Below are 136,421 nucleotides of genomic sequence, written 5' to 3' on the forward strand. Positions count from 1 at the left end.
ATATATTTCTATTATCTCACAAAATGACGTTGAGTGAACAACTAACAATGTCTGCACTATCACAATACTTCAAAAATTCAAGAAGGGTCGACTCATGGTGTGCCCATCCCAGCCCCCCGCCCCAGCAGGCATAGCAGTGGGTTCCCCAATGTAATTTCTGTCTAAAAAAAGCTGATTTCACCTCTGAACTGAGGGTGGGGGGAGACTGTAGTTCATGTCTAATTTAATTAGCATAATCTCATCACCTGGCCATTGATATTGGTTCAGTGATGGCAGGTGGCATCATCTGGGCCAGTGAAATCCAATGAAAGATTTTCTAGGAGCTTCTGGGGGAAGATATTTCCCCATCCTGCTGAAGGAGTTTCTTAAATCTTCTCCTCCCCTTTTTCTCTTCTGCCCTCTGTCTCTTTCATTCTGGCTCTAGCCACGTGTCTTGCCTTTTTCTCTCTCTACCCCTCTCCAGATGAGAAGGAAAAGGTGTGGCCGTAGGCATACTCCCCAGCCATTTTGGAGGGCAGCCATTTACCCTTAGGACAGAGAGACAGCCCATGCTGACACTTTTTAAATATGTGACCAAATTCCCTTTCTCTTAAGCCATGTCGCTTGGATTTGCTGTCACTTGCATGAAAACTCTAGTGGATAAAGTACCCTGGTATAGGATGGGGACAGGACCACCACTCTCCTGGTGTCCACAGAAGGGAGAAATGGTGGGTCCCAAAGAATACAGATGAGAGTCCAACCAGTATCTCCTGGGGTGCTCTTCAGCTGGAGCAGGAGACATTGGTTAAAGCTGTGGGCAAGGGGACCTACAGGTTCTTGGGGGAAAGACAACTATTAGCTACCTACCCCCTAACCCAGATCCCTCTCTTCCACCTATCCTAAGACAGAGAACGTGAGGCCTCTTTCCCTAGTTTACAGAAAAGTAAACTGAGAATGGAAAAGGAAAGCAGTTGCTTGGATCTGTGGTCCTGAGGACACAGAGGTTGATGGGAGATTTGGTCCCCAGGATGGTGAGGATCCTAGAGGTCCTGAGGACTTGGGGTTGTTAGGAGTTTGGGTCTCAAAGACAGATAGGACACTAGGAGCTGGACACTGAGGACAGAAAGGGTATCTGGAGCTGAAGTCCCCTGGTGGGCCTGGGTATCAAATATTTTGGTAGTGACAGAGATAAAGAGCAAGAATTTTCATAGTTGGCATATCTCAGTTTACCTGATTGTCAAAAGGGCATGGGAGAGGTTGAGATTTTCTTCCTTCCGTGGTTTCTCACTCTTCCCGGGTCCTAAGAGTGATAAACTTGGACCAGGTCTACAAGGCCCCACGGAAGTGGGCTCAGGGAGACCCACTCCCCGGGAGGGAGAAGGAACCAGTCTGGAGGGGTGAGTCAGCAACAATGATGGGAGAGAAGTGGGAAGGGCACACGGAGAGTGGCGGACACCAAGAGATTGGGGCTGGAAGAGCAGGGAAGCTGAGCGGGGAAGCTGGTCGCTCGGGCCTGGGAGGCGTCGGCAGGAGCCTCTCCCTCTCTAGGTCTCCGGACTCTGGCTTCCTTCCAGTTGGTTCACTTGCAGGGGCCCCTTTCGGGAGACTGATGCATAATGTGGAAACACTGGTTCCCGGGTGTGGAAGGGTGGGACCCCAGCCCCGCCCAGCCCCGCCCCTCCCTGGGACATCCTGGACCTGCCCAGACACCCCTCCGCTGCAGCCTTCCCGGAGCTCGAGAGGGCTCGGTTCACAGCCTGTCACGTGACACCTGCCCTCCACTCACCTGTCCACGGAACACTCCTCCTCCCTCAATGCTCACACCCTCACACAACACTACCCTGCGCACACACACACCCTCAGTTACCTTCCGCCCACCCCTACCGCCCCCACACCTGCACCTTCGCACACCCTTCCACCAACACCCTCACACTCACCTCTTCACCCACACCCGCAACCTCTGCCCTCACCCAGCACCCTCCCGCTCTCCCGCGCCCCCTGCACGCGCCCCCCGCCCGCATCCCCCCAACTCTTGGGGGTCCCCCCTCCACCAGGACGCCCCCCCCCGCCCCCGGGCTCGTGGCCCCCGGGTCTCCCGCCTCTGCTGTCCCGGCCCGGGCCCCGCCCCGGCCCCGCCCCGGCCCCGGCGCCCCGCCCCCGGGCGGGCAGGGGGCGGGGCTCGGGGGCGGGGCGGGCGGCGCGGGCGGTGCAGGTGCCGGGCCGGGAGCGAGCGGCGGCGGCGGCGGCGGCGGCGGCGGCGGCGGCGGCGGCGGCGGCACCATGGGCCGGGCCCGGCGCTTCCAGTGGCCGCTGCTGCTGCTGTGGGCGGCCGCGGCGGGGCCAGGTAGGGTCGGGGGCCGGGGTCGGCGGCCGGGCCGGGGCGGGGGGCGCGCTGCGGTGACAGCCCGGCTGCCGCGGGGCCGCAGAGGCCGAACAATGCGCGCGGGGCCGGGCCGGGCCCCCTCCCCGGGACAAAGCGCAGCGCGGGCCGGGAGCCGGGAGCCGCGAGCGGGGGAGGGGGCGCGGGCCCCGGCCGCTGTGCCGCAGCCCCCCCACCCCGCAGGCCCGGATCCTGGCGGGGACAAAGGGACCGAGACCACCCCCCCACACACAAGCCCGCCTGCTCCGGGCCGGTCCCGCTGTCCTTCTGTCCGGTCCCTACGTCCCTCTGTCCGCCTGTCTCCGGGTCTCTCAGTCTCTCTCCTTGTCTCCCTACCCTTGTCCTCTGTCCCCCAGTCTGGAAGTCCTGTCCCCCTGTCTATCCCCCTTTCCCCTTGCCTCCCTGTCCCCCACCTCTCGATCCTTCCTTTGTCCCCCACCTCGGTCCCTTGGTCTCGGTCCCTTTTTACTGGGTCACTCTGTCCCCCCCATCACCCTCTCTATTCCCCCTTCTCTGTCCCTCTATATTTCTGCCCTCCCTCTCTGTCCCTGTCTCACTGTCACCCTTGTTTCTCTGTCCCCCATCTGTCCCATCCCCTCATCTCTATCCCCTGTTTTTCTTGCCTATTTCTCTAGCCCCCTCTGTCACCTCTCTCCCTCATGCCCCCCACTCCATCCCCCCTCTCTCTGTCCCAGGGTGTCCCTGTCCACGGCCTCCCTGCCTCCCCTCTCTACCCTTACAACCTCTTCCATCTCCATCCTTCATTCCTCCATCCCTTTATCCCTCTGTGCCCCTGGAGAGGAATTGAGTCAGACAGGGCACCCTGAAGGGCCTTGGAGGGAAATGTGTGTGTGTGTATGTGTGTGTGTGTATGTGTGCGGGGCAGTGTGTGAGGAACCTTGGCATGTGGGCACACACGTGGATTCAGCAAATGCCTCGCAAATGCTGCCCCTCCCCACCCATTCACACAGCCAGGCCGTAACTTACAGAGAAGCCCCCCATCCAGGACATCCAAGGAGCCATCCACATGTTCTCATCCCACACTATGAAAAGACGGAGACCTCCAAGATAGGGTGACCCTGAGGCTGGGGACAAGGTCAGGAAACGTCACCCACACACTCATCACTGCATGTGCCTCGAACCTACCAGCGGTCACCCCCTCCCCGGTGGGGAAGGCCACTCTTAGGAGGAGTGGATGACTGGGAAGTGGCAGGGCAGCAGTGGAAGGGCAGGAAGCCATGGAACGATTTGGGAGAGGCGTGTAGCCAGATGGCACAGGGCTGGGAGCCTGGATTTAAATCCCACCTCCTGCCATTTGCCCCAGCAGCGAATGTCAAGCACCCTCCTCTCTCTGGGCCTCAGTTCCCCCTTCTGTAAAGTGAGGATGTTGAACTCAGTGACCTGAAAGGGAACTCTAGCTCAGATATCCCAAGGGGTTTCTGGCAAGTTGGGTGCGGTTACAATTCACCCCCTACCCCCCCATCCCTGCAGGGTTTGAGGCAGAGTCTCCCTCTCATCAGGACTCTTGATGGGGCAAAGCTGACCTCTCACGCTGCACCTTGCTTTTTCCTACAGTCTTCTGACATTGCTCAGAACTTTCATCATTTCTTCCATTCTTTGCAGCAGATATGCCACAATTTCCCAGATGAGTGCTTTGGTACCTTAGCTACATTGCCAACCAATTTTATTTTTCTTTCTTTTGTAGGCCCCAAAACCAGGTTCATAGAATCCTAGAACCTACGAGTCCAGTAAATAAAGAACCTGAGGGTATCTTTAAACACTGACATCTTCAGGATTCTAGAATCCCAAAGTCTTTAGAATCTTGACACCTTTAAAATTGTAGAACCTTGATAGCATTAGGATTCTAGCCTCTTGACATCTTTAAAATTCTGAGACCTTGACCTCCGGGAGATCCTGAATCCCGACACCTCTGACATCCAGAATCTTGACAGCTTAGAATCATTGGATGGATTCTCAGAATCAGAAAAGGTGGCCTGAGATGACTGGAGACTCTTTTCTCCAGCATTCCTGGGAGGTGGCTTGATAGGCTGGTTTCTCCTTTCGTTGTAAAGTCACTGCTTCCTAGCACCCTAATCCCTTTTGTAAACTTTCTCTAAATTAAACAGTGTAGAGCTTTATAAGTTGGGAGAGATCTGGGTGTCATGGGGAGCACTCTGGACTGGGAGCTGAGGCACCGGCTGCTCTGAGGTAATTTTGTGTCAGCTCTTGTCACTCCCTGATCTTCATTTTCCCCTTCTGTACAGCATGGGCTAGGGAGCTGGAGTACATGGTGTCAGAGGGCCCTGTCTGCTTTCCTTCCCACTGGATATATCTGAATGACCTTGGCCACCAGCTTTTAGGGGTTGCCTGTGGTCCCCACATCATCTTCCTCTTAAGTCCACCCTCTTCCTCTCTCTCCTTGGCCAGCCAGCAGGAATGGAGATGGAAGATGGGGGTCCATTTGTGCCCTTTCAAAAACGAATTCTCTCTTTCCTGGCTTACACATCTGCCAAGAATACTGGAGAAGGATGATGAGATTTATGCCAAAGGAAAGAAGGGCCCCGGGTAGGCAGGCGAGAGGAAGTGAGAAAGAGGGAAATACACCCTGCCTGCCCAGATGCATGCAGGCAGAACCAGAGATCCACAGACCAGGGATTGGATCGAGCAGAAAGGGGCTGAGGAAACAGATGTCCAGATACAAACACAAGACAGAAAGACTGTGAAGAGTTAGGGGGCTTTGTAGAAGGAGGGGGCTTGTTAGTGCCAAATGTTTTCCTCCCAAGTGATTCACTTTTCTCTGCTAAAGTTCCGATAGGCCACTCTGAGGGCAGGGGGACCTTCCCCCAATATGAGTCACCCCCGGGTACAGGTCTTGGGAGGTTTCTGTCACTGATCCCCACCCACCCATCGAGTCCCCAGAGCAGGGGTCAGGTTCTGCAATGGATTCCAAGACCTTAGACACAGCAAGGCTTGGGCCTGGGGTGGGTTAATGTCGTGCGAGCCTGGCCTGTCCCCGACTTGGGGAACACAAAGGCAGCTTTCTCTCTCTGGGTGGGGGAGTTGAGGGGGGTGCTTGGAGACAGTCAGACTTGCCAGCACCCAATGGCCTATGGCATCAAGACCGAAGCACCCACTGGTTTCTGCCAGTGCAGACCCCAGGCCCATACCAGGCCCATAGGTCCTCTGGGAACCAGGCACCAAGGCTCCTCTGCAGGCACTCAGTGAGGCAAGAGGGCAGTGACAGAGCCTGGGTGCTCCTGGGAGGGGGTGAATAGAGGGCACTGGGGGTGGAGGATAGGACAGTGAGGGCTCAGTGCAGGCTCGCACCCTTCCACCCTTCCGGGAGCAGGAATTCCCCTGTGACCCCACACCCAGGGGGAACCTCCCACCCCCGGCTGGGCCTGAGGCCTGGAATCTAGGGAGTTCCGAACATCCCAGGAACGTGGGGGCCACAGGGGGTACTTTGTGCGTGAGGTTGCTGACTCACCCCTACGCCCCCACCTGATGCTTGGTCCCTAGATAGGAGGGGGTTCAGGGGCTGTGGAAAGACGGGACTGTGGTTCTGAGGGTTGAGTCTGTGGACCGGAGTCAAGTTTCCAGGAGGGGAGGGGCTGGGGGCCAGGACTCCTGGGTCTGAGGGAGGAAGGGGCTGGGGGCCTGGACCCCTAGGTCTGAGGGAGGAGACCCTGGGGGCCTGGATTCCTGGGCCTGAGGGAGGAGGGAGCTGGGGACTGGACCCCTGGGTCTGAGGGAGGAGAGCCTGGGGGCCTGGATTCCTGGGCCTGAGGGAGGAGGGAACTGGGGGCCTGGACCCCTGGGTCTGAGGGAAGAGGAGCTGGGGTCCTGGACCCCTGGGTCTGAGGGAGGAGGGGGCTGGGGTTTTAGATTCCTGGGTCTGAGGGAGACGGCCAAGGGTCCCAGGCAGACACATGTGTCAGGGGGAGGAGGGGGCTGGGGGCTTGGACTCCTGGGTCTGAGGGGAGAAGAGGGCCGAGGGCCTGTACTCCTAGGAATGGAGGTACAGACTACTGAGTCCTGAGAGAGGAAGGGGCTGGGGGTCCCACTTCAGGTTTCCGATGGAGGAGGGGCTGGGACCCTGATGCCTAGGTCCTGCGAATACAGGCGCCTTCACAAGGCTGAGCTGGGGAAGAATTGATGCTTTGTGCTAGGATGTTCGGACTCCGCCATTGATGGGGGGCTGAGGGGGGGGTTCATTCAGGACGCAGGGATGTACCACCTCCCTAGGGGAGGAAGTGGGGGAAGGAGGCATGAAACCATGAGCCCCCTGGGGAGCGGATACAGAGGGGGTGGCTGTGACCTTCCCGGAACCATGACCTTGAGACTCCCTTGGGTATTCGCTGACTCAGGACCCAGGAAGTGCTCCCCCCACCCCCTTTAGTCTCCGTGGAAACATCCACCAGCTGTATACTCTGGACCCCTGGCTCCTGGGTCCTGACGGAGGAGGGGGCTGGAAGCCCAGACTCCTGGGTTTGAAGGGGGAGAAGGCTGGGGCTCAGGACTTCTGGGGTTGAAGGAGGAGGAGGCTAAGAACCCAGACTTCTGGATCCTGATTGGAGGAGGGGGCTGGGAGCCTGGGCTCCTGGATCCCGGGGAGAAGAGGCAGTTGGGAGCTGGATTCCTGGGTCTAAGGGAGGAGAGGGCTGGATTCTGGGTCTCTACACATCACCTGCTCAGCCACTTTTTCCCAAGCTCTCCCTAGTCCGTTTTTCCAGGCACCATCCCCATGACGACTCTAGGCTGTCAACACAGTTTAAAGGGCCAGTGCCCCAGTCCCCAAAGCTTAGCCCTCTCTAGACCAGAAAGTCCCGCCTTCACCACCCCCCAACCCCCCAACCCCGAAACAAAAGCTCCTGGAACATTAATATTCTAGGCACAGACACTGTTGGTTACTGACTCCTTGAGAGGGGGAGGGAACAAGACAAAAGCCCCCCACCCTCACCCCATGTGCACCCTCAAGCAGAGAGCAGAGGAATAATTGCGGGGGGTGGGGGGGCAGATGCTGAGGTCCTGATGGCTCCCGGGAGGTGTTGAGTTTCTGCCACTGGCCTGCCTGGGACCCCTGAGCCTCATTCTCCACATCTGTAAAATGGGGGGCTCGCACTGGGTTAGCCCTGAGGTCCAAGATCCATGGATTTTTTTTTTTTAAGCGCCAGAGTGTGCAGGCAGGCCAGTTTTCATGTGTATGGGCGTGTTTCTGGAGTTATAATAACAGCAGCTTTGCAGGAAAGGCTCCCTGAGCTCCAGGCACTGGTCTAATTGCTATAAGACAGGCACTGGCATCACCCCCATTTTACACCAGAGCATCTGAGGCTCAGAAAAGTCTTGCCACTTGCCCAAGGTCACAGAGATGGCCTGTGGGCCAGCTGAGATCAACCCAGGTATTCACAGGGAGAATAACGATGTTGTAAAGTTGTTGTGAGGCAGAAATGAAATGCTGCCTGACACACACCCTTCATTTGTCCATCTCCCAGACACTGACCAAGTCTCAGGCCACCTCTAGGCACCAAGGCGACTGTGGTCAAACCAAGGGGTGCCATCCCTGCCTTCGTGAGGTGTAGATTTTACTGATGGGGAGGGGAAAGCACAATAAATAAGCAAATTAACGAAATAACTTCAGTGACATTCCTGTACAAGCAAATAAAACCCATGGTGATGACATAGAAGGTGTTCTGGAGGAGGAGGGATGGGGTGTGAGCAGAGGTCTCATCGAGGAGGTGTGGATGTCAGCAGAGACCGGAAGGAGAGAGCAGGAGTAGAGAGAGCAGGAGACAGTCGTGGGAAGATCAAGGGTGAAGAACATGCCAGGCAGAGGGTAGTGCAAGGGCCGTGAGGTGGGATCAGGCTCAGGGAGTCTGAGGAATGTCAAGGCCAGTGAGCCTAGAGCGCAGAGAGTAGGGGGGTGGGGTGGGAAGGTGGGTGGTGGTGGCTGGAACTGCGGTCAGGGCAGGGCCAGGCCACATAGCACCCAGGGAAGGAGTTGAGATTTTATTTGAAGCATCACGGGCAGCCTTCAGAGCATTTTTAGCAACTTGATCTGATTCACCTTCTTGAAAAACCCATCTGGCTGCTGTGTGCAGAATGGCCTGAGGGGAGGCAGGCATGGAAGCAGGGAGCCCCCATGAGTAGCTCTAGAAGGTTAAGGTAAGAGAGGTGTCATCAGACTGGGGTGGTGGCAGAGGAGGTAAACAAAAATGATCTGGGATTTGCTTTAGAGGTGGATGGGTAGACCTTGCTGATGGGATGGGTGTCAGAGTGAGGGAAAGGTTTTTGGCCTGAGCAACTGGGTGGATGGTTGTGATATTTACTGAGATTGAAAAAAACACAGGAAGGAAAATCTTTGGTGCCAGGACTAGACATGCTAAGCTTCATATTCCAGGAGGTGCTAAATTAACCCCTAATAGTGGCTTAAATATTAAATATAACCCCCCTACAAAGCATTATATTGAAACCTAAGAGAAGTCCAGAAGTAGGCATCCAGGGGTTTTGAGGCAGCTTCACATCATCACCTGAAAAGACTCAGGCATCTTCCAGCTCTTAGTTCTACCATCCCTACTGCCTTTGTCCTCTTGCCAAAGTGGTTGCCAGGACTCCAGGCATCACATCTTAGTTCCAGGCAGCATAAAGGTGACCTGGAAGAAAAAGGATTTGTCCACTTTCTTCGGGAAGTCCTCCCAAAATTACCACATGAATTACCAGAGAAAGTACTTATCCTTATATCAAACTGGACAAAACTTTGTCACGTGGCCTCCCTTAGCTGCAAGGGAGTCTGGGAAATATCTTTTTCTGCTGGACATAGGGCAGCCATGAATACAATCAAGGTTCTTTTATGGAAGGGGAAAAAAGGGAATTATGAATGCTGGGTAGAAAGCTAGCTGTCTCTGCCTCCGTCCTCCAGAATTAATCTTTTCTACCCCTCAGCATCCAAATCAGGTTACCTAGTCCTCTTACAGGGAACATAACGCTTCTGATGGGCTATTACAGTGATTTGTGTGTACCTCCCCATAAATCTGGAAGGCCTTCCAGGGCAGGGACCTCATCTGACTCATCTCTGGGCACCCAGCCCCTAAACACCTACCTACTGCTCAGGAAACACTCGAATTAATGGGACAGAATGTAAGAGACACGAAGCTATAGTTATCTCACATTGAAAGGTAAATAACCAGATCTGATCATGGCACTTTTCCTGCTTTATAACCTCCCTCCACCAGCCTTCAGGATAAAAGCTCATCTCCTAGCTTGGCATTTGTGGCCTGTCACAAATCCCAAGCACATCCCACAACCCCACCCAGACAGCCAGGGTGGAAAATATAGGTGCAAAATGCGGAACTAGGGAGCTCTGGATGCAGATCCTGGCCCTACCACTGCCTCTCTGACGACTGCCTTGAGCGAGTCATTTTCTCTCTCTGGACCAATGTTCTTATCTCTAAAAATGGGAATTAAAAAAAAAAAAAACCCAGGGATTGATAACAGTGCCTAACTTAATTCAGGTATGGCGGTGATGAAGTGGGAATTGTATGGCTGATACCCTCAGCACAGAGCTTGGCACAGCGAGTGCCTAATAAACACTAGCTAGAGCTACCACTATGTGGTTATTTTATTTTGAAGATGACCGTGATAAATGATGCTGGTGATCCTGATGCTGATTAACCCCAGCTTTGAGCTTTACTCTAGGCTACTACTGCCTCTGCTAAAAGTACACCCTTACTAATCCCCTACCTTGCTCCTCTGATGGATTAATCAGGGTAGGTTAACTGCAATAACATGAGCCCTGAAAATCGGCAACGGCCTAACAAAAAAGTGAATTTCTCATTCATGTTACAGTCCTGGGCAGGTAGGTCACAGGCGGCAGGGGGCAGTCAGTCAGGGCCCCCGAGCTCCTTCTAGCTTGTGATCCTGTCCTTTAGACTCCTCGGGGGTCCTCTCCGTTCGTCCAGCAAGAAGGATTGTGAGTGATGTGAGCCAGGCTGGAAGGGGTGGGTCTCTGTTCCACCTACATCCCATAGGGCAGAGATTAGTCACATGGCCCCAACTAAAGTACGAGGGATCCTAGGAAATGTAGCCCAATCCTGTGTTGTACCAGTTAACTTTAGTGGTGTGACAGACCTTCCAAAATGTGGTAGGTTTTTTTTTCAAGATTTTAATTTTTTATTCATGAGAGACACAGAGAGGGGCAGAGACACAGGCAGAGGGAGAAGCAGGCTCCCTGCGGAGAGCCCAATGCAGGACTCTATCCCAGGACCCCAAGATCACAACCTGAGCCGAAGGCAGACGCTCAACCGCTGAGCCACCCAGGCGTCCCCAAAATGTGTTAGCTTTAAACGACAGTTGCATTATCTGCTTATGACTCTGGAAGTCAGAGATTTGGACTGGATTGGTTGGGCAGGTCTTCTCTTGGTCTCAGCTGGAGTCACTCATGTGGCTGCAGTCGCCTGGGGCTAGATGGGCCAGGATGGCCTCACTCACGTGACTGGCAGTTGGTGCTGGCTACTGGCTGGGCTTCTCTCTCCATGTGGTCCCTTACCTTCAAGGAAGCTAGTCTGGGTATCTTCACCTGATAGTCTCAGGGCAGCAAGAGGGTGTGAATGGAAACTCAAGGGCTGGGCTCCAGAACTCATACAATATCACTTCTAGGAAATTCTGTTGGCCAAAGCGTGTCACAGGGTCTGCCCAGATTCACAGGGTCGGGGTGCCTCCTTAATGAGAGGAGGACCAGAGTCAACTTACAAAGGGAACCTACAAGGATGGGAAGAATATTGTGGCCGTCTTTGCAGATAAACAAGCTGTGCCCAGGTGTGAATGATGGGATTTGGTGAACACATAGCAGTTTCCCGTGCCTGGTGAACTGCTCACTCAAGATCTGGATCCAAGGGAGCTTTCTTCCATAACCTTCTCTGATCACCCATCTCCCTAGGCGGCCTTAGTCTCTCCCTTCCTCTGGGCTCCCAGCATGCCCTGTGCTGCCCCTACTAGAGCACATACCACTAGGTCCTGACTGCAGCTCCTCTGGAGCAGGTTTTCTCCATCTCCCAGAGTCCAGCCCTCAGGAAATGTTGGATGCAACGAAATGAATGAGAGGGGAAAGAGAGATTGGAAATTTGGATGGGAGAGGAATGGAGAGAGAAAAGACTGAATTGCAGCCCCGAACGAGTCTTTCTGTGTACTGGTCCAGGGGCTGGACAGGAAGTACAGACAGAGAACGTGACCGTGGCCGAGGGAGGGGTGGCCGAGATAACCTGCCGTCTGCACCAGTATGATGGTTCCATAGTTGTCATTCAGAACCCCGCCCGGCAGACCCTCTTCTTCAACGGGACCCGCGGTGAGTGCTGGGGTAGGGAATCCCACCTCTTGGGGGAGGAGGAGGGGTGGGTCCTGAAGGAGGATGGATGGAGAGTGTGGACTCTCCCGTCCTGACCGAGCATGGGAGCTAGGGGTCCGGACCCCTGGCCCTGTGTGTGGGCAGGAGGGCCTGAATCGTTCTGGGTCCCCAAGGGAGTTCCTAGGTGGGCCCCTTGGATGCACAGGTACCGCTGGCTGGAGAACAGATGCAGAGCGCAGGTCTCTAAGCTCCAGGCGGAAGGCCCGGACCCCTGGGGCCAGGATTTCCGCAGCTTCATCCCTTCCTGCACGTCCTGTCTAGCCCTGAAGGACGAGCGTTTCCAGCTTGAGGAGTTCTCCCCCCGCCGCGTGCGGATCCGGCTCTCAGATGCCCGCCTGGAGGACGAGGGAGGCTACTTTTGCCAGCTCTACACGGAGGATACCCACCACCAGATTGCCACGCTCACTGTATTGGGTAACGCCTCCCTCTCCTCACACTCATCCCCTCCTCCTTTCTGCTCTGCCCAGCCCTTCTCCTGACACCTGAGGTTTGGTTTTAGCCTGGTTGTTTTTATCCCCCCGGACACCCGGCCCCAGTAGACACGCTCGGCCTTCCAGACCGCCCAGCCCGTGTTTGGTCTCTGCGCCCACCCCCGGACCCTCGTTCCGCCCAGTTACGTAGAGTCCACCTCGGTGTCTCCGCTGAGCGCCCCCCCACCTCTCTCCCCCTACGCAGTGGCCCCAGAGAACCCCGTGGTGGAGGTCCGGGAGCAGGCGGTGGAGGGAGGCGAGGTGGAGCTCAGCTGCCTAGTTCCGCGGTCCCGCCCTGCCGCGGTCCTGCGCTGGTACCGCGACCGCAAGGAGCTCAAAGGTACTACCTGGGGGAGGAGGGGGCGGAGGGAGGGGTGGGATGAGAGGAGGCGCGGCCTGGGGAAGAGGGCGCAGGCGGACACCGGCCCCTCAATTTGGAATGAATTGCCAGAGGAGAGGGCGTGGGAGTGGAAAGGGAGGAGCTGGGGCGCCGGGCGGCTCAGTGGTTGAGCGTCTGCCTTTGGCTCAGGTCGTGGTCCCGGGGTCCTGGGATGGAGCCGGGCAGGGAGCCTGTTTCTCCCTCTGCCTGTGTCTCTGCCTCTTTCTCTGTATCTCTCATGAATAAATAAGTAAAATCTTAAAAAAAAAAGAAAGAAAGAAAAGAAGAAAGGAAGGGAGGCGCTTTGGGAGGAGGCACCTGCGGCCGGGAGCGCGGCTCAGGGAGGGGCGTGGCCCGGAGGCCCCGCGGCGAGGCCGGCGGCCCAGGGGCGGAGCTGGGGAAGGGGCCTCGTTGGTCTGGGCCCGGGCCCGGGGCCCGGGGGGCGGGGTGGGTGCGCTCGCTCCCCCCGGTGCGCGGAGCCGCCGGAACCCTGGCGTGACGGCGTCCCCGCCGGGCCTGGCAGGGGTGAGCAGCGGCCAGGAGAACGGTAAGGTGTGGAGCGTGGCGAGCACCGTGCGGTTTCGCGTGGACCGCAAGGACGACGGCGGTATCGTCATCTGCGAGGCGCAGAACCAGGCGCTGCCCTCCGGACACAGCAAGCAGACGCAGTACGTGCTGGACGTGCAGTGTAAGTGCCCGGCGGGCCGGGACCGCGGGGGCCCGAGGGTCCCACGGCCGGCTGCTCGCCCCCGGGAGGGTGGCCAGCCCCGCGTGTGAGCCGGACCACCACTCTCCCATCTCACTGCCGCCCGCAGACTCTCCCACGGCCCGGATCCACGCCTCCCAAGCTGTGGTGAGGGAGGGAGACACGCTGGTGCTAACGTGTGCTGTAACGGGGAACCCCAGGTGAGCTCTTGGTCCCGACAAGAAGACGACTGGGGACTCGGACACCTGTGTCTCGGGAAAGAGGGACGCTGTGAACAGAGGGGCCTGGGCCCCTGACTTGTGCGTCCCGAGGGAGGAGGAGTCCGGGGGCTTGGACTTGTGCATCTCGAGGAAGGAGTCTGGACTCCCGGATTGTGCGGGGGCGGGAGGCTTGGATTCTTGAGACTGGTGCGGTGGAGGCTGGGTCCGGGACTGTAGGTTTTATTGGAAGGATGGGGCCAGTAAGAAGATGCTACTTATGAAGATGATTACCGAGGAAGTCAGAATTGGATGTTGGCACTCGTGTCCCCAACTTTCACTGTACTTTACTCACGCCCAGGCCAAACCAGATCCGCTGGAACCGCGGGAACGAGTCTTTGCCAGAGCGGGCCGAGGCGGTCGGGGAGACGCTTACGCTGCCAGGCTTGGTATCAGCAGATAACGGCACCTACACTTGCGAGGCGTCGAACAAGCACGGCCACGCGAGGGCGCTCTATGTACTCGTGGTCTACGGTGAGGGCGGGCCGCGGCAGGCCTGGGGGCGGGGCTCCAGGTGGGGGCGGGGCCTCGTCGAGGTCTCCGGGAGTCCTGGGCGGGGCGGGGCCTTGGGAGTGGGCGAGCTGGATTGGACGGTTCCAGGCCCGCCGGGGGTGTTTGAGGGGCCTGGGCAAAGGGTGATTCCTTGGGGTCAACAGCCAACAGAATTCCTGGAGTTCGGCCAGATTGACCATCTGGGTTCAGACTGGGCTCTGCAGCGTCCCATATGGGTAACTTTCCATGTTTGTTTCCTCACCGGTTAAGTGGAAATAAATAGCACCTACCTCATAGGGTTGTGAAGATCATTGGAGCTAAATATACAGAGCGGTGGGAATGGCCCCTAGCACAAAATAAGTGTTACGTGTTTAGCCTTTGTGACAGCAGGGCAGGAATTTTAGAAGTTGTTGGGCCCTCGCTCAGCATTTTATTTTATTTTTAAGATTTTGTTTATTTATTTATTTATTTATTTATTTAATTTTTATTTATTTATGATAGTCACACACAGAGAGAGAGAGAGAGAGAGAAAGAGAGAGAGAGAGAGAGAGAGAGAAGCAGAGACATAGGCAGGGAGAGGCAGGCTCCCTGCGAGGAGCCCCAAGCGGGACTAGATCAGGACCCCCGGATCACGACCTGAGCCAAAGGAAAGACGCTCAACCGCTGAGCCACTCAGGCGTGCCTCTAGCTCTGCATTTTAGATGCCCGGAGCGTTTTAGACAAGATGGGAAGGGACTTGGACCTGAGGTTCTGTGGGTCAAAGGAGTGGAGGGAAAAGGGATGTGCTGTATCTGTTCTTTGGGGATGGGGGTGGCTGGGTGGGCAGAAGCGGGATAGTATTGGCCAAATGACTCAGGGCCTGGGCCGGCAGCGTACCAACCAACATGCACGCATTCTTCGTGGGAGTGGAGCATCAGGAGTCTGGAGCCAGGACAAGGGGCCAGAAGTGGCAGTGATTTGAGGGCCGTGACGCGTACAGGCGCGGCTGGTTGTGTGCATTGGTTTATGAGATCAGCAGCGGTGGGGCCAGGCTGGGACCGTCCTCTGATGACCTGGTCCTGCGCCCTGTCCCTCTGCAGACCCGGGTGCGGTGGTAGAGGCTCAGACGTCGGTGCCCTACGCCATTGTGGGCGGCATCCTGGCGCTACTGGTGTTTCTGATCATATGTGTGCTGGTGGGCATGGTCTGGTGCTCAGTACGGCAGAAGGGTGAGTGGGGGTGGGGTCTGAATCCAGCGAGGGGTGTGGATTGGGGGTTCGGACGGGGGCGGGGCCCAGAGCCTGCGTTGGTGCAGCCGAGGAGATTAGGGGTTGGGGGTAGGGAGACTTACATCCCGGATTCGAGACCTGGGGGGACCAGAGGCCAAGATTCCAAACGGGCAGGCGGACCTTGGCCGCGACTCTAAAAGGGATGAATCGTTGAGGGTGAATTAATTCACCCTAGGTTTGAATAAAAAAATTTATCTTCCTAATTGTTGGATTTGTTGGGAGCAGAGCAAGGGGACACCACTGAGAGAACGGTTAAGGGTGGTCTTTCAATGAACTTGTGGAGTCTTCCTAATTCTGCTTTTACCTCTTTCTCTGCCCCTGTTTCGCTCTGCCCTGGCCTTGATTCCCTCTCCCTGTATGTTCTGTTTCTCCATCTTACTTCCCCTGGTATGTCTTGTCTGTCTCCCTCTTCCCGTATATCTCTGTCCAACTCCTGCATCCACATACATGTCGCCTCTGCCTGGGGGTCTGTAACCACTCAGGCTCCTATCTGACCCACGAGGCCAGTGGCCTGGATGAGCAGGGAGAAGCAAGAGAAGCCTTTCTTAATGGCAGCGATGGACACAAGAGGAAAGAAGAATTCTTCATCTGACCCCACATCCACCCACGCCTGGGCCTGGGCCTGGGCTGGGGTCTACCCCACTGCCAGCTGCAAAGACATTTACCAGAGTCTGGGATGGTGGGCTTCTCCCCCCACCACTAACACCTCAGACATTTGGGCAGGGATGGGGGTGTCGGATCCCGGGTCTCTGCAAGGGCCAGAAGCAAGGGCCCAGAGGTCTGGGCCCCCCAGGGGGCAGGGGCTGAAGGTCCAAACCCCCCAAGTCCAGGGAGGGCGGTAGGGATTGGGTTGGGGGAAGATAACTGGGGGAAGGCCAGGGCCCCTAGGCTGCAGAACCAGGTCTTGTGGGGAGGGGGTCAGATTCTGGGAAGGGTGGGGTGGGCAGGGAAGGGGAACACAGATTTCTTTGGGGGTCCTAGACCCCATGCCAGCCATTGTAGGAGTTCCACAGAGCTCTGGGCACCTCTTTGCAAAGCCATGTTTGCACGGTGGGGGTAAGGGTGGGGGGAGGGCATGGAAACAGGGATTCTGTGTCTTTGTGTCATAACTTTGATGGGGGTGGTGAGGGAGACAGCCCCAACTCTTTTCTCCAATCCCCAGGTTCCTGGGCTCCCCATCCCTCCACCTCTCCCCCCCATATCTGTCCTATCCATATTTGTCTCCCTGTCCACCCACTCCTGGGGGGCCTTCCCCATCTCTCCTCCAGGCCCTCCAGGGAGAGGGAAAGGAGTTTGGGGGGGTGCGTTGGTCTCTATGGTTTTTATATATAATATATTAAAAAAAAATTAAAAATCTGTATGAAAATATCAGATTGCACCCCCCTCCCCTCTTTCCTGGCTTTTGCCCCCTTTTTCTTGTAAAAAAAAACAAAAGAAAACAAAACAAACACATTTTGTACAGGGAGGGGAACGGGGAGGGGGTTTGGCAATCCCACTAACCACCATTAAACTGAGGAGAGAACAAGTGTCTGGGGTGACTGTGTGTCTGTCCCTCTGCCCAGAGCTGCACTATGTTGGGAGGGGAACTGAACCAAAGGAGGGAGGAGGGAGAGGAGTAAGATGGCTGCTTGTGGATGGTACAAGCCAAGAGAGGGCCCTTCCCTTTTCAAGGGCACCTCCACCCTTCTAAGAAATATGCTTTTTTTCCTGGCCACTTCAGGTGCCAAAAGTCACTGAGTCTTGTCTCTTCAGTACCCACTGAGCTACCCCGTCCCCAGCCAATGGCCCGAATCCTTCCCCTGGTTTACCCCTATCCCTGGCATCAATCTCCAAAGGATCTTGCAATTAACTCACATCGCACCCTTATAACACCTGCCCCTGCTCTGCTCAAAACCTTTCCCTAGCTCCCCATCACCTCTAGGTCAAGTCAAACCACCTTAGCCTGGCATTTCCTGCTCCTCATTCATTCAACTAAATTTTAGGTGAGTGATTCTAATTTTAGACTAAAACATATATTGACCTCTTTGTGCCAGGTGCTGCTCCAAGATCTGGAGATGCCATAGTGAATAAAACAGGCAAATATTAGGTGTTCTAGATGCCTTAGCACTAACCTGAAACTTGATCCTGTTCTAGGCACTGAAGACCCAAAGTCACTGCGTGACTCCATTCTTACTCTCACGCAGAGCTTCCATGAGGAAAACGACTGCAGCAAGGAAGCAAAAAACAAAAAACAACAACAACAAAAAACACTTAATTTCAGATTGCCTTAGGTGCCCTTAAGATAAAATGCAGAGTAAGGGGATATGGAGTATTATTAACTTATCATGGAAAACTTTGAACACAGAAGTAAACAGAACAGGACAATGAAGTTCCATGCACCCTTCACCCCAGCTTCCACAACCATCAATTTGTGGCCAGTCCTGCTTTATCCACAACCACACTCACTTCTCTACAGCAAATCTGGAGGTACCATCTTTGAAAGATCAAGGAGAGCCTGGCTGATTGACACCTGTGCCAAGATATGAATGATGAGCATAAGATCAGCTATTCAAAGATCAGCGGGAAAAGCATTTCCAGGCAAAGGGAACAGCAAGGGCAAAGGCCTGACGTAAAGAGATTGCAGAGTTTGAGGGGAAGTGGAGCTAGACTAGAGTGGATAAAGAGAGATGAGTGAAATCAGAGACAAGTAGGGGGAGATCATGTGTATAGCTTCACGGCCATGATAGAGTTTGAGTTTTTTTCTAAGTGTAATGAGAGCTCATTGGAGAGTTCTGTGCTGGAATCTGAGTCAATTTCCAGGAAGCCCAGAACCCTGCAAAAGTTTTCTATACCGTCACCATCAGCGTAGTCTGAGCTCCTCACCTATAGGAGCCCTTCCCCTCTCTTTAAATATATTTTTTAAATTTATTCATGAGACACAGAGAAAGAGGCAGAGACATAGAGGGAGAAGCAGGCTCCATGCAGGGAGCCCGATGTGGGACTCAACCCGGGCACCCCGGGGAACCCTCTCAATTCTGTTTCAGACATACTATCGCTTTCTCAATCAAACCATGCACTACTTTTTGCCTGGAGGCTTCTACCCTTGCTGTTCCCTCTGCCAGAAAAACTCCTATCCTGGTTGGCTTCTATTCATCCTTGGCTTAAAGATTACCACCTCTTGGAAGCCTTTCCACGCTGGGGTACGCACCTCCTCTGGCTCCCACAGTTTCCTATACTCCACTCATCCCAAGTCTGAACACTCTGGGTTGTGGTTCTGACTTTGTATGGCTCCCCTTCCTTTGATTGGGGTGCCATGAGGGGCCAGGTTTGTCTCCCTACTGCGGAAACCACAGTGCTCACCTGCACAGGGCTTGGCACAGGAGAGAGCAGTAAATATTTATGCTGGGGGTAGAGGAGGGCTTGTGAGGGTTTGGTAAGTGTCTTGGCCCTTGTGCCCCCTCCCCGGATGCAAACTGATGCCAACTAAAACAGGCCACAGACTCCGCGCTAGTCCGCAATCCGTGAACGCATGCGCCTTGTTCAGGAGCGCCCCCAGCCGCCCTCCCCCCATATGCTAATCACAGCGTTCTGGAGTACGGCCTCTCCGGGGAATATGCAAATTGCCCCTTCACCGCCGTAGGGCTCCTATTGTCCCTCACTAAGATTATGCAAATAAGCAAGCCTCAGGTCCAGGATCCAGGCCTAGCTGGCGGCCCCCAGCCCCCAGCTCATTCCGTTTTCTAGAAGGCGCGTTGCTGCTCGCTCACGCACGCGCAAGCCTTGCAGTTTCTGGTTCCGTCTAGCTGCGGACTGTACCAAGTAAACCCGGGCAGCGAGGGGCAAAGCCCGGAACCCCCTGCGCGGGCCTCGTCGATGGCCCGACTCACGGAGCCCCTCTTCCCACCGAGCGATGGGAATGGTCCATCTCGCTGCGCAAGCGCCCTAGGCTCCTCTCGCCGCTTTGCACTCCCTCCTCCCCGACTTGCAGCGCAGGCGCAGAGCCCAGGCGTGCAGCCGCCGCCGCCGAGCCAGAGCGGGGGCCGCTAGCGCCGGTGAGTGTCCGGGATAGGGGTGCGCGGGGCATGCTGGGAAGCGGGCACTACGGCACCGCTGCATGATGGGAATGACGGCTCCCGTCACCGGGGCGAGCAGGCAGCCGTCTTGGCCCGCGACGGCCGGAGGGCGAGACCCGGGCTCCCTTTTCTCCCCCAGCGCGGCTCCGTGCCGTCCTGGGGCATCCTGGGGAAACGGGACGCTCCGCCCTAAGGCATTGTGGGAGCCGGTCTGCTGGTCGTTATGGGCCTAGTGCATTCTGGGAAGGATTATAGCTCCTTGTGGGGAACCAGTCCCTTTTGTCACACACCTTCCGCGGAGCATCGCGGAAGCCTGGCGTGCTTCGACGCCGAACGCCTCGGAAGGTGGTCGCTATAGGCCCGAGGCATCCTGGGAAGGGTTGCCGCAGGGCATTGTGGGGACTGGTCCTTATCGTCCCGTGTGAGGGTTTGCTCTGCCGCCTTGCCCTAGCCCTGTGGGAGCGCGTGCCTAGTGTGTTCACGCGGGGCATCTTGGGAGTTGGGTGCTGTAGGTTCAGGACGTAGTAGGGCCTTGGCGGGTTTTTTTCCGTGTGATGGTGAGGGAGCCTCATTTATGTCCCTTTAAAATTGTGGAAGCCAGTATGGCCACCGTAGTTGTAGGAATGGGACCAGCGCACCAAAGAATGTCTCCACTTGACATGTGGAAAACTCTGGAAGGCCCTTGTGTAATGTGGGTTTGGGGGGGAGGTAGGCTGGACTGGTGAGCAATGTCTCCTGGTAATCTCTTGGGAAACCCTGATTGTAGCGTGTGGTTGCCAGGTAACATATAGAACGTCCAGTTAAATGTGAATTTCAGATAAATAACCTTTTAGAAACGTGTATCTCAGATATTACATGGGACCTATGTATATTAAGTAATTTCCTGTTTATCTGAAATTCGAATTTAACCAGGCATGGTCTGTTTTTATTTACTGAATTTGGCAAATTTATCCTGGCATAAAGTAGAATTCCCAAATTAGATGGGACCCAACAAGTAGTATGATATCATGACAATCCTCCCCTGCAGATTATGAATCTCCCGTCCTTAAAGCCCAGATCCAGGTGTCCTTAGAAAACTCCCCTGCCAGGGATCCCTGGGTGGCGCAGTGGTTTGGCGCTTGCCTTTGGCCCAGGGCGCGATCCTGGAGACCCGGGATCGAATCCCACATCAGGCTCCCGGTGCATGGAGCCTGCTTCTCCCTCTGCCTATGTCTCTGCCTCTCTCTCTCTCTCTCTCTCTCTCTCTCTCTCTGTGTGTGACTATCATAAATAAATAAACAAAAATTTAAAAAAAAGAAAAGAAAACTCCCCTGCCATTGCTACCAGCCCTCCCATGCCCCAGTCTCCTCCAGGCTTCACTTTTTTTTTTTTTTTTCTTTTTCTCTATCTTTAGCCCCCAGCATTAAACTTGACTTCCAGGCTTTGAAGAGATTGTGTATTTTCCACCATTGTATACCCAGTACCCAGCACAGGTCTTGGTATAAAAAGGTGTAGCAAAAAAAAAAAAAAAAAAAAGTGTAAGCTGAGGCTGCCAGCCCTTTCACTAACTTACTCTTCCTGGCTTTTTACTGCCAGTGAGTGCAATGAGAGACAAAAGAACTGCTGTGTGTGTGGGGGTGTGTGTATGTGTGCGTGTGTGTGTGCGTGCAGCACATGGATGTTTTGGTGAAGAAGGATAGGAGAGAAAGGAACCCCTTCTGGGAAGGGGTAGAGATGGTATTTGGGCTTTGAGGTGGGCTTTGGAGAGTGCATAGGAGTTCACCAGGCAGACTAGGGGAAAGAAGGACATTCTAGACAGCAATAGCAGAATTTGCTAAGACCCACAGATATGAAAAGTCCTGGTGTCCCCAGGGAAAGATGAGAAGTCTGGAATGGCTGGGGGAATAGCATAGGAATTGTTACAGGTGGAAGTATTAGCAGCCACTGTTACTGGAGTACCTGCCACATACCAGCAGTTTATACTGAATGAGCCTAATGAATCCTCAAAAAGTTTTTTCAGTCAAGGGATCGTTTTATGAGAGGTAGGATAACATCAAATCCTAGTTGGTATGACTTGAACTACTTGCTAATCACCTCTGTGTCTCAATTTCCTCGTGTACAAAGGAGATGATAATCTCTCAACATAGTTATAAGGACTACTTGAGTTAACTCTGGAAGCCTTTTTGTACTGAGAAGGATACAGGCTAGAGAAGTTAAGTCCTTTGCTTGAAGCTACACAGCTAGACTGGCAGGTTAGGGTTCAGACCTAGACTCCATCTTGCCAAGGCGTAGAACTAGGGCTGACACCAACCAGTGCTGTCATACGCTTGTTTAAATATTGAAGTACTTTTAGACGGATTGGTGTATCACCACTACCTCAAGTAATTCCCTACCTTCCATCTGCCACTTTGGGCCCTCCCCCAGCTCTAGACTTTCTCACAAACCAGCAACTAAATAAAGTGTTTTAATTCCTGGCATAGGACCATGTTCCCTTCGGTTCTGACTGGTACCCACACTGGTACCTGCTGCTAAATATTTGGAATATTACCTTCCCCGCTCCACTGACAGCTTTGTTGCCCAGATGGGGGAATTAAGATCTATAGAAGCAGGGGCTGTCTTTTCCTTTCCCCCAGCACTGAGCACACAGCTGGGCCTGGGGAGGCAGATGCTAACGTAAAAATTTATTGAGTCACCACAGGCCTTTCCTTCCCCTGCTCAGCATCCCGCTCTACTTGCCGACATCCTGCACTGGAGAACTTGTGACCAAGGTGTGGCTGTGAAGAGCTGGCCGGGGAGGGACTCTGCCTAGCTGCTCCTCTGCTCCTGTCTCCTGTCCCCTCCCCTGGCCATGACAGAGACCCGTGAGCCAACTGAGACTGGGGGCTATGCCAGCTTGGAAGAAGATGATGAGGACCTCTCTCCAGGTGAGGCAGCCTTAGAGATGGTGGCATTACCTTGATTATTATCCTGGCTTGGAATTGGGGCTCCACTGAGCAATCCAGATGGGGAGTGGTCCCTTGTCTCCCTAGGTGTTCCGTTCTGACTGGGACTGTGTGCTCTGCTAGTGGAATCCTTCTGGCTGAGACTTCTGGGGATTGTAGATTGGCTAGGATTGTTCTCCTTATCAGGGGATGGAGATCGGCTGTGGCCTCTCTCCTTGCTGTATGTTCTAGATCGGCTGTGGCCTTTCTCCTTGCTGGGGTTTCGGGCTTGGCTGTGGTCTCTGTCCTTGCTGGGGGTTCGAGATTGGCTGTGGTCTCTGTCCTTACTGGGGGTTCGAGATCGCCTGTGGTCTCTCTCCTCTTGGGGAGTTCTGGATCGGCTGTGATCTGTTTCTTTTCTGAAGGTTCTGGATTGGTTGTGAGCTCTTTTTTTTCTGAAGGGACTATGATCTCTCTCTTTTCTGTGGGTTCCAGATTGGCTGTGATAGCTTTCCTTGCTGGAAGTTCTAGATTGGCTGTAATCTCTTTCTTCGCTGGAGGTTTCAGAAAGGCTATAACTTCTCTCCTTGCTAGGGGTTCTAGATCGGCTGTGACCTCTCTCCTTGCCGGGGGTTCTAGATGGTCTATGACCCCTCTCCTTGCTGGGTGTTCTAGATCTTTTGTGATCTCTCTCCTTGCTGTGACTTCTTTCCTGTCTGGGGGTTCTAGATTGGTTATCATTTTTTCCCTTGCTATGGGTTCTAGATCGGCTGTGTCTTCTCATCTGACTAGGAGTTCCTTTCCGGGTACGACTTCTTGCCCTACTATGATTCCTCTTCCAGCTGTGACTTCTCTCCCTGCTGTGGGTTCTCTTCTGACTGCGACTTCTTGCTCTTCTGGGCATTCTAGACCGGCTGTGACTTCGGGTCCTGCTGGGAGTGCTAGACCGGCTATGACTCTGGGTCCCGCTGGGTACACTATCCTGGTTGTAACTCTTGACCTTGCTAGATATTTCTATTGGGTTGTTACTCCATTCCATGGTAGGGGTGACCATCTGACTATAACTTCTCGCCCTCCTCGATGATGACAGAGACTGGCTGTGACTTTTCTCCTCAAAGGAAGTTCTACTGGGGCTGTAGCTCTTTGCCCTGCTTAGGGTTATAGCCAGCCCGGAACTCTTCCCCATGCCTGAGGCCCCTGGTAAGCTATCACTCTTCTCTCTGTTCGTATTTCTGGGCTGGCTCTTACTTCTTTCCCGGTTGTTGTTTCTAGGCCTGCTGTAACTCTTGCCCCTATTCTGCTTTTTCTGGGAGGTAGGAGTTCTTGCCCGGTTGGGCCCACCGGGTGTACCATGAGCTCTCACCCTGGTCATGGCGCTGGCCCTGCTGGGTGACCTCTTGGAGCTGCGGCTGCCCCTTCTGCCAGGAGTCCTGCCCCGGCTGTGTGTGCCCCTCCGCTGGTGGCGTCGTACGCCACTGGCCTTGCTGACTTTGCTGGCCCTGGTGTCAGTGCTGGCCTTGCTGGGTGTTCTTGCCCTGCTGTGGACTCGGGACTTGCTGCTGGGCTGCTTAGAAGGGGCTGTCCTTGTACTTGCCCACTTGGTAGACTTGGAACTGCTTGGGCTTGTGACCGAGTTGGGGGCTGTGGGCGGCTTGGTAGGCACCGAGGAGCTGTTGGGCACTGCCAACTTGGTGGTCTTCAAGGAGGCAGGAGGCTTGGGAGGCCCTGTGGACATCGAGGGTCCAGTGGATGCTGGAGACATGCCGGGCTTTGAGGATCTCGTAGGTGGAGAAGGCATGGTAGGTGCAAAAGGGCCTGTGGTCCTTCAAATCACAGTGGACACGAAAGGCCTGGTAGCCGTGGACAACGACCTGATTGCCTTTCCCAAGCCAACCGTGTGAAGTCATAGTGGGCATTGAAGGCCCTGGAGGGCAGGTGGTGTGAAGTTAGGTGGGAGGAGAAAGAGGGGTAGGGCCTCAGCCCAAGACTAGAGGGGTTTCCTCTGTGTTTGGCAGCCATTCAGCAAGTGTTTCTGAGGCCAACTGGGGACTCTGCATTGCTGAGGACATGGAGATGGGTCAGACTCAGGCCCTGCCTTCTAGGAATCTCCCATCTCCAGGGCACTTCCCAGGTGGTCAGGATGTGTTGGGGTTCAGGCTAGGGGGTGGGGCAGGGGCAGAGGTTCCCAGATAAGAGAGAGACACCACTTGAGGAGTCAGGGAGGACCTTACAGAGAAGGTGATGTGTGATCTGGGATTGAAAAGAGGAATAGGAGTTTACAAATGGAGAAGAAAAGGAGAACTGCTGGAGCGGTTTAGCACCACCTTCGGCCCAGGCTGTGATCCTGGAGACCCGGGATCGAGTCCCACGTCAGGCTCCCTGCATGGAGATCTGCTTCTCCCTCTGCCTGTGTCTGTGCCTCTCTCTCTCTGTGTCTTTCTGAGTAAATAAATAAAATCTTAAAAAGAAGAAGAAGTAAAGGTCACCAGGTGAGAGAAGAGCAGAGGGAAAGTCCTCAGGGTACCCATGTTCACCGAACCACATGTCCTGGGCTGGGCAGCGTTGGGGACCCCATCTAGGACAGTCACAAGGGGAGACACTGGACCAGTGGGAACCGGGGTGGAGGGAGCCACCGCCAGAGAGGACAGAGCCTGTCCTGAGTCCTGAAGGATGAGCAGGAGGTCACCAGGTGGACAGCGTGGGGGACAGCCTTCCAGGCAGAGGCACTAGCCCACGCCAAGGACTCAGGAAACTGTGTTAAATGGCAGAGAGACAGCAGGATGGAGGCAGGGGCAAGGAAAGAGAGAAAGCTGCGGGGAGGGACATTCTGCCAACACTTACCACCTATTCTGAGCTGGGTGATGCCAGGGACCCGGCAGTGAGTCAGAGCACGCCTGCCCACCCCCACCCCACCCTGTCTGGTGGGAGAGGCTGTGTACCGGCTCAGCCCTCAGGGCTGAGGTGAGGACAGCCAGAGGGCAAAAGACAGTGAGTGGCTGCTAGAATGAGATCTGGGACAGCCTCGGGGAGGAGGGAAGCTTCCTACTGGGTCCTAAAGAATGATGGGGAAAACCAGGGTGAGACATTCCCAGCAGAGGGAACAGTATGTGTGAAAGCCTCAGAAGAGGTTTGCTAAATTGAATGCCGGCACAAAGAAGGCGTTCTAGATGTTAGAGATGCAGCCATGAACCAGACAAAGTCCCTGCTCTGGGGGACAGACGATAAGCATCCAAGTCGATGTTGCATATAGTAAGTTGAGGAGAGTTAGGGGCATAGGGAGTGCTGGGCAAGGATTGCCAATCAGATAGAGTGGTGAGGACATCACTGAGAAGGTGACACTGGAGCAGAGACCTGGCGGTGGAAGGAGCAACACCTAGTCCATCTGTAAAAAGGGTAGCAAAGGCCCTTGGGCAGCACATGCTGGAGGGAGGGGTTGAGGTGGCAGGAGGAGCCCAGTGTGATTCACTCAGTTGTAACAGGACCCTCTGGGCTGCTGGAAGAAATTGAAGGAGGGGCCAGGATGGACGCAGGCTCGGTGATGCTTTTGACAGGCGCCTGATGTATTTCCCACACTGCTGCCACTGTAGTGGGGCCCCCCTCCTCCCTGACCAGCACTCTCATGTGCACCCCCTATTATGACTGCTGATGGCACCCTTTCCTGTACATTGACTACAAATTGTTTTCCTTTTTTTTAATCTGAACTTGTCCTAGACATGTCCTACATGCCCACAAAATCACGGTAATATATCTGGATTAACAAATATTTTAGGGGTGCCTGTGTAGTGCTGTCACTTGAGCGTCCAACTTTTGGTTTCTGCTCCGGTCAGGATCTCAGGGGTCAGATCACACGCTTTCTCTCTCGCTTTCTCTAAAAGGAAATAAATCTTTACGAATGAACATTTTAATTCACTTAACTATGTATAAATGTGTATACCACACATATCAAAGTACATATATGTATGTGTTTTAATTTGCTTGAAGACGGGTTTGTTTCCCTAAAATGAACCAGTGTAGTCCATCGCCCCTGTTTAGCTTTCCCTGTTAGAGCTGTGTGACTAGAGGCAAGTGAGTCACCTAACTGCTCTGTACCTCAGTTTCCCATTTGTCACTTAGCGTTAATAACAGTACTTCCTTCCAAGGGTTGTTATAAGGCTTAGATAGATTACTGTATAAGAACAAGTTTCTTTCTTTTTTTTTTAAATTAAATTAAATTAATTAATTAATTTAATTTAATTTAATTTAATTTTAGAGCACATGTATGTAGGCATGGGGGTAGGGAGCAGAGGTAGAAGGGGAAGGAGAGAGAATCTCAAGCAGACACCCCATTGAGCACAGCACCCCCCAACTTGGGGTTCCATCCTACGACCCAGAGATTATGACCTGAGCCAAAATCAGGAGCCCAACACTTAACCTCCTGAGCCAGCCAGGAGCTTCAAGAACAGAGTTCTTAAAATAGCAAGAAACACTGTTATTGTTACTGTGTTCATTACTGCTATTTTGTCCTTATTAAACCTCTGAGAGGCAGTTCTTGCAAGACATTCATTTGCTTAGACACTGAGTACCTACTGTGTGCCAGGCCGTGTGCTCCATGCGACTGGGGTTCACTGTGGGGAAGAGCAGGGTTGTGTCCAGGCTGCCCCCTCCATGCTGTGGCGAGTCTGAATAAGGCTTAGTGAAGGGCAGAGCTCTCTGTCCTCAGATGCCTCTGTCTTTTCCCCTTCATCCCCCTGCAGGCCCTGAGCATTCCTCTGACTCTGAGTACACTCTCTCAGAGCCAGACTCCGAAGAGGAAGAAGATGAGGAGGAGGAGGAGGAGGAGGCTACTGATGATCCTGAATATGACCCTGGCTACAAGGTGAAGCAGCGCCTGGGGGGGGGCCGGGGGGGCCCATCTCGCCGGGCCCCCCGTGCAGCCCAACCCCCAGGCCCCCCAGCCCAGCCCTGCCAGCTCTGTGGCCGCTCACCCCTTGGGGAGGCCCCACCAGGCACCCCACCTTGCCGGCTCTGCTGCCCTGCTACAGCCCCCCAGGAAGCTCCAGCCCCTGAAGGCAGGGTCCTCGGGGAGGAAGAGGAGGAGCCACCTCGGGTTGGGGAGGGCCGACCAGCTGGGAGGGAGGAGGAGGAGGAGGAGGAAGAGGAGGAAGGCACTTACCACTGTACAGAGTGTGAGGATTCCTTCGACAACCTCGGGGAGCTGCATGGGCACTTCATGCTGCATGCCCGGGGTGAGGTTTAGGCAGAGATCCCACCCAGGGAGCTTGGCAGAAGGGGTGGGATGGGAGGAGGGGGCTGAGGAAACTGGGGTAGTCATAATGGTCATGGGGGGTGGGGGTACCGCCGATGTGTGTCGTCTTAGCAGTAGATGTGTGAAGGCCAGAATAAAAGCCAAATTCTGTGTGTGTCGGTCCAGCGTGTTTGGTGTGTGTGTGTGCATGTGTGCAAGTGTGTATACACTTGAGTGTGTAAGGCATGAGCCTGGGGACTTATTTCCCCCATCCCCTGGAGCTCCTCCCTGGGGGAACCGTAAGAGCACGGTCACCAAGACTTTTAACATTTACTGGATGCTTGTGTGGTTTCCATATATTTAGAGACCCCATGACTTGCGGGCTCAACTCAACACAACGAAGTTTCACACTCACGTAATAATGTTTCAGGTTGGTAGGCAACCCTTCTCCACACAGTGATTTGAGGACCCAGGCCATCCCTTAGCCTACTGTCATCCACATGGTCCTGGCTGAGTGGCCATGGCCTGGGTCCTGCCATGGTGGAAGAGGACGGTGAGCGTGGAGAGGTACATGTGATCTCCAGCCCAAAAGTGGCACATACTGCTCCCATTTACTTCCCTTTGCTGATAAATTAATCACATGGCCACAGCTCAGGGCAAGGGAATCTGGGAAAGGTGGTGTAGCCAATGCCCAGAAAGCAGAGAATGATTCGTGGAGGATGGTAGGGGACAGCTAGTGTTCTCTCTGCTGCCTGAGAACCTTTGCAGAGAGGACTTTAATTATAATCAGAGCTGTGCTTCCTGGGTGCCAAGTGCCGGTCCAAGAGCTTTATATATATTGACTCATAGAAGTTGTGTATCTAGGAACTTACGAAAATAGAACCTTAATTATAATTACAGCTGCCATTTCCCCAGCACTTACAGAGTGCTGCATTTTATTTGCATGAGATCATCAGATCCTTAGAATAACTCTGTGAGGTAGGGACTGTGATCCATTAATTCATTTAGGGAATATCTTCTGAGTCCCTGACAAATGCTGCACACTGTGAATAAAGCCCTTGTCCTCATGGAGCTTACTCGGGGGTGGGTAGGCCCACTGACCGGGAAAGACGGTAAACAAGATGTAGTGTATGCTGGATGGTGGTAGATGCTGTGGAGAAGAATAAAGCCAAGGAGGGAGAAGAGTTCTGGAAGGGGGTTGCCATTTTAAACAGTGTAGCCCTCCCCCAGGGAGCAGGAACTGTGTGCTTGGGCGGGAAGAGCAGTCCAGGCAGGAGGAGGCAGGAGCCCGCCCAGTGTCAGAGAGGGCAGAGCTGGAGGGATGAGGGCAGAAAGGAGCAGAGGGCCGGTTCATTATAGCTTTGTTGAAACTTGGCTCTTGCTCTGAGTTGGGAAGTACTAATTCATAGAAGTTTGGCACCAGAGCTCCTTTGAAAATAGAAGCCTAATTATAATGATAGCTACCATTTACTGAGCATTTACTGTGTGCCAAGCCCTGTTCTAAGGCACTTTACGTGTGTTAACTCATAGAAGCTTGGCAACTAAGAATCTTCAAGAATAGAACCTGAATTACCGTAATGGCCATCATTAAATCAGCGCTCACGGTGGACCAGGCCCTGGGCTAAAGTGCTTTATATGGACAATCGCATCGGATCCTTATGAGGTAGGGGCTGTTATTTATTTATTCATTCATTCAACGGTGATGTGTTGAGCACCTGCGAGATACTGGCAGTATCCTGGGAGCTGGGAGTAGAGCAGAGAGCATGAAGAACAAGAATAAGAATCCCTGCCTTTGTGGAAACCCCTATTATAATGGGGAAGACCGATACTTTTTTTCTTTTTTTAAGATTTTATTTATTCATGAGAGACACAGAGAGAAGCTAAGACATAGGCAGAGGGAGAAGCGGGTTCCTCGCAGGGAGCCCAGTGTGGGACTTGATTCCCCAGACTGGGGATCAGGACTTGAGCTGAAGGCAGACGCTCAACCGCTGAGCCACCCAGGCATCCCAAGACAGATGCTTTTTAAGTGAAATGTATAAAACATACAGACTTTAGAAGGTAGTAAGTGGCTGTGGAGGAAAACAGGGTGGGGAGGCTTGTACCTGTATGTGAGGCGGTTTCAAGTAGGCCGTGGAGGCTTCAGTGGGAAGGTGACTTCAGAGCCAAGACCAGGAGTAGGGAGGAGTAGGGAGTAGGGCACCTGCACTGTCTGCAGGAACCATGAGTGCAAAGGCCCTGAGGTGAAGCCCAACCTCAGGTATTTATGGAAGAACACTTAGAGCATGAAGCTGTTGCTAAGGAAGGCAGGGGAAGACTGGTAGGAAGGTAAAGTCAAGGAGGGGCAGAGGACCAGGCCTGGTAGGCTGTTCTACCAATTTGGGTTGTGTCTCCATGTCTCAGTCATTGTCATAACCCTCAGAGGTATAGGGGCTATTATCACAACCATTTTACGGCTATTCAGCCAGGGCATAGGGAGGTTGACTTACCTGCTACAGGTGGGTCACACAGCTATTAAGAAGCAGAGCCTGGGTTTGACTCCAGACGGGTGGATGCAGGGCATACATTCTTAACCATTAAGCCACATACCAGAAATGGCAGCCTGGCTGTCCATAGCCAACGTCTGACTGGCAGGAGTGTGGTGGTCTCCACACAGAGTTACTGTGTGGAGTGTGTTGGTCTCCTCAGAGTTACTGAGGTTTTTTTTAAATCATGTTGGTTATCAACATTTAAAAACAGGCAGCTTTCACATCAAAATGGAGGTTCAGGGTTTCTCTTGAAGACTATGAGGTCTAGAGTGCTGAACCCACAATCTCATGGGGCAGTAGCTTGCTAGAGCTGGCTAAGGGTTACCTCCCGCTAATGGGGCATTCCTCCCATGTGCTCATTCCTCTCTGTCTGGTATCTAGACCCTCATATCCTGCTTGCTTCACTGATAATGGTACCTGCGTGGCCATAAAGAACACTTTCATTTTGATGCCTGTTACAGAATCTTATACCAAAGCATCTGTCAAAACCCACACTTTTCATCCTAGAAGCTCAGAATCTGAGAACCTGACATTTATCCACTCTTCAAGTTGAGACTTTCATAACCGCTATGGCTTCACATCAATGAATCTCAGAATCGTCAAAGCAGAAATTCACAGCTCATTAAAATACCACGGATGGATTTTATTTCCTGGAGCAGCACACTTAAGCACTTTTCTGCCCTAAGACAGGGCTTTCTAAGCATGGATGTAGAGAGTCATCCAGTTATCAGCAAAAATTCCTAAGGATATGTCAGACTGGGAATCAAGAGACCTAATCTGCTGCCTGGGGTCATTCAGTTGCTCAGGGCCCAGACAGGATATGAACACCAAGCTAGGAATTCCAAGAGAGGATTTAACACAGGGCAGTCATTATGCAGCTGTTAGAAGTCTGAGAGCACAAATGTGGAAAAATGAGGCAACTGAGCAATTTGTGCCTACAGAAAGCTCCCACCTCTAGGACTAGGGTACAGGTCCAGCAGGATTTTGGAGGACAGGCCATGTGCAGAGGTTTAAACCTCAAGAGGTTTAGCACAGTACTGGTGCTGATACAGAAAGGCACTGGAGTCTGAGCTGCTGCTGGAGGGCTTCCAGCAGGATCCCAAAGCAAGGTGACTGCTTTCCCCTTCTTCCTATCTTCTTTATGCTCATACATCTCGTAGGCAGAACTTGAGGAAGCCAGTTCTGGAGGGAGTCTGGGAGACCTAATTGCAGAAAGCCCAGCATCACAGAGCATCACAGGGAGGGCTGCAGGTCGAGAGCCACTAGGTAGACAGGCATAGTCAAGCATTTTTTGAGCCTCTGAGATCAACACTATCCTAGGTACTGAGGAAGTGAGGAAGACAAAACACTTGCCCCCAAGACTTTGGATTCCAGAGCAAGGACAGAGATAATGACAAAAGTGGGATAATCTCAGGTATTGAAGAGTGCTAGGAAGAAACTAAGGGTAAGGGTTGGTGGTGCTACTTTAGCCAAGCAGGTCAAGGAGAACCTCTCCGAGGATGTAGCATGTATTGATTCCTAAGTAGCAAGTTCTGGGTAAGAGCACTCGAGGCAGAGGGAAGAGCAAGTGCAAAGGCCCTGAGGTAGAAGCCAGCCTGGTATGTGTGACTAGAGTATAGTGAAGATAAAGTAGGGAGGTAGTTGAGATTGCTTAGTGGGGTGGGGCTCCATCATTGTTGGGTTTTCTGGGCCTGGGAAAGGTCTTTGGATGTTTTTTATGGGATGCCATTGGAGGATTTTAAATGAGGAGTTGTGTGTGCTGACTTCACGTACACAGGATGTGGTCTGTAATGGACTGGAGAGGGGAGCTGTGGTCGCAGGTCTTGGGTGGGGGTGGGGGTATCACTTAGGAGATCCCTGTGGGGAGGGCCTGTCAGACTCCAGAATTTAGAAGTTGAGTACACAGTTGACCGATCTGATGGTAGTGGTGTAGGTGGGGGCTGTAGGAGTCACACTGACCCTTTTTATGTTTTGGGGACTCCTATTCATCATCCAAGTGACTCTTCTCCTGGGGAGAAGTCTGGGGTTTGAGCTGAACATAAAGATTTGGAAGTCACCAGGATGCTATTTAAAGTCTTGGGAATCTATGACATCTGGAGAGTGGAGAGAAGAGGAAGAACACAGGCAGGCTGCTGTCTGTCTCAGGGGAGCATGTGTGATTAGTGCCTCAGGTTTGGGTTTGAGGGAACCGCTGTGGGGGTGGTGTGAAACATCTGGGTTGGAGACTTCTGAGCTATCACCAGGTGCAGAGGAAATGTTTGGCTTTGGTGAAGTCGGTATTTTAGGATAGAGTAATGGCCGACTGACTCCAAACCACCAATTTCCCCAAAAGTCACCCCAGCAGAGAGCTCCAGGCTGGCTGGCCCTGTCCAGATCCTACAGGACACACACACAGCCCCCTACTAGAGGTAGTATTTCCCAGGGTGGGAATCCCGGCTTCCAGGCTTCAGAGTAGGTTGTATGTCCATCAGGCAAGAGGTCAGCAAACTTACTATAGAGGACCAGATGGCCCTTTACTATTTTAGGCTTTATGGGCCATACGGTCTCCATTGCAACTAACTACTCAAATCTGCCGTTCTGTGCTACCGACAGGCTGTAAATTATGCTGCACGTGACAGAGACCCAAAATAATGGTGATTTAAACAAGATCGAGGTTTATTTCTCTCTTATATGATTGTATGGAAGTGGATATTCTAGGGCTGGTATGACGACTCTGCTCCATGTAGTCAACAAGGGACCAGGCTTCTGCTGTCTTGCGGCTCTGGCATCCCATATATTGCTCTCATGGTCCAAGATGGCTGGATACCATGTCCACACTCCAGGCAGGAAGGTGGAGGAAAGGGCATGTCCCTTTCTGAAGCTTGAGAACTCGACCCAGGATTTAGCCAGAACTCCGTCACCGTGCCACACCTAGCTGCAAGGAACCCTGGGAAATGGAGTGCTAGTAGCTACCATGTACCTAGGTAAAAATTGGGAAACAGCTATCCTCTACCAGATTTACCTCAGCTATGGGCTTTAAAAACATCCCTCAGATCAGATAGTGTCTGTAATTATTGTATGCAGGGCATCAACCGGGGTCTCTAAGGGGGGCAGGGCAGGTAATCCAGAGTCCTGACCACACTCAGTACTGGCCTGGTGGGACCCAGCCTAGGGTTAGGCTTTTCAAGAGCTGAAAATAGGATCTTAATGGGAACTCTCCCAGTGTTGGCCAAATACAACAGGAAACAGAAGGTATCCCTGTTTGATTTCAAACCAGATTCCCCACAGGGCCAGGCCAGCTCTGACCTGAGCTCCCCCCTCCCAGTGCCCTTCTTTTTATTTATTTTGCGAAAGCGTGCGTGTGCACATGCGTGTGGGGGATGAAAGGGGGCGGGGGTGTGGGTATTGAGAATCAAGCAGGCTCCCTGCTCAGCAGAGCCCGAAACCAGGCTGGATCTCATGACCCTGAGGTCATGACCTGAACCAGAATCAAGAGTCCCACATTTAACCGAGCCCCCTCACTATGCCCTTCTTATATTTTCTGGCAATTCCTGCTCAAAAGCCAGAGTTTCTGGTTTAGACATTTTAATACAGATCTTTTCTGTTTTTAGATACTATTTGCTATTTTATTCATGTCATCTCACCTAAACATCTAGAAAATATTCCATGACCAGAATGGTACATGAAATTAAGCGGGCAATAGATTACTGGGCAAGGAGCCCAAATCTAAATACCAAGGCCCCTCAGTGAGTGGGAAAGACTGTGACAGGGAATGGGAGAAGACAGAGACTTGAATTGCAACCCCCACATGACTCAGAGTATAGCCCCCAACTTTGCTACCCCACCCCAAAGGCCCAAGTTTCCCCACATTTGAGACCCTTCCAGGGACATTACAGCCCCGTCACACCTCACCTTCCCTGTCCCCCTTCAGGCACAAAACCAGGGGGAATTTGCTCCTACAGCTCATGGCATCCATCTGGGAAGAATTAAAGGTGATTACACAATCTGCAGCTAGTTGTGATTTCAAAGTATTTAATTGGAAACAAGGGAGATACAAATAACAATTTTCCCTTTTGCTTGTTCATTTCTCTTAAAAGATTTCACTAATTTCGCTATATCCCTGAAGGCCTTTGTGTCCTCCAAAGACTGAATCTGGAGATGAGCATCTTCTGGGTCCTATTTATCAGGAGTCCTTTGCCTGTCCAGGGAGGGAAGCACATCCTTCCAAGGCGCCCATCCCTTACCAGAGGTGGGTTCTAGCAGCCACAGAACCCATCCCCCCCACACACACCCGTTGCCCTAGGGAGGGTGTAACCCTCACTCAGAGTTCCCCCCGGGCATGCCGGATGTAGTGTTGATGCAGCCCAGCTTCTTGGGCAAAGTCCTGACCACACTCAGTGCAGGCAAAGGGGCCTGGAGGGGTGCGGGTCTCATGTGCCTGGCGGTGCCGCCTCAGAGAAGCAGCCTGCCCAAAGGTCTTGCCACAGTCAGGGCAGGGGAATGTAGGGTGGGCAGCGGTGGGTGCAACTGGCGTGGAGGGCCTGGCCGCTGGACCGTGGCTGCGCTGATGGGCGAGCAGGGCCTTTGAGGAGGGGAAGGAGCGGGCGCAGGTGAAGCAGATGAAGAGGGCCCCCTGCAGCTTCTGGGCCACGAAATCGGCTGGGTGCTCCCGCTTCATGTGACGCTCCTGGAACTTGGAATCGGCGAAGGTGATGAGGCAGCGGGTGCACTGCGGGGCCCCCAGGTGGCCTGAGGGACGTGGGGAGAGGTCGGGGGGAAGCCAGCAAGAGTCACCAGGACCTCTCCCAAGCCCCAGGGTCTTGCCAACAATTTACATTCAGTGCTTACTACATGCCAGCTGTATGCCAGGGCTGGACAGTGGCACAGGCAAACTATTACAGGACGTTTTATGGATGAGCAGACTGAGGCTCTGAAAGGTTAGGCAACTTGCTAGGAAATGAAATGATGGAGTCAGGAATGGAACCCAGGGAGTGTGCTCTCCCAGCAGAGCCATGTGATTAGAGCACAGCCTCTGGAGCCAGACTACTTGGCACTGAATCCCAGATCTGCCACTTCCTAGGCAAGTACAACGGTTTCCTCATCTGGAAAATGGGGTCATAACCATATCAGTATGGTTGACTGATCAGTACAGTTACAACTACCTCATGGGGTTGTTGGAGGGAGCAAATGGATTATTACTTCATGTAAAGTGCTTAGAACAGTGCTACACAGTGGTTTGCGGTTACTCGTATTGAGAAAGAGAAAAGCAGCTTGACAGTCAGGGGCTGGCCTGGCACTCACAGCTAGGCCTTGGTGTTCTCCTGTTGAACAGAAGCAGTTTCACAGAACCTTGTCAGACAAAGCCATGCTGTGACTGAGATGAATCGCATCAAGACCATGCCAGAATAACGTCTGAACACAGACAAAACATGAACATTGTCCAAGCCACAAAAATGACCAAACATCCCCTATCCTGGCTCACAGGAGGGGCTGCTGCTTTATCAATCACAGCTTGAGCCTTTGTACCCCCCCCTCCTGGATAAGATTTATTTACACAGCCAACCTATCTTTTGCCCCTACTTACTGGCAGCATTTAATTGGAACAAAACCCTTCCTTGTACCTTCTCCCAAATCACCTAAGATAAGTCCTTTCTAACACTGAGATGCCCCACAGTGCTTCATGGTGTGTGTGCTTCCTCAGTGCAATGAGCGATAAACCCAACTTGTTCAAATGCAGGTGTGTTCCTGGTGGTCTTTGGCCGGAGGACCTTGACACTGGAGCTCATTGTCCCAGATAACCTCTTTGCCTCAGTTCCCTTATCTGAAAGCAATGCCAATTCCACTGGGTCTGTCAGGAGGACTGAGATAATGAAGGTTAAACTCTTAGAAAGCGCCCAACACCTAGTAAGCATTCAGTAGAAGCTGTTGCTATCCTATGTCAAACTGGCTACCTCTGCTAACAGCAGACTCCCCGATATCAGACCTTCCCCTTCTCTGCCACTAATCCCCTTTACAGCCGTGTCACCTGAGTAGTGGCAACCTCTTGTGACAGGGAAACCCGAGCCCAAGTCACACACCCAAAGTCTGGGGCAGAGTTGGCACTGGAACTCCACTGGAGTCTCCTCTCTCAGTGTCCATTTTCTCCCACCCAAGCCTCTCTGGGTGCCACTCTGTCCGTCCAGACTGCAGCCCATTCGAACTTATGTGGCCAGAGCGGGATGGGTACATCTGAGCACAATAAAGGTAAGGGTAGAGAATGGCAGTTGCTGGTAGGGCAGCTTATAAACCATTTATTGCGGCCCCTTTGCAGCAGGCGAGTGCTTGTAACATGCCTGGGACACTGAAATCCTTTTAGCTAGCTAGCATCGGCTCCAGCACCCCACCCGTCTGGCCAGCAGCACTCACAGATGTCGCCTCCTGGGCTGCGGGGACTCCTCTCCTGGGACGAATCCTGCTGCTCCATGGCCCCTTCGAGATGCGGGTCCTCCATGATGCCTGGGATCCCTCTGGTCAAGAGAGCAGCACGCATGACAGGACAGTAAATCAAGTGAAGTCGCTCATGTATCCGTCGCACGAAGGGGCCCGCAATCCCCTGGTCCCGCCCACCCGTAAGAGGCCATCCTCTTGAACTCTCACCTGGTGGAGCTCTCCTCAGGGAAGCTTCGACCCTCTCAAAAGATCCGACTCCCCAGGCCTGTGATGCCCCGTGGAGCCTTCTGGCCTGTGTGAGACCTCTGGCCTCCCACATCTAACTCCCTGAACTCCGGGCGTGGAACCCTGGATCTCTTGATCTCTCGACACCAGCTCTCCCACGTGTCCTGAGGCAGGTAGTGGCGCCCAGGTCTAGCCCGCCTCCTCCCGGGAGGCATCTTTCTCCGACATCCTGTGACCCTGGTTCCACCCCCGGCCCCCGCCTCCCACGCGCGCCTTCAGCCTCGGATCCCTCCTCCCGAGGCCGGGTAGCCCCAGGCCTCGGCTTTTCCCCGGACAGCAGCGGGCTGCTCCCGTCGCGCCGGCCAGCCGCTCGTCACAGCGCCGCCACCCGGAGGGAAGCGGGGTAGGGCCCCGAGGCTCAAGGTCCAGTGGCTCCCACGCCCTTTCGCCGGAGGAGCCTCTCGAAGCCGAAACGCCGGCTACCACCCGGCAGTGGTGCAGTCGCGCCAGCCGGGTCCTCAGAGAAACGGGAGGGGGCCTTCCCCGCAGCGGGATGCGTTGTGATGACGTTGCGGGCCGCCCGCGCCGTACCGACCTCCGCTTCTTGCGCAAATGTGGCCGGGCGCTGCTGGCGCGCAGGCGCTCTGGCTCCTCATTGTTCGGGGCCCTGCGGCAGCCGGAGCTGGGGAGCCGGCGCGCTGCGATTGCTCTGCGCAGCCGCCGTGAAGGGCTGTAGCCCCGAGGTCACGCTTCCAAGACACACCCCCTCCTTAAAAGAGTGACGTCAGGTTAGAGCCCTCGGAACGGGTCTGGACGGCCCCCGCTCCGCCCCGAGTCGGGGCGCCCTAACCTCTTCGGCCTCCGTCCGCCCGACCCCAAGGGCGGGGCTTCTCAGCGGCTGCTCGGCCGCCGCCGATTGCGCTCTCCGGTGACTGCCAGCGGTCTGCTCGGTTAGTGGTTTGGAAGGGAGGAGTGCGGGAATCAAAACATCCATGTCCCTGAGGGAGGAGGGGCCTGGAGGTCCGGATGTCTAAGATTTTGAAACCGAGAGAGTGGGGCGCCTGGGCGGCTCAGCCGGTCGAGCGTCTGTCTTCTCTCAGGTGATGGTCCCCGGGGTCCTGGGGTGGAGCCCGCATCAGGCTCCCGCTCAGCGGGGAGTGGGCTTCTCCCTCTGCCCCAACCCCCCTGGCTGTGCTCTCTCTCTCTAAAATCAATAAAAAATATATTTTCTAAATGTATCCAGAAAGAGGGCGGACAAGCCACCCGGGTCCTTGGGGAATACACAGGGCGTGGGTGCCGGATTTTTCCCTGGGAGTGACACGCAAGAATGGAGGGGGGACAGAGTGAGCAGACCGGGAAAGAAAAAGGTCGAGTGCTCCCTGACCCGGGTCTGCACCACCCCCTTGCCTTCCAGGTATGCCACCGCCACGGGGTGACGTGACCGCCTTGTTCCTGGGGCCTCCGGGCTGTGGCAAGTCCGCGCTGATCGCAGCGCTGTGCGACGGGAATGTGGAGACCATAGAGATTCCCGAGGGCCGGCCGGACTCCGGGATCCCCAGCCTGCGAGCAGCGGGCCCTGGCCTCTTCCTGGGCGAGCTGAGCTGTCCGCCCGCAGCGCCAGGGCCCTGGGCGGCGGAGGCCAACGTGCTGGTATTGGTGCTGCCCGGCCCCGAGGGGAACGGGGAGCCCCTGGCCCCAGGGCTGGGAGAGGCAGCGCGGGCCGCCCTGGCCCGAGGGACCCCGCTGCTGGCTGTGCGGAATCTCCGCCCTGGGGAGTCACAAGATGAAGCCCAGGCCCGGGATCAGACCGCGGCCCTGCTGAACAGCGCGGGGTTGGGGGCCGCTGCTCTCTTCGTGCTGCCCGCGGACTGCGGCCGCCGAGACGGCTGCAAGGAATTGGAGCGCCTGCGGGTGGCGCTGCGGAGCCAGGCGGAGGTGCTGCAGAGGTGAGCGAGGACTTGAGGCCTGGTGCTTTACATTTCACACCCAGAAAATGTTCTTTGAGATCGCGAGACCCCACCCCCAGTGAGTTTGGGGTAGGCCTTAACAGGATAGCTGCTGGGGGCCCTGCTCTCTGGCCCTGGTCCTGCCCCTCAGCGGAGGTTTTGAGGTCAGCGAGGCTCCACTCCAAGCCAGCACTCAATGCTGGAGCCTTTCTTGTCTTATAGGCTCCGCCCCACCAAAAGGTCAGCTCCAGGTTCTGACCCGTCCTCCCAGGTTCTGCCCCCTGCAAGCATTCTCAGGTCCCAAGCCCTGCTTCACTGAGCATTTTAGGAGAGGCGAGGACGTAATGCCCAAATGCTTCCCCCATGGCAAAAGTTTGGAGGAAGGCTTACTCAGCACACAAGCCTGTGATCCCCGCCAAGATGTTACCCAGGGATTCACACTTTCGAGCCCTCCTCGTCCTCTCCACCTTCAGCTTTGCTCCACCTTCAGCTTTGTTCTCTAGCTACACTAGTCCTTGTAAAGCCACACCCTCAGTGAGCCTTGCCCTTTCTGGATTTCCTCCCCCTCTGCCTTTCTTTAATCCCAATCCCATCTCATTTCTATGCCCACTCGCTGGCTACCTCCTAAATACCGCCCCCCCCCCCCCAGGTCCCTGGCCACCTGTTTTATAGAAGTCCAAATGAAGCCACCGGGTCAGTGCACATCTTTTTTTCCTTAGCCACTTCTTGGTAAGCACTAGTAAGCGAGGCTTTTCCCCTCACTGGCCCTTCTTCGCCTCAGTAAGCCTAGTCTCTGCAAAGAGCGCCCTGGGTGACCTTGCTCCGGTCCAAAGGTGCTTGCCTTTCCTTTAGCCCACAATACAGTTGCAAGTCAGTCTTTGCCAGAGCCCCATCTTCCGGGAGTTTTGCTTGGCCTTTCTTAACCCTGCAAGGCCCTTGGGAAAGTGCCCCCTCCCCCAAAGACTAAATCTCAGAGAAGATTTAGCAGGTTCCCCTTTTTAGGTTTTGCCAGAAACCTGACCTCAACCAACCTGCCCTCCCCCCATTTTATTTTTTTGTTTTTTAAAAAGATTTTATTTATTTATTCATGAGAGATACACACAGAGAGAGAGAGGCAGAGACACAAGCCAACGGAGAAGCAGGCTCCATGCAGGGAGCCCGATGTTGGACCCCATCCTGGGATCATGCCCTGAGCTGAAGGCAGACGCTCAACCACTGAGCCACCCAGGCGTCCCCCTCCCCCTGCTTTAAGCGCTAATTCCTATATATTGTATGATGAGTCTGGCTCCTCTGTCTTGTTTCAGGGGTTATTAAAAAACTCCACCCATATCATCCTAGTCTGGTCCCATCCCCATAATGCAGTTCTCCCACGTTTAAACCCTCTTCTGCTCTTGACCCTCCCTTTCCCTGTCCCCTTAGGCTCCTGCCCCCGGCACAGGATGGCTTCGAGGTACTGGGTGCGGCAGAGCTGGAGGCCGTGCGGGAGGCTTTTGAGACCGGTGGCCTGGAGGCGGCGCTGTCGTGGGTTCGCGCTGGCCTGGAGCGACTGGGCAGCGCGCGGCTGGACCTGGCTGTGGCCGGCAACGCTGATGTGAGCCTCGTGCTGAACGTGCTCCTTGGGCTGGATCCCGGTGACCCAGATGCTGAGCCTGTTTTCGTGCCCGCGGGGCCCACGCCCTACCCGGCCCCAGAGCGTCCCAATGTGGTGCTCTGGCACGTGCCTCTGGGCTCCGCGGGCACTGCTGCTGCTGCCACCCCCCATCCGACCCACTACGACGCCCTCATCCTAGTCACCCCGGGGGCCCCCACTGAGAAGGACTGGGCTCAGGTTCGGCCCTTCGTGCTGCCAGATGCGCCGCTGGTCGGCGTGCGAACAGACGGTGAGGGCGAAGATCCAGAGTACCTGGAGGAAGAGGACAAGGCAGAGAAAGAGAAGCCCAGCTGCGAGAGCTTAGAGAACACAGGCGGAGAGGGGGTGAAGAATGCATGCAGTGAGGGAAGGGAGAAACGTGGCCCGGGATTGCAGAAAGGTAGCGAGGAAGATTCCGAGAAAGCAGGCAGCGGGGAAGGCTCGGAGAAAGCGGGCAGCGAGAGTGTGCCGCCTGTTGGCGGCGGCGGGAAGAAATCAGGCAGTGGGGACGCGGAGCGTGCGGCCGCGCTGAGCCCCGAGGATGAGACGTGGGAGGTGCTGGAGGAGGCGCCGCCACCCGTGTTCCCGCTGCGGCCTGGCGGCCTCCCCGGGCTCTGCGAGTGGCTGCGGCGCGCGCTGCCCCCGGCCCAGGCAGGGGCGCTGCTGCTGGCGCTGCCCCCCGCGTCTCCCCACGGGGCGCGCATGAAGGCTGCGGCGCTGCGGGCCGGGGCGTGGCGGCCGGCTCTGCTGGCCAGCCTGGCGGCGGCGGCAGCGCCCGTACCCGGCCTAGGCTGGGCGTGCGACGTGGCGCTTCTGCGGGGTCAGCTGGCCGAGTGGCGGCGGGCGCTGGGGCTCGAACCCGCCGCGCTGGCTCGACGCGAGCGCGCGCTCGGCCTAACCCCCGGGGAGCTGGCGGAGCGGACGCACTTCCCGGGCCCGGTGACGCGCGCCGAGGTGGAGGCCAGGCTGGGCGCGTGGGCGGGCGAGGGCACTGCCGGGGGCGCGGCGCTGGGGGCCCTTTCCTTCCTATGGCCCGCGGGCGGCGCGGCGGCCACCGGCGGCCTGGGTTACCGCGCGGCGCACGGCGTCCTGCTGCAGGCCCTCAACGAGATGCAGGCCGATGCCGAGGCGGTGCTGGCACCCCATGTGCCCGCGCAGTGAGGGGTGGGACGCGGGTCGGGGGGCTGCCGGGGTGCCCAGTGTCCCTCCTGCTTGGCTCCCCCAGGGGCTGAGGACTCCACGTCCGGGTTAGAGGGAGAGGGATGGGGGGGGGTCCAGATGCGTGGGATGTCTGGGCCTCTGAGGTAGTGGAGCTGGGGGCCACCACTCAAAATGCTGGGTGCTTGAAGGGAATGAGGGCTTTGAATTCATTGGGGTGGACTTTAAGATTCTAGTTGCTGGGTGGTGGGAGGTCTCCATCTACAGGAGGGAACGGGACTGTGCAAAAGAGCTGCAGAACCTTTGGTCGGGAATAGAGAGATGTCTGTTATTTGCTGCTGGGGGGCGGGAGGGGGGTTGGTGGGTCAGATTCTTTTCCCAACTGTTGTGGGGAGGATGGTCCCAGAAAAACGAGGGAAGGAGGCAAGAGGTCTGGGCATGGTTGGCCCTGGGGGTAGCCAGAGACCAGGAATGAAGCCTTCTGGGTGTGAAGGACAGGAACCCATACCTCAGAGGTATCTCCCACAAATTCCTTATGAATTTGGACCCTGGCAATCACCTCTCTCAGTGCGAGTTTGGAAAGGGACATGACTACCCCCCTTTTTATAAGTGCTGAGTGATTCAAGGGATCTTTGGTGTGTCTGTTCCTTTGTCCCTCTTTCCCTTAGTGGTTTCTATCTCTTTTTGGTCTTGATTTCTTCTGTCATTAAGCCGAACCCTTTCTGGCCTTGATATTTTATACTCCTGCCTTTTTTGGAAAAGCAGCTATAATGCTGCACTGATGCAGATATTTCTGTGTTGGCTACCTCAGGTGTCCCCAAGAGGCTCTGCCTTCTGGTGTACACACGGGGCTGCGGAGAGCAAGAGACCCACAGAACAGCGAGGTAGTGTTCCAGATGGTGGGAGTGTGCCATAAGTGAAGCAAAGGCAGAAACCACAGTGCCTGGAATGTTCTAGGCTGCCAACTATAGGTAGAAAAGATGCCTCAGGTCACAGAGTTCTTGTATCAAAAAGCAGGAAAGGGGGACCCAAAAGGCCATTAAGTAGCATCTCTTTTATGAGAGATGGGGAGGGCAAAGCCCAGGGGGGCAGGCTCTAGGCCCAACAACACACAGCAGGGTCCTATGTGGTCTGGCCCCAACCTCATCCCCTAACCAGCCTGATCTTCCGATGCCTGGGTGGGCCACATTGGATCCTACCCCAGGATCTTTGCATTTGTTGTTCTTTCTGCCTAGAATGCTCTAACCAGTTATCTTCTCATAACTGGTTCCTTCTTATCAAGCAGATCTCCACTCAAACGTCCCCTCAGAGAAGCCATCCCTGTCCAGTGTAACTGAATCAGCTCACACACCCCCATTACTCTTCTCAGCCAGTTGATGTTTCCCTTGCAGCAATTTTTACTGTAGGCAATTACCTTATTTATTTATTTACCTATTTAATAGCTATTGTCCTTTTACCTGTCTTGTTCTCTGCTCTACCCCCAACACCTAGAAGAGTGCTTGACCCACAGTAGGTGCTTAGTAAATATTTCTTTTCATTCATTAGTCAGTGGCAGACTGCAATTTAGATTGTCAGCCTCTTGCCACAAGACAGGGAAAATGAGCAAGGTGGGGAGAAACAGGCATCTGATGGGAGAGAAAGCTCCTGTCTGAGGTCAGGGGATCTGGGAAGCAAGCACGGCTTTGCCACTGTCACTCTGGGTGACTTGGACCAGTGCCTTATGTTCCATCTGAGAAATGAAAGGGCTGGATGAGAACCGTAAATACTTACAAGATCCTATTTTCTTTGACAGCGGGAGACAAGGGTGACCGATCTGAGAGACAGGTCCTTTGCCAGATGGTATTCCCATGTCCATCTTGAACCCCTACCATTGGCTCAATTTATCCCATCATAGTTGAGATGGCTGAGGGTGGAAAAAAGCATTTGGCTTTATACTGAATGGCTTCAGACATGGTCTTCAAAGGCCTTTCAGGCTTCGGGGAAAGGTATTTGCCCATCTCTGTAATATCCAGTACAACACTGTCTACCTCTCAATCTAGAATGCCAGCCATGGGAAAGTGGGAGAGGTACACAGCCGTGCCGTCCAACAGAAACGGGTTGTGAGCCACATCTGTAATTTGAAATGTCCTAGCAGCCACAGTAAAAAGGTAAAAGAAAACAGTGAAAACTAGTTATGTTTCACTCATCCCAGTACACCCAAAACATTATTTCAACATGTAATCAATATAGAAAAGAATGAGACATTTTCCATTCCTTCATGCTGTCTTTGAAATCGGGTGTGTATTTTGCACTTAGCACATGTCTCATTCAGATGATAAATTCTCATCGGAAGTACTCCTGTTTAGCTTTCCTAAAGTTCATTAATGGAGAAAGAGATTCATACACCCAAGTTGTCCCGGTTATATTGAACAGTTTCCCAATAACTGAGGTGCATATCAGTTTTTAAGTAAAAATGAATAAACTCCATTTCTCAGTCACCCAAACCATGTTTTAAGTGCTCAGTAGCCACATGTGATGTGTGGCCACAGTACTAGACAGCACAGACCTAGAACACTCCCATCATCACAGGAAATTCTACAGACATAGCTTTAGGGTCAGACAGTCCTCCTGACATTGGGGCAACCTTGGGGAAGTCACTCAGCAAATGGTATCTACCTCACAGGGTAATTGTAGGAATAGTGTATGTACATGCATTCTCCCCCCTGCCTCTCTCTCTCTCTCTCTCTCTCCCTCTCATACACACGCACATGTCAGCATGCTGCAGCCCTCCAGAGAAGCCTGGCATATGGGGAGCTCGAACATAAGTCTTGTTGCCTTTGCCCTTGGCCCCAGGCAGTACCCAGACAACTCTAGTCTGGGCACCTCTGTCTCATGCCCATGCCTTTGCTCACAGAGTGCCCTTGTCTTTTTCTGCCACTTTCACACCATCTCTGATTTGGTCTGGCCTAACATCTCTGCCCTGTGCTTCCCTGCCTCAAATTCCTTCTGCTCTCATGCCAATGGGGATCATGCCAGAGATCATATCTGAGAAAGCAAGACCCAATTTTGTTTGCTTGTGTCTCTTTTGGGGAGTGCTGGTTGTGTTTATATGTGTATATGAGTTTATATGTGTATATGGACACTCTTGGGTGTCATGACTAATTTGGGGGAAGGGTTGTTTTTAAATTATGACTTTTGAAGGGAGTCCTAAACATTGCTAGTGAGGCTTCTGTCTCTGGTAGCATCCAAGCAGAAAGATTAAGACTCCCTTGAGAACTGATTGCTGCTGCCCTCGGGGTGTGTCAACATCATACTTCCAGGCTGGAAGACCCTCGAAGGCAAGAATTCCAGGAAATGTATGCTACATCTTGGCATTGCCATCCATTACCAGAAGCAGAAGTAGAAGAGACAATCTCATCACCTTAGCTGAGTTTCATACATTTCTGGATAATGATGAAGAGACTTGTATCCATTGGGGTGGGGAACCAGGGAGGGCTAATCCAGGGTGTGGTTGGCCTGTGGTGCTTTTTGAAGAGGTCAATAAAAATGAGTAGAAATACCACTATGTGTCTTTTCTTTTGGGGTTTGAAGGGGAAGATGCTTGGGATTTTGCTTAGGTCTGGGGAAGGAAAGGGCTGGAGATAGTACTGGCTCTGAAGGAGGAGGAGACCAAGGGTGGGGACTCCTGGGTCCTAGGAGAGGAAAGATGGGTGGTGAGGGTCCCTAGGGGAAAGAACCCCTTGAGCTGGAATCCAGAGACTGAGAGTATGTATGTTGGGGGGCGGGGAGGGTGGTGCAGGTGGAAACAAGACATTTAGACCTTAGAGAGCTTACAACAGTAAAGCATCCCAGCTCTGGAAGCAGCCTGGCCCATTAATGTCTCTCTGTAGCTGTGTTCTTGGAGAGGCCCTTCTGACTCTAGACCTGGCCACATGATTTGCCTGGAACAGCAAACACAATAGAAGTAGATGCTTGAGGGATGCCTGGGTGGCTTAGCGGTTGAGCATCTACCTTCGACTCAGGGTGTGATCCCAGGTCCAGAAATCAAGTCCCACATTGAGCTCCCTGTGAGGAGCCTGCTTCTCTCTCCGCCTGTGTCTCTGCCTCTCTCTCTCTCTCTCTCTCTCTCTCTCTCATAAATAAATCTTTAATAGAGAAGTAGATGCTTGGAAAAAGTTCACATATTAGGGCTTCCTCTCACTGTACCCGTCACTACGGTCACACCGAGAAGTCCAGGCCAACCTGCTGGGTGAGTAGAGGCATGTGGCCCAGTCAGTCTTAACACCCCAAGCTATAGCCAGCCAACCGTCTGAAACCGAGCTGCCTGGCTGATAGAAGCCAAACCCAACAGGAGAGCCAGTCGGCTGATCCCAGACCAAACAGCAGACTAAATCACGAGTTAAATAAAAGGTGATTGTTCTAAGCGACTACCTTTCAGAAGAAAGGTAGTCACAGAAGAGGTAGGTGCAGAAAGGCAGCAGCCAAAGATAACAGATACAGTCTTACTCCCCGTCTCTGTGCTGGGGTCCTTTCTCCCCCTCGTCATGACCCAGTGATTAAAATCTGAAGCCCTTTGGGGATCCCTGGGTGGCTCAGCAGTTTAGCGCCTGCCTTTGGCCCAGGGCCTGATCCTGGAGTCCCGAGATCGAGTCCCACGTCAGGCTCCTTGCATGGAGCCTGCTTCTCCCTCTGCCTGTGTCTCTGCCTCTCTCTCTCTCTCTCTCTCTCTCTCTCTCTTTGGGTCTCTCATGAATAAATAAATAAAATCTTTAAAAAAAATCTGAAGCCCTGCCACTTTTTAGTCACGTGAACTCCACTGTAACATCCCTCCTCTGAGCCTCAGATTCTTCTGAAGACAGGGCTGAGAATAACAGTGCCTATCACGGGGAGTTGCGGCGAGAAGAAAATGAGAAGTATGTGCTAAGAGGCCATGGCACCCATTCATGCTGTTTAAGAAATACGTCTGTGTTGCAGACCAGGATTGCACTTCTTAGCCCCCGTGGGGTTTGGCAGACCATGCGACTCGCTCCATCCCATGGGTTATGTCAAGTCCCTTCTGGGTCACAGCATTTAATCACCCACGCGAGACTTTCCTGCGCTTTCCCGTAGACAGCAATGTTCGAGTTGGTGGCTGCCCTAGGATCCTGATGAGCAGACAGTGCTAGACATGTAGGGTGAAGGAAGAATCAACTATTCGTGAATGGAGACTCGTTCAGCAAATACTGCTCTTCCTCCTCCCACTGGAAGGGGAGTACACTTCCTTGCTCAGTTGATGTTGGCTTTGACCACAGGGTTTACTTTACTCAATGGAATGTTAGCACACCTGACCTCAGAGGGGCTCCTAATGCACTTGGGCTTTGTGCTCCTGTGATCTGCCATCAGAACACTAGCCAGGGAGCCACTGATCCCAGAACTTGTATCCTCCTCCCAAACTGGAGCCAAACCAGCTAATGCAGAGCCAAAAGGAGAACTACCCCAGCCACCCCCAAACCCTCAGAGAGAAGAATGCCTGTTAGGGATTGGTCTGGGGATGGTTTGTTACACAGCATTACTGCAGCGTTAGTCAACTAATACAATTTTTTTTTTTAAAAAAAACTAATACAATTTTGTTGCTTTAGGGGCACCTGGGTGGCTCAGTCGGTTAAGTGTCTGCCTTTGGCTCAGGTTGTGATCCCAGGGTCCTGGGATCAAGCCCCATTTTGGGCTCCCTGCTCAGCGGAGAGTCTGCTCCTTCTCCCCCTCACCTCGCTTATGCCCCCCCCTCGTTCTCTCTCTCTCTCACATGCTTACTCTCTTTCTCTCAAATAAATAAATTTTTAAAAGCTTTGTTGCTTTAAATCACTGAGATTAGGGATTTGCTTGTTAGTGTAGCATAATATATTTGATGACAATGTTTAGCACCTTCCAAGTAATGGCCACTTGTTAAGTAGCAGGCATTATGATGATTACTATTTACAGACATATTATCCCTAAACCCACATTGTCTTACAGGTACCAGGCACTGCACTAATCCTTTTATATTTTCTTTCATTTGGCACAACAACCCAATGAGGTTATAATTATTAATATTCAAATTTTGCAGAATTGAAAACAGGCAAAAAGAGGGAGAGGTTAATCAGGAGAACTGGTTTGACCCAAGGCAAGGGGACCACAATCTGTGCCTCAGTTTGTTCGTCTGTAAAATGGGGCTAATAAGATCAACTTCACAGAGTTGTTGAGATTCTGAGGGTTTTTTTTAAAGATTTTATTTATTCATTCATTCATGAGAGACAGAGAGAGAGGCAGAGAGACAGGCAGAGGGAGAAGCAGGCTCCATGCAGGGAGCCTGACGTGGGACTGGATCCCGGATCTCCAGGATCACACCCTGGGCTGAAGGCAGCACTAAACCACTGAGGCACCCAGGGATCCCTGAGTTGTTGAGATTCTGAAATGAGGTACAGCATGGAGAACACTCTGCACAGGGATGCCTGGGTGGCTCAGTGATTGAGCATCTGCCTTCAGCTCAGGGTGTGATCCCATATCTGGGGATCAGGCTCCCTGTGAGGAGCTTGCCTCTCCCTATATGTCTCTACCTCTCTCGCTGTGTCTCTCATGAATAAATAAATAAAATCTTAAAAAAAAAACCACTCTGCATAGCAGCCCAGCGGGGAGTAATCCTTTAATAAATGGTAAGGTCTTCTCTCTCTTCCTTAAAAGAGGGGGTTCCCAAGGGTTAAGACCCCTGCTTTCTGCACCTTGCCTTCCTGAAATGCATTGAATCACAGGAACTCAGGCTTACTTTGTTACCCTGTTTAATGTATAGGCACAGGGGGAGGTGTAGGGTGAGGACAAATGGAGACCTCAAGCCACATATTCTTCAGTTCTTCACTCCGTTCTGCCAGAGGCCTGGGGGGCTGGAAGGCAGTCTGCTCGGCGGAGGAAGTAGAGATAAGAGGCTGAAGGCACCTGAGCCCCCGCCTTGGCGTAGCAGGCACTCTCGGTAGCACAGCCCCGAGTGGCAAATTTGGGGCTGATGAGACCTGGGAAAGGGGTTTCAGAATGGAATCAGCCCCCAACCCCTCCTTCCTCACCACCTGTCCTACCGCCCCCACCCTGCCCCATTCCCCGTGTTGTACCCAGTTCCCAGGAGCCACCATCTCCCCTAGAACTCAGAAGAATGGCCCTCCAGTTCTGAGGCTCCTGTCCCCCACTCTAGAGATCCAGGCTCCCCTCACCAGCCTGCACGTTGCCAGCAAAGTAGACACAGTGGGTTTCCTGGCCAACACAGCGGGCTGCCTGGGTCCCAGGGCATGTCTCTTGAAAGGGTGCGATGCAGGCTGGACACTGAAGGCCGTTCTCAGTACGATTGTTCTGGGGAGCTGCAGATGAGGGTGGAGTGTAAGGTGCAAAGGGACGATGAAACCCTCCCGAACCTTGCAACAACCGGGGCGGGAGTGGGGGACATGGTTTGCTAATGGACACTGCATTTTCAGGTAAGGAAACTGAGGCTCGCATGAAGCAAGTAAGTTGCCGAGTGTTTCAGCGCAGGTCAGAGGAGGGCCAGAGCACATACAGCAGGCTGGAAGCGACTCCTGATGAAGGGCTGAAGTGGCACTCACGGGGCACCGAGCCAAGGTTGCAGCCATCACTCTGGCAGCAGCGCGTGTTGGACACCATGTAGTCCTTGGGGCCCATCGTGGTGGACACGAATCCCGTGTAGCAGTCGCTGAACTTCATGCAGGCCTTGTAGGTGTTCAGTGAGTGGCGGCCCTCTGAAGGATGGGGGACAAGAAGGGAGGCTCCGGCAGTGCCTGCTGATCCCACTCCAGGATGGACCCAGGCCTTGGGTAGGGGTGGGGTCTCTCCCAACCCTGAACTTCCCACACCCCATGATCGCCTAGGGTGGTCCCTTCCAACCCAGTCCAAGGGTTTTCCCTCTTGACTCCCCAAACAGTGCTCTTCCCCCCTCCCCCATCCCCAGGATTCATATCTCTCTCCTAAAAGCCTGGGGTAGTCTTTTCAAACCCTACTAGTCCTCTTGCCCACCTGCCAATGCCTGTTCAGTGGGTAGCGCAGCATGCAATCCTCTATCCCACCCTCCTTACACACCCTTTCTGGTCGGGGCGTGGTTTCTTCCTACACTCCAGGTGGCCCTCAGCTCGTGCCACCACCTTCACACCTGTCCACCTTCCTCCGGTGCCTAATGAATAGTCTCTTTCAGCTCTGAATGAAAAGCCCTGCCCCTGTGGTCTGTCCATTACTCCCCCTCAACCCCCATCTTTTCTCAGGTCAGGTCCCTCCCTTCCACTGAAATCACGCCCTGCTCTCCCATCACCTACCTGCCTCCCCATCTCCATCTCTACTTGTCTTTGTGACGGTTTGCTCCATACTTCGGGGTTATCTTTCCTGTCTAGCATAGTCCCTTTTATGTCTCTCCCTCCACCTCAGTGTCACATCTCCACCTCCAGTCAGGAATGGTCCCTTTCAGAGCAGAGGTGAGTGGGGGGATGGGGTAACTGGGTGATGGGCATTAAAGAGGGCACGTGATGTGATGGGCACTGGGTATTTTTTAAAGATTTTTATTTATTTATGAGAGAGAGGGAGAGAGAGAAAGAGAGAGAGAGAGGCAGAGACACAGGCAGAGGGAGAAGCAGGCTCCATGCAGGGAGCCCGATGTGGGACTCGACCTGGGGTCTCCAGGATCACACCCTGGGCGGAAGGCAGGATCTAAACCACTGAGCCACCCAGGCATCCTTGGGCAACTGATGAATTACTGAACTCTACCTCTGAAACTAATGATGTACTAATTGGCTAATTGAATTAAAAAAAAAAAAGTTTCCTTCCAGCCTGCACCACACCCCTATGGCTATCTCTTCCTCCTATTTTGGAAGATTCCTCCCTCTTCCCCCAAAGGGTCACCTGATCCCAGTCTTCCCAACCCACACCAGCCTCTCCCTTCCTCCCCACCCCCCATTACTTCCAGCCTATTAGATTCTACCCCTCCCACCCATTCTGTTCCCCCTTGTCCATCCCCTGCCCCCTCCTGCCCAAGAAAGTCTATGTCTGCCCTCTCCAGCCCTCCCTCTAATATTTGGGAGAGTCTCCGTTCAGAAATCCCTGGCAACAATGGTTTCTATCATCCCACTGAATTCGCTTCCTTCCACCCACCACGTCAGGATAGTCTTTCCCTCTTCCCTGACCTCTCACCACGAGGATCCCTCCCTTCCTCGGGATCTTCTACCCTTGAAGGCACAACCCCCTCCCCAGGTTAGGATGCCAGGCCCTCCTCGTACTTGTGCTCGCTTCCCCTACGATGACCACGCATGCGTCCTTGCCGGCCTCGCAAGCCTTCATTTTTCCGCTGCACGTGGGCCCGGAGCCCCTGCACACTTCGCAGCTCAGCGGGCACCCTGCAGGGTAGAGAGCCAGGCTGTTGCCATGAAGGGTGTGGTCAGTGGGCCAGGAGGGCGACTTCAGACTCCAGAGGGAGATAGGGCAAAGGAGGCCAGATTTGGAGTCCTGAGAGAGGAGGGACAAGTGTCTCCCTAATTGTCCATGGGTGGAGCACGGACCGCTGTCCAGGGACTGTCCAGTGCTCTGGCTGGGACGCGGTGGTGAAGCCAGCAAAGCTACTTCCAGGGGTGGGAAGCGACTCCACCAGGGAGCCTGTTTACCTAATTATAAGGCTGGGGACTTGGGATGCTAGGGTTCTCTGAGAAAGCTTGGGGACAGGGAGGGATCCTGGTGAAGGTTTCCATGGGCTTCTGTGAAGCTTCAGGTCCAGCTGTTTCTGGGACACAAGTCCAGGCATAGGTCTTAGAAATGGTAGGAGCTCAGGCAGGGGAACCTGAGGCTGGGGTCTTCACCCCAGATCAAGAAGGGAGAGTCAAGACCAGGAGGGCAGAGGGCATGGACTCCTCGGTCCTAAGAGAGGAGGCAACTGGGGGCTCCCGGACACCTAGGTCCTGGGGAAGGTGGAGCTTGTCTGAACTCCAGCATCTAAGGGAAGGGGAGCTGGGGGTCTGAACTCTGTAGAGTCCAGGGAGAAAGGAGATCTCTTCTCCCCCATGCCACCCCCCTTCACTTTTTTTTTTCTCTTTCTTCTTCCTTTTTAAAATTTCCCTTTCTAGTCATGCTCTCATCCAGTTTCCTAGAATTCATGTCTTACTTTGAGACCTTGCCTGGGGAGAGAGAGGATTTAGAGCCCACCAAGCTCCCTCTTTTCTCAGGGATCCAATCACATGAGTGTTTGAGCTTTTCTTCCCTTGGGGCCCCAGGCTTTCTCTTCCTTTAGTCTCTGCCTTCACCATGAATCTGAATTCCCAGGACACCACCTCTTTCCCCCTCAAGGACCTTGTGGAGTGCTCTCTCATGGTCCTCACGGTCCAGACCCCTTCTCACTTACCCAGACCCAGGAGGGTGCAGAGCGACATGAAGGCCAGCAGGAAGGTCTCTGGTCTCATGGGAGTCCTCATGGTGAGTGAACCTGAAGTCCCAGGTCCCCAGCCCTTATAGGAAGCTGAGGAGGGGCGGATCCTCTGGATCCGCCTTCACCCTGGGGTGAGAAATAGCTGAGGTAAGATCTCAGGGCAGGTCTTTGTGGCTCTACGTTGGGGATATGGAACCAGAATCCAAAAGGGACATGGGCATCTCATGCTCAGCACCTGCTCCACAGGGACCCCAGGACTCTTGACTTTCAGCACTTTCTTTCATCAAGACCCAGAAGGTCACTTTCCTGTTTTCTCACATTCCCACCACCCTCCTCTCCCCTTTTTGCTGGCCTGAAGCCCAAGATCAGAGTTGGGTCACTTGATTCCCTGTAGGTATAGGGTGGCTGGTAGGACTGAGATCCCCTCTCTCTTTTTCCAGTAGTCGCCCAGCATGGGTGGGGCCCTACCTGGGAGTGCCCAGCATGTCCAGACTCGTTCTGCGGGGGCCTAGGCACCCTGTGTCTCTTCTGTCTTCATGCGCTTGGCTCATATTCCCTGTTCGGTATTTGGGCTGCCCCCAGCTCCCACCCTGCCTGGGGTTGCACCTCTGGGTCTCACGGGGACGGAACAGAGGGATGCTTGTCAACAGGCAGGGGCAGGCATGGTAGGACACATATGCCCACAGGTCACATATTGGGAAACTGAGGCATGGGTGGAAGCATTCTAGTTGGGGTGTGTGTATCTCGTTTGGATGCATGCTTTGTGCCTTCTTTAGATCCTTGATCCACTCTCTCCTGGCCTCAGGCATAAGCCTGGAGAGAACGGAGATTTTGTTCGTGTGTGTGCGTGGTGGCGGAGTAGCGGGGAGGAGCGTAACTTCAGAAATCCCGTGTAGAGGACCCCGTAGCGGTACGCTCCAGGGTCCCTGCAAAAAAAAAAATCACTCAGGTTTGGGTCTCCTTGTGTTCTAAAGGCTTCAATTTGGGCGGTGACTGCGTCGTCCAATGAGAAGGGCGAATTTCTTTTAGGAGCCAATCCCGGAGGCCGCTCCTGTTGCCAGGCGCCGAGAAAGCAGAGAGTTGAACGTCACCGGGAGGCGGGGCTAGAGCGCGGTGGGGGCCTAGGAGAGGCGGGGCTTAGGGGAAAGCCCGTTGCTAGGATACCAAGCGCCTCGCTCCGGAGAAGCGCGAACTGGGCTTGCGCGGCGGCGACGCGAGCGCCGGCGCGCCGCGGTTTGAAAGGCCCGAGCCCTGTGCGCTTGCGCACTCCAGCCCGCGCAGGGAGCGCTCCCCCCTCGACGCCCCCCAAACTCGGACCTTCTTTTATCTCTGGCGCCAGGCGAAGCCCGAGACGTTGACATGCCGGAGATCCGTCTCCGCCATGTGGTGTCCTGCAGTAGCCAGGACTCGGTGAGGAACTGGCGTGGGGGGGAGGCTGGAAGACGTAAGGGAATCCGTGCGGGGCGCTACAGGAACTTTGGGAGTGTAAAAGGGAACTTCACGGAAGTCCATGGCGGGTCGTGGGGGGGGGGGCGGGATTCCAGGAGGCTATCAGGGAATTCTGGGAGAGATAGGGGAGCTTCTGGACAGGAAAGGAGGAACTGGGGAGCATCCCGGGTCTTCCAGAGGACTCGAGGCAGGGTGTGGTGGGACTAACGGGGAATTTTAAATCTGGGGGAGCGCGGACGGCTCCGGAGGACTCAAAGGAATAACCTGAGAGCCGAGGACCGAGCTCGCTTCCCTGTACCCTTACTTTCCCTTTTCCACTCTTATCTCCAGACCCACTGTGCCGAAAACCTTCTCAAGGCGGACACTTACAGAAAATGGCGAGCAGCCAAGGCAGGCGAGAAGACCATCTCTGTGGTGCTCCAGGTGATCCTGCCCTCCCCCTGTCTGCTTCCTAAGGGGAGTCTGGAGACTCAGGGTCCAGTCACACTGCTCTTGAGCCAGCTGCCAGTGGGTTAGGACACTTTTCCCTTCTGGGCTTCAGCTTCCTTCCCTGGAGAATGGGCCGTATGATGGCTATGCCCCTTAGCAGAGGACAAGGGTGGCCCAAGGACTAGGCCAGGATGACCTTAGGAATCAACGTATGGAGAAAAAAAAAAAAAGGAATCAACGTATGGCCCCTGGGTAGGTTGCTTCTGAAGTCAGTGGGCGCAGGGCTGGAAGGGGTCTCTTGGAAGATCATGGAAACCAATCAATCCCATTTTAAAGATGGGAAGACTGAAGCAGAGTGGAGTGCAGGGGTGAAGTGGCCAGTCTCCATCTGTTCAGGAATGCTTGCCGGGTTCTTCTGAGTGCTCTCACCCAGTCTTATCCCAGCACTGTGAAGGTGGAGGGAGGCTGGGAGGAGAAGGTGGTTTGACCCATATGGTACAGAATTCGACAGGCTGTTCCTGTCAGGGATAAGAAACTGGTGGGAGGAGAGAGCTAAGCTAAGCGTTTGAAGCATCTGCTCTGTGCTGGGTACTGGCCTGGGTGTTTCATCTTCATGATCTCTCTTCATAAGTGTGGTGTGACACAGAGGCCCTGTCACTGTCAGTCAATGGCTTGCAAGACTCAGACCCACATTAGTGCTGTGAACCACTTTGTCACACTGCTTTGTGTTCACACACTGGCTTTCTTGATCTTGGTTCTATTCCTTACTTCTGAACGGAGGGGTGTTTGGGGAGGGATGTTGCAGGGCAAGGCTCACATGATTGTGTTGAACACATTCTCAATCTCTCTCTTGCCCAGTGGTTCTGAAAAAATTTGGAGTCACAGAGCCCTTTTAGAATTAGAAGCTGAGGATTATCTCCCCAGGAAAAATACACAGACCTATAAAACTTTATTTTTTTTTTAATTTTTATTTATTTATGATAGTCACACAGACAGGGAGAGGCAGAGACACAGGCAGAGGGAGAAGCAGGCTCCATGCACCGGGAGCCCGACGTGGGATTCGATCCCGGGTCTCCAGGATTGCGCCCTGGGCCAAAGGCAGGCGCTAAACCGCTGCGCCACCCAGGGATCCCAAAAACTTTCTGATTTTAGAAATTTGAACATCTCCTCAGTCCCTAACATAGTAATAATAACGAGAGCTGACATTGATTTAACGTTACAACTGCCAGTTACAGTTTGGAACACCTCACGTGGATCAACTCATTGAATCTTTAAAAACCCATGACCTAAGTCTAATAGTACCTCCATTTTAGAGATGAGGAAACTGAGTCCCAGAGAGGTTATGCCACTTGTCTAAGAGCCAGTGTTTTAAACTGAGGGTGGTACAAAACACACACACACACACACACACACACACACACACTGAAGGAGGTACAGGTTGTTCATGATTTAGTCTTGGGACCTGAATTCAAGTCCCCATCTCTTTGTCTTACTCATTCTGTGACCTCAGGCACATTTTTTCATTTCTTTAAACCTGTTTTTTCACCTGTCCATTGGGAATAATGAGATCTAAGCCAAGGGTTATTGTGAAAATGTGGTGACATAATGTCTGCAGAAGTGCTCTGTCAACACGTAGATGTTTGTGTAAAGGGAGGGATTCATGTGTTTATTACCAGGTGATGATTCTGCTGGGCTCTCTTAGGGATCAGGTGACCCCAGGAGGATCACATTCCATTCTCTACCCCAGTGGCAGTGAGAGCAGAGAGACCCGAGGCAGGAGAGACATGACACGGGGTTGAGGGAACCAGAGGGGCCAGAGCGAGCACAGGATTCTCTTGGCTGGGGAGACTGAGGGAGATATTGCAGCTGTCACTGAAATGGGAAACCCAGAGAAGGGGCAGCTTGAGAAGCTGACACCTTCAGTTGGGATGTCCAGGTGTGCTGTGACTTTGGGACATCTGAGGTCCAGGTGGCAGTTAGGAATCAGAACCTGACCTGGATGGAGACAGACAAGTGGAAGTTGTCAGCACAAGGACAGGACCTACAGACTCTGGAGTGAATGGATTCTTAGGTTCCTTCATTCACTGAGTAATTATTTAGGAAGCACCTTCTCTAAAGCACTGTTTCAGGTCCTAGGGCAGCTGTGAACAGCACAAGACAAAAATACGTCAGTCCTGTGAAGCTTTCATGTTAGGAGGGAAAGACTGATAAACCAGTAAGTAAAGCACCAGATAGATGGCGAGTGCTGTGGAGGAAAATTAAACCATTAAGAGGAAAGGGGAATACTGCGGCTGGGGGAGGAGGCAGTGGCAAGAAGTTTTGCTTTTTTTTTTTTTTTTTTTTTTTTAAGATTTTATTCATTCATTTGAGAGAGAGAAAGACTAAGACCACGAGTGGAGGAGAAAGGCAGAGAGAGAGGGAGAAGCAGACTCCCCACTGAGCAGGGAGCCCGACACAAGGCTTGATCCCAGGACCACGGGATTACGACCTGAGCCAAAGGCAGATGCTCAACTGACTGAGTCACCCAGGCGCCCTAAGGATTTGCCTTTAATATTGATCCAGGAAGGCCTCCCTGAAGCGGGTGATGTTGAGCACAGGGAGCTTTGTAAATATCTGGGGAGGAAACAGACTGTGAGGCGCCTGCATGCTGGAGGAACAGCAGGGAGGCTGGTTTGGGTCCAGTGGAGTTATCTAGGGTGGGGAGAGGTAGGAGATGAGCTAATGGAGCCGGGGCGTGGAAGGCCCCCAAAACACTGAAGGCCTGAAAGCCACTCTGACGACTTGCGCTTTTACTCTGGATGAGCTGGGAGCCCCTGAAGGGCTCCAAGCAAAGGAGGAACAGGTGTAGGCTTAGCTTCTCACAAAATCCTGCTTTCCTTATGGCAAATAAAGTGCAGGGAGCAAGCACAGGAGCAAAGCGACCTCATGGCGGCTGTTAATTTATCCCATGTGAGAGACACTGGGGGCAGTCTGATTGCATTTGGCTATTGCCAGTGTGCAGGGTCCAGTTCCTGGTCCAGATCCACCAAATGCAAATTCTGATTCTTGTCAAGTGAGCAGAAAGGCAGACATTTCCAGATCCCAATGCATGTGGATTAATCTGTGGGGTATTCTCCTACCCTTCATTGTTTTCCTCCCAAGTATATTATGCAACATCTGGATTGCCACACAGGGTTCATCCCTTTGCTCTCGTGACAGGCACACACACCTTTTTTTTTTGGCAGTAGCTGATGGAGGCTCCATGGATAACCCATCAGCTGCGCCAGGAAGAGTTCCAGCCCCTTGGCTAACCACTCCCGGGCTGGAGGGCGTGGCTGGGACACGATCCAGGTAGCTCTGGTGGCCGAGTGACGTGTGCCCTTTAGAAGAAATGCTTAACAGCAAGGTGGTGCACGTTTTGTGGTGGTTTCTCAGCAGTTCTGTAGCCACTCAGTTTGCCCTCATGACATTTTAAATTGTCTTTCCCTTATTTGATGTGTAGCAGGTGTACAGCGGCCCCCCAGACCCCATGCACTCCTTCCTGCCACCGCCAGGTAACCACCGCTCTGATTTTCAGTAGCTTAGATTTCGTTTTGCCTGGTTTTGAATTTTACGTAGACAGAAGCATCCGATATAGACATCCGTGTCTGGCTACTTTGCTCCACGTTGGTGGGTGTAGCTGGAGATGGTTCATTCTCATTTCTGTAGAGTACTCCCCGGCTAAAGAACACCATTGCAGTTTTATTAGTTCTTTGAATGAGTATTACATGTATATGGTGCAAAGTTTAAAAGGCACTAAAGGATTTATGCCTGCCTTCCCCACTTGCTTCCATAGGCAGCTACTGTTAGTAGTTTCTCACGTGGCCCTCCGGGGTCACTGAACACACATAACCATGTTTGTCCACCTCTTTCACCAAGTACACAACATATGCACTATTCTGCTTGTTTTCTTTAAATTAAGCTAGATGGTGGAGATCTACTGGCACTGGGTAGAGTTTGACCTTATTCCTTTGAATGGTGCATAACCCTGCATTTCCTGGACGTGGAACAATTTTTTTTTTAACACAGAAGGTCTCTCAGGAACTTTGTGGGCCTTACCAGCCCCATCTGTTTTTCTTTCATGAGTTAGGTCTTCCTGAGAAAGGTGCACATGAATCTGGCCACAGATGACCGGCATCTCGTGCTCAAGCCTGCCTCCTGTCTGCTGAAACTGAACACTCACTCTTTTTTTAAAGTAGGCTCTACGTCCAGCCTGGAGCCCATTGGAGGGCTTGAACTCACGACCCTGAGCTCAAGACCTGAGCTGAGATCAAGAGTTGGACGCTTCACTGACTGAGGCCAGTTGGGCCCCCCCCTAATTTTTTTTTTTTTTTTTTGAGAGAAAACTCACGGAACTTGAAATTCACCATTTCAGCCACTTAAAGTGTACAGTCCAGTGGGGTTTGGCATATTGATGGTGTTCTGCAGTCACTGCCATTAATCAAGCACATTTTCATTGCCCAAAAGAAACCCCATCACCATTCGACAGTCACTCCCTATTCCCCTCTCTCCTGCTCCCCAAGCTTCCCTGGCAGCCACTGATCTACTTTTTGTCCCTGTAGATTGGTCTCTTCTGGGCCTTTCACACAAACAGGATCATACACTGTGGCCTTTGTGTCTGGTTTCTCTCACCGAGCATACTTTCGAGGTTCCTACATGTTGTGTGTGTCAGCACTTTCTGTTCCATCCTGTGGGGATGCCATACAATGTGGGTCCATTCATAAATTGATGGACGTTTGGGCCGTTTCCATGTATGAACACTTTGGTCGGAAATTCTTTATCAAAAAGAGGAAATATAAGGGAATACATGTGCATGTTTGAAATAGAAGTAGTTAATATATGCAAAAAAAAAAAGATCATTCACTTAGGTTACATACTGAGCCTTGTGCTTGTGGGAGAGGTAGAGATTGTTGAGTTTTTACCTCAAGGGTTGGAATAAGGGAGTTGAAAAGGAGTGCTGGGCTATAGGCGGGCAGCTGGGTCGGGTTTTTCTCCCAGCCATTAGCCGCATGTGTTGTGAACTATTTCTTTAACCTGTCTGAGCCTGTTTCCCCATCTGTAACACCGGAGACTGACAGACTCTTCCTTCTAAGGTGGTTGTGAGGTGAGGATTCAGTGATGTCCGGCCCATGAAGAGCTTAGCCAACTGTGATAGACAGAATAATGCCCTCTAAAAGATATCCACATCCTGACCCCTAGAACCTGGGAATATGTCACTGTAAAGTGGCACAGGGGACTTTATGGATGTGATGAAGTTAAGGCTCTCGAAGGGGTGAGATTATTGTGGGTCATTTGGGGGACAAGAGGGAGCCCAGTGTTATCACAAGGTCCTTATAAGTGAAAGGGGGTGGGGCAGGAGAACCAGAGAAGTAGATGTGAAGATGGAAACAGAGGCCAGAATGATACCCTCACTGGGTTTGGAGGCGGAGGAAGGGGCCACAGGCTGAGAAATGCATGTGGCTTCTAGAAGCTGGAAATGAGGCAAGGAAACAGATTGTCCCCTAGGACCTCCAGAAGGATTGCAGCCCCGCTAACCCCTGGATTGAAGCCTTGTGAGACCAAATTTCAGGCTTTTGACCTCCATTATCTGTAAGAGGCATTGTTTTGAGGCAGAAGTTTCTGGTAATCTGTTACAGCAGCAGAAGGAAACAGATACACCAAGCCCCTGGCACACAGTGAGAATCTGAAAGTGTTGGCCTTGATGATTCCTTTGTGACATATGGGGACACTGAGGCAAGTGGCTCACCAAAGCCACTTGATGAGGAAGGGCAGAGCTTGAGTTACAACTTAGGAGACATTTGTTCCTTCAGCAAATGGTTACTAAGCACTTCCCATCCATCCGTCTGTCCATCCATCTGTCCATCAGGAATGCATTGAAAGCCTTCTGTGGGAATAGTATCAGCTGACATTTATGGAGTGTTTGCTCTGGGGCAGGCACTATCCAAGGGGCTTCATATGTATCCCTTATTTGAATCTTCACAACAACTCAGTGAGTTAGAAGCTGTTACTGTGCCCATTTTATGGATTAGGAAACAGGCAGAAGGAGTGAAATGAAACTCTTTGCTCCAGCATCACAGACTAAGTATGCAGAGCTAGGAAGGATCAGACACCATGCTTGGTGTTTGGGACATAGTGGAAAATGACTTAGATATTGTCTCTGCCCTCATGGAGCTTAAAAGTCTGGTGGAGGAAACAGATGCTAGGCAAATGCAAATTAAAAGTGTAGTTACATAACATTAAGTGGTGATACTGAAGAAAAATAAGAGTGGTCTAGGCAGGGGGAATGGCAGGTGCAAAGGCGCTGTGGTGGGCAGGAGCTGGCCTGTTCCTGGGACAGAAGGAAGGCTGAAGTGGCTGGAGGAGAGCCATCAAGTGTGGCAGGAGGCTGAGAAGTCATGCTAGGATTTCTTGTGTACCTGGGCAGCAACCGCACACCACCCCAGGGCTCAGCCGTGGAGGCAGGAGGCCAGCTTGCCTGAGCTGTGGGAAGCCCCTTCCCTCAGCACCGCCTATTTCTCTAGTGTACGTGTGATGTGGTGGAGGAGCACGCGTGGACTCCAGCCAACCTGCCTGGGCTCTGGGCCCGACTCTGCCACTCACCAGCTGTGCGACCTTGGGGAGTTACATAACCGCTTCCTGCCTCCGTTTGCTCATGTGTTAAGTGGAGATAATAATAGCCCCTGCATGGCAGAGCCGTTGTGAGGAGAGGAGATGCAAGTATTATATGTGTCTGGTGCAACGTGAGCACTTAGATGTTTGCTGCAAGTGTTATTGTGGTGATTTTATTCTGAGTCATCTCAGCGCCTCTCAGGAGGAGGGTTATTAGGACAGCCCACCCATTCTGTGCAAAAGGGAACCATCGCTCAGAAGTTGCATACCACCCAGGCTTGCACAGCTTGGAAATGGCAAGGCTGGACTTGAACCTCACCCCAAGTTCAGGCTCCTAACTCCCATGTAAGGATGTCCCTGTTTGTGGCGGTGTGTAGGCAAAATCTGGGCGACCTCTTGCCGTTGGAGGGTGATAGGCAGACTGGAGCTTCAGATGATCTGGGGAGCAGTGGACTAGGTACCTTTGAGTGTTGTAATAACTTATCATTCTAGGAACCAAAGAGAAGAGACTTGGACTAACTGCCATTAGTTAACTAACATTCTTAATGAAGAAGCGTTCCTAACTGCCTTCTGCCCCCAGTTAAAGGCTTTCTGTGCCTTCAACTGTCAAGACAGGAATGGCAGGACCTTTGCAGGGAGCCTTCCTCCAGAAAGATAGCTCTCTTCTTCCTTCAAAAAGTAATTATGAAAAAAAAAAAAAAAAAGTAATTATGGAGCATTGACTGACAATGCCTCCTGGCTGACAGGGGCACAGTGCCCTACTACATGCTGTGCAGTGTGGCCATAGTATTCATGTGTATATTCCTGGACTTGGTGATTATCCCCATTTTACAGATAAGGATACTGAGGCTCCAAGAGATTGGCTGATAAGGCCATTTAGTTACTGCATTTTGCAGCTGGGATTCAAACCCAGAAATCAGTGATGAGCAAACCCATACCAGGCCCCTATCCTGGGGGAGCTTCCTCAGAGTCCTGTGTGATTAGGGGGTAGAGGCAACAGATGTGCCATTTGTGTACATGATTATTTGAATGAAGTTAGAACCCTGGCAGGTGCTATCAGGGTGCACTCCATGGTGGCAGGTACCGTGCCAATCTGGCAGAGTCTGAAGGAGTTGGGGCTCTATAAGCTAGTGTGGGAGCTTAGGCATACATTTGGTGAAGATTTCTGAGCTCCATTCTGGGCCATGCCCTGTGCTACATGCAGGAGATACAGTGGCACCCCTCACCCTGGCTCCCACTGTCAGAGTTGACATTGCAAGGAGACATGGCAGATGGGGGTCATCCCTCCCGAGGTCCCACAGTGAGGCCAGGGACAGAGCAGGCACTGACAGTGGGCTTTCCTCCTCCCACAGTTGGAGAAGGAAGAACAGATCCACAGTGTGGACATCGGCAATGACGGCTCGGCCTTCGTGGAGGTGCTGGTGGGCAGCTCGGCCGGAGGGGCTGGGGAGCAAGACTATGAGGTAAGCAGGGCTTTGTGATACCATACCGATCCCTACCCCAGATGCCCCCATCACTGCTTCCTCCCCAGGTCCCTGGGTTCTAGGCTGGGGTGGAGGCAAGTCACACAACCCTGTTCCCTCTGGAGGTACAGACACAGGTGATAAACTGCATACCAGGGCAGAGACCCACATTTGCGTGGGGGCCAGGGGCAGGGGCATGAATAACCAGATGCACTTGTTTGGTCTAAGAGGCCATCACTGCTTGAGAGCAAAACTGCTTGTCTCTGGTCCCAGGAGTTCTCACAGATGTCCTGGCAAATTGAGATTCTGCATTGTTTGGGATGCCTCTGCTAGTCACTTCATATGTGACAAATGCTTATAAGAGAAGGATTGCCTTTTGCTCTATTACAGACATTTTATTTATTTTTGTAAAGGTTTTATTTATTTGAGAGAGAGAGCAGGGGGAAGGGCAGAGAGAGAGGGAGAAGCAGGCTTCCCACTGAGCAGGGAGCCTGACTCAGGTTTGATCCCGGGTCCCTGGGATCATGACTTGAGCTGAAGGCAGACACTTAACTGATTGAGCCCCCCAGGCACCCCTATTTTATTTTATTTTTGAAGATTTATTTATTTGAGAAAGGGAGAGAGAAACAGTGTGAGCATGAAGGGTGGGGAACAGAGGGAAAGGGAGTATCTTCAGCAGATTCCCTGCTAAATTATGTGGAGCCTGACATGGGCTCGATCCCAGGACCCTGAAACTATGACCTGAACCAAAATCAAGAGTCGGCCACTTAACTGACTGAGCCACCCAAGCCCTAGGTGCCCCACTCTGTTACAAATTTTTAAAAGTTGGCACAATCCTTTTCTTACTAGTTGAATTCATTAGAACTGGGAGAGATCATAATTAGCCAGCTGGCTAATCCACAAAATGTTTTGGGGTAGAAATAAACCTACTTGAAAAAACAAGTTTACAATTTTAAGTAGTAAACCAGTTTTCTATAAGATGAGTTTTTTTCCTTGCTGTGAGAAGTTGTTTTTAATTGAAGTATATTTTGCATACGATAAAATGCATAGATACTAATGTACAGCTCAAGGGCTTTTAACTACCGTAGGCACCTGTGTAACCGCCCCCCAGGTCAAGACATGGAGCATTGCCGGCATCCCCAGGAAGTCCCTCGCACCCCCATCCTCCGACCCTTGCCGGCTCTGGCAGCCTGTGGTCTCTCTGTCACTACAGACTAGCTTTGCCTATCTTAGAATTTTATATAAGTAGAATTTTACAGTAGGTACTCTTTTTTTGTGGCTGGCTTTTCTCATTCACCGTCCTGGGTGGGGTGTTTTTTTGTTGTTGTTTGTTTGTTTGTTTGTTTTTGTGATGTCAGCCAAGTAGCATTCACCTTAGGCAGAGACCACAATTTGTTTATCCATTCTCACGTTGATGGGCATCTAGGCTGTTGCCATTTTCTGACAATTACAAATAAAGCTACTGTGAACATTTTTGTACAGACCTCTGCACAGAGATCTCTTTTGGGTAAATACCTAAGAGTACATGTAGGGTAGATGTACATTTTAATCTCATTAGACACTGAAAATTTTCCAAAGCGGTACCATTTTACGTTCCTGTCAGCAGAAGCTGAGAGTTCTAGTTGCTTCGTATCCTTACCTATACCTGATGTTACCAGTAATTTTAATTTGTTAAATTTCAGCCATTCAGATGTGGTGGTATTATGACTAAGTTGTGTTTCCTGACAAGTAATGACATTGTGTAACCTTTCACATACTTACTAGCCATTCATTTTATCTTTTTTTATGAAGTGTCTCTTCAGGTATTTTGCTTGTTTTTTATTGGATTGTTTGTCTTTTTGTCATGGATGTTAATCATGGGTTTGTTTATTTATTTATTTTTTTCAGATTCATGTGTTGCAGATTTTTCCCCCAGTTTATGACTTGCCTTTTGGCTAGCTTTAAAAAAAATTTTTTTTAAAATTAAAGTATAATTACCATACAGTGTTATACTAGTTACAGGTGTGCAATGTAATGATTCAGCACTTCCATACATCACTCAGTGCTCTTCACGGTCAATGTACTTACCTTTCCATTATCTTAACAGTGCCTCATGATGAATTGATGAAGTCCAATCAGTCATGGTTTTAAGCTTCTTCCTTTCTTTCTCCTTCCCTTCCTCCCCATCCTCTCCCCTCTCTTTCTCTCATTCTTTTTTTCTTTCTTTTCTTTTTTCTTTTTTTTTTTACTTTTGAGTGCCTTTTGCATCCTATGAGGTATATTTGCCTGTCTCAAAGTAATAGTATAATCCCTGTATTGATTTATTACAATTCTAGAGGTCAGAAGTCCAAAATCAGTGTCAGTGGGCTAAAATCTTAGTATTAGCAGGGCTAGGTTCCTTCTAGAGGCCCAAGGGGAGGATCCATTTCCCTACCTACTGCAACTTCTAGAGGCTGCCTGCATTTCTTGGCCTGTGGCCCCTTCTATCTTCGAAGGCAGTGATCACAGTACTCTTACATCTGCTTCCATCCTCGCTTCTCTTCTCTCCTGCCTCGCTCTTTCTATTAAAGACCCTTGTGATGACACTGGGCCCACCTGGATAACTCAGTGTTATCTCCTCATCTCAAAATACCTAATCACATCTACAAAGTCCACAGGTGCCAGGGAGTAGCACATACACCTCTTTGGGGCACCATGATTCTGCCTACCTCCATCTTCTGTGTTTTCTTCTAGAAGCTTTATAATTTGAGATTTTACATTTATATCTGATTCATCTCAAATGAATTTTTGTATATTGAGTGAAGTAGAGGAAAAGGTCATTTTTTTCCTTTTTTCCTTTTTTGTTTTTTTGTTTTTGTTTTTTTGTTTTTTGTTCTTGTTGTTGCTGTTGTTGTTGAAAATTCTCTAAAAAAAGATTTCCCTGGGGTGCCTGGCTGGCTCTGTTGGTGGAGCATGCAATTCTTGATCTCAGAGTTGTGAGTTTGGCCTTACACTGGGTGTAGAGATTACTTAAAAATAAAATCTTAAAAAAAATTTTTTTTTCTTTTTTCCCACTGAATTGTTTGGATTCTTTTATTGCAAATTAATTGAGCATATATGTGTAGATTTATTTCTTTACTTTCTATTCTGTTTCATCAACAGGTATGTTTATCTTTGTGCCAATACCATATTGTCTTAATAGGAAATATTGAGGGATGCCTGGGTGGCTCAGTCTCATGATCCCAGGGTCCTAGGATTCAGTCCCACATTGGGCTCTTTGGTCAGTGGGGAGCCTGCTTCTTTCTCTGCCTGCCACTCCCCCTGATTGTGAATGCTCCCTCTCTTTCTGTCTCTGACAAATAAAATATTTTTTAAAAATAGTAAATATTGGGATCCCTGGGTGGCGCAGCGGTTTGGCGCCTGCCTTTGGCCCAGGGCGCGATCCTGGAGACCCAGGATCGAATCCCACGTCGGGCTCCCGATGCATGGAGCCTGCTTCTCCCTCTGCCTGTGTCTCTGCCTCTCTCTCTCTCACTGTGTGCCTATCATAAATAAATAAAAATTTAAAAAAAAATAGTAAATATTGGGATACCTGGGTGGCTCAGCAGTTGAGCGTCTGCCTTGGCTCAGGGCATGATCCTGAGGTCCCGAAATCGAGTCCCACATCAGGCTTCCTCCATGGAGCCTGCTTCTCCCTCTGCCTATGTCTCTGCCTCTCTCTCTCTCTCTGTATTTCTCATGAATAAATAAATAATATCTTTAAAAAAAATAGTAATATTGAAATCAGATTGTGGTGGACTTCCAGCTTTGGTCTTCAAGAGAATCTATTCTAGATTCTTAGCATTTATTTCCATGTAAATTTTATTTATTTATTTTTTTTTATTTTTTTTTAATTTATTTTATGATAGTAGAGAGAGAGAGAGAGAGAGAGGCAGAGACACAGGCAGAGGGAGAAGCAGGCTCCATGCACCGGGAGCCTGACGTGGGATTCGATCCAGGGTCTCCCAGATCGCGCCCTGGGCCAAAGGCAGGCGCCAAACCACTGCGCCACCCAGGGATCCCTCCATGTAAATTTTAAAACCAGCTTATAAATAACTTCATTTATTCCAGACTTAGGAAAAGTTGCAAAAGTAGTACAGAGGATTCCCTTATAACCTTCATGTACATCCCCCAAATGTTTGTTTGTTTTTACATCCCCCAAATGTTAACACAGGTGTACTTTTTTTTTTTTTTTACTGAACTGAAAGTAAATTGCATATGTGATTTTGTGTTATCTATTCCTGATAAATACAGTGGATATTTCCTAGAAAGAGAGATACTCTCTTACTTAACCTCAGTACAATTAATCAAAATTAGGAAATTAACCTTGATGTAGTACTCTGTCATCTGATCTCAGGCATTATTCAGATTTTCTTCATTATTTCAATGATGTTCTTAATAGCAAAAGAAAATTCAGAATCAATGTATTGTGTTGATTTGTTGTGTCTGCTTGGTTTCCTTTTTCTGGGAACAATTCTTGTGACTCTCTTGGTATTTTATGCCATTGACATTTTAGAAGAGTAGAGGTCAGTGACTCTGTAAAATATCACTTATTGTACAAAATGTCTCATGTTTCCTGATAATTAAATTTAGGCCATACACCTTTGGCCAGAACACCACACAAGCGATGTTGTATTTTTCTCAGTACATTGGATCATGAAACACATGCTACTGACTCTATGACTGATGATGTTAACTTGGTTCATTTTGTAAAGGCAGTGCAGGCCAGATTCGTTCACTATAAAATTATTGTTTTGCCCCATGTAATGAATAAGTATTGTGGGGAAATACTTGGAGACTATATAAATAACTCACCTATCCACAAACTTGTTTTAACATCTATTATTGATTCTTGCCTAAATTTTAAATAAAATATTTTATTTATTTATTCATGAGAGATGCAGAGACCTAGGCAGAGGGTGAAGCAGGTTCCCCATGGGGAGCCCATTGTGGGCCTTGATCCCAAGACCTCAGGATCACGACCTGAGCCAAAGGCAGACGCTCTACTACTGAGCCACCCAGGTGCCCCAATTCTTGCCTAAATTATTGATGCTATTTGAATGATATATATATATTTTAAAGATTTATTTATTTGAGGGGAGGGCAGAGGAAGGGGGAGAAAGAATCTCAAGTAGATCCACACTGAGCAGAGTCTGACACAGGGCTTGATCTCAGGACCCTGAGATCATGAGCTGAACTAAAGCCAAGAGTTAAGTGCTTAACTAACTGCACGGGCACCCAGGTGCCCTTGAATGATGTTTTTGTTTTGTTTTGTTTTGTTTTGTTTTTTTAATTTTTAAATTTTATTTTCCAGTTGTTGATAGCATGAAAAAAAAATACAAGTGATAATTGTATATTGCCTTGTATCTTGTGACCTTGCTAAATTTAGTTATTCTTGTAGGAAAATGCCATGGGATTTGTGTAGATCCCTTGGAATATATTTTTTTAAGACTTTATTTATTTATTCATGATAGACAGAGAGAGAGAGAGGCAGAGACACAGGCAGAGAGAGATGCAGGCTCCATGCCGGGAGCCCAACGTGAGACCAATCCCGGGACTCCAGGATCGCGCCCTGGGCCAAAGGCAGGCACCCAACCGCTGAGCCACCCAGGCATTCCCCCTTGGGCAGTTACATTGTATGTGAATAAAGACAGTTTTCTTTTTCTTTATAATCTTTATGCTTTTTTTTTTCTTTTTCTGGTTTTATCACACTTGACTAGTATCTCTAGTGTTGTGGCAAACAGGTGATGAGAGCAGACATCCTTGTCTCGTTCCTGATCTTACTGGCAAAGCATTGAGTCTTTACCATGAAATACAATGTCAGCTGGAGATTTGTTTATAGATGTGTGTTGTCAGGTTGAGGACATTCTTCTCTAGATTACTTGATGGAGAGCTTTTTTTCATGAATGTGTTTGGAACTTTATCAGTTGCTTTTTCTGATCTGTGAGACACATTTTCACAGATGAGGTTTTCCTTCGGCAAACATTCTAAAGGTTATATGAAGTGCAAAAACATAAATTGAAGCACATGAAATTTTGAAGAGTTAATTTGAACAAACAATTCAAATTGGGGGCCCACACTGAAAATGATTAGGGGTGCTCTGTGGGCAGACTAGAACAGAGCTTTTTATAGAGAAGATGCCAAAGGAAGCCAAAGACATGATTTAATTGGCTGGAGTTTAAACAGTTGCCTCATTTGGGAAAGTCTAGTTATTTTGCTGTTAAGTTGTTCTTGAATTTCATTTTCTCAGACTTGAGAAATTTAGTTGGCTGTTTATGATTCATTGTGTTTGCATTTCATTTTCTGACTCTGGTGTAGATTTGGGTTTATTTACAGGGGCTCCCTAAGCACTAGAGTCACCCAGTCTAAACCCTGCTTGTTAGCTGTTTTAACAAAGTCAGCAGTCTTTGAGACTATTAAAAGAAGTTCTCTGTTCTTCTTGGCAAACAGATTTGGATTAAAATTCTACTTATAACGATGGAAACTGAGTAAGTGCATTTTTAGTTAAAGTTTTATCATATCTCTGGGCACCTCAGTGGCTTGGTCAGTGAAGCATCTGCCTTCGGCACAGGTCATGATCTCAGAATCTCAGGATGGAGCCCCACATCAGGCTCCCTGTTGAGCAGGGAGTCTGCTTCTCCTTGTGACCCTCATCCCTCTCTTTTTTTTTTTTTTTTAAGATTTTATTTATTTGTTCATGACAGACACACAGAGAGGGAGAGAGAGGCAGAGACACAGGCAGAGGGAGAAGCAGGCTCCACGCAGGGAGCCCGATGTGGGACTTGATCCTGGGTCTCCAGGATCCGGCTCTGGGCTGAAGGCGGCGCTAAACCACTGAGCCACCCGGGCTACCCCCTCATCCCTCTCCTTCTCTCTCTTTTGTTTACTCTTTCTCAAATAAATAAAATCATCTTAAAAAAAAAAAGAATTAGCAACTAATATTGAACCCAATAGGCAAGAAGACTAAGGTGTGGTGAAGAAGTAATGCAGGGAGCAGTTGCCAACCCAGGGGCTGGGGGAACAAAAGGACATGGAATTACTGAAATGTTGTTTAGAAGCTTGGAAGCGGGGTTCTGCAGAGCTGAAACTCAAACCTGGAGAAGCGGGCACTGAGAGGGGCCAGCTCTGCAGATATTAAGACACTGAAACCAGATTCCTCTGTTGTCCTGGGGTGGGGCTCTGTAGGAGCCCAAACACACCAGGAGTGATGCTCACAGAGCTGCAAGGAGATGGTGGGGCAACAGTCCTCCTTCCTTTTGCCTCTCAGCCTCTCTGTAGCTCCTCCTACTGGCAGGGCCTGAAAAGGAGCAGCTGGAGAAGCTGACATGTCCCCAACCAGTGTCTCAGCGCTGAGCCCCAAGAGAATCACTTATAACTGGTGCAGCTCTCCTGGACCTCTGGATTCTGCTCTCTCCTTTCTGGCCTCTGATAATTCCTTTACTTTCCATGAGCTCAACCGTGCATTTGCAAAAGGTATTTGAGTATTATGCCAGTCGTTGTGACAATTCTCTGCTTGGAGAGTTCTTTAGGTGGTGTAGCTGGCTCTATGGCCAGATATAGAAGACCCTATGAAAGAATTCAGAGACGGTTTGTTTAGACCCGAAAGTTGCAGGATCTTTCTGGGGCCTGTGTCAGGGAGAAGCTGACTGGAGGTGCAGAAGCAGGGGAAGAAAAAGGCGTCGGGGCAGGGCAGCCTGGGTGGCTCAGCAGTTTAGCGCCGCCTTCAGCCCAGGGCGTGACCCTGGAGACCCGGGATCAAGTCCCATGTCAGGCTCCCTACATGGAGCCTGCTTCCCCCTCTGCCTGTGTCTCTGCCTCTCCCTCTCTCTCTCTCTCTCTCTCTGTGTCTCTCATGAATAAATAAATGAAATCTTTAAAAGAAAAATAAAAAAGAAAGAAAGAAAAAGGCGTCAGGGCAGGTGGAGGTACAGTCTGGATCCGGTGACTCCCTAGGCCCTACTAGGGCCCCTGCTTTCTTCCCGGCACCTAGCAAGTATCATTTCAATCAGCCAGCCCTGCTTCTTCTTCTGTGTTCCTTTTCCCAGGTGCTGCTGGTCACTTCATCTTTTATGTCCCCTTCTGAGAGCCGCAGTGGCTCCAACCCCAACCGTGTTCGCATTTTCGGGCCAGATAAGTTGGTCCGGGCAGCAGCTGAGAAGCGCTGGGACCGTGTCAAAATTGTTTGCAGCCAGCCCTATAGCAAGGTATCTGGGGCGGGAGCTGGGGGTGCAGAGTCCTCAGTTGGCACGAGAGAGGTGAGGGGCCAGTGTTGAGTCTCAGAGGGCTGGGAGGACGGGGCAGCTGGTCCCCAGGGGGCTTATGAAGAGGCTGGCTTCCAGAGGTCTCTGAAGTGGGTTTGCAATCCTTCCTGTAGGTGACACTTCATTTTCTAGAGGATGTCTGGGAATGGTGAACTGCAGGATCTCAGAGGGGAATGGGAGAAGGGGGCAGCTGACCTGGCAGAGGAATAGTCTAACAGTTACCATCATGGGATCTGGAATCAGACGCTGGGTCCCCCACTTCTTAGCTGTGTGACCTTGGGCAAGTGCCTTAACCTTTCTGGCCTCAGTTTCCCGATCCTTACAGGGTTGCTGTGAGGTAGGAATGCTAAGCTGTGGTAACGACAAGACTCAAGTATGTCATGATACTCCCACAGAGTGGAGGTAGACTTCTTACCCGCGGACCTGTCTTGGGGAGTATTTGGCTGGTCATCCAGGGACCCAGGCTCCTCAAGATCATGGCTCTGCGTCTAGCCCAAAGAGTGGGAAAGAGTCTGGAACATTTCTGTGTTCCAGAAGTGGCACACAGTGCTCCCTCCCATTCTGTAGTCAGGAATTCGGGCATGCAGGAGAGGATTCTCTTGGACACCCAGCAGCCTTGGCCACTTGCCATGAGGCTAACGGAGCTAGTGCACATAAAGGGCTTACAGCCAAGTCCGGCCCAGAGTTAGGGCTCGCTAGCGGCTAGTGTTCTCCGGGCACCTCCCTAGACATGTGTGTCCATTAGAGGGAAAGAGCCAGAAAGGGGTCTTCCCAGGTGAAAGGGGCTTGGAGCCAGGCCTCTGTCCTTAGCCAGGCTTTATGACCCCCACCTCTCTTTCCCAGGATTCCCCCTATGGCCTGAGTTTTATACGGTTTCACAGCGCCCCAGACAAAGAGGAGGCAGAGGCCTCACCCCAGGTAAGCTCTACCCACACACCCCCAGAGTCTTCTTCCTACTACTTCACCCCCACCTGCCAACAGCCACTCACTGTGCTGACCTTGTGAGACCTTAGAAGGTGACCAAGCTTGGCCAGTTCCGTGTGAAGGAGGAGGATGAGGGTGCCAACTCCCTGAGACCTGGGGCCCTCTTCTTCAGCCGGATCAATAAGACCTCCCCAGGTGAGTGTGGAAGCTTGGGTCGTCAGTCCAGGGTTGGAACCACAACGTGGGTCTGAGGAAGGAGGAGCCTAGGGACTCCCGGGTGGGAGGGAGGAGGCGGCTGGGGGTCTGGACCCCCGGATCACTACTGGGCTTTGGGAACAACACTCTCTCCCAGGGGTAGGAGCGAAGGGTCTCAGGGCCTAGATCACCCAGATCCGCTTTCTCCCTCTGTAGCTGCAGCCACTGACCCGGCAGGACCCAGCTATGCAGCTGCTACACTGCAGGCCTCTAGTGCCACCTCTTCACCCTCTGCAGCCTCCAGGGCAGTAGGCAGCACTTCAAAGGTGAGATTGTCACCTGGTTGGGTGGAAAGGCAGGAGAGAGTTGAGAGGCCTCAACTCATCCTAACCCCTCAGCCTCAAGAGTCCCCCAAAAGGAAGAGAAAGTTAGATTTGAACCAAGAAGAAAGGAAGACACCCAGCAAACCATCAGCCCAGCCCTCACCACCTGCCATCAAGAGACCCAAACGTGAGCACTGGCTTCCTTGTTCTTGTAGTCCTAGGGAGGAGGCTGGGGGCCTGGACTCCTGGGTCTGAGGGAGGAGGGGCTGGGGTTTAGTCCCAATAGCACTAAGTGAATCCACTCTTTGGCTTCCCCAGCGCCAGCTCCCACCCGCACCCCAGCCACCCCAGTCCCTGCCCCAGCACGAGGCACAGTGCCAGGGAAGACCCGAGAAGGCGCCGAGCCCAGGGGACCACGAGCTGGCCCGCAGGAGCTGGGGAAGATCCTTCAGGGTGTGGTGGTGGTGCTGAGTGGCTTCCAGAACCCCTTCCGCTCAGAGCTCCGGGACAAGGCCCTAGAGCTGGGGGCCAAGTATCGGCCAGACTGGACTCCAGACAGCACCCATCTCATGTAGGCCTGTGCCCTCCTCCCCATTGTGCCCCCTGGTGCTTCTCTGTCTCCCTCTGGCTCCTCCATCTTGCTCTCTCCCTGTCTGCTTGTCTACTCTCTGTCTCTGTCTTTTTTTTTTTTTTTTTTTTTTTAAGATTTTATTTATTTATTCATGAGAAACACAGAGAGGGGGAGAGAGAGAGAGGCAGAGACACAGGCAGAGGGAGAAGCAGGCTCCATGCAGGGAGCCTGATGTGGAACTCGATCCCGGGTCTCCAGGATCACGCCCTGGGCCAAAGTCGGCGCTAAACCGCTGAGCCACCCTGGCTGCCCTGTCTCTGTCTCTTCGGTCCTATCATCTGCTTCTTTTTTTTTTTTTTTTTTTTCTATCATCTGCTTCTTACTCTGATTCCTACATCTTTCCTTTGGTCTCCTAACATCTTTTTCTGTTTCTCTCATATCCATCTCTTTCTCTCTCTCTCTCTCATTCTTCTCTCTTCCCCCATCCCCATCTCTTCTCCCTTGCTCCCCTCCCCCACCCACCACCGCAGACCACACCTGACTGACCACACCCTCCCTTCTGCTCCCCCACCAGCTGTGCCTTTGCCAACACCCCCAAGTACAGCCAGGTCTTAGGCCTTGGAGGCCGCATTGTGCGGAAAGAGTGGGTGCTGGACTGTCACCGAATGCGGCGACGACTGCCCTCCCGGAGGTGAGGCCTCACCACATTCATGCACTTCATACGGATATGTGTGTGTACCTGCTGACCCTGCCCCTTGTCCCCACTCTGGGCAGCGCCGGGGATCTGGAGAGTGGTGAGACCAAGGCCTGCCAGTGGGGAACACAGGCGGGCTCCTCCAGCGTCAGCAGGCTTCTGAGAGGCGGGGCAGGGGCTGCATGGCTGCTGAGGAGGAGGGAGGACTTTCCCAGGGTCTCAGGGCTCTGTGAAGTCTGCTTAGGGAGAATGAGAAGCATGGCAGGCTGGAGAAACTGCTGCAAAAGGCGCATGTGCCTAGCATGTGAGAAATCCCATGTAAGCATCAGCTGTTCTTGTTGTGATAGAGCTAGGGACCCCTTCTCCTGGAGTGTCAGCCACTTAAGGTCCCATGCCATGAATATAGTGTCAGGGTCTTTAAAAACATATTTGCTTTTGAGGATTTTCCCTTGACCGATAGGTATTCTCCTAATGAGAAACTGCTTTTGATTCTCAAAGGGGAAAATTATTTCTGGGTTGTTGTTGTTTTTTTTTCCTTTCTGAAATGGGGCATTTCTTTCCCAAGAGGGTGGGGAAGCAAGCCAGTGAGGCCAGTGTCTCTGCTGTGGTGGCTGTGGTGACTGATGGGTTCAGTGGGGCCCTTCCAAACCTGGAAGCCAGGGCATCCTGAATGATTAATAAATGCCAGTTGCTGTGGCTTCCTGAGCACTGGCCCCTACGCCCACCCCATATCCTCTGGAGGACACGATATGCCGTTTGTCTGAGGCCTGATTCCTCCTCCTAGGTACCTCATGGCAGGACCAAGCTCCAGCAGTGAGGATGAGGGGGGCTCTCACAGCGGCAGCAGCGGGGATGAAGCCCCCAAGCTTCCCCAAAAGGTCCTATGCCCCCTGCCATGGTGGGGAAGGTGCAGTGGGAGGAAGACATGGGTCCGTTGTGGAACCCCAGACTCTCCATCCCTGTCTTCAGCAAGAACACATACTCATACCCATGCTGCCTTCCCTTCTCAGCGCCCCCAGACCAAAACTAAGCTGCCTCAGGCAGCAGGACCCAGCTCACCCCAGAGACCCAAAACCCCAGAAGAGACCAAACCAGCCTCACCAGGGCCCCAGGAAGATACGGACAGTGAGGGGGAGCAGTCAGGTCAGAACCTAAGGGAGGAGGGGTTGGGGGCCTGGACTCTTGGGTCTGAGGGAGGGAGGGGGTTTTAGGTCTTAAGCCTGAGAGAAGAGGGGGCTGGGGACCTGGACTGCTGGGTTCTTGGAGAAGAGAGGGATGAGATCCTTCAGATCCGAAGGGAGGAGAAGGGGCTGGGGGCCTGGACTCCTGCATCTGAGGGAGAAGATGGCTGGAAACCCAGACTCCTGTATCTAAGGGAGGTAGGGCTGGATCCCAGACAGTGGACCTAGGGGAGGGGAGGCTGAAGTCCAGATAACTGGATCTGGAGGGCAGTTGAGGTTGAGGCTTGGCATGCCTGCATCTGTGCTTGGGCGAGAGACCAAGAAGGAAGGTTACCAAACACGTGCCCTTCATTGACCAAGCTTCCACTTGCAGAAGAACAGGGCAATGGGGCAGAAGATTCTGGGGATACCGAGGATGAGCTGAGAAGGTAAGGTGGGGCTGGGGGTGTCGAGGTAGTCCCAGACTTGGGTGGAGGGGGATCTGGTCTGCATGCTCTTCCCCAACGCCCTGTTGTCTCTCCCAGGGTGGCTGAGCAGAGGGAACAGAAGCAGCCCCCTGACCAGGGGGAAAATGGTGAGGACCCGTATGCAGGATCCACAGACGAGAACACAGACAATGAGGGTCCCCCAGAGTCTCCTGACCTGCCAGTTCCCGAGCTCCCAGGTAGGAAATCCCTCCCTGCCTCCTCACATGGGATCTGCCTTTCTCAGTTCTCAGCTGTGACTCCCACCACCCAACCCTTGGATTGAGGCTGCTTCCCGTGACTTGTGATTTGTCTCCCCACCTCCTTCCCCCATAATCCCTGCCTCTGCTACCTTTTTGTTGTCTTAGGAAGCAGGCACCCTCTTAGGACTTCCCTCTCTGTTCCCCTTCCTGACTTCCTGCTGTGACTGCCTCCATCACAGCCCAGGGCTGGGCATGACCCCCTCTGGCTTTCTACTCAAGTGCCAATGGTGCCTCCTTCACCACCTGCCTCTCGGGTTCAGGTCTGTCAGCATGGGAGGTCACCCAGGCACACAGGTGACATGGGCATGGGTCTCTTGGGGCCTCAGTGGTGATGGCATTGCTATTTGTCCTCCTAACATGAGTGCAGGGGGCATGGGACAGGCAGGGGTGAGAACCTTGGCCAACAGAGAATGGAGGGAGGAGCTAGGCAGCCAGGGTCTGCACAGAGGTGAGGGTCAGTGGCAACTGGAAGAGGCTATTTCTATACGGTTCCCTGTGGGTCTGATGGGCAGGAAAGTACTTTGATCCTCCAAAGCCCTAAAAGTGTCATCCGCAGATTGATGATTTGGAGAACCATGTTAAGATGGAACAAAGAACAGAGGTGTCCTGAAGGTCAGAGCCGGAGAAGGCACTGGCTGGTAGAGGACTGTGACAGCAAGGGTGAGCAAGTGACAGGCTCTAAGGCTATGAACTGGGCCACATGAGCTAGGTGCCACCAGCCCATCTGTGATGTACCTCATGGAAGAAACACATAGCAATAATAGTCATTTGTCTCTCACCATGAAAGCAAAGCAAAACAAAACAAAACTCCAGTTCCCAGAAAAGTTCTATGGGCCTGGCTGAGAATCACTGTTTGTGACAAGTGTCTCTGCCAGGGCATGAATGAACAGGCCACCCAGCCACTACACTGGCCTCCTTCGGGTCTTGCCTTCAAGTGCTCTGTGGCTCCTGGCTGGTGCTTTGAAACTCCAGGCGCCTCACATTTGGCACCTCCACCATCTCTCCTGCAGACTTCTTCCAGGGCAAACACTTCTTCTTGTACGGAGAATTCCCTGGGGACGAGCGGCGGAAGCTCAGGCGATATGTCACAGCCTTCAATGGGTCAGTCTCCAGGGGTGGGGGCGAGGGCAGAGAGGGATTATGCTAAGTTGTGGGAAGGAAGGCGATTGGGAAGATGGAGAAGGGGTACAGCTTGCTGGATGGGCACAGGCTCTGCTCGCTCTGCTGGGCCCCCCTGGATGTATAACTTTCCCTCTCTTCCTCTTCTCTACAATGAGGCCCCCCCTTCCCGCCCACCTTCTGAAAGGATTAGCAGCAGTGGGAGCCCTTGGTATTGTGGCTGTGGCAAGGCTGGCTCGGGGAGAGTGGGGGCCCACAGGGTAGCCTGTAGGGAATGGAGGTGAGGATGAAGGGAAGACAGCCTTGGAGAATGGTTGAGGAGTCGGATGTCAGGAGAAGAGACACTGACTCTCTGCCTCCTGCCAGGGAACTTGAGGACTATATGAGTGACCGGGTCCAGTTTGTGATCACTGCACAAGAGTGGGACCCCAGTTTTGAGGAGGTGAGCTCCAGAGGGGTGGGGAAAGGGACACCCAGCCCACCCTTGTGTCACCTCCACCATCACTCACTCACATGTTCCTGTATTCACCCCTCCCCACCTTGCAGGCCCTGATGGACAACCCCTCCTTGGTGTTTGTCCGGCCCCGATGGATCTACAGTTGCAACGAGAAGCAGAAGTTACTTCCCCACCAGCTTTATGGGGTGGTGCCCCAGGCCTAGAGTATGTGCTTTCATGCACTTGCACATGCTTGAGCGCGCGTGCACACACAAGATGAGCTCAATAAAGGTGACCTGGTTTGGAGTAGCTGCCCCTCTTACTCAGAAATCTCCTGAACCTCCTAGAGGGCCCCAGATTGTTGTCATAAGTTTGGTTTTTGCTTCCCTTCTGAGGGTCAGGTGTCTTGGCTGCTTTAAGACCCCTGCCCTGGGGTCCTAGAAAGAATGAGGGGTTCTCTTTTAGGGGTTAGATAGGGAAGGAGCTCTTTGTCACTTCTCCCTGGCAACTTACCCCTGTAGTGGCAGGTGGCCGGGAATTGGGATTCTAACCCATTGAGCCCATTCCTAGGTCTTGTTTGTCCCTTTCTGAGTCCTGGGCTGGAGGCCTACATGCTCGTGAGGTGTGTTTCCCAGCTCCCCCGGGGCCAGGGATATCTCCCTTTTTTCAGGGCTTTCAGAAGTGGTTGTGGAACTGTCCTCAGCATGGTAGAACAGGGGGAAGGGGCATTTGAGCCCCCTCAAGCCTCCACCACATTTAAGTTGGGAACTGGGCAAGTGTTAGAGAAGTGGACGGAAGGTAGGATGGAGTTCTAGGCAGGGGCCGGGGCATGGGCAAAGGCCTGGCTCCCTGGGGTCAGTTGCTTAAGAGGCTTTAGGGGCAGATCTGTCTGGAAGGATGGACATAGTCTTTGCAGCTTTGCTAACATGGTAGCCTGTGGACCTGGGTAACTATAAATGAACTGCAATGAAATGAAGGGGAAATTTTACTCTGTCGATGACACTGGCTACCCTGCAGGTGCTCTGTGGCTGCTGTAATAGAGTGCACAGATAGAGAACATTTGCTTCACTATAGAAGCAAAAGGACAGGGCTGTCCCAAAGGGCTGTGAACACCAGGTTGAGAAGCATGGACGTTATCCTGGAGCTGGGAAGGTCAGGAAGGGGTTGGAGCAGTCAGACCTCAATAACAAATGACCATAAACTTAGTGTCTTAAGCCCACGGAAACTTACAGCTTTCCAGGTCTGGATGTCTCACATCCAAAATGGGTCTACGGGGCTAAAATTCAGGGGTAGGCAGGGCTGTGTTCCTTTGGAGGCTCTGGGGAAATCTGCTTTCTTGTCTTTTCCCCTTGTCTTCTGTATTTTTTTTTTTTAATATTTTATTCATTTATTCATGAGAGAGAGGGGAAGAGAGGCAGGGACACAGGCAGAGGGAGAAGCAGGCTCTATGCAGGGAGCCGGACATGGGACTGGATCCCGGGTCTCCAGGATTATGCCCTGGGCTGAAGGCAGGCACCAAACTGCTGAGCCACCCAGGAATCCCCCTGTCTTCTGTATTCTATGAATATACTTCTGTATTCAAAACCAGCAGTGGCCAGTAGAGTCTTTCTCACACCAAAGCACTCGGACAGACTCTCTTGTCCTCTCCTTCCACTTGTAAAGATACTTGTGTTTACATTGAGCCCACCTGGATAATCTAGGATAATCTCCCTGTTTTTTTTTTTTAATTATTTTTTAAAGATTTTATTTATTCATGAGAATACACAGGAGAGAGAGAGAGAGGCAGAGACACAGGCAGAGGGACAAGCAGGCTCCATGCAGGGAGCCCAACGCAGGACTCGATCCAGGGTCTCCAGGATCACGCCCTGGACTGAAGGTGGTACTAAACCTCCGAGCCACCTGGGCTGCCCAATCTCCCCGTTTTAAAGTCAGATTAGTAACTTTGATTCCTTTGACCATAATTCTTTGCCACGTAGCATGTTCACGGGTTCCAGGGATCAGCATGTGGACGTCTACGGGAGGCCATTATTCTGCCTATGGCGCCCACATGTGTGAGACAGTGTAACTGCAGTGTGGAAAACACACCCTACTCTCATGAGGCAGACATTCTGCCCAAGGGGGGGAAATGGAGTGTGTCCTGCAGCATTGAGCATTGATAAACACATGAGAGCAGGTAACGCAGGGGCAGTGTTTACAGAGCATGGGACAGGGTGGCATGGTTCAGATGGGGTCAGCAGGGAACGTATCTCAGAGGACTGACTCCTCTGCAAGGACTTGGGAGAAGTAAGGGAGAGTCTGGGGAAGCCATTCCAGGCCAAGAAAAAGCAAGTGCAAAGGCCTTCAGGCAGGAGCTGGCTTGACCCGTACAAGGCACAGCAGGAGGTTGGGTGTCAGAGACTCAGGATCCACCCTGACTCAGCACTGGCCTGAGGTTTGGGTGCAGGCAAATCCCGTCTTTCCTGGCCTATTTCCCTATCTGTACGACGACTGGACCAGATCGACATGTCTCAAAATGCATCGATGGTAGTGTAGTGCTGCGGAGGAAATCTTCCAGGACAGCTCTGTATATAAGCCTTGATAGAAGCTGCATTTCCAGGTATGGAGGGACTTCAGTCCTCACTCTTGCCCACCCGTTCCCCAAGGCCTTGCCCAGTGGACTGAGTCTAGCTACCAGCTGGTCTAGTGGCCTGCTAATTTGCATTTGCCTGCTCGGTTCCACCTCTGATGCTGGCTACTTACACAAACCATTTTTCATCCCATCCACACATTACTGATCTCAACTAAAACTCTACCTTCTCAAAAAGGTACCTTCTCAAAACTCTACCTTCTCTTTTTTCTAACCCTCTATATAACGTGTGCCAAGTATATACTCTTATTATAGCTCTTGTGATAGTTGTAACTTGATTTGTTTATGGTCAAATGTACCAGTCTTTTCCCCTATGATGTAGATTTCTTGTGTCTTGAGGATTCTTTCTGTACCTCTGAGGTTACCAAGGTATTCTCCTTTATTATTTTCATTTATTTTGTTTTTCAAATTTAGATCTTAAATCACCAGAAGCTTATTTTTGTGTGTGGTGGGAGATCAGGATCTATATGTTTTCCTATTGCTACTGTAACAGACTATCCCAAGCTTAGTGACCTTATTTTTTTTTATTTTTATTTTTTTTATTTATGATAGTCCTACAGAGAGAAAGAGAGAGAGGCAGAGACACAGGCAGAGGGAGAAGCAGGCTCCATGCACCGGGAGCCTGATGTGGGATTCGATCCCGGGTCTCCAGGATCGCGCCCTGGGCCAAAGGCAGGCGCCAAACCGCTGCGCCACCCAGGGATCCCGCTTAGTGACCTTAAACAATACAAATTTATTTGCTTATAGTTCTATGCATCAGTAGTCCAACATCAGTCTCAGTGGGCTAAAATCATGGTGTCTGCAAGGCTGTGTCCCTTCCAGGGGGATCCATTTTCTTATGTATTCCAGTCACTAAAGGCTGCCTGCATCCCTTGAATCATGGCCCTGATCCCTCCAGTGTCTGCTTCCATTGTCATATCTCCTCTGATTCTTCTGCTTCCCTGTCTCCAATATGAGAACCCTTGTGATTATATCGGCCCCCTGGGATAATCAGGATAATCTCCAGCTCAAGATAAGATCCTTTTTTTTTTTTTTTCAAGATAAGATCCTTAATCAAGAATCTGCAAAGTCCCTTCTGCCATGTGTAAACTAACATACTCCATCTCTGGGGATTAGGACTTGGACCTCTTTGGGGGGGGGGGGGGACCATTATTCTGCCTCCAAAGGGCCCCACTTAATGTTTTTTCCAGATCTCTCAGCTCATTCACAGATGAGCCTGTCCTTTCCCCATTGCCCTACAGCAGAGATTTGCAAACTACTTGCCATAGGCAGAATCAAGATCACCTGCCATTTTTGTCATTTTACTGGACCAGAGCCGTACTCATTCATTTATGTATCATAATGTGTGTGGCTGCTTTTGTACTCCAGGGGCTGAGTTGGGTAGTTGTGGCAGACACTATGGCCTACAAAACCTAAATATGTATATACTATCAGGACCTTTCCAGAAAAAGTGTGCCAACCCCTGATCTCATCAGGACCTCCTTTCGGGACCTCCTGTAAGCACGGGTCTGTTTCTGAGCTCTTTTTCTCTTCCACTTGCCTGTTTCCAAGCCAACACCACAGATGCATTACTATGACTTTGATATAATTCTTGGTACCTGGGGGTAGGGGTGGAGGGCAAGGCTCCCTCTTCTACTTTGTTCTTCAAGATGGACTTGGCTTCTTTACATTTTTTCTTTCCGCCACTACTTGATTAGCACCCACTTCCCTCACTGGACCAGGCCTGTTTTGTTTGCTGTGTGCCTACCACCGAGGGCAGGGCCCAGCACACTGTAAGTGCTTAACACATGTCTGAAGAATAAAGAGCAGTCCAATGTTAGTTCAGGAGAAACCGGCCAGAGATGATGCTTGTGCCCTTACAATGGCCTTCTAGCATTCCCATGTTATAGATAAGGCATCTGAGTCCAGAGAAGTGACAAAACTTGTCCAGGGTCCCCCCGCTCCTAAGTAGTGGGTCAGGGCTGGCTCCAAAGCTTGAGCTTTAGAAAAAATGTTTATGCTATTGGCAGTATGTGGGGCACCTGGGTGGCTCAGTCAGGTGTCTGCCTTCAGCTGAGATCATGATCCCAGGGTCCTGGGATTGAGTCCCACATCGGGCTCCCTGCTCACTGGGGAGCCTGCTTCTCCCCCTTTCTCTATGTATTCACTCTCTCAAATAAAACCTTTTTAAAAAACACAAAAATATTGGCAGTATGCCCTTTGTTCTTTTATCATTCAGTATATTTAGGGAAACATTCCACATCTGTACAAATAGAGCTTTTTCCCCCCTATAGCAGTATAGTCCATTCTGTGGCTATGTTATAATTCATTAGCTGATCCCCTATTGACGGTCACTTGGGTTGTTTCTCAACATCCTTATGCCTTTCTCAGTGCTTGAGCTTATCTATAGGATAAGTTATTAGGTGTGGAATAGTTGAAACAAGGATGTGAGCATTTTAACTTTTTTATGGACAAATGGCCAAAATGGAGGCACCAATTTAGCTTACAATAAGGAGAGACCCTGTTTCCCCACATTCCTCAGCAATCAACGATACTAGCAGACTTTTGACTCTTGCCTTATAAGTAGGAGGGGAAAAATAAGTTTGCTTTCAAGCTGCGGCTCAAAGGCCATGGTTTGAGCCCCAGCGCTCTCTAAGTGACACCTTACCCTCCCCCTCAAACAGGTGAGCAGAGTTCCTCAGCCTTGTAAGTTGGAGCCCAGTGTAGATAGAGCCAGTCTCCCTGCCAGCTATCTGGAAGAGGCAAGTCCATACAGCCAGCTTAAAAATGCCACCTTTTTTTATTGACCCAAGCTGGCAGCAGAGGGGGCCGTGAGCCAAGGGGAGGATTCACTCTCGCTCCCCCTGGCTTTCAGCCTGGTGGTGGCTGCGCTGGTGAAGGAGCAGGAGTCGTCTTTGGCCAAAGGCCTGGTCGCAGCTGGAGCAGCGATGCCGGGCTGTGGCCTGGCTGCCTGGTGCAGTCGGGGGATCATGACAGAGGCGGTGGGCGGCCAGTTTGGAGGGGAATGAAAAAGCCTTGGGGCAATGAGGGCAAGGATAGGGGCGGGCTTCAGTGGCATGGTGTGTGTGGCGGTGGGCCGCAAGCTTGGAGGGGTAGCAGAAAGACTTGGGGCAGTCGGGGCATGGGTAGGGGCGGGCAGGTGCGTGGGTCCAGAGGTGGGCTGCCAACTTGGAGCGGTGGCCAAAGGCCTTTGGGCAGTGTGGGCAGGGGTGTGGGCGGGCACCACTGTGTGTGAGGCGGTGGGCTGCCAGCTTGGAGGGGTAGGAGAAGGCCTTGGGGCAGTCGGGGCACGGGTGGGGGCGGGCGCCGCCGTGGGCCAGCCGGTGCGTGGCCAGCTTGGACGGGTACGAGAAGGCCTTGTCACAGTCGGGGCAGCGGTGTGGGCGCTGGGGCGGGGGCCGCCGTCGGGGTCGGGAAGGCGCCGCCGCGGTCGTGGCAGGCCCCGGAACCGACTGGCTGGGCTTCTGCGGCGAGCCCTGGAGCGGAGCTACAAGACAGGAGGGCTGGTGGACTCCAGGCATCAGCCAACACCCTGAATCTAGGCCAGGCTTCCCTTCCTCCACCCCAAACTCCCCGGGGACTGGATCTGGACACCTCAAGAGTCATGGGATTCCTCAAATGACAGGTCTCTCTATTCCCCACCTTCTGCCATGCACCATCCTAAAGGGTTCCAAAGGGTTACCTGGCTGGAACCCCAAAGCTACTATGGTGTCCATTTCTAGTATATTCCCAAGTGACCACTCTGAAATTCTGCATATCAAACGCCCTGACCCTTAAATTTCTGAGCCCTAAAATCACTGAAGTTCCCCAAAGCCAATAGTAGGATTCCCTATGTGTTGGTGGAGTATCCCTGAGATTGCCTCAAAATGTGATTTCTTTAGCCTCATTTCCTGTAGAATGCCCCCCCTACCCACAGGCGGGACCGCTCTCACCTCCTCCCTTGGTTACTGGTTCCTTGCCAGTGGGACTAGGATCGGTGTCCCCAGCCGCGGACTCTGCATCTCGTTCCAGCATCTTGCTTGCTGGCCCAGGAACCCAGAGGGAGGTGGGCGATGCCGGTGAGTACAAGGCTGATGGGGATAGGGCTGTAGGGCCGAAAATCGGGCCAGTTAGGGAGCAAGGTCTTTTTAAGTCTGGAAGCCAAAGGCGAAGGGCGGAGCCTAAGAGCACAACGGCCGGGGTTTATGCAAACCTGACCCTACGCGCCTTAGACGCGGGGTGGGCGCCCTCGAGCGGGGTGGGCGCCCTCGAGCGGAGTGGGCGGGGCCTCTACCACTTCAACTCTGGGGCCGCCCTGAGCCCAGAGCTCGCGTGGCCTCTCCCTGGAGTGGGCGGGACCCCACCGGACCCTCCCAGCCGCGGAAGGGAAGACGGGCAAGGGCGGGGCTATACAAACAGGACTCAAAGCGACTCCGACCCAGGGGAGGGGCCTTCGAGCGGAGTGGGTGGGCCTTTCGCAACTCAGTCCCAGGGGAGGAGCCTGAGCTCAGTGGGCGGGACTTCACCTCCGAGAGGTAGCTTTACCCGAGTCTTGGTTTAGTCTCAGTCCATTGACGCCGCGTGAACTGCTTCCTTCTTGTTGCTAAATTTCATCCCCAGCGTGGAGGGTAGAGGGAAGACCTAAAGGGAGATGCAGAAAGAACGTGGCGTCTCTTGCAATCCAGAGACCCCCCCCTAATGGATTTCTCCCTCGGGGTTCCAAGCGTCCGGGCCTCAATGCACGCCTCCGAATCATGGCATTCGGGTACCAATGCACCCTACCAAGGCTCAGGCACCAATGCAACCCCTCCGGAACCTATGCATCAGGACGCCAATCGATTCTTTTCCGGGAAAGCCTGGCGTCCAGCCCCCCCAATCCACTTCCCGAAGACCCGAGGCGACGAGGCCTCGGACCCGTGCCCGCCTCACCTGCGGAAGGCCCCTCCCCGGGGGCGGGGCTCCGGGCCCCTCCCGCAGCGGCCGCTGCAGCTGCTGCTGCGCTGCCCTCCGACGCGGCAAAGCTGCACCGCCCGGCGCGTGCCCAGCGACGGGAGGGGAGGGAGCGCTCGCGAGCCGCTCGGCCAAGCCTCATTTCCAGCCCCTCCTCCCACGCGGGAGTCTGCGGGGGCGTCAGCGCGCATGCGCAGTCGCGGCCGGCAGAGGCTGCTGCGGGGGAGAAGCGATGGAGGAGGGGGTGGGTGCGCCAGGCAGGCGAGTTGGTGAGCAAGCGCGGAGCTACCAGAAGGGCCGTTGGAAAGTACACTGCGGCTGGCGGGGCCTACGGTGGCTGACTGGAGTCAAGCACGTACAGGACCTAACTCGGGGAAACTTAGAGATCACGGAGACAGCGCCCAGCATGCGCACCGTCCTTTTCTGTGCCCCTTCTCCCTTTCGAGAATTCCTTTGGCAGCTTGAGTTCCCTCTCCGGAGCGAGTTCCCTCTCCGGAGGAGCCTGCTGCCCGTCTCACCCCTCAGAGCGTTGGCAGAGAAGTCAGGCCAGGTCTTGGGGAGAAGGCGGGCGGAACGCCAGGCTGACAGCGAGCCGACGCCCAATAAAAAACATGTTATTTGCATAGCGCCCCGGCACCCTTCGCCATTGGCTGATTCGAGAATCCTAGCCCCTCCCACCCCGATGCTTCGGCTCCGGGGTGGAGAGGGCAGGGGGGCGGCGGTTCCCGAGGCTTGCGGGCTGGGGTTCCTGGGAGGGCCAGAGCTCCTGGTACCTGGTCCAGGGTGGCACGCTTGGCACCCTGCTCCGGGGCTGTGACGGGTACTCTTCCGCCCAGCACGGGAGTGCCCGTGAAGTGCCCATAAAAATGCCCTGCATGGGTGGGTCTTCAGTCTGATAACCCACAAGGTCTGGCAAGTCCTGGGAGCCTTGGGAGTTAGATGGTGGGGTTATGGGAGCTCTGGAGCCAGATTGCCTGGTTGGCTCGGCCACTTTCTAGCTGTGTAATCTTGGTCAAGTCCCTTCACCTTCCTGGGTTGTTCGGATAAAATTCAATAATCTAAAGTTTAGAACAATGCCTACAGTGCCCAATATTCTTGTTTTTATTGTGCATTTAACTAGGCCATGATGGGATCAAGGTTGTCCCAGAACAGCAAGTGCAGAGAGAGCTTAAGGTGGGAAGGAGCTTGCTGTGTGCAGGGGCTCTTTCCTACCTCGATCCTCCAAACTAACCTTTCTTCCAGTGCTGCTACATCCCATGGTACATCCTACTACTTCAGGGATTTCCCTCTGTCTCCCCAAGGCCATTCCTCCATCAAATTGCTTGTCTGACTCCCCTATGTGATCTCGTTTCAAATAGTACCACTGCAGAAGGCCTCCCTGATTCACCCTGGCTCATGAAGCCCCATTCCCTCCATTCCTCTGTTGTCACATCTCCCTTGTATGCATGTAACACTGTGTACCTATCTTCTACAATGTGCGCTCTGTTAAGGTGGACAGCCTATGTTGTATATAACTCTGTCCAGAACACAGCTTAGCACATGGCAGATGTCCAATAACTCTGTTATCAAATACATGCTGGAAAGATTCAACAGCCAGAAGCTCTCTGTGATGGGAAGATAGAATGATGTAGATCTTGAGGCCAATGAGTTAGAGGCCTAGCTGAGTGGAAAACCAGGGGAGGGTTTTGAATAGGGGAAGTGACCTGGTGCCTGGGTGGCTCAGTGCATTAAGCATCTGCTTTCAGCTCAGGTCATGATCCCAGGGTCCTGGGATTGAGCCCCATATTGGGCTCCCTGCTCAGTGGGGCTTCTGCTTTTCCCTCTCCCTCTGCCACTCCCCCGGCTTGTGTTCTCTCTGTCAAGTAAACTAAAAATAAAATAAATATGGGCAGTGATGAACTAGTATAGGTTTTTTTTTAAGATTTTATTTATTTCTTCATGAGAGACACACAGAGAAAGAGGCAGAGACATAGGCAGAGGAAGGAGAAGCAGGCTCCATGCAGGGATCCTGATGTGGGACTTGATCCTGGAACTCCAGGATCATTCCCTGAGCCAAAGGCAGAGGCTCAACCACTGAGCCATCAGGTGCCCCTAGTTTAGGTTTTTATATACTTTTTAAAAAAGATTTTATTTATTTATTCATGAGAGACACACAGAGAGAGGTAGGGACATAGAGGGAGAAGCAGACTCCCTGTGGGGAGCTTGATGCAGGACTCAATCCCAGGACCCCGGGATCACGACCTGAGCCAAAGGCAGATGCTTAACCACTGAGCCAACAGGTGTGCCTCATATACTTAAAAAGAAATTTTTTTTTAAGTTTTGGAAAATTTCAAACATAGCCAAAAGAAGAGGAAGGGAAAGAGCATAATCAACCCCCACAAGCCCATCACCGAGGTTCATCATGACCAATCTTGTTCCACCATCCGCTTGCCCCTTAAGGCCCTTGAAGCAAATCCCACACATTTCATCCAGAAACAGTCTGTGTCTCTAAAAACTAAAGACTCTTTTTTTTTTTGTCTTGTAAACACAACCAAAACATCATCACCAAACTTTCAAACTTTATAGAGTCGTTTCTTCATGTTATCACATTTCTCCCATGATCCCACATATATCGTTTTCCCTTTCCAGGACAATGTTTTCTTTCAAACATACAAGTTAGAGGAAACAGAATTGTTCTCCGCATGAATAAAACAAGTGGCACCAGCATTAACAATTTTCTACTCATGGTCGATGTTTCACTTCTTCCACCCATGCCTCCCGGGTGATTTCAAAGCTATGTGCCAGACATCATATCCCATAAGTATCTTGTTATTACACTCAGTATGTCTGCATCATGATCTAAAGGAGAGCCACACGCTGTGTTTATTTTCTGTGATTCTTCAGTCTCTGTCATTGACATTTTAAAAGGCTCACTCTGGTTGCTGCATAAAATAGATCTTAGGGAGGCAGGCTAGAAGCCAGAAGCCCAGTGAAATAGACGGCTGGTATATATTAATCACCGTATTAATTACCAGCACTTATTTAGCACTTTTTATATACCTGAAACTGGCTTAAGGGCCTTGTAGACATTCTTTCATTTCATCCTGATAGCAACTTTTTAAGAGGAGGCACTACCATTATCCCCACTGTACAGAAGAGGAAAATGAGGCATAAGGCGGAAGGTCACTTATTCAAGATCACACAGCTTGGAGGTAGCAGGGTCAGGGTTTGAACTCCTGCAGCCATGCAATTTGCATTCATGCTTTGCTGCCCCTTGACTGGGAGGCTGATGGTGGAGAAGTGCCCTGATTGGAGGGGTTCACTTAAACAGGGCCTAGTGATGAAGTGAGAGGAGGAAGGAGTCGAGGCTGGTGAGGACACCAGCTCCTGTGGAGAGCTTGCTCTGCACCATGTGCTCTCTCAGACTCTTTATGCGTCTGAACTTATTAGTTCTTCACAATGAGGGAGGAGCTACTTTCAACTTCATCTTACAGAGAAGTAAGCTAAAGCCCAGAAGAGGGTAAGTTTTGAGCCCAAGAACTGGGAATGGTGGTGCTCAGGTTTCTACCTCTTAGGACATCTCACAGCTGACCCAGAAGGTGTGCCTGCTTTCAAGGGACTGGTAAACTGTCTAGCAGGTCTAGCAGTCCTGCCAAAACAAGAAGAATGGGCCTCAGGGGTGAGGAGGTCTCGTTTGGGGGACCTTCACAGTAAAGAATGCATGAAGATCCCTGTTTTCCTGTTTCCTCTTCCCCTGAGCTCCTGGCAATGCTTGAACCTCCCTTTATTTCATCCCCAGTGTCTGCACTATTCTTCTCTACGAACCAGACAGGACTCACCTCTGGGTCCCCAGCCTCACCCAGCTTGGCCTGGGCACACAGGAGCCCTCACATGAGGAATAAATGAGCAAATTTTTCTCCTCGACTTTGAATTTCCTTTCTGCCTATTTCTCTCTTCTCTAAGAGATTCTCTCCCTCTTTCTGCTCATTTCTCCTGGCTCTAATGTCCCACCATCTCTTCCCACCTTTCCTACTTGTCTAGGATTTCCAAGTGTATCTTTCTGACCATATTTCTTTGATGGACAGCCCATTTCAACTCTTTATCTCCCTGTGAATCTCTGAAAGTCTTTCCAGGTGTCTCTTCTTGGTATTTCGGGGTCTAATTCTCTCTCAAGGCTCTGAGCACCTCCCTTGTCTCTGCCTTTCTGGGTCTCTCTTCTGATAAAAACCACTAGGAATACACTAGAAGGCCGGCTATCGGTGCATTGGCCTCTTGTTGGGTTTTCATTTTTCTCCCTGTCTGTGCTTCTGCCAGCGTCTCTCCGTGGCCTTCTGAGCCTTGTGAGTGTCTCCCTGTTCGCCGGTTCCGGGGTCGCGCAGTCGTCTGGGTCTCTGTTCTCTCCGCAAGATCGCCTGGAGCCCCCGGCGCGCGCGGCCCCTTTAAGGCTGGCCCCGCCCCGCCCCGCCCCGCCCCGCCCCGCCAGCAGCCCCGCCCCCGCCCCGCCCGGGTCAGCCCGGGGGCACCCGGCTTCGGTAGGCGCTCGGAACCCGGCCGCGGGCGCGATGGCGGGGGCTGCTCTGAGGGTCGCCGGGCGGCAGCTCAGCCAGCGCAGCGGCTCCGGAGTCCCCATCCTCCTACGGCAGGTGCGCGGAGCCTGCGCCCGCCGCGGGACAGCTGGGCGCCGGGCGTCGGGCAGCGACTGGGGCGGGACTCCCGGGTCCTTGAAAGGGGAGAGATCTGGGATCCCCTGGGCCTGGGGCAGGACTTCCCCTTACGGAAGAGGTTGCTGGAGATCCTGATTTGGGGGGGGGTATGTGAAAGTGGGGACTGTTTCAGAGGGAGTAAGGGGCAGGGGCCGCAGACTCCTGACACAGGTGGGGAAAGAAGGGGCTGGGTTTTCTGCTTCTGGATCTTAGGAAGGGAATCGAGTCGAGGCTTGGGCTCTTGGGTCCCCAGTGAGCTGAAGTCTGGTTCTGCCCTCTCACCTGTCCCACCTGCCTCCTCCCCAGATGTTTGAGCCCAAGAGCTGCACCTACACGTACCTCTTGGGTGACAGAGAGTCCCGTGAGGCCATCCTGATCGACCCGGTTCTGGAGACAGCGCCTCGGGATGCGCAGCTGGTCAAGGAACTGGGGCTGCGGCTGCTGTATGCTGGTCAGTGTGGAGGCCAAACCCCTGGGTCTGAGGGAGGAGGGGGCTGGGAAGCCTCCGTCCTCCCGGGCCCTCCTGGACCTGGCCCTCCTCTCTCTCCCAGTGAATACCCACTGCCATGCGGACCACATTACCGGCTCAGGGCTGCTCCGGTCCCTACTTCCCGGCTGCCAGTCTGTCATCTCCCGCCTTAGTGGGGCCCAGGCTGACTTGCACATCGAGGATGGAGACTCCATCCACTTCGGGCGCTTCGTGAGTTGGATGGGGTCCCCCCAGAGGGTGGTGGCCTGGACTTCTTGGACTCAAGGGAAGTGAGGGGCTTGGGGGGGGGGCCCTAAGCCGTGGGGTAGGAGGGAACTCTGGCCTGGGTTCCTGATCCCTGAGTTTGTGTCTGGGAGGAGGGCACCATAAACCCAGGTAGGGCACTGGGGCAAGAGGTTCTGGGCAGGTGTGTCTCTGGCCAAGCCCCTTAAGTCAACAGCATTTGTAGTTTCCTACAGCCTTGGGGCAGCTCCTTTGGCCTGGGATCTCCATAAAAGTTGATTGAGGGCTAGAATTCTGAGGCCAGGGCTGAGGGAGTGACCCAGCCTAGTCTTCTAGAGCCACTGTTAGAGGAAGGAGCATCTCGTTGCCCAGGGCCAGGACTAGGGTGAGGTGAGCCAGGTGCCTAGGGCACAACGCTTAAGGAGGCGCTCACTCTCAGGGTCTCGGCACCTTGGGGCCAGCGCCTCCTTAAATGTTCTCCCTTTTGTGCCCGCTTGCCTCACCCTCAGCCCTGGCTGTTGCCTCACACAGGAAGGGTCTGAAGGTTCCTATCTCCTCTCCTGTCTTTGTCACAGGCAAGGTCAGCAGGTTTCTAGCCAGGATTTCAACCCAGAGCAATAGATTGGGGTGGAGAGGGCACTGGGGTGGAGTTGTCCTCGGAGGGAGGAGAAACAGGTAGCCAGGCTTTTTTTCTGATCAGACTTGCTAAAGCTACAGAGTCTGGCTGACTTGGGAACAGAATGGGCAAGTGACATAGGATAAGACTTGACCTCCAGGTTAGGGGATTTGGGGACGGTTTATCTGAGTCAGAGCTTTTAGAGATGAGAGCTGTATGTGGGTTTGAACCACAATGGTTGCAGCCTCTTCGTTTCAAGCTCTTTTCTGGAAGCTGGTAAAAAAGTGCCTTGTACCCTTCTGTACACCGTCGGTAATTGTGAAGTGCTAGCAAGCATTTCTTGAGTTGAGAAGGCCTAGAAGAGTGAAGAATGGTTGGGGTTTCCTGTCAAGTTAAGTCCTTTGTTTAGATCAAATAAGTGATGTTTTGAAGGAATGAATGTCGAAGGGTTTAGTTGTAGTAGATTTAGCTTCAGTGTCTGTTTTTTTTCCCAAACAACTAAATGATATCACTTACAAGCCATCCGGTTCATCCATTTGGAGTGTACCATTCGGTGACTTATTATATTCAGAGCTGGGCCCATCCATCCAACCCCACAATTAATTTTGGAATATTTTCGTTGCTTCCAAAAGAAACCCCATGCTCCTAGCTGACATCCCAGCCTCCTCCGCTCTCCCTCCAACAGCCTTAGGCCACAGCAAATCTACTTTCTGTCTCTACGGGTTTATTCTGGGCATTTAATAAAAATGGAATCATATATTATGTGGTGTTTTGTGACTGGCTTGTCCCTGATCATAAGTGTTCAAAGTTCATCCATGTTGTAGTGTGTGTCAGTGCTTCATGCCTTCCTATGGCTGAGTAATATTCTATTGTGTGAATATACCTTATTCATTCATTCATTCATTCATTCATTCATTCATCTATCAGTTGATAGACATTTCCATTGCTTCCATTTTTTGGCTATTATGAATAATGCTGCTATAAATATTCATGTACAAGTTTTTGTTTGTCTGTTTGCATTTCTCTTATATATGTGTGTGGGGGTGGGTGGGTTGCTAGATCAATAATAATTCTATGTCTAGCAGTTAGAGGAACTGAGGTGCCTGGGTGGCTCAGTTGGTTGAGTGTCAGACTCTTGATTTCAGCTCAAGTCTTGATCTCAGGGTCATGAGTTCAAGCCCCATGTTGGGGTTCATGGTGGATGTGGAGCCTACTTAAAAAACAGTTGGAAGGAGGCTTCTGGATGGCTCATTGGTTAAGCATCTGCCTTTGGCCCAGGTCATGATCCCAGAGCCCTGTGGCCAAGCCCTGTGTGGGGCTCCTTCCTCAGCAGGAAGTCTGCTTCTCACTCCGCCCTTCCCCTTGCTCAGCTCTCTCTTTCAAGTAAATAAATAAAATCTTAAAAAAAAAACACAGTTGGAGGAATTGACCGACTGTTATCAAAAGTGGTTGCACCATTTTATGTTTCCAAGGGCAGCATATGAAAGTCCTAGTTTCTAGGCACCTGAGTGGCTCAGTAGGTTAAGTGGTGAACTCTTGATTTAGGCTTGAGTTGTGGTCTCGGAGTCCTGGGATCTAGCCCTGCATCAGGCCCTGCGTTCAACCAGGAATCGTGTTCAGCAGGGAATCGGCTTCAGGATTTTCTCTCTCCCTCTGCCCCTCCCCCCTTAAAGTAAATAAATCTTTAAAAAAAAGTCCCCAGTTTCTCCACATCCTTGCCAACACGTGTTAGCATCTGTCTTTACGATTATTCGATATTTCGTGTGGTTTTCATCTGAGTTCTTTTTTTTTTTTTTAAGATTTTATTTATTTATTTATTTATGAGAGACACACACACACACACAGAGGCAGAGACACAGGCAGAGGGAGAAGCAGGCCCCATGCAGGGAGCCCGACGTGGGACTGGGTCCCTGGTCCCCAGGATCACACCCTGGGCTGCAGGCGGCGCTAAACCACTGAGCCACCCGGGCTGCCCTCATCTGAGTTCTTTATAAGCCTTTAGAAATGGTCACATTTCTTCCCCCCCAGTTAAAAAAATTCAATTTTAACATGCATTTTATGTAATAGAAAGTGCACATATTGTACATGAGCAGCTAGGTAAATTTTTACTTATGTTTACACTTGAGTATTTGCCTCTGAGATCCAGATACAGAGCATTACTCATCACCCCAGAAGGGCTTCCTTGTCCCTCTTCCTGACCATTGACAGCCCCATCAAGAAACTGTCTTCTGACATTTATTTTTTAAGTTTTCTTTTTTTCCCCTTATGATAAGAACTTTTAATATTTGCAATCTTAGCAACTTTTTTTTTTTTTTAAAGTAGGTTCCATGCCCACTGTGGGGCTTGAACCCACAACCCTGACATCAAGAGTCACATGCTCTACCGACTGAGCCAGCCAGGCGCCCCTCTTCTGACTTATTTAATCATAGATTAGTTCTATGTGTTCCAGACCTTATAAACAGGACTCATACAACATGTGCTCTTTTGTGTTCTGGCTTCTTTCTCTCCACATAATGTTGTATATAGTTGTAGTTCTTTCCTTCTGTTGCCATATAGCAGGGATTCTGTAAAGGACCAGACAGTAAATATTTTCACTTTTGCAGGCCATATGGTCTCTGTTGCAACTACTCAACTCTGTTGGTGTGAAAGCAGTTATAGACAATGCATAAATGAATAAGCATGGCTGTGCTCCAATAAAACTTTAGTTCTGGCCTCTGAAATTTTAATTTCAGTAATTCTCATGTGTTACCAAATACCATTCTCATTTGATTTTTTTTCAACCATTTTTGAAAAAGTGTAAAAATCATTCTTAGCCCTCAGGCCATACAAAAGCAGACGACAGACCAAATTTGATGTACCAGCCTTAGTTTGCCAACCCCTGATGCAGAGCATTTTATTGTGTGAATTTATGACACTTTGTCCATTCTCCTTTTGATAGTTGATTCCAGCTTGGGGCTATTCATGAATAATGCTGCTGTAAGAGCATTTGTTTATGTGCATTTATGAAAATTTATCCATTTGCCTTTTGATGGTTGATTCCAGTTTTGGGCTATTGTGAGCAATGCTGGTATGAAGGTTCTTATGCAAGTCTCCTCGTGGACATTACTCTCAATTCCAAAGAATGGACTTTCTGAGTCATAGGACTGACCTCTGCTTAACTTTAGTAGAAATTGCCAGTTTTTTTTTAGCTGGTTGTATGTTTTACACTCCCAGTGGGCCAAATTTGGATGGTTTCATTGTAGAATGAATTTTCTGTTTTAATGAGCAATGAGATTTGAACGTTTTAGTTCCCATGAGGGATGGCAGATTCGGAAAGTTAGTCTTGCCTGTTGAATATGTTAATTTAAAGTGCTGCCAGATACTGAAACCCCAGATCCCACTTTAGAGATTCTGATTTAATTGTTTGGGGCATACACAGGGAATCAATCTATTTTAAAATCCCACAGGTGGGACCCTGGCTGGCTCAGTCAGTGGAGCATGTGGCTCTTGATCTCAAGGTTGTAAGTTCAAGCCCCACATTGGGTGTAGAGATTACTTAAAAGTGAAAATCTTCAAAAAATAAAATAAAAGCTCATAGATGATTCTCATGTGGTCTAGGTGGGAATTTCAGTGCTTCCTTCCATTTAGAACTCATTATTTTTTTCAAAAGGTTATTTGAAAGAGAGAGCATAGGGGGAGGGGCAGAGAGAGAGGGAGACAAGCAGACTCGCTGAGCAGGGAGTCTGATGGGGTGCGGGTGAGGCTGGATCCCAAGACCCTGAGATCATGATCTGAGTGGAAATCAAGAGTCAGCTGCTTGGGGCGCCTGCGTGGCTCAGTCGGTTGAGCGTCTACTGTCTGCCTTGGGTTCTGGTTGTGATCTCGGGGTCCTGGGATCAAGCCTGGCATTGGAGGCGTCGGGTTCCCTGCCCTGCAGGGAGCCAGCTTCTCCCTCTCTCTCTGCCTGCCACTCCCCCTACTTGTGCTTACCCTCTCTCTCTGTCAAATAAATACATAAAATCTTAAAAAAAAGAGTCTGCTGCTTAACCAATTGAGCCACCCAGGTGCCCCTGGAACTAGTTATTTGAAATGTGGAATAAATCTCCCCCCTTGCAACATTTTATCAAAAATCTCAAGCATACAGAAAAGTTGAAAAAGATTTTTTTAAATATTTAATTTATTTATTCATGAGAGACACACAGAGAGAGGCAGAGACATAGGCAGAGGGAGAAGGAGGGTCCCTGTGGGGACCCTGATGTGGGACTCGATCCCAGGACCCCAGGATCACTACCTGAGCCAAAGGCAGATGCTCAACCACTGAACCCACCCAGGAGTCCCCAAAAGTTGAAAAAAATTGACAGCATACATCATATACATCTGTCACCTATCTTATTTTTTTGATGCCCCTTTGAATCATAGACATCAGTATACTGTCCCCTAAACGTTAGGACAACTAATGTTTTCTTTCACCAAAAGAAAGGAAGATTTGGCTGACAACGGAGGTTCAGAGTATTTAGCCTCAGTGGAAAAAAGACATTTGGGATTTTTGAGTATAAAGTGCACAGAAACAGTGGCCCAGGGTTTTATACCAAGATTAGGTGCTTTTGAACTTGACCAAATGGAAAAGAAGGCCCCAGCCTGCTTGCCACCAGGGGGCAGTGTGGGCCGTGGGAACTGCAGGGCGGGGGAGCTTGCGCGGATCCCTTTAGGGTGCAGGTGTGGCTGTGAGGTATTGAAGACGGCGCCGCTGCACCTGGAAACAGGTGAAGGGAGAGCTGTTGAGCAGTGTCACATATGTGAAGCACCACGGAAGGGGAAAAGGAATTTGTTGGAAGAATGTGGGGCTAGGCAGGCTGCACAAAATCCCTGTAGAACATTCTGCTGCTGAGAAGATGATCCAACTCGTTTCAGGAATGGTGGAGGCTGCCCGAGGTCCAGATGTTAGGTGCTCCCCCACAAGCTTTTATTAATATTCTAATACCTATAGTGAATTGAAATAATAGTACAGTTAGTACCCTTGTTCCCTTCGCCTAAAGTTCACCAGTTGGTGACATTGGTTTTTATTGGGGGGGGGGGGTGTTAGATTTTATTTATTTATTCATGAGAGACATAGAGAGGGGCAGAGACACAGGCAGAAGGAGAAGCAGGCTCCATGCCAGGAGCCCGATGCGGGACTCGATCTCGGGACCCCAGGATCACACCCTGAGCAGAAGGCAGACGCCCAACCGCTGAGCCACCCAGGGATCCTGAGACTTTCTTTTTTAAAACACAAGAATATCCAAGTACTCTATCAGCTGTCAGAGCAATGACATCATCACCAGTCATGGGGCTTTCGGGGAAAACACCCCTGAACTCTGACCTGACTGAAGAATGAGAGTAAGAAGGGGGGAAGGGCTCTTCCTGTTATCATGAAGATAGATTTCACCTTGGAGGCCCTCAGGGTTCCTTCAACTGCACTTTGAGAACAATTATTTTACAAAATCTCCATCACAGAAGATGCATGCTACTTCTGAAATAATTCTTAAATCCAGTCCGATTTCAAATAGTGCCAGGTGCCCAGGAATCATTTTTATGGCTGTTAAGAGCCAGAACTCACTCGAGGTTCATGCATGCCATTCAGCCGTTAAGTCTATTTAGTCTCTAAATCAAGAATGGTTTCTTTTCTTTTCTTTTTTTAAAGATTTATTTATTTATTCATTCAGAGAGAGGCAGAGACACAGGCAGAGGGAGAAGCAGGCTCCATGCAGGGAGCCCGATGTGGGACTCAATCCCGGGTCTCCAGGATCACACCCCGGGCCGCAGGCGGCGCCAAGACGCTGTGCCACCGGGGCTGCCCAAGAATGGTTTCGTACCCTTTCTGTGCCCTGACATTGACTTTTGAAGTTTCCACCCTGTTGTCTTGTAGAATGTTCCACTTCTGGGTGTGTCTGGTTGTTTCCTCATGGTGTCGTTCAATTTATTCTTCTCTTTGCTATCAACAAGAAGTAAATTGTATATATCAAATATCACTGCAGGCAGCAGGGAGTGGTGGGGCCTGTGGCAAATGTTAGGGTGCATGTTCTGTTTATAGGGGACACCCACTATACAATTATTTTTTTTCCCATTGCACAATTCAAGTTGATTAGTCATGTTTAGGAATGTAGTCTGGGGGATTCCTGGGTGGCTCAGCGATTTAGCGCCTGCCTTCGGCCCAGGGCGTGATCCTGGAGTCCTGGGATCGAGTTCTGCATTGAGCTCCCCACAGGGAACCTGCTTCTCCCTCTGCCTATATCTCTGTCTCTCTCTGTGTCTCTCATGAATAAATAAATAAAATCCTTTTTTTTTTTTTTTTTAAAGGAATGTAGTCTGTCAGGGTGCCTGGCTGGCTCAGTTGGAGGAGTGTGGGACTCTTGATCTTGGGGGTCATGGCTTGAGCCTCATGTTGGGTGTAGAGATTACTTAAATAAATAAGCTTTAAAAAAAAGGAATGTAGTCTGTCCCCTGCAAAGCCTTTTATTTTTTGAGAACCCAAATATCTTTTATCAAACAGATATTATAGAGATTTGCAAAAACATTAAAAGTGCTACTCTTTCTTACTATTTTTTGTTGCAGTTTTGGAAAAAAATATTTTTCACAAGAATGTTATTCACAGTGATGTATAGTGAATAAATGTGCTATTGGTTGTTTTTTTACTGAAATAACTTATTTTTTTATTTTTATTTTTTTTAATAATAAATTTATTTTTTATTGGTGTTCAATTTGCCTGAAATAACTTATTTTTAAATTTAAATTCAGTTAATTAACATATTGTATTACTGGTTTCGGAAGTAGAGGTCAGTGATTCATCAGTCTTATATAACCCAGTGCTCATTACATCACGCTTCCTACTTAATGTCCATCACCCAGTTACTCCATTTCCCTATCCACCTCCCTTCCAGCAACCCTGTTGTTTCCTATGATTAAGAGTCTCTGATGGTTTGTTTCCTTTGATTTCATCTTGTTTTATTTTACCCTCTCTTCTCCTATGATCCTCTGTTTTGTTTCTTAAATTCCACATGAGTGAGATCATATGGTAATTGTCTTTCCCTGATTGACTTATTTCACTTAGCATATTAACCTCTAGTTCCATCCACGTTGTTGCAAATGGCAAGATTTCATTTGTATGATGACTGAGTAGTATTCTAGTGTGTGTGTGTATACACCATATCTTCTTTATCCATTAATCTATCGATGGATATCTGGGCTCTTTCCATAGTTTGGCCCATGTGCACACTGCTGCTATGAACACTGGGGTGCAGGTGTCCCATCATTTCACTACATCTGTATCTTTGGGGTAAATACCCAGTAGTGCAGTTGCTGGGTCATAGGGAAGCTCTATTTGTAACTTCTTGAGGAACCTCCACACTTTTCCAGAGTGGTTGTACCAGTTTCATTCCCACCAGAAGTGCAAGAGGGTTCCTCTTTCTCTGCATCCTCACCAACATCTGTTATTCCCTGACTTGTTAAACTTGTTCATTTTAGCCATTCTCACTGGTGTTGGGTAGTAACTCATTATAGTTTTAATTTGTATTTCCCTGATGTCGAGTGATGTGGAGCATTTTTTCATGTGTCTGTTGGCCATTTGTATGTCTTTGGAGAAATCTTTGTTCGTGTCTTCTGCCCATTTCTTGATTGGATTATCTGTTCTTTGGGTGTTGAGTTTAATAAGTTCTTTATAGATCTTGGATACTAGCCCTTTATCTGATAGGTCATTTACAAATATCTTCTCCCATTCTGTTGGTTGTCTTTTGGTTTTGTTGACTGTTTGCTGTACAAAAGCTTCTTATCTTGATGAAGTCCCAATAGTTCATCTTTGCCTTTAGAGACGTGTCTAGTAAGAAGTTGCTGCGGCCAAGGTCACAAAGGTTGCAGCCTATGTTCTCCTCTAGAATTTTGATGGATTCCTGTCTCACGCTTAGGTCTTTCATTCATTTTGAGTCTAGTTTTTGTGTATCGTGTGAGGAAAAGGTCCAGTTTCGTTCTTCTGCATGTGGCTGTCCAATTTTCCCAACACCACTTGTTGAAGAGACTGACTTTTTTCCATTGGATTTTCTTTCTTGCTTTGTTGAAGGTTAGTTGACCATAGATTTGAGGGTCCATTTCTGTGTAGTCTATTCTGTTCCACTGATTTCTGTGTCTATTTTTGTGTCAGTACCATACTGTCTTGATGATCACAGCTGTGTAGTACAGCTTGAAGTCTGAAATTGTGATGCCTCAGGTTTGATTTTCTTTTTCAACATTCTTTTGGCTATTTGAGGTCCTTTTTGGTTCCATACCAATTTTAGAATTATTTGCCCCAACTCTGTGAAATAAGTTGATGGTATTTTGATAGAGATTGCACTGAATGTATAGATTGGTCTAGGTAGCATAGACATTTTAACAATATCTGTTCTTCTAGTCCATGAGAATGGAATGTTTTCAATTTCTTTGTGTCTTCCTCAATTTCTTTCATGAGTGTTCTATAGTTTTCTGAGTACAGATCCTTTGCCTCTTTGGTTAGATTTATTCCAAGGTATCTTATCGTTTGGGGTGCAATTGCAAATGGGATTGACTCCTTACTTTCTCTTTCTTCAGTATCATTTTTAGTGTATAGAGATACGACTGATTTCTGTGCATTGACTTTATATCCTGTCACTTGGCTGAATACCTGTATGAGTTCTAGCAATTTGGGGGTGGAGTCTATTGGGTTTTCTATATACAGTATCATGTCATCTGCAAAGAGTGACAGTTTGACTTCTTCTTTGCCAATTTGGATGCCTTTTATTTCTTTTTGTTGTCTGATTGCTGAGGCTGGGACTTCTTGTACTGTGCTGAACAACAGTGATGGGACCTGACCTTAGGGGGAAAACTCTCAGTTTTTCCCCATTGAGAGTAATATTTGCTGTGGGCTTTTTATAGATGGTTTTTATGATATTGAGATATGTTCTCTCTATCCCTACACTGTGAAGAGTTTTAATCAAGAAAGGATGCTGTACTTTGTCAAATACTTTTTCTGCATCTTTGAGAGGACTGTATGGTTCTTATCCTTTCTTTTATTAATGTATGTATCCCACTGATTGATTTGTGAATGTTGAACCACCCTTGCAGCCCAGGAATAAATCCCACTTGGTCATGGTGAATAAACCTTTTAATGCACTGTTGGGTCCTATTGGCTAGTATCTTGGTGAGAATTGTGGCATCCATGTTCATCAGGGATATTGGTCTGTGATTATCTCGTTTGATGGGATCTTTGCCTGGTTGTGGGATCCAGGTAATTGTGGCCTCATAGAACGAGTTTGGAAGTTTTCCTTCCATTTCTATTTTTTAAAACAACTTCAGAAGAATTCTTCTTTAAATATCTGGCGGACCTCCCCTGGGAAACCATCCAGCCCTGGACTCTTTTTGTTGGGAGATTTTTTATTACTGCTTCAGTTTCCTTGCTGGTTATGGGTCTGGTCTGTTTAGGTTTTCTATTTCTTCCTGTTTCAGTTTTGGTAGTTTACACATCTCTAGGAATGCATCCATTTCTTCCAGATTGCCTAATTTGTTGGCATATAGTTGCTTATAATATGTCCTTACAATTGTTTGTATTTCTTCAGTGTTGATCGTGACCTTTCCTCTTTCATTCATGATTTTATATATCTGAGTCCTTTCTCTTTTCTTTTTAATAAGTCTGGCCATGGGTTTATCAATCTTATTAATTCTTTCGAAGAGCCAGCTCTTAGTTTCATTGATCTGTTCTATTGCTCTGTTGGTTTCTTTTTCATTGATTTCGGCTCTGATCATTATTGTTTCTCTTCTCCTGCTGGGTTTAGGCTTTGTTTGCTATTCTTTCTCCAGCTCCTTTAGGTGTAAGGTCAGGTTGTGTTTTTGTGATCCTTCTTGTTTCTTGAGAAAGGCTTGTGTTGAAATGTACTTCCCTCTTAGGACCATCTTTGCTGCATCCCAAAGGTTTTGAACAGTTGTGTTTTCATTTTCCTTTGTATCCATGAATTTTTAAAAAATATTTTATTTATTTATTCATGAGAGACACACACAGAGAGAGAGAGAGAATGAGAGAGAGAGAGAGAGAGAGAGAGAGGCAGAGACACAGGCAGAGGGAGAAGCAAGTTTCCATGAATTTTTAAATTCTTCCTTAGTTTTCTGGTTGACCAATTCATTCTTTAGTAGAATGCTCTTTAGCCTCCATGTATTTGAGTTCCTTCCAGATTTCCTCTTGTGACTGAGTTCCAGTTTCAAAGCACTGTGGTCCAAAAATATGCAGGGAATAATCTCAGTCTTTTGGTACCAGTTGAGACCTATTTGTGACCCAGTATGTGATCTATTCTGGAGAAGGTTCCATGTGCATTCGAGAAGACTATGTATTCTGTTGCTTTAGATGGAATGTTCTGAATATATTGGTGAAGTCCATCTGGTCCAGTGTGTCATTCAAAGCCCTTGTTTCCTTGTTGATCTTCTCCTTAAATGATCTGTCCATTGTAGTGAGTGGGTGTTAAAGTCCCCTACTATTATTGTATTATTATCAATGTATTTCTTTAATTTGGTTATTAACTGGCTTATATAAATGGCTGCTCCCATATTAGGGGCATAAATATTTAAAATTGTTAGATCTTCTTGTTGGATAGACCCCTTAATTATGATATCGTGTCCTTCCTCATCTCTTATTATAGTCTTTGGTTTAAAATCCACTTTGTCTGATACAAGGATTGCCAACCCAGCTTTCTTTTGATGTCAATTAACATGATAAGTGGTTTCCCACCCCCTCACTTTAAATCTGGAGGTGTCTTTGGGTCTAAACTGAGTCTCCTCCAGATGGCATATGGTTGGGTCTTGCTTTTTTATCCAATCTGATACCTTGTGTCTTCTGATTGAGGCAATTAGCCCATTTGCATTCTAAGTAACTGTTAATAGATATGAATTTAGTGCCATTTTATTACCTGTAAAGTCACCATTACTGTACATTGTCTCTGTTCCTTTCTGGTCTATGCTACTTTTGGGCTCTCTCTTTGCTTTGAGGACCCCTTTTAATATTTGTTGTAGGTCTGCTTTCAGTTTCTGTTTGTCCTGGAAGCTTTATTCTCTCTCCTTCTATTTTGAATGCCATCCTTACTGGATAAAGTATTCTTGGCTGCATATTTTTCTCATTTAGCACCTGAATATTTCTGGCCTGCCAGGTCTCTGTGGATAGGTTTGTGCCAGCCTAATGTATCCTTGCTGGATAAAGTATTCTTGGCTGCATATTTTTCTCACTTAGCACCCTGAATATTTCTGGCCTGCCAGGTCTCTGTGGATAGGTTAGTGCCAGCCTAATGTTTCCACTCTTGTAGGTTACCAAGAGGTTACCCCTTGTCCTGAGCTGCTTTCAGGATTTTCTCATCTCTGAGATTTGCTAGTTTCATTATTCTATATTAGGGTGTTGACCTATTTTTTATTGATTTTGAGCGAGATTTTATTGATTCTCTGTGCCTCCTGGATTTGGATGCCTGTTTCCTTCCCCAGATTGGGGAAGTTCTCCACTATAATTTGCTCCGATGTACTTGCTGCCTCTCTCTCTCTTTCCTCTTCTTCTGGAATCCCAATTATTCTACTATTGTTTTGCTTTACGGTATCACTTATCTCTCAAATTCTCCCCTTTTGATTAAGTAGTGTTTATCTCTCTTTTTCTCAGCTTCTTTATTCTCCATCATTTTGTCTTCTATATCACTAATTCTCTGTTCTGCCTCATTTATCCGAGCAGTTAGAGCCTCTGTTTTTTATTGCATCTCATTAATAGCCTTTTAGATTTTGACTTGATTAGATTTTAGTTCTTTTATTTCTCTAGAAAGGGATTCTCTAGTGTCTTCTATGTATGTTTCAAGCCCAGATAGTATCTTTATAATCATTATTCTGAACTATTGTTCTGGTATCTTAATTATGTCCGTACTGATTATTAGGTCTCTAGCAGTCAGTACTGCCTCTTCTCTTTTTTGAGGTTTTTCCATCTTGTCATTCTGTCCAGAGAAGAAGGGATGAATGAGAAAACAAAATACTAAAATGGCAACAACAACCCCAGAGAAATACACACTAAACAAATCAGAAGAGATTTTCCCAAAACTAGAAAACAAATTTTTTTAAAAGAGAATATAACCAGACAGATAAATAGAATAGAGCAATGTACCGGATCCTGTGTCCATTTGTTAGAAAACTAGATTCCAAAATTATAGCAAAAGAAAAACTTCGAAAAAAAAAAAAAAAGAAAAAAAAAAGAAAGAAAAACTTCGGATACCTGGGTGGCAGTGGTTGAGCATCTGCCTTTGGCTCAGGGTGTGATCCTGGAGTCCTGGGATCGAGTCCCACCATCAGGCTCCCAGCATGGAGCTTGCTTCTCCCTCTGCCTGTGTCTCTGCCTCTCTCTTTCTGTGTCTCTTATGAATAAATAAATAATATCTTAGAAAGAAAAAGAAAGAAAAAAACTTATGTATGTACAAAAAATTAAATACAATGAAAGGATAGAATTTAACTGTAAAAATGAAAACTAAAAGACCAAAAAAAAAAAAAAAGAAGGAATATAAATAGACAGGTGAACAGAACATAGCAATACACTATATCCTGAGTGTGTTCGGTCAGTTTGTTAGAAGAAACTACATCTCAAAGTTCTAAGGAAAGGAAAACATACATGTACAAAGATAAAATTAAATACATTGAAAGGATAGAATGTAACTGTAAAGATGAAAATTTAAAAAGCCTTTAACAAAACAGAAAAAAAAGAAGAAAAAAAAAAAGCAAATATGATCAGACAAGTGAAGAGAACAGAGACACACACTAGATTCCAGGTGTGTTTTGGTCTGTTAGAAGAAACTGCACCCCAAAATTGCAAAGAAAGAAAAACTTATACATATACAAAAATAAAACTAAGTACAAAGAGACGATAGAATGTAACTGTAAACATGGAAATTAGAAAAGGTTTTAAAAAGTTGCTAAAATAAGAAATTGGTTGAAAAAGGAAAGAGAAAAAACTTAAAAAGGAAGGGCTAAAGACTCGTGGAAGAAAAAAAACTGAATTCCATATACTATATTCCCCTAGCACTGGAGTTTTGCAGTTGTCAGTGATCAGAGACTTAGTCTTGGCTGGATGTGCTTGCCGATATTCTGGGGGAGGGGCCTGCTGTGTTGATTCTCAAGTGTCCCCCACCCGAGGGGGGACAGCCCTTGCCAGGGGGCCAGGCTGGATTGCTCTATATGACTTTTGTTCCCTGAAGACTTTCACCTCCACTTTAGAGGATGAGAGTGAGAATAGCAGCCTCCCAGTCTCCAGCCTGGGAGCCCAAAGTGTGGGGCCCTACTCCTCAGTGCACCCCCAGGGAGAAGCAGTCCATCACTCCTGTCTCCCTGGTCCCCACTGCACTCCGAGCTCATTCAGCCTGTGTCCAAGCCTTTCTATCTCAGGTCTGGGACCCACCTTTGGAGTCCTCAAACCTTGCAGACTCCTCAGCTCGCAAGCTTCTCCCTGTGGAGGAAGGAGGGGTCTCACTGGTTCTGGCCACTGCTCAGAGAATGCTCACACTGCCTCAGCCCCGGTTTGGGGTTTATGGCCACTGGGAGCCGAATGCCCTCTCCTGGGCTCACTGATTGCAGCCGGTTTCCCCGCTCTGATGCCTAGGAACTCTGCTGCCCTCCGGCCCCCCTGGTCTTCCTGTGACCCGAGGATCCTGAGACCACACTGGCTCACCTAGGATTCACCCCTGCTTCGTGGCCTAAACCCCTTTCAGGCAGGCAGGTCCCTCACCTGAGCAGACTTCTAAACGTTCTGATTTTGCACTCTGCTGCTCTATCCCTTTCTGGCAGCCAGCTGATGGAGGCTTCTCCTCCCCATGATTTATCTCCTCATGTATCACCTTGGATTCACTTCTCCACACCTCCTACCTTACAGAAAGTGCTCACTTTTCTATTTGCAGCGTCACAGCTATTCTTTTCTTAGATCTCCTGAGTTCGCAGGTGCTCAGGATGATTTCATAGCTATTTAGCTGAGCTTCTGGGACCAGACGAAACTGAGGTCTCCTACTCCTCCACCATCTTGGACTCTCCCCTTTTCAAACCTTTTTTTCTTTTTTAATAGAAGCTTCAAATACACATTTTTGAGAAATCTTCCACTTTTTAATGGTAGACTATAAATTCAGCTTTCTCATAACTCCCGGGTGGGCCAAACAAAACATTTCTCTGGCTGAGTCTGCCCCTGGGGCCTCCACTGTGTCTTCTCTGACAAACAGATCTCATTAAACTTTCATAACCACATAGTGGGATCAGAAATATTTTTCCAAAAAAAAAAAAAAAAAGGAAATATTTTTCCCATTTCACAAAGAAGGAGGTATAGAGAGGAAAAGTGACTTGCCCAGAAATGACACTGAAAGAGTGGCCCAGTTGGAATTTTTTTAAAAGATGTATTTGTTTATTTGAGAGAGAGAGAGAGAAAGAATTGGGGGGTGGGGCAGAGGGAGAAGGAGAGAAAGTTCTAAGCAGACTCTGAGTGGAGCCCTACAATGGGCTCCATCCCATGACCCATGAGATCATGACCTGAGCCAAAACCAAGAGTTGAATACCTACTGACTATGCCACCCAAGTGCCCCTCTGAGTGTGGATTTTAACCCAGGAAGCCTTGTGGTTCCACTAGATCAGTGTTTTTTTTTTTTTTTTTTTTTATAAATTTTAAAACATCATTATTATGTTACTTTGATTATATAGTGATTATTGTGTGCCAGGCATTTTTTAAGCTTTACATATACAAAGCAACTTAATGTTTATAATAGTCCTACGAGGTGGGGACAGTTATTATCCTCATTTTACAAGGGAGCAGAGAAGCTCAGAGACAGAGAGGTGAAGTGACTTGTCCAGAGCCACACAACTAGTAATAAATAGCAGAGCCAAATTTAGAACCCATGTCACCTGGCTCCAGAGGCTGTTTTGTTTTGGTTTTTTTTTTTGAATTTATTTATTTATTCGTGAAAGACATAGGCCGAGGGAGAAGCAGGTTCCCTGTAGGGAGTCTGACATGGGACTTGATCCCAAGACTGCAGCCTCGACCTGAGCCAAAGGCAACCAGTCAACCCCTGAGCTCCCCCGCCCCAGGCACTCCCCTGAGGCTGTTCTTAATTACTAGTCCATGCACTCTCACCAAGAGATAGATATCTTACACCTGGATTCATAACTGAAAGCTCCACTTCATGAAATACCACTTCCCCTTACTGGGTACTAGGCACCCTGAGATTTCCCACTTCATCGCATTTCTCTCCACACCACTCCATTCTGTTCCATCCCACACTTCTCTGCTCTTCTGTGTCTAGCATGCTTTCTTCTACTTTTGTTTTATCTGTGACATCCATCCATATTTTCACATACAGTTTGCTCACTCTTATTCTCATGCTGTGCCTCAGTTTCTTCATCTGTGGAATGGTACCTACCTCATAATGATGTGCGAGGACTGGATGAGTTCAGTCATGTCGAGACTTAGAAGAGAGCCTGGCACAGGAGAAAGGGTCAGTCAATGTCAGGGCTCTTGGGAAGGAGTAGGCCTGACTGATGGGAGAGGGTAGGGTTGTACCTAGCAGAGAGAATTGCTTGGGCCAAAAGGTATGGAAAAACCTGATGCTTTCTGGTAGTGACCCTGGGTTTCAGAGTAGCTTGGTGTGTTGAGGAAAGGAAAGAAGATGTTATTAGACATAGGGCTGGGAAGATACCAGAACAGCGGCATTTCAGAAGTCAAGCTGAGAGCCAGAACTCTGCCCTGGGGACAGCAGGAGCCAAGGATGGGTCTTGAGCAGAGAGGAGCAAGTTTGAATCTGGGCAGTAGAAACCCACCTCAGGGCCATGTGGGAGATGGATGGAGGCTGGAAGGCCAGGGGGGAGGCTGGTGGTTGGTCCTAGCAGGAGAAGATGAGGCCCAAGATGGGCAGGACTGTGGGAAGTACATAGCAGGGGATAGAGTCTAGATATTCCAGAGAAGGGAAAGGTCAGATAAACAGATCCTCAGCAAAGCCACTTGCCACACCGACTCAGTCACCAAGGGCCTAGGGAATCTTGATCCATGTGGCAAGCAGGATATTGTTCAATTGATATTAAAATTTGGTCCAATATAGGGTGCCTGGGTGGCTCAGTCAGTAAAGCATCTGTCTTCAGCTCAAGTCATGATCCCAGGGTCCTGGGATGGAGTCCCGTGTCAGGTTCCCTGCTTACTAGGGAGTCTGCTTCTCCCCTCTCCTTTCTCTCACACTCTCTATCTCAAACAAACAAACAAACAAACAAACAAATAATCTTTAAATTTTTGTCCAATTATACACATACACAATTACATATACCATATGTATACTTTAACTGTACCATATATGCCATATATATACTGTCTAACTGTACTGGTTGTTTATAGCTGATGTCTTTCTGATTGGTCAATACCCATCGCTACAACTGTGATGAACTATTTTGAATTTGACTCTTGAATATCCATCCACAATGTTTAGTTCAAAAGACACCTATGCTTTTTTGCTTAAAAAAAATTCAGAGAATATGAAAACAGACAAAATAATGAAAGATCATCCCTCTACCACCAAAAGGTTATGTTGATTTGGGTAGGGAGGGTTGTGGTTTTTCCCAGATTTTGCAAGATCTGTGATTTTGCTTTGCATTTGTTTTGCATTGCACATATATCCTATTGTGTATGAGTTAAAGGTGTCTGACTGAAAGCAACTAAAAAAATCCATATAGTTGCTTAAATAATTGGAAGTTCAATTTTCTCTCGTAACAAGGACTCTGGAGGAAGGCAGTCCTTCTCTTTGATTTGGCAGCATTTGGGGGATTCTTTTTCATGGTTGCAAGGTGGTTGCTGCAGCTGCGGCCATCACACCTTTGTCTAGAACCAGATAAAGTGGGAAGGGGAGGTGCACACTGATGCCCTGAACCAAACTGGAGACCCATGAGTGAGGAAGAGCAGAATGGATGCTGGGTGTGGACACAGGATATGCACCTGGTGTCCTTTTATAATCAGCAGATGACTGACCTGGACCAGGATGCTAATTAGTGGGAGGAGTGCTGTGTGAGTGGGAACTAATCTTATAAGTGGTTGTTAGAGCTGAGGATAACAATTTTTTTTTTTCCTGACAATTGCTTGCCTAAAACTGAGTGTAGGGATTTAGATAATGAGGATTTCCTGGATAGGCATTTTTGCCCATGTGTCAGAAGTTCTTAACTGCAGAATGTTAGCAGAAGTTTTGAGGGGTCAGAAAGAGTCTGCATTTGGGTTCTTGGTAAACCCTGCAAACTTGCCCTCTACAATGGGTACACTGAATCTTACCCACATCCCAGAAAATGTAAGGGCTTGCATCAAACACACTGAGCAACTCTGACAGCTGCCAATCTGATAGGTGAAAAATAAGGGTTTTAAATTTAAATCTCTCTCTTTTTATCCCTAAAAAGGAGAGCAGATGTTTCAGATGGTTTTTTGACTATTTACTTCCTCTTCCTGGTTTTTTTCTTTCGTGCATTTTTCTTTTGGGAGTTCTTATTGATGCTTAGGAGCTGTTTATATATGATGGTTTTTCATACTTTATAATACTTTCTTATATGTGCTAATACTGTCTCTGAGTTTTTTGTCTTATTTTAAAATATTTTTTTATTTATTTGAGAGAGAGTACATGAGAGAGCATGAGAGAGAGCACAAGCAGGGGAGAGGGGCATAGGGAGAGAGAGAAGCGACTCCTCCCTGAGTAAGGAGCCCAGCTAGAGGCTTAATCCCTGGACATCTAGGACCTGAGCTGAATGAGCTTCCCAGGCACCCCTGAGGTTTTTTTTTTGTTTTTTGTTTTTTTTTTTTTTTGTCTTTTAACTCTTGTTCTTTTCTATAATAAAGTTAAACTATGTGGTCATCTCTGCCACTGCTTTTCCTTATGTCTTCTGAATTTATTTTTTTTATTTTTTTAAAGATTTATTTATTAGAGACAGAGAGAGGCAGAGGGAGAAGCAGGCTCTATGCAGGGAGCCTGACGTGGGACTCGATCCTGGGTCTCCAGGATCACGCCCTGGGCTGAAGGCGGCACTAAACCGCTGAGCCACTGGGGCTGCCCTATCTTCTGAATTTAATATCATGCTTATAAAAACCTTTCCTAATTCAAGATTATATATATATATATATATATATATATAAAGATTATATACATATATTTCCTTATACATGTATAAGATTATATTCTTATATAAGTTTTTATCTTATATAAAGGTTTTATCTTATCTTTTTCTTATTGATTTGAAGATCTGTTTGTATATGAAGTATAGTGACCACCATGTGGTGTATATGTTATAAATATATTTTGCTGGCTTGTTGGTTCCCTTTCAATTTTGTTTCTGGTGTCTGGTGTTGTTGCGTTCAGAAACTTCAGATTTATTTAAAGTCAAACCACTGATCTTTTTTGTAATGATTTGCAACTTTCGGGATCACATTTGAATGTTCTTCCCTAACCAGAGATCATATATTCATTTGTATTTTTGTTGTTGTCACAGTTTTATGGTTTTATTTTCTTGCTTTAAATGTTTAATTTACTGGGAGTTTATCATGGTGTGTGGTTTGAGTCTGGGAATCGAACTTAATTTTTTAACAATAACAACAAAAAGACTATGTTAGCTAGATGTGATCCTGGGGTAGGATGGGGACTTCTGGGGACAGTTTCACTGTGAGGCCAGAGCCCCTGGCTTATTGGTAACTGTCTGTATTCTCCTTCCCCACCAGGCCTTGGAGACCCGGGCCAGCCCCGGCCACACCCCAGGCTGTGTCACCTTTGTTCTGAATGATCACAGCATGGCCTTCACTGGAGATGCCCTGCTCATCCGAGGGTGTGGGCGGACGGACTTCCAGCAAGGTCACAGGCCTATTCCCCTAACCTGAGATCTTAGTACAGTTATGTGTGTGCCAGGGTTTTAAGTATCTGTTGCAAGAATGAATGAATGGACATTAGGTTTTTAGGGAGTTAGGATTAGATGGAAGAAGTTCAGCTGCTGGAGTGAAGGAGAGTTAGATTCAAGGGTTAGTTATTGCCAGACAGATTCAGCAGTTTACCTTGTTGGGGGACAGTTAGATGCAAGGGTGGACTAGTTATCTATGGCTCTGAAACAAATCATCCCAGAACTTAATGACTTAAGACAATGATTAACATTATCTCACATAGTTTCTGACAGTCAGGACTCTGGGAGCAGCCTAGCTGGGAGGTTCTGGCTCAGCGTCTCTCATGGAGGTGTAGTCACATGAAAGCCTGGGCTGTGGTCATCTGAAGGTTTGACTGGGGTCTGAGGGTCTGCTTCCAAGGCCCCTCACTCACATAGCTGGCAAGCTGGCTCTGATTGTTGGTAAGAGGCTTCAGTTCCTCACCACATGGTCTACTCATGAGGCTATTTTGTCTTCATGACATGGCAGCTGGGTTCTCCCAGAGGGAATGTTCAGAACGACACAGACAAGACTAATTTTTTTTAAATGACCTAGTCTAGAAGCCAAACGCTATCATTCCTTTTTTAAAAAAATAATTATTTATTCATGAGAGACAGAGAGAGAGAGGCAGAGACACAGGCAGAGGGAGAAGCAGGTTCCCTGCAGGGAGCCCAATGTGGAACTCGATCCCAGAACCCCAGGATCACGACCTGAGCCAAAGGCAGACGCTCAACCACTGAGCCATCCAGGTGCCCCAAAACTCTGTCATTTCTGCAATATCCTATTTATTAGTTGCAAGCCACTTAGTCCAGACCACTGTCAGGAGGAGAGGTGTTACATTTTCAACAGAAAAATGTCAGTGAATTTGTAGGCATATATTTTTAAAATTTTATTAAAATTTTATTAAATTTTATTTATTTATTTTCATGTGGAATTCTTCATGAATTTGCATGTCATCCTTGTGCAGGGGCCATGCTAATCTCTGTATCATTCTAATTTTAGTATAGGTTTTTATTTTTATTTTTTAAAAGCTATTATTTTTTAAAGACTATATTTTTCATTTTTATTTTTTTAAAAGATTTTATTTATTCATGAGAGACACAGAGAGAGGCAGAGACATAGGCAGAGGGAGAACCAGGCTCCCTGTGGGGAGCCCGATGTGGGACTCGATCCCAGGACCCGAGATCGCGCCGGAGCTGAAAGCAGATGCTCAACCCCTGAGCCACTCAGGTGTCCCCCAAGATTATATATATATATTTTTAATTTTTATTTATTTATGATAGTCACACAGAGAGAGAGAGAGAGAGGCAGAGACACAGGCAGAGAGAGAAGCAGGCTCCATGCACCGGGAGCCCGACGTGGGATTCGATCCCGGGTCTCCAGGATGGTGCCCTGGGCCAAAGGCAGGCGCTAAACCGCTGCACCACCCAGAGATCCCAGATTATATATTTTTAAAAGTAATCTCTACACCCATTGTGGGACTCTAACTTATGACCCTGAGATCAGAGGTGTGTGTGCCACCAACTGAGCCAGCTGGGTACCCCTATGGATATATTTTTTAAAAGATTTCCCTCTGTGGCCTCAGGTCTTCAGTTTCTTACCTTCTAGTCCAGCCTCCCTGCCCAGAACCCTTTCTTGGCATCCCCAGGCTGAGGGCACAACTCCCTGGTACTTCAGGATCTCATCCCAGCCTTATTTACTGCTATAGTGAATTTCTTACCATTCCCCAATTCTTTACATATGCTGTTCCATCTGCTCAGAACGCCCCTTCCCTCTCTTTCTGTGCCTAGACAAAGGGGTACTGGCTGAAGATGAGGGAGAGACTCTAGCTACTGTGATTTCATCCTCCCACCCTTTTCTTGAGGGAAGGGTCTAGAAAGCTTCTGTCTTGTTGATTTACTCACCACTGAGTTTTCCCTCCCCAGGCTGTGCTAAGACTTTGTACCACTCGGTCCATGAAAAGATCTTCACGCTTCCAGGAGACTGTCTGATCTACCCTGCTCATGATTACCGCGGTGAGGGCTTCCTGGAGGAGGTGTGGGACTTACATAACTTCACATTTGAAGGGGAGGGAGTACCAAACTGCTGTAGTCTTTGTGGGCATGGAGGCTACAATTCCCAGAAATTTCACTGGCCGAAAAGATCAAGTGTTTAGGTATGCTGAGTGTGGATGGAGAAACAAGACTAGAATTCCCAAGGGTATGTGTATTCCAGACTTCCTTACAGAGCTTAGGGATGTGGGAAACTACATTTCCCAGAGTGCCAATGGAGGCGAGCCAGCGATCTCCACGACATTCTGGGAAGAGCCTGTGAGTCCCAGCCCCGAGATGCACCCTAAGCCTTCTGGGAAATGTAGTCCTAGGAGGCCCCAGGCATTTGCCGGGTTGACGTCCCTCCCCTCCCTTGGCCACTAGGGCTCACAGTGTCCACTGTAGAGGAGGAGCGGACTTTGAACCCGCGGCTCACCCTCAGCTGTGAGGAGTTTGTCAAGGTCATGGACAACCTGAACTTGCCAAAGCCTCAGCAGATAGGTAAGCAGTTGGGGGCCCGGAACAACTGGGTCTGAGGGAGGAGGGGGCTCAGGGCCAGAACTCTAGTTTCCCAAAGAAGAAAGGCTCCTAAGATTTGTGGGTCTTCAGTGGGACATCAGGGGGTGTGCTGGGGACCCTTTAGTTTCAACTTTTTTTTTTTCCTTGCAGACTTTGCTGTTCCAGCTAACATGCTCTGTGGGATCCAGACTCCTCCTTCCTGACCTGGCTTTGTCAGGTGCCTGTTTCCATTAAGAATGCACTAGGTGGGGTACAGAGAGAGGTGCCATCGCCAAGCCTCTCTTCTTCCCCTCCCTCACCAGCTCCTGAGCTTCATAAATAAATAAATAAAAATTATTTTTTTGCTCTTAATCTTACTTCCATCTGTGTGGGGATGGAGGGAGCAGTTGGTTTTCTGGTCTGAGGTGTATGGTCTGAAGAGGCCAGGGAGGAAAGCAGGGTGAAGATTCGGGGTGCTGGGAAGGAGGAAATGTTCCAACTCACAAGACCAGAAACAAACATATCTGGGGCAGAGGTTCTCACATCCTTGGATTAGAATACCATCTTGAGGGGTGCCTGGGTGGCTTAGTGGTTGAGTGTCTGCCTTTGGCTGGGGGTGTGACCCTGGGGTCCTGGGATTGAGTCCTGCACTGAGCTTCCCACAGGGAGCCTGCTTCTCCCTCTGCCTCTGTCTCCGTCTCTGCGTCTCTCATGAATAAATAAAATCTTAAAAAAACAAAACAAAACAAAACACCATCTTGAGTTTGTGCCACTTGCACCCGTATGACCCAGGATAAGGTGCTCCAAGTCTCAGTTCCCTCACCTGTGCAATGGCAATAATACTAATAACAGGGTGTTGTGATGATCCAATGAGTCCACATGTATGAGGTGCCTGGCACACTGCCTGGGTGACAGGCGTCCTATCAGTGGTGACTATTACTATCATTTGCAGTGATCTTCCAGGTACTTCCCGGCTGCATCAGAGTGACAGTATGCCCAGTTGTCAAGAACATGGACTTGCTAGAGAACAAATCTAGCCTTAAGATGAATAACATGTTCAGGCTTCCAGGCACATTTATCCCTCTAAGCCTCAGTTTCCCCAACTGTAAAATAAAGCTGATAGTCCCTTTCTCATTAGGCTACTGTAAGGATAAAATTAACATGTATACAGTGTTGAGCACAGCTCCTGATATCCAATGATCCCTTCTCACATGCCAGTTATTTTCCTGTTTTTGCCCAGAGAGGAAAGGGTCTGGCTGAGACCTTTAACTTCTGCCCTCCACCCCATAGCAGGGTGGGGCGGGGGTCACACTTCCCCTGTCTCTGGGCGGGTCTCTGACTCAGTTCAGGGCACCCCCTCCCCTTGCCCAGCTCCCCAAACCGGTCAGAGCCCTTCTAAAGGGCTCATTAGAGGGGAGAGGTCCCTATCTCCACTCCCCCTTCCTTTCAGGATTCCCGGGGTCTGGGCATTAGGGAGGCGCTTATACATAGGTGACCAAGACACCTAGCCCTCCAGGGGGCATGAACGGGGCGGGGGGGGGTGCTGGAGGGAGAGTGGGGGGTCGCGATGCTGGGTTTTCCGAGGGTGGGGCTGGTGGGGCTGGTGGGGCCGGGATGGCCGGATGCCGCGGCCGCGGGCGGGGCAAACTGGTCGCTCCCTCCTCCCTCGGGAGCAGTTGGACCTGTTGTCCCCCCCTCCACTTCCGGGCTGCTGGGGAGGGGGACAGAGCAGCTTCTCTCTCCTGCCTCTTCCCCAGCCACCTGTCCCGTAGACGGAACAGGCTGCGCCCCGAGCGCAGAGCGAAACACGCCGAATCCTGAGCAGGTGAGGGGGCCGGGGCTGCGGGGAAGGAGGGGGCTGGAGACGGCCTTCTGGGCTCTCTCGGGGAGAAGGGAGGCTGGAGTTTGGGAATCTCGCCCCCGGGAGGAGCGGAGGACGCAGTCTCTTGGTTAGTTCGGGGAGAGAAAGTAGGAGCCCAGACTCCTGGATCTCTGAGTGCGACGGCGGGGGCGCTGATCCCCCCGCAGTGGAGTCGAGGCCAAGTCTACCAGGCTCGGGAAAGGAGGGTGCGGGATCCCGGACGCCGGAGTCCGGGAGGGAGGAGATGGGATCGCTCTGGAGTGCTCCAAGGGATTCGCGGGGGGTTGCTGCGAGGGTACCGGGCTGGACACCTGGGTGGGAGGGGAAAGGCCAGTAGGGGGCGTGCTAAGACCCCGACTCAAATTCCGATCCGGCCTTTGGGGGTGTGGCGCCCTGGGATCCACCGAACCCCGCCCCTAGAAACTCTAGGCCACGCCCCCGGGGCGCTCAGCTCCAGCCTTTGATCTCTTAGGCCCCGCCTCCTAGAGCTCTTTCCCAGCGCCGGCGGATCGGGAGTTGCTCGGGGCTCGTGGGCCGCACCCCCACGCTGCCAGGCCACGCCCCCGGAAACTCGGGGGCCCGCCCACTCCGCCGGAGCGCCCAGCGGCCATGGGGACGCCGAGCGGCCCGGAGGAGGGGGGCCAGCCGCCTCCGGTCTCGGAGGGCGACGCGGAGGTCCGGCCCCAAGGGGCTGCACAGCCTCACGTGCACCCCGAGGACCCCCACGAGCCGGAGGCGCCCGCGGCCCCGGAGGAGCCCCAGCCAGTGAAGGAGCTTCCGAGCGGCCGAGGAGCTGAGCAGCAGGCTGAGGAAGAGGAAGAAGTGGGAGAAGGCAGCAGCACGGAGAGCAGCCGCGACGCGGTGAGGGAGCTGGAGGGCGGAGGAGGGGTCACAGGGGCCCAGAGAGAAAGGCAGGGGCCAGCGGTGACAGAGACAGAGGGACAGGTATGGAGAGCCGGGAGAGACACCTGGACACAGGGACACCGAGAGACAAGGACCCAAGAGAGACAGAGACACAGAGAGATGGGGATAGGGACACAGGGACCCAGAAACAAAGGACAGAGATGCTCGAAGGGAAATACTCTGAGAGGGAGAGACCTAGAGACTCGGAGACAGATACGGAGTCGGAGAGACAAAACCCAGAGAAACGGGGGGAAGACTCAGAGCGACCTGGGGAGACAGGGAGAGAGACCCAGGTCCACCAGGACGCGATGTCAAGAGAATGGGACCTGGTAGCGAAAACGGGATCTTCCTGGAGTCGCCTGCGTACCCCCTCCCCGAACTGCAGGCCCCTGGGTCTCCTCTCGGCAGGGTGGGGGGCTACGCGCCTGCGCCCTCCCCCACTCGAATGAACGGGCGTGGCGGCCGACTGGGCTGACCAGACCCCCAGCCCCGGAGTGCTGGGGGAACGCACCTGCCTCGCCGCGCAGAGACCCGGCCTCTCCTCTTGACCACGCCCCCTCCACCCTCAGGGGGAGGCCCCGCCCCCGGCACGGACCCCGGCCACGCCCCCCGCATCCTCCCCGCCCGGGGAGGGGGTGCGGGGGGCCGCACGGCGGCTTCGAGAGCAGCAGGTCGAGGCACTGACCCGCGTGGCCCTGATGGAGCAGCGAGTGAAGGAGCTGCAGCGCCAGAGGAAGGAGCTGAGGATCGAGGTGAGCCTGCGGACCTCGTGGGCAGTCTGGCCCCGGCTCAAGGGGAGCCCTCAAGGCCAAGCTCCCGACCCCGTCCTGCCTCCCGCGGAATCCGACCCTTAGGCCTCCAGCCCTATCCTCCCTCGGAACCCGGGAGCTCAGACCCCCAGGCACACCCCACGTGGACCCAGGAGTCTGAGTCCCCAGCCTCCTCCTTCCTCGGACCCAGGCCTCTGGGCCAGCGCCTACCTCCTCCCCACAGATGGAGGTGGAAGTGGCCCTTCTGCGGGGCGAGCTGGCTGGGGAGCGGGTGGCTGCCCGGCGCGAGGAGGAGCAGCTCCGGGAGCTGCTGGGACAGCAGGTGGACACGGAGCAGGGCAGCCAGGAGCAGCGGGAACAGGTCAGTGTGTCCTGCTGGATCTTGACCATCAGTTTCCTTCCTTGTCCAACGGATCTTCCTGGTGGTGCCCTTGGGACTTGAGCCCCATTCCCCAAAGGGATACTGGGGCTGGGGGTGGGGTGGGTAGATGCTCCTTGTTTTCCTCCTCCCTCCTGGACCATGATTCTGAGGCCTGACACATTGGGGTCTCTTCCTTTGCCCCTCTCTCTGTGCTCTTTGAATGTCATATTGTGAAAAATGTCAAACCCACAGAGTAGTCAGGTGGGTGGCCATGTGGTATGCTCACCAGCTTCAGCCGTAATTGATCTTCCATTCTTGTTTCATGTCCCTCCATTTGCTTCCCCATCCCCAGTTTTGTTTTGTTTTATTTTAAGATTTTATTTATTTATTTGACAGAGAGAGCCATGAGTGGGAGAGGGAGAAGCAGGCTCCCCATTGAGCAGGGAGCCCCACTCTGGGCTCTATCCCAGGACCCCGAGATCATGACTTGAGCTGAAGGCAGACACTCAGCCAACTGAGACACCCAGGCGCCCCCTGCCCCCCAACCCCAGTTTTAAAAGCCAATCTGAGACCTGGTATTGTCTATAAATTCTTTGAGAATCAATTCATTCGTAAGGTGTGATAATGATACAGCGACAGTGTTTTTAAAAACAGGCGCACAGCTCTGGACACCTCCCTCTCTCCAGCCCCAAACCTGCTGTCAGACAACATGCCCGGTTCTTTCAGCTCCCTGACTAGTCCTGTTGCCCCAGGATAAGGACTCCTCAGCCTGGTTGGCCAAACCAGACAGGAGCTCACCGTCCCTGCCTTTCCACTGTCACCTCCTCCCTCTGTGCTCCTCGTGGCTACCGCCCCACCACATCTTCCTCTCTGACCAGGCTTTACCCCTGAAACTTCCTGTGCTTTTCAACTACTATGCATCTGTGCCGCACTGTGCCCTCAGCCTCAAGTGCCCTTCCAGCTCCTTCTCTCTCCCCAGGTCTAATTGTTCCCTGATTTTTGAGGCTTATCTTAAAATCCTCACCTCCAGGAAGCCATGGATCATCCCGGTACACATTGCTCCTCACTTTTGGTTTCCGTAGTCTCTGTGTTTTCTTTTCTTTTCTTTAAGATTTTTATGTATGTATGTGTGTATGTATTTATTTATTTGAGACACACAGAGAGAGGCAGAGACATAGGCGGAGGGAAAAGCAGGCTCTCTCTGGGGAGCCCAGTGCAGGATTCGATCCCAGGATTCCAGGGTCACGACCTGAGTCAACGGCAGATGCTCAACCACTGAGCCACCCAGGTGCCCCAGTCTGTGTTTCACTGTCCTGATTGTCCCAGCCTGTACAAGAGTGAACTAGATGGGGGCGCCTGGGAGGCTCAGTGGTTTGAATGTCTGCCTTTGGCTCAGGTCATGATCCCAGGGTCCTGGGATTGAGCCCTGCATTGGGATCCCTGCTCGGTGGGATATCCCTCTCCCTCTTCCCCCTGCTCTTGTACTCTCTCACTCCCTCCCTCTCTCAAACAAGTAAAATCTTAAAAAAAAAAAAATCTTAAAAAAAAAAAAAGAGTGAACCAGACAGACAGATGGGGAGTCCCTGTACTCTTGGAGCGCTCACCCAGGCGGGGTCTCGCGATCCAGGTAGCCTGGCCCATGCCAGCCTCTGTTCTCTTCCTGTGTCCAGACTGAGGCTGGGAGCCTGGGTGTTCTTTCAGGAGCAGAGGCAGCTGAGCCAGGAGCGGGATCGTGTGGAGGGTCTTCGCCAGAGACTCCAGGAGGCCCAGGGGCAGCTTGACTCACAGCCAGAGGACCAGCGTGAGCGGCTTCTGCAGGGAGTGCAGGAGGTGAGGTCCGCATCCTCTCAGGGACCTGGTAACCAGGCCCCTCTTCCCTCCTTGACCAGGACTCCTGGTCCTGGCCCACCTACCTGCCCTGGGCCCCAGGGGGTGGTCCAGACCTCTCCAGGTCCTGCAATCCCACCCACAGATGAGGGAACAGCTGGATGCGGCCCAGCGTGCATATGAGGACCTGGAGTTCCAGCAGTTGGAGCAGGAGAGCCGGCGGGAGGAGGAGGACCAGGACAGCCCTGGGGCCCGGGCAGGAGACCCCAAGGTCCGGGAGCTCCAGGCCAGTGTGGCACAGCACAGGGTGAGTCAGACTGGGCCAGTCCTTCCTCCCTTGCCTCTGCCCTCTGACTCCTCCATTCCAGGTCTGGCCCTTGCCCTGCCCTCATTTCCCACCTGCGTCACGGTCTTCAGAAGAGTTTACGACAGTCATGGACATTTATTGAGTGTTTACAATGTGCTGGGCATGGTCCTAAATGTTTCATGAGTCTTTACTCATCGAGTCCTTATGAGAATCAGAGGGGGCCAATCTGACTCTCCCCCCCCCAGACTTTATGAATAAAGAAACTGAAGGTCAAGATGCTCAAGTAACCTTTCCCAGGGTCACTCAGTTTGTAGAGGATAGAGCTGGGATCTGAACCTCTTGATTGGGACGAGTGGCTCCTTTCCCCACCCCCATTTCTGGACTTTCTCCCTGTCACTCTCTCTTCTCCCTCTGTCTGTCTTGTCTGTGCCTTGTCTCCTTTCTTACCTCTTCTTCTGGGGGGCGGTCTTGGTCCTTTGTTTTTGTCTCTATTCTCATTGGTCTCTCTGTCCTCCACAACTCTCTCTGGGTCTTCTCTGCCTCTCTCCATCTCTGTCTGAGCATCAGATCCTCCATCCCCTCCAACTCACCCCAGGTTTCTCCTGGACCCCCAAAAGGGAAGAAAGGTGCCAAGGGAACATAACTCTGAGCCCCCAACCCCCACTCCTGCCTGGGCACCCAGGTCCCCGGGTCTCTGTTATGGGGTCCAGCATTCCCCAGGCTCTCGAGGAGGACTTGGCTCTAGGGGAGCCAACTGGGAACCCGAGGGCCGCTGAGTAACCAGGGCCCCGGGCTGTGCCCTGCAGCGCCGGATCCAGGTCTTAGAGGAGCAGCTCAAGTCTCTGGGGGAGCAGATGGCAGCTGAGAGCAGGGGGCTGAGCCAGAAGAAGGAGGAGGCCCTTCAGGCCCTGACACAGGTACGTGCTCCAAGGAGACCTGTCCAACTGTCCCTCTGGGGCCTCTCATCACCACTCGGCACCCCAGGATGTCTCCTGGCATCAGAGAAGGCAGCTGGGACGGCCCATTCCGATGCTGCAAGGTGCCAGCCAGTGATAACTTGCTCCTCTATTAGGAGCGGAACCGATTGCTCGAGCTTAATTGCCTTCAGAGAACCCCGGGCAGGAACTTCTCTGAGTCCAGCCAGGCCCTCACTAAGGTATGGGGATTTCCTGTGCCTCTCAGCCCCTCCTCCTCAGACCCAGGAGACCATCCCCCAAACTCTTCCTCCTCCCTCAGGAGTCCAGGCCCCCAGACCCCTTCTCCCTTGGGGTTTACAATTCCCTACCCTTAAACCCTTTTATCTTTGGGTCCCAGGAATTCAGGCCCCCAGTCCCTCCTCCTCAGGGAACCTGTAGTCTCTCCCACGGTTCTTGCTTCCTAAGACCCCAGGCTAGCTCTCTTGTGACCTTGAGCCTTTGTTTTTCCATCTGAGGAATAGGTTGACACTGGAGACAAGGGCCAGAGCTTCTGGGAACTGGTGGGTCCTCTGGGATCATTCCAGCTCCCATTAACCTTCAACCCCTCTCCCGAAGCTCCTGTTCACCCAGAAGACAGACCGCCAGTTGCTGGTGTACCAGGACCCCACCGCCCACACTGCCTCCGCCACTTCCTCCTGCCTCTTCTCTGTTCACAGCTCCCTGCAGGTACCTTCCCCCACTGCCTCTGGTCCCCCATGTGACTTTCTCGCTGTCACTGCATCTCCAGAACTTTCCCTGTGGCTTTCTCTACCATGGGAGACTGGGGGAGAGGAAAGGATGAACGAGGGGTATTTTGATTTTTTGTTAGGCTCAAGCTTTACTTACTGATTCTCTTTCTTCTTCCTGACACCCCACCACTTCCCTGACAGAATGGGACTGGGTACATCCAGGAGTAAATTTCAAAAGCAGCCAAATAGGGCGTGTTGATAAGAAGGCACTCTCTTTCCACCCCACTGGCCCACAGCCCCATCCCCAGCAATGCTTTCTTGGGTACCCCTCCTTCTAGATCTCCTTAAAACCGGGGCTCCCCATTTATTAACGGCATACGACATTCATTGTTACTAACTCTTTAAAATGAAACCGAGTAGAGAGCGTCACAGTGCTGTGCAGTAGGCAGAGGCTGAATGCTAGGTGAAGAGTTTTGTTTTAGTTGTGTGGATGCACAACTAAGCACTTAGAAATTGGTAGTTGGTAGCTTTTTTTTTTTAAGATTTTATTTATTTGAGAGAGAGAGACAGAGATAGTGACAGAGATAGTTAGAACATGAGCTGGGAGGAGAGGGAGAAGCAGGCTCCCCACTGAGCAGAGAGTCTGATGTGGGGCTTGATCCCAGGACCCTGAGATCATGACCTAAGGCAAAGGCAGATGCTAACCAACTGAGCCACCCAGGGGCCCCCAAATTGATAGTTCTTATGCAAACTTTTCTTCAAAAATGCATGTATCAACTACTTGTTGGCTTTGATTTTTCTAACCTAACACTCTATCGTGGAGACTGTCTTCTACTGATACATTTAGAGCTGCCTCGTCATTTTTAATGACTCTCAAGATAACACTATAAACAGGAATAACGATGACAGCTGACATTTGTTGAGTCTTGAGCGTGTGCCAGGCACTGTTTTAAGTGCCTCGCACGTATTCACCCATTTGTCTTTGCAACGGTACCATCAGCTAGCTTCTTGCCTGCATCTTATAGGTAAAGAAACAGAGGCAGAGCATAGAATTGATATTATTTGGACATGGGAAGGGGTCATTTTTGGCATCCAGGTGTGGTTCAACTTAATATGTGTATCGTGAGATCTATCAATCTACAAAATGTGAAAATATTTCATTCTTTGCTCAGAACAACCCCCCAAAGTAGGTCCCCATTATTATCCGCCTGGGGAAATTAACTTTCCAGCTGGTTCCCCTGGCAGCCTGATAAAGGTGAAGCGTCAGCTGCGTTCCTGGGCAACATGACTTATGGTAAATATGACCCTTAAAAGTAAATTGCCTATGTATAAATACTTGCTGGGAAGCCAGGTCCATTCCTATGCAGTTGTGACCTGGGTTATTGGCTGCCACGGACCGTGTGCCCACGGGTGTGGATCCCATGCCCACCTTGCACCTGGGTGCCACCTGGGGAGGCCATCCCAGGGACTCTCCTGTGTGCTTTGCATGAGGTCCCTCATTTAATCTTTGCATCAACTACGGCAGGGTGGTGGGACATTGCCCACTTTACAGAGGGGGACTCAAACCTCAGAAGACAGGACTTGCCAAAGTCACAGTCCCCAGAAGTGGCCGAGCTGGGTTTGAGCCCAGTCTGCCTGCTTCCCACGAGGCAAGGGTGTCTCCGGAGTCCCTCAGAACGCAGGAGGGCACCATGGCTAGCGCTGGCTCAGGGGACACGGCTGGGGACCACAGGGCACACGAGGAGCCCAGGGAGTATTTACTTACCTGGCCAGGTAAACATACACAAGTGGATGAATGAGTGTGTGAATTAACAAAGGACTCCTCGCTCCTTCCTCTTGGTCCCTCCAAGTCCCGTAAGTCTCAGATTTTACCCTTCTTTCCAGGATCACGTGTTGTGCCAGGGTACTGATGCTGCTTGGGTTCAAACACCTGTTCTGCTGCTTTTAAAGATTTTACTTATTTATTCACGAGAGATGCAGAGAGAGAGGCAGAGACACAGGCAGAGGGAGAAGCAGGCTCCGTGCAGGGAGCCCAATGAGGGACTCCATCCCGGGACCCAGGATCACGATCTGAGCTGAAGGTAGACGTTCCACCGCTGAGCCACCCAGGTTCCCCCAGGACACATCTTTTTGCCTCAGTTTACTTAGCTGACAAATGTGAACAACAACAGCACCCGCTGGTTGATGGCTAAAGTGCTTAGCATGGTGCCTGGCACATAGTTGGTGTTCAGTGAACGTGCTGCTGTCGCTCTGATGATCATTACAATTATTAGTATTATCATAATTATTAGCACACACTCTCACCCTCATCTCTGATTTTGTGACCCTAAACCAGCTTCTTCACTGAATGTCTTCATCTTACTTTTTGTCTCTCAACAATCTCTTCCCCACACAACAGCCAGTGATCTCGACCCCTCCTTCAGTCCTCCCCCACCTAAAGCTGTCAGCAGCCTCCTGAGCCTCCCCACCTGAGCCTGTGGGTCCCTTGCATGATCTGGTCTCTGCCACCTCTCACCACTGTCCCCCACATACACTCTGCTGTAGCTGCAGGAGCCCTGACCTGCCAACATTCCCTACTTGCTCCTGCCCCAGGGCCTTTTCATTTGCTGATGCTTCTACCTGGAACACTGTTCTCCTCAGTCTTCCCCACCAACTCTCATTCTTTGGGCCTTAGGGTCAAGTGTCCAGAAGGCTATCCCTGGTCTCCCAGTTAGAAGCTGATCCTCTATTATGACACCTTATTCTCTCTGCTCACAGCAATTTCTAGTGATACAGTTATTTGTATGATAGTTTATTCAGTTCCTACAACATAAGCACCATGCAGATGAAGCTTGGGTCCCCCTTACCCCCCCTTGTTTCCTCAGTGCCAGGTATCTCAGGTCTCAGTGAGGAAGTGCTGGGAATAGTGGTTGAAGTGAGGAAAGAGTGAAGAGGCACAGGGGCTTGGGACTCAGTGTCCTCCCTGCGAAGGGGAGCGAAACTTTCCCAGCTCCCTGGGCTTTTTAGAAACTTCGGTGGCTCTACAGGGCGCCAGGTATGCCGTTAGGCATGGAATGAGCACTTGATAAATACTTGCTGTTGCTATTTTGTCAAACATTTTTTTTTTTATTAAAGATAACATGAGTATAGAAAATCACATGGAACACACACCCAGCTTAATTATTATATGGGAACACTCTGGAACTGCCAGCTGTGTCAGGAGGCAAAACTGGCAGCCACTCCGGAAACACACCACATGCCCCTGAATGATAACCCCATGTGCCTCCTGGAGAATGGCTGCTGGCCTGACGTTTATAGTAGTATCTTATATTTCTTTAAAGTTCAGGGGCGCATGGGTGGCTCAGTCAGTTAAGTGTCTGCCGTCTGTTTGGGGCATGATCTCTCAGGGTCCAGGAATCAAGCCCTGCATCAGGCTGGCGCCCTGCTCATCAGGGAGTCTGCGTCCCCCTCTCCCTCTGTCCTTCAACCCCTGCTCATGCTCTTTCTCAAATAAATAAGCAAAATCTTTAAGAAAAAAATATGAAGTTCAACCAGTTAAGTGTCTGTCCCTAAATACTATAGTTTACTCTTCTTTTCTTTTTCTTTTTAGTGGCTATATATTTTAAGTCTTTATAGCCTTCCCCTCCGTTTCTTTTTCTGTCCCTCTTGTAATTTATTTGGTGAAGACACCAGATGGCTGTTTTGTAGAGTTTCCCAGGCAGGGTCTGCTGATTGTATCATGTAAAGTTGGCTGCAGGGTGCCCGAGCAGGTGCAAGGTCAGCATTGTGCAAGTCTTGCTGGGGGCCATTTGCCTGTTTCTCTTTCTCTGGCATCAGTGCCTTATCTCCTTATCCGAGGGATCTAAAGTACTCCACTTCCAACCTGATATTCCTCCTCATTTATTCATTAAAATACTTCTGTAGAGGCTTGTCTTCCTTTACTTTTTTTTTTTTTTTTGAGAGACACAGAGAGAGGCAGAGACACAGGCAGAGGGAGAAGCAGGCTCCCTGCGGGGAGCCCGATGTGGGACTCGATCCCAGGACTCCAGGATCATGCCCTGGGCTGAAGGCAGGCGCTCAACCGCTGAGCCACCCAGGCATCCCGCCTTTCTTTACTATTTGGTTACCCGGGGGCATGGTTTTTGTAGAAAATGCAGGAAAGATGCTCATGCTTGCTGATTTCACTTTACTCACCAGTCTTCAAAATAAAGACTTGGTTCTGTTGCATCCTTCCCAAGGTAACCAATTTGATTTTTCCTTTGCTATTATTATCTCACAAATCAAATATATTTGAAGCCTTGTGACGAATGGCAGTGAGTATCCTTATTGGTGCTCACTTTATGCAATGTATTATTTTTGTTATTCTTTTTTAAAATAGTTTAATTTTTTTAAAAAAGATTTTATTTATTTATTAGAGACACACGGGGAGAGAGAGAGACAGAGAGAGAGACATACAGAGAGAGAGACAGGCAGAGGGAGAAGCAGGCTCCACACAGGGAGCCTTACGTGGGACTTGATCCCAGGTCTCCAGGATCACACCCTGGGCTGAAGGCGGCGCTAAACTGCTGCGCCACTGGGGCTGCCATAATTTTATTTTTAAGTAATCTCTATACCCAGTGTGGGACTTGAACTCACAATCCAAATATCAGGAGTCCTTCGCTCTTCCCACTGAGCCAGCCAAGCGCCCCATTTGTATTCTTTATTATCCACTCAGAGTTGTTTTTTCTTTTTAAAATGCTTTGCATTTTATTTCTTCATTACTCTCAAATTTATTTTCATTTTTTGGTAACTTTTTATTTTTAAATAATGTAAGACAAGAAAAATTGCAGAAACAGTAGAAAGAATACCTATATACTTGGCCTTCAGGTTCTGTAATGAACATTTTATCACATTGGACATTTGCTTTGTTTTCTTTCTCACTGTTCTCTCTCTCTCTCTCTCCCACACACACACATTGTGTGCATGTGCACGGACACTTTATTATTCTTTTCTGAAGCATGATTTCCCCTTACCCTAAAATACTTCTACATTTATTACCTAAGGTCAAGGCCACTCTTACATAACCACACTGCAGTGATCAAATTCAGGAAACTAATGTTGAGATAATATTATTGAAATAACCAGATCTTATTTATATTTTGTCAGCTGTCCCCCTATTGTTTTACTAGCAAAAACAAAACGAAACAAAACCCCAGTTTTTTTTTTTTCTGGTCTGAGAGCACAGGCTACATTTGGCTGTCATGTTTATTTTTTTAAAAAGCCAACATTCCCCTCATTCAAAGTTTGGAGGGTATGGCAGGATATTTAGAGAGATGGCTCTCCCACCATTGTCTCTATCCATTGCATTCACCTCCTGGGGACAGCCCCAGGTTGCCAGTTTCTCGAGTCTTCCTGGAGATATTCTGTCATAAATATACTTTTGCCTTCCTTTTTTTTTTTTTTTTTAAGATTGTACTTATTTATTCATGAGAGACACAAAGAGAGAGGCAGAGACACAGGCAGAGGGAGAAGCAGGCTCCATGCAGGGAGCCCGAAGTGGGACTCTATCCTGAGTCTCCAGGATCATGCCCTGGACTGAAGGCGGCGCTAAACCTCTGAGCCACCGGGGCTGCCCTTTTTGCCATCTTTTTATTTATTTTTATTTTTATTTTTATTTTATTTATTTATTTTTGCCATCTTTTTATGTATAGGTAGTACATTCTTTGCACGGTTCTGCATTTGCTTTTGTCTTAGAGATTATTTCCTCTCTGGATAGAAAGAAAAGAGCATCCTCCTCCTTTTATATGTGGGAGCATTTTCTGGGGTGTGGATGGTGGCTGGTTTATTTACTTCATATCCTTCTGATGGGGTAGTTCCTAGGCCTTTGCAGGGAACAATCTGAAACTCAAGTCATTTTGCACATGTTAGGAGTGTGTCCATAGTATAGAGGCCTAGAAGTGGAATTGAGGCCCAAATGTTTATGCAATTGCCATTTTAAAAATAAAAAGAGCCAGGGCACCTGGGAGGCTCAGTCAGTTAAGTGTCTGCCTTTGGCTCAGGTCATGATCTCAGGATCCTGTCAGGCTCTCTGCTCAGCGGGGAGCCTGCTACTTTCTCTGTCTTTGCCTCTGCCCTGGCTTGTGCTCTTGCACTCTCTCGCTTGTTCACTATCTCAAATTAAAAAAATAAAAAATTTAAAAATTTAAAAAATCTAAAATAAATAAAAATAAGAAGACCCAAATTGGCCTCTATAAAGGTTATTCCAATAGAACCCAACCCACACCCCCAGCATTGTGAGAGAGCTTATGGGTTTCCCACATCCACACCAACATGATGGGCTTTTTTTTTTTTTTTTTTTACAGTCTTATGGGATATAATTTACATATGTTACAATTCACCCATTTAAAGTGTACAATTCAGTGGTTTTCTTTGTATATTCACAGAATGGTGCAGCCATCCCCACACTCCATTTTAGAGTATGTTCATCATGCCCAGAAGAAACCCTGAATCCTCTAGCTCTCACCCCTCAATTCCCCTCCTCCCCACAAGGCCTGGCAACCACTAATCTACTTCCTGTCTCTAGATCTGCCCATTCTGCACATTGCGCCGTGTGGTCCTATGTGACTAGCTGCTTTCACCCAGCATCGTGTTCACAGTAGCTTTCTGATCTGAGCCAAGGAGCTACTGCTTTTCCTTGGCAGTCCTCCGACCTACAGTTGAGACTGAGCCTCTTTTCCTGTATGCATGGGTCTTGTGTGTTTCCAGGGCTCCATTGGCCTCCAGAGGACTGGAAGCCTGCCCCGGAAGAGGGGAGAGAGAGCCAGCCAGAGGGGATCCCCCCGACCTCTGTCCCTCCATTGTACTGGTGAGTGTCCCCCCCATTCCCACGTATCTCCTCCCTTCCTGCAGCAAGGATGGAGGAGCCTGGATGTCTGGGAGTAGAGGTGGAAGGGCTCAGACAGGGAGAATCCTGGCCCCCTACCCCCGCCCTTCTCTCCCAGGACCCCTGGGGGCCTCGCCCCTCCCACCAGCATCAGGAGACTCTGGGAGACACCCGCTCTATCAGCTGCTGAACTGTGGCCCTGGGAACAGGTGAGACATCAGGGAGAAGCTGGGGAGATGGGAAGAGGCTGGGGCACTGTAGCTTGCTCTGTCTCTGTTCTCTCCTCCCAGCTGTGGGTCCCTCCACCCAGACATCGCCCGCATGGAGCAGCTCCTACAGCAGGCTGTGGCAGAGAGGGAGCGACTGCTCAAGGCCCGGGTGAGACCCCACCCCTCCTCCTTAGGGTCAGGAGATCCTATTCCAGCCCCCTTCTCCCTCAGACCCAGGAGTCTAGGTCCCCAGTACCCTCCTCCCTCAGACACAGGAGTCTAGGCCTCTAGCCCCCTCCTCCCTCAGGCCCAGGAGTCTAGGTCCCCAGTACCCTCCTCCCTCAGACCCAGGAGTCTAGGTCCCCAGTACCCTCCTCCCTCAGACCCAGGAGTCTAGGCCTCTAGCCCCCTCCTCCCTCAGACCCAGGAGGGAGTCTAGGTCTCCAGTCCCTCGTCCCTCAGACCCAGGAGTCCAGTACTTTTTTCCCTTGCTTCTCATTGGTTAGCATCCTCATTGACTCCTCATCCTCAACCCACAGGAAGGGATGAGAAGAAGCAAAGAAGGTTCCTCAGGCCCTGCTGTACCTGCCATCATGGTCAGTAGCCCCCTGCCCTCAGCCCCACCTCCCTGCTCTGTTTCTGCCCTGGCCTTGGCTTTTTCTTCTCTCAGCTTCTCCTCTCTTCCAAAAAAAGTGTCCGTGGCTTGGCAAGGGGAGGGGAACTAAGAAGGCCTGGTTTCTGTTCCTATCATGGTTATCTATGTCTGTGGCATGTCCTCGGGTTACATGCTTTACTTCTGTGCCTCAGTTTCCTCTTCTATAAGTGGGTGACAATGTCAGTACTTACTGTAGAATGAGGGCAACTATATGCTGGGGCTTTTCAAAAACACTTAGAACATTTAAAAATTTGTTTGATTCTTTAAAAAATCTTTATTATGCAAATAGTCAGGCATATGTAGAGTAGATTAATAAGTTCCTATGTACTCACCAGGAAGCTCCAGTGATTATCAGTCTTTTTTTCTTTTTTTAGAGATTTTTATTTATTTTTAGTAATCTCTATACACACCATATGTGGGCTTGAACTCATGACCCCAAGATCAGGAGTCATACACTCTACCAACTGAGCCAGCTAAGCTCCCTGGTGGTTATCAGTCTTGAATCTTGTTTTATTTGCCAGCTTTGTTTTATTGATCCCTCACCTACTCTCCACCCTGCAATGGAATATTTTAAAGCAAATTCCAGATATTGTATCATTTTGTCCATACCCCACTGTGTATCTCCAAATACGAGTTTTCTTTTTAACATAACAAAAATGCCACTGTCATACTTTATGGGATGATTAATAATTCTCTAACATCATCATATGTGATCCATATTCACATCTCCTGAATTGCCTCAGAAATGTCTTCTTATGGTTGGTTATTTGAATCTGGATCCAAACAAAGTAGATACAATGCACTTAAAATGTCTCCAAAGTCTCTGAGATTAAGAATCCTCCCTCTTCACTTTAAAAAAAAAATGCTGTTTCTTTGTGGAAAAAAATTGAGTCATTCATCTTGCAGAATTTTATACATTCTGGATTTAGCTGACAGCTCCTTACTAAAATTATATTTTTACCCATGCTAATAGCAGGAATACATTTTTATCATAATAAATGTTATTGAATTTGGGGAAGTGAGGGTCTCTCCATGGTATCTCTGGAGGCGCAAGTATTTCCTCTTGTTGAGAAGCCTTCAAATCTTTTTTTTTTTTTTTAAAGATGTTATCTATTTATTTGAGACAGAGCGTGAGAAGAGAGCTGAGGGGGGTGAGCGACAGAGGGAGAGGGAGAAGCAGGCTCCCCACTGAGCAGGGAGCCGAACCAGGGCCCAATACTAGGACCCCCAGATCATGACCCGGCAGAAGGCAGACACTTAACCGACTGAGCCACTGAGGTGCCCCCTTTGAATCTTCTTTTTTTTTAAAAATATTTTATTTATTTATTCATGAGAGAGAGAAAGAGGCAGAGACACAGGCCGAGGGAGAAGCAGGCTCCATGCAGGGAGCCCCATGCTGAACCGATCCCATGCCACCCTGGGCTGAAGGAGGTGCTCAACCACTGAGCCCCTCACCTCCCTGCCGTGGCCCTCAAATCTTTTTTACTTTTCTGCTTACATTGATCAAACCATATTTTGTGAATTTATTTTTCCCATAAGTGAGCACATTATTCCCCATCTGCTTTTTGTTTTCTTAACCATTTGTCCTTTCCTTATTTTTTTAAAAATAAACTTCCTTTATATTTATTGAGTGCCTACTGTGTGGTAGGCCGGGGGTCACAGCAGTGACCCAAATGACAATCCCTGCCCTGGAGGAAGCTAGCATTTAGAAAGAAAAAACAGCTTCAATAAGTGAAATAAGTAGCATGTCAGGTGCTGATAAGAGCCAGAGAGAGTCAAATAAAGCAGGCGTGGCAGTGGAGCCTTCTGGGCTGTCAGGGATAAACTGTAGCTCATTAAAAATGAAGCATTCCTGCTTTGGAGCATCATCATTTATTAAACAGCCCCCTGCTTTGTGCATTGTCTTACCTCACCCTCATCCTGGTTCCCCTCTGGCTGTCTTGTGTGCATGTGCAAGTGTGTCTCTTGCATCTCACCTCGAAACATAGTCACAGGATTGGAGAGCCTGACCTCGCGCTCGTCCTGGAATCGGCTCTAAGGGGAAGGCACTGGTGATAGCCCTCAAATTTCAGCATGGGAAACTGAGGCCCCAAGAGGGGCAGGCATGGGTGCACTGTGGGGGTGACACAGTGGACAGCGGTGGAGTTGAGAGTCCTGAGCCCAGGGGCAGCCCTGGTGGCGCAGTGGTTTAGCGCTGCCTTCATCCCAGGGCCTGATCCTGGAGACCTGGGATCGAGTCCTACGTTGGGCTCCCTGCGTGGAGCCTGCTTCTCCCTCTGCCTGTGTCTCTGCCTCTCTCTCTCTCTCTGTGTCTCTCATGAATAAATAAATAAAATGTTAAAAAAAAAAAAAAAGAGTCCCGAGCCCAACAGCTGTCCTGGATTGGGGTCCCTGTCAGCCACATCGTTGCTGGTGACCTTCATGAGTAACGTCCTCTCTAGAAGCCTCAGTTGCCTCATCTGGCAAATGGGGACAATAGAAGGGTTTTTTTGGTTTTGTTTCTTTTTTGAGAGGAAACAAAGCGATCAGTGTGATCGCTTGGCACAGTGCTCGACACGAGTGCGACCTTTCGTACACATTGGTGAACGTTAGTGTAACTGGATTTGGCAGCCGGACCCATAGAAGGTTCCAGTCCCCAGTAGCTGCATTTTTAACTGCCACCTGCTCCTTCCCCTCCTGTGCATCCTGCTCCCACCTCTGTATCTCCCCTCTGCCTGCCTCCCTCTATCCAGGGAGTCTCATCTCTGTTTCTCATTCCTTCTTGCTCTGCCATCACCTGTCTTCTCAGCTCATTTTCTCAGCCCTCAATACCCAAGGTGTGGTCCTTGGACCAGCAGCATTGGCACCTGGGGAGCTTGTTGCATGCACAGAACCTCACTCCCACCCCTAACCCAACACAAGGCTGTATTCTAACAAAATCTGTAGGGGGTCAGCCTGCCTGCTCAAGTCTGAGGCACACTGCCCTGAACCTCAGTGTGACTGTGGGGATCATTACCATTCTTTGCAGAGATCCTTTGGGAAGAACAAGTGTGATCAGGCTGGGCCTCGTATACACTAGACACTTTCATTGCCCTGATTCTCCCCTTCCTGGCCGCCTGAGATAGCCACTCTGCCTGGCAAGTCCTGGTTCCATCAGCTCCAGCTGTGTGACTTGGGCCTAGTGACTTAACCTCTCTGAGTCTTGGTTTCCACATCTGTAAAAATGGGGTAATGGTGTACTTACCTCCCCCCCCCCACCCCCAAATAAAATTCCCTTACCTCCCAAGAAAGTCTGAAGGTGGCAGAGGGATTATACCCATAAAGTTCTTAGCACAGGTAGTAATTGCTGATTGCATCACAATAACAACAGTAGTGGAAACTGCTCTCATGTATGGATCACTTATTTGGTCCCTATTTCACAGTATATGAGGGTCCCACTGGGCTCCCTCGCTTCTCTGGAATACCTCTTGTGTTTTAGAGTGAGCTCTGGGGGGTGAGACCTGGGTTTGTGTTTCAGCTCTACCACCTAGAAGCTCTGTGTGACCTCGGTTGGATCATTTTACCTTTCTGCATCTCAGTTTGCTCGGGGCTCCTAGTAGCCCTGTCCCAAGGGCAGTCATGGGAAGTCAAGTTGTTGCTGCAAGGAAGCCCCCCCCAGGGAAGGGTGTCCTAGTTACTGAGTGAAGCTGTCAGAATCATTCTCATGATGAGCATTGTTGAAACGGTTGGTTAGGGACTCCTGGGTGGCTCAGCGGTTGAGTGAACATCTGCCTTCTGCTCAGGGTGTGATCCCAGGGTTCTGGGATTGAGTCCTGCATTGGGCTCCCCCCGGAGAGCCTGCTTCTCCCTCTGCCTATGTCTCTGCCCCTCTCTCTGTGTCTCTAATGAATAAGTAAAACTTTGAAGAAAAAAAGAAAGAAATTAAGAAAGAGAAAGAAAGAAAGAAAGAAAGAAAGAAAGAAAGAAAGAAAGAAAGAAAGAAAGAAAGAAAGAAAGAGCTGCTAAAGGGCCTTGCAGGTGAGCTGATCGGGTGAGCAGGATGGCCAGGACCCCTGGCTGCAGGACACCCCCTCCCTGACCCTCTGATGTCAGCTGCGCCCCCTTCTCTTCCCTCCCCAGCCCCCGCCCTCGCCCCCACCCCGCCCCCCAGGCCCTCGAGTCTTGGATCTCCGCCAGCACCTAGAACGTTGGGGCCACAGTCCCGAAAGCTGCCCGCATGTGAGGGTGTCGGGAGGCTGCTGCCGCGGATCCCTGGTGAAGATGGGCGGCCGCATTAAGACCTGGAAGAAGCGGTGGTTCTGCTTCGACCGCCAGGCTCGGCGTCTGGCCTACTATGCTGGTAAGCCCAGGCCAGCCTCCTGGAACCTTGGGGCCCTGACACCCTGGAAGTGGCCATTCCTGAGGCCTTCCCCAACAGACACCCAAGAGCCCTGGCCTCCTGCCCCCTTCTCTCTTAGCCCCAGGAGTCTGGATCCCCAGCCCTGTTAGCCACCCAGAATCCAACCCCCCAGCCCTCCTCAGTAATGTGGGTAACAGTTCTATACAATTCTGTCTCCCCAGACCCTATTTTCCTAGGACACAGGGAGGAATCCAAACCCGCATTGTTTGGATTCCGCATCCTCCCCCCACCCTCAACACCCAGGAGTCCAGGCCCCTCCTCACCTTTCCTTTCCAGGCGAGTCAGTAATTCTGAGGCTCTCCAGAGTCTCTCTTCTTCTCCAGGACCAAGGCACTCAGAGACCTAGGATTGCAGCCCCCCAGACCCCATTTCCAATCTTATCCAGTCTCCCTTCTGATCTCAACATTCACTCACCTCCCAACCAGGGTATCTTAGGGACCTCAGACTCTGCCACCATTCTGTCACCCCAATGTAAGTCTCAGGAATTGGCTCTAGTGACCCCTGCCCCAAAGCATACACACACACCTCTCACTGGCTTTTCTCTCCCTCACCTCCTCCCTCCATCAGACAAGGAAGAGACCAAGCTCAAAGGAGTCATCTATTTCCAGGCCATTGAGGAAGTCTATTACGACCACTTACGCTGTGCCTTCAAGGTGAAGCCCCCATGTGGTGCCCTTTGCCCTCCTGGTCAGAGCCCCTGCTGGCAGGCTTTAGCTTGCCCCTGGGTACACCACACCATCAGGGTTCTCTATCCAACACAGGAGCGCACCAGGTCATTTCCCTGCAGCAACCAAAAATTAAGAGCTCAGTCTCTGGCTCTCAGCCACTATTACTTTTCTTGGAGCCAAAGATCTAAAGCAAAACTTTGAAAAGCTCTGATGCCAAACTGGGAATAAATGGATGAGGACGAAGACAGCCTCTTAGCATCTAGGGGAGGCGATGGTTTCTCAGCCTCTGCCTATAGTTGCCAAATGGGAATGGACCGCACCTTGTCATTGCATATTCTCTTGCCCTAGGGGACTCAGATATTCGAAATTTGTAGAAGTGCAGTGCCAGAAATCTAAATGTTGGCAACTGGTGTGGTATTTAGAAAACTCTGGGAAGCAACTGACTATGGCCTTTTAGAGCTTAGGCTGGAATCCCAGCTGTGAGACATCTGGAAAGTGACTTCCCTTAGCCAGCCTTCATTTTCTCACCTGCAAAATGGACACGGCGTGATCCATTTCTTCAGACTTGAGAAGGTTAACAGCAGGTAGTGGATAGGTGTAAAGTATTTACTCAGTTCAGGATTGGCAACTAGTTACTTAATAGATGGGGTGTAGATATTAGCTTTTTCCAGTTATGAGCCAGAAAAACCTAGATTTTGAGGGGGGATGTGAATGCGTATATTTCTAACACAGAAGGTAGGCTAGAAAGGGGACACGAGTCTTCCTTCTAAATCCCTCCTGCTCCCCAAATCCTAAGCTCCATAAATATAAATTCGCTTAATTTTCAACCCCAGTGAGGTAGGTAGCATCATTTAGGAAGACAGATGGGGACACTGATTCAGAGAAAGCTCCAAAAATATTAATTCGCTTAATCTTCATACCCCAGTGAGGTAGGTAGCATCATTTAGGAAGACAGATGGGGACACTGATTCAGAGAGTCTAAGTGACTTGTCCAATGCCACACAGCACGGAAGGAGCGAGGCTGGGGTTCCCTTAACCACCTTCACTCTGCTGCTTACCGCAGAGCCCCAACCCTCGCCTGACGTTCTGCGTGAAAACCTACGAGCGCCTGTTCTACATGGTGGCGCCCAGCCCCGAGGCCATGCGCATCTGGATGGACGTCATCGTGACCGCTGCCGATGAGAACCACGCCCCTTGAGGCCCCACCCGCGGGGACGTCCCGCGAGGCCCCGCCCCCGCGCCCCGCCCGCCGTCGGGAGGCCTGGGCCCGCCCCTCTGGAACTCTGGAATCCTGCAGGTGCTGCGGCTCGGCGGGCCTGAGCCGCAGTGTCTGGGCTGCAGGTGCCTTCCCGCTACGGGAAGCCAGCCCTTGGGGCCCTGCCCCGGGAAGGAGGAGGATTGCAGGGGCGGGAAGGAACTATTTATTGGTGCTCCTGTGATACCGAATTAAACACGGAGGGAAACAGTGGTTGCCGCAGTGTATTTCCAGCTCGGGCCGGCCAGGGCCCCTTGGCCCCTAGGCGGGACATCTGAGTTATAGGTACCTCTGGGAGCCAAGCGTCCCACAGCCGGTTCTCCTCTCTATAGGGATGGAGGCCTTCAACATTAAGGTCAAGGCTGGGAGAGGGAGGTGGGGAGGCGTGAGTCCTTAATCTTTGGCAATTTTGTTTTATTAGTTTGTGGGGTCCCCTGCTTCCTCCCTTTCTGACTTGACTGGCCTATTGGCAACTTCAAGGAACTTCAGGCTCCTGTCCTCCGGACCTTGGCACATAATTATTCCCTCAGCCCTGTCCTTAACCAGCTGGCAACTCAGGTTTTCTTTGGGGTGTCCCTTCTTTCAGGAAGCCCTTCTTGGGGCCCCCTAGGGTGGGTCAAACACCCCATTTTGAGCTCCCCTGTCTCATCCTTGAACACTCTAGGTCATCACTGGTGATGGATCTGTGTCCCGTATGGACCAGGAATCCCATGAGGTCATAGCCAGTGGCATCCTGGTTACTGCCCTGTCCTCAGCACCATAGGGCACATTTCATTCCATAGAAGTGGAAAAATGCTTCCCTTTCATCTTTTGGTCTTTGTACGTACTGCTCCTTATGCTGAGGCACCTTTCCTCACTCCACCCTACTACTCATCATAGCTCAGATGTTTCCTTCTCCAGGGAGCCTTCCCTGATTCTCCTGGCTGAGCTAGGTGCTTCCTCTGGGCTTCCTGGGCCAGCCAGCCCTGACACTGTGCCAGTGCCTCCCCCCATCACAGCCTTGGGGACTTTGGGTCATCAGTCGATGAGCATGTCTCCTGTGCTGGTTGGGAGCCCCAGGAGGCAGGGATCGGGGCTGTTTGGGTCACTACTGAGTCCATGGCACACAGCAGAAGGCCCAAATGCAAATTAGGTGTTGAAGGAACATCTGCTGGCTCAATTAACTGATGAGAAAGAGCTGCTGAGGATCGAGACAGCAGAGAATAAGCAAAGGGCTCTTCATTCTTTAGGTGTTATTCAAGGTGTCCCCTCCTTCAGGAAGCTCTCCTTGATCCCTGGGCTGGACCTGCCTATTCTGGGCTTCCACAGCCCCCTGGGATTGCTCAGTGCAGTCCTGACCACTCTAGGCCCTCACTGTGTAGAGACAGGTCTTTGCCCACTGGAAAAACCTCTCTGGAACTAGGCCCTCAGTCTGGTTCCCATTTCCTCAGGGCCTGGGTGTCCTGTTGCAAGATTTTTTTTTCTTTTTTTCTGTTTTTAAAATATTTTATTTATTTATTCATGAGAGACAGAGAGAGAGAGGCAGAGACACAGGCAGAGGGAGAAGCAGGCTCCATGCAGGGAGCCCGATGTGGGACTCGATCCCAGGACTCCGAGATCACGCTCTGGGCCAAAGGCAGACGCTCAACCGCTGAGCCACCCAGGCGTCCCTGTTGCAAGATTTCTTAAGGATCCAGATGTGCTCCTGAGTCCTGGTGATACAAACGCCTCCAACCCCGGGCCCTAGGGGGACCCCTGGCCTCCACCTCCAGGTGCCAGACATCTGGATTCTTGGATCAGTTCACCCCAAGCCCTCTGCAAACTGAGTGCTGACAGCAGCAGGGGGTGGAGTGGGGTGGGGCAGCTTCTCACACAGGTGATCAGTGTAGTTGACAGGTCCTTGTGCCAAGAAGCCCTTTCCGATTTGATGCTCCATAGCTGCCACATGGAAATTCTTAATTTTCTTTTTTGAATGTGTATTTTGTAAGAAGTCTAAAGGGATGTCAGGCATACACTGGAGGGGATTGGAGCTCACACAAGTATTCACCTCCTGCCACCTTCCCCGTCCTGGAGAGAGGCTTTATCTGCCTTTCCCTCCCGGCCCCTGCCCTGTGACCACTGTCACCCTCCAGCTTCAGCAGGGCCAAGAGACACTCAGAAAGAACAGGGTCATGCGCCTGTCCCACATGGCATCTTGGGTTGGGGCATGGCAGTGGGCAGCTGCCCACTGGAAAGGGAGTCTAGTAACCCGGTTGCTCTGGGTGTGGGACAGGATCTGTAGATACCTCTGAAGGTCTGTGCTCTCAACCATCAAGATGTTTGCCTTTGGGAATATGATATTAAATGCCAGGATGGGCGGAGAAAGATGGCAGAAGAAAGGGAAAATGCACTTCTTTTTTTTTTTAATTTTTATTTATTTATGATAGGCACACAGTGAGAGAGAGAGGCAGAGACACAGGCAGAGGGAGAAGCAGGCTCCATGCACCGGGAGCCCGACGTGGGATTCGATCCCGGGTCTCCAGGATCGCGCCCTGGGCCAAAGGCAGGCGCTAAACCGCTGCGCCACCCAGGGATCCCGGAAAATGTACTTCTATTTTAATATCTTTAATGGCACTCTTTCATACCTTTTGAACCAGGTCCTCATATTTACGTTTTGCACCAAGCCCCACAAATTATGTAGCCAGCCCTGCCCCTAACTCCACCCCTTCCCTGATACATCCCAGATTGTACGTCCCAGAGGGAGTGGGTCTGAGATAGGCTGGGAATGTCACTGGGCTCAGGGCCTGCCTTGGCCCGGGGGACAGGAAACCGTGGTGGACAGACAACCCAAGGTTGTATAAGGCCCTGCCACGACCTCCAGAGCTGGAGACTGCCTCCACACTGGCCTCTCTGTTCACCTATCTGGGGAACCAGATAGTAAATCATTTTGCAGTGATCTCTGTGAATAGGAGCGGGGAAGAATCAGAACAGGTATAAGTAAAGGTGCTGCATTCAACCCTCCCTCTGCTCTCTGGGCCTGGGCCAGGTGGGGGTCAGCATCGAGGATCCAGGCAGGCCTGAGCAAGAGGAGACTCCCCACCCTGGGTACCACTCCCTCCCAAAATGCTAGTTCTTCTGGTCTGGCTAGTTGGGGTTCCTCCCTGAAACTCTCCCACGCAGCTGGGGACTGCAGGGCCTCCTACTCCTGAACACACAGTAGTTATGGTATTATTAACCTGACTCGCTCCATCCCTCAGGAGATAGGGGTTTTCAGATCCATTTGGCAAAAGAGGCAGCTGAAGTTCAGAGAGGGAGTCCCAGTTGCTCGAGGTCACACAGCAAGAGGATGGCACAGGCAAGATTAAAATTTCAGTCTGTCTAGTGTTTATACTTTACCCACTGCCTTGCTCCACTATGAAAGACACTCCTTAAAAAAAAAAAAAAAAAAGACACTCCTTACAAAACAGATATCTCAGAGGCTCAGAGAGGTGAAGACACTTCCCCAGGGTCACACAGCAAGCCATAAGTGGGGCTGGGATTTCAAGGCTGCAAGGCTGCAAGGCAGGGAGGCAGGGGTCAGTGCTGGATGACTTCACAA

The 136,421-nt window shown here is 50.7% G+C and overlaps 9 protein-coding genes and 1 non-coding gene across 18 annotated transcripts; 6 read left to right on the forward strand and 4 right to left on the reverse strand.

Annotated features, from left to right (window-relative positions):
* Window positions 1-2,185: 2,185 nt before the first annotated feature.
* Window positions 2,186-16,853, forward strand: CADM4 (cell adhesion molecule 4). The gene is made up of 9 exons (XM_041735218.1): window positions 2,186-2,323; window positions 11,550-11,696; window positions 12,018-12,170; window positions 12,432-12,566; window positions 13,129-13,293; window positions 13,421-13,511; window positions 13,870-14,042; window positions 15,140-15,268; window positions 15,811-16,853. Exons 1-9 carry the CDS (start codon window positions 2,260-2,262, stop codon window positions 15,918-15,920), a joined length of 1,167 nt encoding a protein of 388 aa, XP_041591152.1. The 5' UTR covers window positions 2,186-2,259; the 3' UTR covers window positions 15,921-16,853.
* A 2,209-nt stretch (window positions 16,854-19,062) lies between these two features.
* Window positions 19,063-27,679, forward strand: ZNF428 (zinc finger protein 428). The gene is made up of 3 exons (XM_041742734.1): window positions 19,063-19,359; window positions 22,079-22,283; window positions 27,014-27,679. The coding sequence occupies exons 2-3, from the start codon at window positions 22,208-22,210 to the stop codon at window positions 27,514-27,516; spliced, it is 579 nt and encodes a 192-aa protein (XP_041598668.1). The 5' UTR covers window positions 19,063-19,359; window positions 22,079-22,207; the 3' UTR covers window positions 27,517-27,679.
* Window positions 27,680-34,023: 6,344 nt separating this feature from the next.
* ZNF576 (zinc finger protein 576) lies at window positions 34,024-37,292 on the reverse strand. Its single transcript, XM_041742735.1, has 3 exons — window positions 36,645-37,292; window positions 36,414-36,514; window positions 34,024-34,757 (listed from the first exon to the last, which is right to left on the reverse strand). The coding sequence occupies exons 2-3, from the start codon at window positions 36,496-36,498 to the stop codon at window positions 34,330-34,332; spliced, it is 513 nt and encodes a 170-aa protein (XP_041598669.1). The 5' UTR covers window positions 36,499-36,514; window positions 36,645-37,292; the 3' UTR covers window positions 34,024-34,329.
* Window positions 37,293-37,459: 167 nt separating this feature from the next.
* IRGQ (immunity related GTPase Q) lies at window positions 37,460-44,388 on the forward strand. Of its 2 annotated transcripts, none has more exons than XM_041742731.1 (3): window positions 37,460-37,612; window positions 38,077-38,608; window positions 40,028-44,388. In XM_041742731.1, the coding sequence occupies exons 2-3, from the start codon at window positions 38,079-38,081 to the stop codon at window positions 41,397-41,399; spliced, it is 1,902 nt and encodes a 633-aa protein (XP_041598665.1). In that variant the 5' UTR covers window positions 37,460-37,612; window positions 38,077-38,078; the 3' UTR covers window positions 41,400-44,388. The 2 variants fall into 2 exon arrangements, with proteins under 2 accessions (XP_041598665.1, XP_041598666.1); XM_041742732.1 differs by lacking the exon at window positions 37,460-37,612 and adding an exon at window positions 37,638-37,762.
* A 3,771-nt stretch (window positions 44,389-48,159) lies between these two features.
* LOC121485229 (phospholipase A2 inhibitor and LY6/PLAUR domain containing) lies at window positions 48,160-51,829 on the reverse strand. Its single transcript, XM_041745356.1, has 5 exons — window positions 51,760-51,829; window positions 50,648-50,764; window positions 48,974-49,126; window positions 48,590-48,733; window positions 48,160-48,394 (listed from the first exon to the last, which is right to left on the reverse strand). The coding sequence occupies exons 1-5, from the start codon at window positions 51,827-51,829 to the stop codon at window positions 48,240-48,242; spliced, it is 639 nt and encodes a 212-aa protein (XP_041601290.1). The 3' UTR covers window positions 48,160-48,239.
* Window positions 51,830-53,005: 1,176 nt separating this feature from the next.
* Window positions 53,006-76,485, forward strand: XRCC1 (X-ray repair cross complementing 1). Its single transcript, XM_041745348.1, has 17 exons — window positions 53,006-53,193; window positions 53,563-53,655; window positions 61,641-61,751; window positions 69,794-69,952; window positions 70,853-70,927; window positions 71,023-71,128; window positions 71,345-71,454; window positions 71,527-71,638; window positions 71,770-72,022; window positions 72,597-72,713; window positions 73,501-73,594; window positions 73,727-73,859; window positions 74,271-74,325; window positions 74,422-74,561; window positions 75,635-75,725; window positions 76,110-76,185; window positions 76,290-76,485. The coding sequence occupies exons 1-17, from the start codon at window positions 53,143-53,145 to the stop codon at window positions 76,401-76,403; spliced, it is 1,890 nt and encodes a 629-aa protein (XP_041601282.1). The 5' UTR covers window positions 53,006-53,142; the 3' UTR covers window positions 76,404-76,485.
* A 5,080-nt stretch (window positions 76,486-81,565) lies between these two features.
* ZNF575 (zinc finger protein 575) lies at window positions 81,566-84,286 on the reverse strand. Of its 6 annotated transcripts, none has more exons than XM_041745350.1 (4): window positions 84,149-84,286; window positions 83,330-83,425; window positions 82,738-82,890; window positions 81,566-82,292 (listed from the first exon to the last, which is right to left on the reverse strand). In XM_041745350.1, the coding sequence occupies exons 3-4, from the start codon at window positions 82,817-82,819 to the stop codon at window positions 81,634-81,636; spliced, it is 741 nt and encodes a 246-aa protein (XP_041601284.1). In that variant the 5' UTR covers window positions 82,820-82,890; window positions 83,330-83,425; window positions 84,149-84,286; the 3' UTR covers window positions 81,566-81,633. The 6 variants fall into 6 exon arrangements, with proteins under 6 accessions (XP_041601284.1, XP_041601285.1, XP_041601287.1 ...); XM_041745351.1 differs by having other exon boundaries at window positions 84,094-84,267; XM_041745353.1 differs by lacking the exon at window positions 84,149-84,286 and adding an exon at window positions 83,714-84,008 and having other exon boundaries at window positions 83,311-83,425.
* Window positions 84,287-88,206: 3,920 nt separating this feature from the next.
* ETHE1 (ETHE1 persulfide dioxygenase) lies at window positions 88,207-111,542 on the forward strand. Of its 2 annotated transcripts, XM_041746219.1 has the most exons (7): window positions 88,207-88,356; window positions 88,723-88,867; window positions 88,968-89,116; window positions 108,466-108,595; window positions 110,583-110,672; window positions 111,072-111,188; window positions 111,357-111,542. In XM_041746219.1, exons 1-7 carry the CDS (start codon window positions 88,276-88,278, stop codon window positions 111,407-111,409), a joined length of 765 nt encoding a protein of 254 aa, XP_041602153.1. In that variant the 5' UTR covers window positions 88,207-88,275; the 3' UTR covers window positions 111,410-111,542. The 2 variants fall into 2 exon arrangements, with proteins under 2 accessions (XP_041602153.1, XP_041602155.1); XM_041746221.1 differs by lacking the exon at window positions 111,072-111,188.
* Window positions 109,580-109,689, reverse strand: LOC121485946. The gene has a single exon (XR_005986446.1). It is a non-coding gene; the product is annotated as a U6 spliceosomal RNA (small nuclear RNA).
* Window positions 111,543-112,888: 1,346 nt separating the features above from the next.
* Window positions 112,889-133,078, forward strand: PHLDB3 (pleckstrin homology like domain family B member 3). 2 transcript variants are annotated; one of them, XM_041746524.1, is made up of 16 exons: window positions 112,889-113,010; window positions 113,519-113,907; window positions 114,519-114,701; window positions 114,943-115,080; window positions 116,782-116,910; window positions 117,053-117,214; window positions 118,021-118,131; window positions 118,287-118,370; window positions 118,747-118,857; window positions 125,583-125,682; window positions 125,819-125,909; window positions 125,991-126,078; window positions 126,449-126,505; window positions 130,663-130,882; window positions 131,510-131,595; window positions 132,674-133,078. In XM_041746524.1, exons 2-16 carry the CDS (start codon window positions 113,656-113,658, stop codon window positions 132,806-132,808), a joined length of 1,947 nt encoding a protein of 648 aa, XP_041602458.1. In that variant the 5' UTR covers window positions 112,889-113,010; window positions 113,519-113,655; the 3' UTR covers window positions 132,809-133,078. The 2 variants fall into 2 exon arrangements, with proteins under 2 accessions (XP_041602458.1, XP_041602459.1); XM_041746525.1 differs by lacking the exon at window positions 131,510-131,595.
* Window positions 133,079-136,421: the final 3,343 nt, after the last annotated feature.

Source organism: Vulpes lagopus, chromosome 2 (genome assembly GCF_018345385.1).
Source record: "Vulpes lagopus strain Blue_001 chromosome 2, ASM1834538v1, whole genome shotgun sequence".
NCBI classification, from domain to species: Eukaryota; Metazoa; Chordata; class Mammalia; order Carnivora; family Canidae; genus Vulpes; species Vulpes lagopus.

Coding starts and splice junctions, on each gene's coding strand:
- ZNF575 (XM_041745350.1), bottom strand. CDS start 82,819: ATGCTGGAACGAGATGCAGAGTCCGCGGCTGGGGACACCGATCCTAGT. Junction 82,293..82,737: donor ACCAGTAACCAAGGGAGGAG/GTGAGAGCGGTC, acceptor CCTGTCTTGTAG/CTCCGCTCCAGGGCTCGCCG.
- CADM4 (XM_041735218.1), top strand. CDS start 2,260: ATGGGCCGGGCCCGGCGCTTCCAGTGGCCGCTGCTGCTGCTGTGGGCG. Junction 11,697..12,017: donor CTTCTTCAACGGGACCCGCG/GTGAGTGCTGGG, acceptor CGTCCTGTCTAG/CCCTGAAGGACGAGCGTTTC. Junction 14,043..15,139: donor CTATGTACTCGTGGTCTACG/GTGAGGGCGGGC, acceptor GTCCCTCTGCAG/ACCCGGGTGCGGTGGTAGAG.
- ZNF576 (XM_041742735.1), bottom strand. CDS start 36,498: ATGGAGGACCCGCATCTCGAAGGGGCCATGGAGCAGCAGGATTCGTCC. Junction 34,758..36,413: donor CAGCCCAGGAGGCGACATCT/GTGAGTGCTGCT, acceptor CACGTCCCTCAG/GCCACCTGGGGGCCCCGCAG.
- IRGQ (XM_041742731.1), top strand. CDS start 38,079: ATGCCACCGCCACGGGGTGACGTGACCGCCTTGTTCCTGGGGCCTCCG. Junction 38,609..40,027: donor CAGGCGGAGGTGCTGCAGAG/GTGAGCGAGGAC, acceptor CTGTCCCCTTAG/GCTCCTGCCCCCGGCACAGG.
- ETHE1 (XM_041746219.1), top strand. CDS start 88,276: ATGGCGGGGGCTGCTCTGAGGGTCGCCGGGCGGCAGCTCAGCCAGCGC. Junction 108,596..110,582: donor GCGGACGGACTTCCAGCAAG/GTCACAGGCCTA, acceptor TTCCCTCCCCAG/GCTGTGCTAAGACTTTGTAC. Junction 111,189..111,356: donor GCCAAAGCCTCAGCAGATAG/GTAAGCAGTTGG, acceptor TTTTCCTTGCAG/ACTTTGCTGTTCCAGCTAAC.
- PHLDB3 (XM_041746524.1), top strand. CDS start 113,656: ATGGGGACGCCGAGCGGCCCGGAGGAGGGGGGCCAGCCGCCTCCGGTC. Junction 115,081..116,781: donor GCCAGGAGCAGCGGGAACAG/GTCAGTGTGTCC, acceptor GTGTTCTTTCAG/GAGCAGAGGCAGCTGAGCCA. Junction 118,371..118,746: donor CCAGCCAGGCCCTCACTAAG/GTATGGGGATTT, acceptor CCTCTCCCGAAG/CTCCTGTTCACCCAGAAGAC.
- LOC121485229 (XM_041745356.1), bottom strand. CDS start 51,829: ATGAGGACTCCCATGAGACCAGAGACCTTCCTGCTGGCCTTCATGTCG. Junction 50,765..51,759: donor CTGCACCCTCCTGGGTCTGG/GTAAGTGAGAAG, acceptor TCTACCCTGCAG/GGTGCCCGCTGAGCTGCGAA. Junction 49,127..50,647: donor CGTAGGGGAAGCGAGCACAA/GTACGAGGAGGG, acceptor CCCATCCTTCAG/AGGGCCGCCACTCACTGAAC.
- ZNF428 (XM_041742734.1), top strand. CDS start 22,208: ATGACAGAGACCCGTGAGCCAACTGAGACTGGGGGCTATGCCAGCTTG. Junction 22,284..27,013: donor TGATGAGGACCTCTCTCCAG/GTGAGGCAGCCT, acceptor ATCCCCCTGCAG/GCCCTGAGCATTCCTCTGAC.
- XRCC1 (XM_041745348.1), top strand. CDS start 53,143: ATGCCGGAGATCCGTCTCCGCCATGTGGTGTCCTGCAGTAGCCAGGAC. Junction 71,129..71,344: donor GATCAATAAGACCTCCCCAG/GTGAGTGTGGAA, acceptor CTCCCTCTGTAG/CTGCAGCCACTGACCCGGCA. Junction 74,326..74,421: donor ACCGAGGATGAGCTGAGAAG/GTAAGGTGGGGC, acceptor TGTCTCTCCCAG/GGTGGCTGAGCAGAGGGAAC.